The sequence below is a fragment of the Monodelphis domestica genome, chromosome 1 (genome assembly GCF_027887165.1).
Source record: "Monodelphis domestica isolate mMonDom1 chromosome 1, mMonDom1.pri, whole genome shotgun sequence".
Classification (NCBI taxonomy): Eukaryota; Metazoa; Chordata; class Mammalia; order Didelphimorphia; family Didelphidae; genus Monodelphis; species Monodelphis domestica.
Genome location: NC_077227.1, coordinates 553,983,656 through 554,127,834, shown reverse-complemented (window position 1 = coordinate 554,127,834; position 144,179 = coordinate 553,983,656).

Sequence of the window (144,179 nt, the reverse complement as noted above, 5' to 3'; positions counted from 1 at the left end):
TGAATCAATTGGCAAGAGAAATTAAAAAGATATCAGAAAAAACCAAATAAAAAAGAAAATTTCTGGATGAAAATATAGACTCTCAAAGTCTTATGTGTAAAAATTCTAAGTAAAGAAAAAATAAATCTATAACAGGTCCTTGAATAAGGGGCCAATTAAAATGATCTAAGCAATGATGTTTTACCGGGTCAGTAGCCAGGACTACAGAAAGTTAACACACTATGAAAGACAGAAAAGGTACCAGATTATAGGAGCCAAGTAGGAGCCAAGGTTGGGGATACTGGTCAGTATTTTCAGAGTAAGTGTGGACACAAGGAAGGCCTATGTTGTAACAAATGTTAAACATAGCAACCTCAAGTCTTCACACTAGGTTCAAGACCTTTGTATTGGCTTAGAAGTGCATCAATCCATCCTGGATTGGTTTATCTTTGGCCCTATGCAATGGCTCTTTTGTGTATATCTTGTCCTGGAATCAGTCAGAATTATTAAACAAAGTCCCATGATTTTTTTTTTAATAATTAGTGGAATCATTTTTATAGTCTCAAGCTTTTTGGGCATGTATTAGTAAATGTATCTTAAACTTATATTACTGCAAAATCAAAGAGTTAAAGAAAACCTTAATTCTGGTGACATGTGCTTCAAATATAAAAAGGAGAGAAAAAATAAAAAATGAAATAATATTTTGCACATGCAAGAAAATATAATAAAAGAGTTTTAAAAATAAAAGTATAGCTTATAATCATTGACACACTGTGTCAGCTAAGAAAAATATAGAATACAAGGTTTCTCACCAAAAATGAGATCCATCTCCTCTTCATGCCTGGCCATGATCCACTGTGAGTACAAGCAAATGAATTTCACAAGGTAACAGTTTTTTTTTTTTTTATAAAGGACAATAGTACAAATATGTAGTTATCAATATCCCCCAAATTCTCAATAGTCCAATTAATTACAATAACAAACAAACCCACTATCATATTTTACATGAGTCTGCTGTATGGAATTTAAAGAAAATGGATACTTGTCACAAGTTTTACAAACTTAGCAAATCTTTCAACCTTGGCAAACATATTTTTAAACAAAGTAAAACTCATTTTGGCTTTAGAACATCATCAAGAATTCTAGATATCATTCTGGTGGAAGTTAAGTAGTGAGCTGAAGAGTTATAAATAAAGGGTTCTCCTTTTTGGAGGGTTCTAGAGGTATATGCCCTGGGATTAACTGCCCAACTTCCATTCACATTTTTAGAAATGTGGGAAGTTTGGGGATTATAATTGTATTTCACTTCAGCTACTAGAATGGGCCTTACATCTCATGTTAGGGGCAGGCAAAAATGACCAGAGATTGTTTAGAAAAATTCTAAAAAATTTAGCTCATTAAATTTTCCAAAAGTTGTTATAGCAATTTTTCTGATGGAGTCCATCTATTCTCTATGTGACAATTTACAAAGTCAAAAATAGAAAAGCTGTTTTTATATGGGCTTATTCAATGTTTGTTCAGTATAGTTATAGGGGAAAAGTAACAGAATATAACAGTAGTTAAAACCCAGTATATTAAAATGATTCAGTGTAACAGAATAGTATTGAATACATTAATATATGTACTTAAAACCAACAAATTTAAATCTTAAACAAAACAATCAGCAAAATGCAATAGAATACAGATTTTTTATAAAACATGGAGTCTGAAATGCCTTAAAAATATAACCTCCAGTCTCTTTAAACTTCCTTGGGTTTTTATCCATTTAGATGCCTATTGTCAGAAGGCAGAAGATTGGTATTGGCTAGGCAATGGGGTTTAAGTGACCCTCTCAGGGGCACACCTCCAGCAAGTGTCTGAGGCCAGATTCCAACCCAGGACCCCCCATCTCTAGGCCTGGTTCTCAATTCATTGAGCTGCTGAGTTTCCTCCCCATAATAAGAGTGGATTTTAGGAATTTCAAAGTCAGCTAAAGAGTTGCAGGAAGCTGAATTTTTCCCCTGGTACACAGGTGTAATAAATGAAATTACCAGAACAGTCAAAAAATATACTTTAAAATAGCCCATTGCTTGTAAGTTCCTGTTTGGAAAAGTCTCTTCCTTCTTTCCTTTTCTTTCTCCTGTCCTGTGATCCCCTGCCACCAGTCCACGTGGAGGCTAATCATAACCTAAGGGAAAATTACCCCCATTTTTTACCTGCTGGTTTTTGATCCTGAAGAAATTGGGTCTGTTACCAGCAGCCTGGGTGATGAGCCATCTGGGTCAGAGGCCAGAAGTGTGGGAATCAGCTAGGCCAAGTGAAGACCAGGAACAGGAGCCACCAGGGTCTGGGTCACAGAAACAGGCAGGGAGGGTGGGGCAGCAATAACCAGGAGCAGGAGGAGCAGGAAGAGCAGGAGTGATTTGAATCAAACAGGTCCAGAATACCGGCAACAGTAGCCGCCAACAGGAGCTTGGCCAGAGCTGATCAAGATGGTTTTCTAAAAAAGCATCTTGGAGAAACTTGGCTTAAAAAACAAACTAGGCACTAGCTATTAAAGGCTGAACTTAGTTACAGTAGATCAGAAGACTGAGGGTATTTCGTTTTCCTGAAGTGGTAAGCCAAAACTTATAGCAGTTAAAATTAGTTTCTCTGCTAGAAGTATTATATTTTTATGAGATTTATTAAGATTAAGAAATAAAGAAAATACAAAATAAGAAAGAATGTGTCTAGGCCCAGAGAGCCCATTCACAACCACTCAAATCTTGCCTGCTAGATAGAGAGCCATGTGTGCTCTGAAGCAGAAGTAGGAAGAGAGACCCAGTAGCTTTACAGCCAGTTTAAATAGAAATTTTGATTCTGTGCAGGTGCGAACTCAGGTGAGACTAGAGGGCATCCTGGGAACTAGAGCAAGGACTTCTGGGGATTGAAGTCTGGAGTTCAAATCTCCATTTATATACATATACATATATATGTATATGTATATATATATATATATATATATATATATATATATATAATTACATTTATTTGAGGTTACTTATGTCCTTCTCAGATGCTTCTCCATGACATGAAGGCAAAACTGTGTTGGTGAAATTATGTGAGCAGAATGGAATCTGTGGCATCTATTTCCAAGTTAGAAAGGCTCTTGATTTAGTATTTAGTTCTGGAGTTGAAATGAATCTTAGACATATTTTATTCCAAATTTCTCATTATACAGTGGAAGAGGGTTAAAAGAATCACCTGAGCTCACATTTAATTCACATGAGACTTGAATTGAAGTCCTGTAACTTCAGAGTCAATGCCCTTTGTTGTGTCATGTAGAGTTTGAGACCCATATTGCATGTATAGTTTGAATGTCTATCACTTGAAAAACAAGTTTTGCTAAATTTAGAGAGGCCTGTTCCCAAATTGGTTTCAAGGTTTCATTCATAACAACTCTAGGATAGAGGGATTGGTCTGGAATCAGAAAGAACTGAGTTTAAATCCAGTGTCATATACTTCCTAGTTGTGTGACACTGGGCAATTCACTTCACTTCTATTTGCCTCAGCTTCCTCAAATGAAAAATACAGATAATAATAATAGCAGCTACCTTGTAGTATTATTGGGAGGATTCAACTGAAATAGTATTTGTAAAGTTCTTGATACAGTGACTGATACACAAGCACTATATAAATACTAGTTATTATTATTGTTATTATTATATGCCTTTCAAGACCCAGAAAATTTGAGATATGTGCCATAAAAGCAAACTGCTGATGTGAAGGGAAAGAATAAAAGGAGAAAGGGAAAGATTAAAAGAGGAAAATGTTAGATTTAAAGTGGTTGAAGGACTTAAACTGTAACAGTTAAAAGAGTGATGTTGTAAACTGTAGTGAGTTAAAATGGTGGAAGATATAAATTGTGATAGATATAAGAGAGGGTGAGTAAATCTGACTTCAGAAAATATGATTCACTACAGTGTCTTGGTTTTTAAATCAAATATAAGGTGGTCACCAGGGAAATATTCCCAATTATTCAAATACCTAAGTCAACTAGGTTTTATAGAGATTTTAATTATTACAAATGTGGAATTAAAGAAAAGAGAGAAAGAGAGAAAAAGGAAATAAGTATGAAGGGCCTTAAGCCAACATGGCCTAGACCTGAGTCTTAAGAGAGAGAGATCAGTCAGTTAGTCTTTTAACACTCACCACAAGGTCTGTCTAAGCAAGGATTCTAGTGACACCAGGCCAGCTCCATCTCAGCTGACTTCACCAGAGAGAGTTCCAGCCAGAGTCCTCCTTAAAGAGCCTTCCAGCCAGAGACTGTTCCAAAGGGCCTCTCTCCAGAGCCTCCAGAGGGACAGAGTCCCCTCAGAGGAGCTCCAGTGAGACCTCCTTAGAGATTGTCCTCCAAGATCTTCCCTTCTTCAGAGCCCCTCTCAAGAGATTCTTCCCAATTGATCCTCATCAGAGATCCTCCAAAAGGATTTTCTTCTCAAGAGATTCTGCTTTTTCTTATATAGGGGTTTTTCTCCTATGTCACCTCCCCTAAGTCCTTACATCTACCAATCACTGTAGACATTTTCCAAAGGACTGCCCATCTGAATTCCTGCTAAGTCGACTAATCTCCTCAGTAAGTCTGAACGAGTGAAAACACAGCTGAGTCAACTAATCTCATTAAGAGAAAACTTGCCCGACCCTTTTAGGTACCTAGCATCTCATTGTATCAATTCTAAAAACAGGCATGGCTCAAAGAACTCCTTGCCTTATTATAAGCATAGGTCCAAGTACTTTCATTGTTTAGCAAGGATTTTTCTCCCCTAAAGCAGTCTTAAGTATGGGTGGAGTAGAGGTCTTCCCATTTATGATCCTGGCGAGTTCTCACATCAAAATGGGAAATGTTTCCCAGTAGGGAATTTGTTCCAATGGAGGATTCCTCAATGTGGAAATTTTAATAACATTCACAAGTCTGAGAAGTTTCAAGATTTACAAAAACAAGATTTATCTATTAACTCTAATTTTTCTAAGATTTCATTCACATCTCTTACCTCTTTCTTATTTATTTTTTGATTTAATTTATCTAAATTCGATAGTGGTAAGCTCAGGTCTCCCAGTAGTATAGCTTTACTATCTATTTCCTCCTTCAATTCCACTAGTTTCTCCTTTAGAAATTTAGATGCTATACCATTTGTTTGTGAATTTTAAAACTACTCCACCCTACTCAGACTGTACTTTAGAAGATTTGCTTTAGCTATTTCCTGATTGTAACAATGAAGACACTTGATCAGGAATGTCTTGGGAACTTTACTTTGCTCCACCCTACTTAATCCATATTTTAGGGGAAGATAAAGTTGTAATCTCCTGAGTGAACAATGAAGGTACTTAGTTCTTACCTTATAATGAAGCTGGAACTTTAAGCTAAGTCTATTTTTAGACCTTAATACAAGAAGGTGTTAAGTAACTATAAAGGTAAAATTAATTAAAAAAATGGTCAAGTAACTAACAAAAGGTGAACTTAAAAAAAGTGTTAAGTAACTCAAAAATCTAATCAAAGAAGGTGAGAACTAAAAATATGGGCAGTCCTGGAGAAAGCCTTTGATGTGATTGGTAGATGTGAAATTTTGGAGGAGACAGAAGGGTGAAAGGTCTATATATTTGGGATTTTTCATCTCTCAAGACACTCTTTTTCCCTTATTGGCAATGGAGAGTTAGCTGAGAGGAGCGTGATGAGCCTTTCGGCATCTTAGCAGGGCTACAAGCTATTGTCCGGTTCGGTGGTGAGTTTCTGGCTGAGTTTTCCTCCTTTACTTTCCAACTTTATCCTCTTAGAAGCCTCTAATCTTCAGAGACCTAGAGGCAGGGATTTTAAAATCCCCCCTGGCACAAGCCAGGTGGGAGAAATCCTATATCCCCTTCCTTCCCTCTCCTTAATTCCTTGCCTCTATATTAATTAAATTACCATAAATACCAGACTGAATTGGGTATTTTATTTGGGATTTCCCCTGGTGACCAAATTTATGTCAAAACTCTAAAATCATCTTAACATGCTGCATACATGTTGATTACTGATATTTTCTCATTGTCTATACTACCTTTTATCAGGATGTAGTTACTTTTCCTATTCCTTTTAATTAAATCTATTTTTACTTTGGCTTTGTCAGATATTATGATTGCAACTCCTGCCTTCTTTCTCTCAGTTGAGGCCCAATAAGTTTTGCTATAACCTTTAATTCTATCTTTGTGAGTGTCTACCCGCCTCATGTGTGTTTCTTGTAGACAACATGTGGTAGAATTTTTGTTTCTAATCCACTCTGCTATTTGTTTTCATTTTATGGGTGAGTTCATTCAATTCATGTTCAAGGTTATTATTACTAGTTGTGTATTCCCCAGCATTTTGATATCCTTTCCTAGTTCTGTCCTTTCTTCTTTTACTACATCCTTTTAAACCAGTGGTTTCCTTTTAATCAGTCCCCCTAATCCCCACCCTTTATATGCTTCCCTTTCTGCCCCCTCCTTTTTTGTTCCTTTCTTATTTTTTTAGGGTCTGTTAAGTTCCCTCCCCCATATCTTTCCCTTCCTTTTTTTATTCCTCATCCCCTACCCGCCTTAGTTTTCTCTTTTCACTTTTCCTGTAGGGTAAGATAGAACTCAATATCCCAATGCATCTAGATGCTCTTCCTTCTCAGAATTGATTTCACTGAGAATAAGGTATAAGTATTACCTATTAGCACTCTCTTCCTCTCCTACTTATGATAGCATTTTCCCCCTCCCCTTCCAATGTGTCTCTTGTGTGATAAAGTTTATCCTATTTATCTTATTGCTTCAATTATTTCTTGGTGCCATCTTTGATTCCCCCCTCCCTTTTTCATTTTTTTTTGCATATCATTTTATAGCACTTATTACCCCAATCTCTTCCTGTGAATAATTCTTCTAATTGCTATAATAATGAATATAATTTTTCAGAGTTACAAATACCATTTCCCCCATATATTAATATAAACAATTTGAACTTATTGAAGCCCTTAAAGAAGAAAGTTTGAAGAAAAACATTTTTCCCCTTTTCCCTCTCTTTCTTATTTACCTTTTCATGTTTCTCTTGATCTTTGTGTTTGGATATCAAACTTTCCACTTAGTTCTGGTCTTTTCCTTACAAATACTTGGAAATCTTCTATTTTATTGAATGTCCATAATTTCCCCTGGCAGTATATAGTCAGTTTTGATGGGTAGATGATCCTTGGTTGAAGACTTTATTCTCTTGCCTTTCTGAATATCATATTCCAAGTCTTGATGTCCTTTAGTGTGGGATCTCCAAGATCTTGTGTGATCTTGATCGGTGCTCCTTGATATCTGAATTGTCTCTCTTTCCATTCTTTTAACTATTTTTCCTTAGCTTGGAAGCTCTTAAATTTCACAATTACATTCCTGGGGGTTGTCTTTTGATGATTTAGTATTGAGGATGTTCTATGAACTCTTTCCATGTCTATTTTCCCTCTTGTTCAGTAACAACAGAGGCATTTTCTTGCATAATTTCTTGTAGTGTGATGTCAAGGTTTCTGTTTATTTCTGGGTTTTCAGGTAGAACAATGATTCTCAAATTGTCTCTTATAGGCCTGTTTTCTTGGTCATCTTCTCAGTGGACTATTTCATGTTTCCTTCTATTTTGTCAATCTTTTGATTTTGCTTTATTAATTCTTGCTGTTTTGAGTGATCAGTGGGTTCTGATCGCCAATTCTGGTCTTTAAAGATAGATTTTTCTGCTATAATCTTTTGATTTTTCTTTTTGGTTTGGTCTATCCTGCTTTTTGTGGCTTCCGGCTGTTTCTCCAATTGGGAGTTCCTGTCCTTTAAATTGTTATTTTCTTTTTGAACTATCTCCCATTTTCTTGCCAGAAGGCTTACATCTTTTTGATAAGCTCCAATTTAAATTCTTCAAGAGATTGTGGCAAATTTCCATTTTTTGGGAAAGGTTTTGGAACATTTATTTACATTTCCTCTTCTATTTCCTCTGGTGCCTGGCTTTTTCCTCTGTAAAAATTATCCAGGGTCAACTCCTTCTTGTTTTTCTTGGTGTTGGAAAGTTGTTCGTGGGCACTGTTTGCAATAACTATGGTGGTTTTTCCTTCCCTTTCCAGTCAGAAATCTGAGTGAGGATGGCAGGCTCTCTGTGCATGGAGCTAAGGAGCAAGGACTTTTCCTGAGGCCAGCTCTTGAATCTTTGCAGATTCTGCTATTTTTTGCCCTTCTCTGTGCTATCTCCCCATGGCTGCCCATGATCTATGCTCTTTGGCCTGATGGGGTTTCAAGTCTAGCTGCTCTCAGGAGTAGGTCTTTGATGGTCTTAGTCAGCTGCCAATGACCTATAGGTGCCCCTCAATCCCTCTAGAGGTGCCCCTCCATTACTCAGTGATTCCAGCATGTGCTGGCTCTGACTCTGGCTCTGAGTCTGGCTCTGTAGGTGGGGTGGAGAAAGGTACATCAACTCAAATTTTGGTGGAAGCTATTTCACCCCCCTTATAGTGTGGAAATGCTCAAGTATCACATACCTTTGTGATAGTCAAAATGGTTGAGGTCATAAACTGTAGTGATTAAAATAGTGGAAGATATAAATTGTAGTAGATAAAAGAGTGGATGAGTAAATTGTGAGCGCAGAAAATATGTTTTCACTACAGTGTCTTGTTTCAAATCAAATATAAGGTGGTCGCCAGGGAAATATTCCCAATTATGGATATCCTCAAGTCAACTGGGTTTTATAGAGAATTTAATTAATAATACAATGAGGAATTAAAGAAAGAGAGAAAGAGTAAGAAAAGAATAAGTATGAAGGGCCTTAAGCCAACATGGCCTAGATCTGAGTCTTAAGAGAGAGAGATCAGTCAGTCCTTAATCACTCACCATAAGATCTGTCCAAGCAAGAATATAGTGACACCAGGCCAGAATCATCTCAGCTGCCTCCACCAGCTCAATCCTCAATCTGGATGAATCTCTGAATGAATCTGAGCTCCTATTTAAAGGGCATTTTCTCCTATGTCACCTCCCCTAAGTTCTTATATCTACCAATCACAGTAGATGTTTTTCAAAGGACAGACCATTCTTGGTTCACACCTAAGAATCTGTAAACTTTTGAGTAATTCATACCATGAAAGCTCTGAGTAAGTTTCTCACCTCTTTGTTCCTTGTAAATTCACAAGTTGCTTGACCTTTATAGGTACTTAGCACCTTTTTGTATTAGTCCTAAAATAGGCATGGCTTAAAGAACTTTTTGTCTTATAATAAGTATGGGTTTAAGTACTTTTCATTGTTCAGCAAAGAGTTTACAACTTTATCTTCCCCTAGGGGAGACTTAAGTAGGGGTGGAGTAGAGGTCTCACATTCCTGATCTGAGTTCTCACATTCCTGATATAAGTACCTTCACTGCCCAAATGGTGAATGGTCTCAATGGGGAATTTTTAAGGTTCACAATCCTAACCTTATGAAGTAGAGTCTGAGAATTTTTTAAGATTCACACCTTCAACGTTGCACCCTATTGTAGAGTCCCTTCATTCATATGAATTGGTTTTTTTATGGCCTTTTGAAGTAGTCTATTTAGGTAGGTGCCTAGAAGAGGAAGTGTCCTGCATCTAGACTGCCTCCGCAGAAGTGCCCAGATATCATCTTTTCATGAAGGAATGTAAACAATTTGATCTTATTGAATCCCTTAATTTTTTTCTCTTTCTTATTTACCTTTTTGTGCTTCTCTTCAATTTTTTATTTGGACATCAATTTTTCTGTTCTAGTCTGGTCTTTTCTTCAGGAATGCTGGTAAATCTTCTATTTTATTAAATAGCTAAACTTTCCCATGAAAGAATATAGTCAATTTTAATGGTGATTCTTGGTTGTAAACCCAGTTCCCTTTCCTTCCAGAATATCATATTTCAAACTTTCTTGTCCTTCAGTAGGGAAACTACCAGATCCTGTATAATCCTGACTGGGGTCAGTCCAATAAGTCTTAAATTGTCTCTCCTGGATCTATTTTCTAAGTCAATTATTTTCCTCAATAAGATATTTCATATTTTCTTTTTTTTCATTCTTTTTATTTAGTTTTATTGTTTCTTGATGTCTTATAATGTTATTAGGGGTTTAATGTTATTTGGGTTTTAAAAATAAATTCTTCATTCATATGCTTCTATTTGCTAATTTTTCTTTCACCTGCCTTATTTGATTTTTAACTCCTTTTTGAGTTCTTCCAGTGCCTGAGACAAATTCCCATTTTTCCTCGTGGTTGCTGGATTTTCCAATCCCCTATTGACCCTATGATTTGCTCATGTCTCTGTAGAAAATTTCTATGGGTAGGTCTTTTTTTATTTGTTCATTTTCCTAGTCTTTCTTTTGCCTGTGGACAGGCTGATGTCTCACAGGACTCAGCAGTCTGAACTCACCCTTTGGGCTAAGGGCTTCAAACACCTCAGGCTTGAAAGATGCACTAAAAACTTTTGGTCCTAACTTTGGACTGGTACCATGGCCTGGAACTTCAAGGGGTAGATTTTGGGTGTGGAGTACTCTGTTGTTGTTGTAGCCCATGTCCCAGCATCCCAAAATTGGCCTATGGTCTTGTAGCATTCCTTTGTATAAGATTTTGCTTCAGACACCTCCTTATCCCATGAAAATGAACTCTCTCTGCCTCTCATTCAAGTTATGTTTAGCAGGAGAGTTCCCTCACTTCATCTTGTTGTTGGTTTTTGACTGCTGTCATTTTGAGGTATTTTTTTAAGGAAAGGTTTGGTTTTTCCTTCCCTTTCCAATCAGAAATCTGCTTGAGCAGGGCAGGATCTCAGTGTATGGAGCTAAGGAGCAAGGTTTTTGCCTGAGGCCACCTCTTGAGTCTCCCCAGCTTCTACAGTTAATTGCCCTTCTCTGTGCTATCTCTGAGCCCAAGGTCCAGGCTCTTCAACCTGCTGGGGTCTCAAGTCTAATTGTTCTCAGGGGTAGGTAATTGGTGGTCTTAGTCAGCTGTTAAGGACTTAGAGGTGCCCCTCACTCACTCACTGATTCTAGTGTGTACTGTCTCTGACTCTGGCTCCAAAGGTGGGGTGGGAGGAGGATTGATTAGCTTGCATTTTGGTGGAAACTATTTCATCCACTTCTGGTGTGGAAATGCCCCAACCCCAGGTACCTTCAATGCTACACCCTACTGTGGAGTCCCTTCATTCATATGAATTTGGTTTTTTAGGCCTTTTGAGGTAGTCCAAATTTCTAGGTGATGAGGAGAGAAAGAGTCCTATGTCTAAATTACAGCCATGTTGATCTGGAAGTTTCTAAAGAGAGATCTGGAAGAAATATCAGAAGTTATAGCTTCTACTGCCACTAAGTTGCCATCTTGGCTCCACCCATAAAATCCATTATGTAATTTTAAGAAATGAATGAGTATGTCATTAGGCAGTGAAATTGCAATTTCACTGGAAATGTCACTTTTTTTTCTGAATCTGCCACTGATTTTCATATTTCAGCTTGATTCATAGTAGCTTTATAAGTCTAATTCTTAAAATTTTTTTTCAAACAAAGTCTCTCCTTAAAAAAGAAACTTTAAAGAAGTCTGAGTATGCTTGTCTATAAAAATAAAGTTTTATTATTTTGCCATTCATTCATTCATTGCCAATATGCCAGATATTGGTATAATATGCTACTTAATTGGATAATATGCTACTTAATCAGTTTTCATCTTGTGATCCTATCAAACTTTATTATTTTTGTTAAAAAATCATATGGTCTAATTTTTCAAGACAAGATGAGTTATATTTGTTTATTCAATCATAAGATTTTTAAAATTTTTATTTTTACTGTCATTTAAAACACACTTCCATATTGGTCACTGCTATAAGAATAAACTAATATATAACTGAAACCTCAAAAAACCCATAAACACATTGATGTGAAAGATGATTCCAAAAGTTCTTTCCCTGGAGTGGATAGAATACCCTGTCATAAGTCTTTCAGGATTGTCCCAGACCTTCACATTACTAATAGTAAACAACTTTTCACAGATAATCATCATACAATATTGCTATTATTATATACAAAGTTCTCCCAGTTCTGCTGCTTATTTCACTCTATATCAATTCCTGCAGATATGTCCAGCTTTTTTTGAAATCATCTTGCTTATCTTTTATTATAGCATAGTAATAATCCATCAGAAATATGCACCACAGGTTGTACAGTCATTCCGTAATTGATGCACATTCCCTGAGTTTCTAATTCTTTACCACTACAAAAAAGAGCTTCTATAAATATTTTTACAAGTAGATTCTTTCCCCCTTTTTATTATATTTTTGGATGTGGATGCAATAGTGGTGTTACCAAATCAAAGGTTATAAGCAGTTGGGTAGCCCTTTGGGCATAGTTCCAAATTGCCTTCCAGAATGGTTGGATCAGTTCACAGCTCCACCAGCAATGTATTAGTGCCCCCCTCTCCCCAAACAAACAAGAAAAACCCCTGAACCTTCTAAAATTATATGGGGGAAAAGAGCAAAGAACAGAAACAACAGGGAATGGTGAGATACAAACAACCAGATGCAAAATTTCAAAAAACCAAAACAAAATGGGAAGTGGTTTCAAGCTCTGAAAAAAAAAAAACAACTCAAAAAGGAATTCAAAAATCAAATAAGACAGGTGGAAGGAAAATGGGAAAAAGAAATGAAAGTAATGCAAAAAGAAAATAACAACTTAAAAAGCAAAATTTTTCAACTAGTCTAAGGGCCAGCATGTGTAGGGGGTTATTATAAAAGGTTGGACTGGATTATTTAAGAGTAGGGTTGACAGGAATTTTAATCAATTACAAAATGATTTTTTAGCAATTTATTTATAAAATACAGAAAGACTGAAAATAAGAAAATCAGAGAAAGGATAGGGCAAAATATTTAACCTACACACTCAGTATTTTGCTCCGATCCATGGTTCAGCCAAGGGAGGGCTAATTGGTCCTTAGCCAGAGGGCCTCAGTCTTGAGTGGAGGACGTGGGAATGCAGGATGCCTCTCTCAAGATGGTAGGCCTCTTCTGAGGCTAGTCCCTTCAGAAAATCCAGTAAAGGAGTCAGCCTTTTTCACTCACCCCACATAGTAGTTCTAAGGAAATAGAAGCATTTCAAGGTCTTCCACTGGAGTTCCTCCAAGGTCAAGTTGAAGACATAAGACTTCTTCACAGGAAGTTCTTGGCATTTTTAATGACTGTTTTTCATCACTTCCCATGACTTACTTCCATTTTACATGTATCAATTATAGCAAAAGCTTTGCTTAGGACAGCATAGTGGGTAGTTAGTTGATTCTGATTCATAACCTATTATCGCATACATGGATCACAGACCTCACCCACTCAAGTATAAGTGGGGTGTATATGCTTCTGGTGATTAAATCTAAGAATGGGCAGGGGAGAGTTAATTTAATCTTCACACCAGGAAAAGAGGCAAAAAATCTAATGAAGAAAAGAGTGTCATGAAAATTAGAATGGACTAAATTAAAAAGGAGGATCAAAAGGTCATGGAAGAATTCAGTCTTTAAAAATTAGAGTTGGGCAAATAGAAACTAATGACTTCATAATACCTAAATAAACAGTAAAACAAAATCAAAAGAATGAGAAAAAAGAAAATATTAAATATCTCATTAAAAAATCTTATTGAAGACCTAGAAAATAGATCGAGGAGAAACAATTTTAGAATTACTGGACTTCCTGAAAGTCATGACAAAAAAAAAAAAAACCTAGCCATCACATTACAAGAAATCTGTCTGGAAGAAAATACTACAAGCAGCCAGGAAATAAACTATTGAAATGTCATGGAACTCCATTCAGGATTACATAGGATCTGTTAGTTTCCATATTGAAGGACCAGAAGGCTTGACATATGATATTCTGGAAAGGGTACTGGGTTTACAACCAAGAATCACATCATCAAAACTGGTCATATTCTTTCAAGGTAATGTATGGCTATTTAATAAAATAGATTTCTAAGCATTCCTGAGGAAAAGACCAGATTTAAACAGAAAATTTCATATCCAAATATAAAATTCAATGGAATCTTGGACAAGTTAATTATCTAAGATATCATATTTTTCTTTGAAGATATTCATGTGTTTGCTTTGCTTTCACTGTCCCTTTCTATGTCTATTCCTTGATATTTATCAACATACAATTTTCCTATGGTTAGTGTTTTTTCTTTTTTATGTTTCCTCATTTTTCCCAGCCTTTTTCTTGACTTTCACTTTTACATAAAAAGTATGCTCTGTTCTCAGGGAAGATAGGACACTCTGTTAAACTTCAGTTCTTCCTTGAAGCTTCCCATAACCTTATTTCTGGGTTTATGCAAATTTCAGTTCTTCCAAGGTTGTATGATGGCCTGTGGGGTGGGAACTCTGAAAGTCACCTCTAACTGCTGATTCAATAACCCCCAAGACTGCTGATGGCTCAAAGACTAGCCTCAGGCTTGTTTGGGGACTTTTGGTCTCACTTTGGGCTTTTTCAGGTCAGGCACAGTGTATATTGCCTTTCCCTGGGGCTTTGCCTTGAAATTTGGTAAGGGTTGGCTATATCTGGAGCTCCCATAGGCCAGTACCCTGGAGATTATCTTCACTGGGGTTCTGGAGGCCTAGTTCTGGATGTATATTGACTTGGCGTGTGGCAGAGACTGCTTCAAACTGGTATTCAGATATTCACTATAATTTTGGACTGGGCCTCCTGGTCTCACTTTGGGCTTATACATATTAGTTAAACAGCACAGATTGTCTTGCCCTGGAATTCCTGATCTTACTGCAGGCTTTCTTGGAACTTGTGTGTGTTTGGTTGTACTGCTGTTGGCTTAGGCAGAGTGTCAGGGTCTCAATATTGACTTGAGGCCAGGTTCATAACCTGGTATAGTAGATATGGAGTGGTGGGGATTTCTGTTGTTTTTCACTTTATTCCTTGTTGTGTAGCCTCCTACTGGATATGCTCTACTCTTGCCCCCAATAAACCAGATGCTGTCTGCCTACTTTTCAAGTTATTTTCTCCATTAATCATATGCTTTCATAAACAATCTAATCCAAACCTTATATTGTATGTGAAAAACTGAAGAACACAGAAGGGAATCGATTTATTTAGTGTTGTACATAAGTCTTCTGACTCCTGGTCTGATTCTTTTTTCTAGTCTCTATTGCCTGTCTGTGGTCCATTTGATTTTGTATGTCATTACTAAAGAGGTTTTAGAAATTATACTATTATTTCACTTCAGAATATGTAATTTATGACCAGAATATTTATTTTTATATGACTTTTGGTTCTAATTATTATACTTTAAATTTTTATGATTTTATCAATGTGGCCATTTTTCTCATATAAACTAATGAATGAATTAATTAATAATTTTCTAAATTATTACTATGTGCAAAGCACTGCTCTAAAAGCTGGAATACAAAGATAAAAATATAATAGCTGTTTTTCTCAAGGAGATCATATTTGAATTGGGGAGACAATATAAAGAGATTTCAGCTACACTTTAGATGGAAAAGTCCTATAGTTCTTAGCGTAACATACTATGGAAAAACAGAGGCTAATACCTTTTTTGCAGTGTTATCACTTAATGCCAATAATGCTGAGACTTTTGGATTCTGGCATCCCGGCTCTCTTTATCAGAGTATGAAGACTGATGGAAGTTTGGTTTGCCTGGCACATGTAAGATCCTGTGTCCCCCTTAGGGTGGTTTGAAGCTTTATCTAGCTTGGCTGGTCTGTACTGTGTGTAGCAGTTAATTGGCAGTTGAAAGAGATGCCTGAACCTTTCTTTACAAGTTTTATACTAGATGGTTGATGGCTGTGTGAGCTAGCCTGGAAACAGAAATGGTGGTTGGGATGGGGACAAATTCAATATGGGTAATCACAAGCAATCCTTCAACTATGAATCAACAAATTAATGGAAAAACATTCAATAAAATGTCAAGCAATGTCTAAAACCCTACAAATTCAAGAGAAAAAGTTATATTGTCTCTGTTCTTCAGTAATAAAATAGTTCTCTAGGCCCAGATAGCAGGGCTGATAGTAAGATGTAAGTAAGGTATAAAGGCCCCTGGGTTCTATTTGATGATCATATAACAGTGACCAGGCTATAGATGGTATTGGAGATAAGCTTATGGTAAGACCTGGAAAAGGTAGCAAGAAAAACAATAAAGGAGGGTAGTTCTATATCTAAATAGAAGCAAAAGAATTGGTGACTCTCATATTGGCCTTAACTACCTTAGAGGAGTGGAGCACTTTCTCTGAGGTTGTTATTTTTTTTTAATTTTTCATAGTGCAATATGTCTTTGTCCATCTGTTATCCCTTGATCTCATCATGTGAGAAGACCATTTCATTTTCCAATCATTCATTTGCTGGATTCTTTCCTTACACCATGTCTCATATGTAGGTCATTATTAGAAATAGGTTATAGCCTAGTTATGCCCACCATGTGTGTCTACTGTGTTTTTTCGGTCATCTGCAATTTTTATTCTCTAATGATCATGATGTTGTAGGATTTGCAGATATACAGCATCACTGGGAGGATATTTTTGTTAAAGTGATGACTTTTGTGTCAAAGAGCAACTTAGGATCATTGACAACCTTGTGTCATTCCCAAAAGTATTCTCAGCCCACTCTTCTTCCTCGATAATTTTGGGTCCAGCTCATTGCTCATCTGTAGCATCTGCACCATATATATGTATTGATGCACTAGATTAAGACCACCATGAAGATAATTGCATCTTATGAACCAACATCTGGTTAAGTGGATGATGTTAGGAAATGCTTATAAGAACTTGACAATATCCTCCAAACTAAGCTCTTGACTCTCTTGAATATTTAAGCAAAATACAAGAGTTAAAAAAGTGTGTGTGTGTGTATGTTGTGTGTGTGTGTGTGTGTGTGTGTGTGTGTGTGTACAGTGGTAATTTATCTCAAGTAATAACTTCCACTTCCATATAACTTTAAGGATTACAAAACCCTTTATTCACAAACACTCTTTTAATTATGCAAAGCCAGGAGCAACTTTAGGGAGCTTAAATTTTGTATGGTAGAAATTTTTAGAAGAGGAACCTGGATTCTGGTCTCTCTTGACTTAAAAGATGTCAGTGTTTTCATGACATCACATTGAACATCATTTTTAGTTGGGAGAGATAATACTATTTCATGTTGCCAAAATAATATTTATTCACAAGAGAGTTATACATAAATACTATTTGAAAATTATGTTTTTTTCCTCGCATGAATGTTTCCATATACTCCAATTTTAGGAATTATGAAAAAGAGAGAATTGTCATTTCAAACAATGAAATAATTCTTAAAAGGAAAAGAAATTCAGGATCAGTCTCCTCTAAACAAAGTTCATGTTTGAATTCAGTAATTTTGGAATAGCCAAATATCCAAGTGGATCTTCAAACTCATCAATATTGTTGTCTTTATTAATATAAATCATTACCAATCTATTTACATTCATTCTGTGCAATTCAGTCATGTCTTTCCACAAGTGAATCAAAGAGAATTCATCCAATATGTGTGGGTAATGTTTTCTCCTGATATTTAGAGGATAGTGGTGAAACATGTGGGCTATCCCTTGCTCTCATCTAGAGACCTCCTCATCAATTTTGATCGTATATATTTTTTTATTTTAAACATTATTTTATTTGGTCATTTCCAAGTATTATTCACTGGAAACAAAGATCATTTTCTTTTCCTCCCCGCCCCCCCCTCCCACCACCTTTCCCTCTCCCATAGCCGATGCACGATTCCACTGGTTATCACATGTGTTCTTGACTCGAACCCATTTCCCTGTTGTTGGTATTTGCATTAGAGTGTTCATTTTGAGTCTCTCCTCAGTCATATCACCTCAACCCCTGTAGTCAAGCAGTTGCTTTTCATTGGTGTTTTTACTCCCACAGTTTATCCTCTGCTTGTGGACAATATTTTTTATATCCCTGCAAGTTGTTCAGGGACATTGCATTGACACTAATGGAGAAGTCCATCACCTTTGATTGTACCACAATGTATCAGTCTCTGTGTACAATGTTTTCCTGGATCTGCTCCTTTCACTCTGCATCACTTCCTGGAGGTTGTTCCAGTCTCCCTGGAATTCCTCTACTTTATTATTCCTTTTAGCACAATAGTATTCCATCACCAACATATACCACAATTTGTTCAGAGATTCCTCAATTGATGGGCATCCCCTCGTTTTCCAATTTTTGGCCACCACAAAGAGTGCAGCTATGAATATTCTTGTACAAGTCTTTTTCCTTATTATCTCTGGGATACAAACCCAGCAGTGCTATAGCTGGATCAAAGGGCAGACAGTCTTTTATCACCCTTTGGGCATAGTTCCAAATTGCCCTCCAGAATGGCTGGATCAATTCACAACTCCACCAGCAATGAATTAGTGTTTCCTACTATTTTCCATAACTGTCATGTTAGCCAATCTGCTAGGTGTGAGGTGATACCTCAGAGTTGTTTTGATTTGCATCTCTCTGATTATAAGAGATGTAGAGCACTTTTTCATGTGCTTATTAATAGTTTTGACTTCTTTGGCTGAGAACTGCCTGTTCATGTCCCTTGCCCATATATCAATTGGAGAATGGCTTGATTTTTTATACAATTGATTTAGTTCTTTGTAAATTTGAGTAATTAAACCTTTATCAGAGGTTTTTATGAAAATTGTTTCCCAATTTGTTGCTACCCTTCTGATTTTGGTTACATTGGTTTTGTTTGCACCAAAACTTTTTAATTTGATGTATTCCAGATTATTTATTTTGCATTTTGTAACTCTTTCCAAGTCTTCTTGGTTTTGAAGTCTTTCCCTTCTCAAAGGTCTGACATGTATGCTATTCTGTGTTCGCCTAATTTTCTTATAGTTTCTTTCTTTATGTTCAAGTCATTCACCCATTTTGAATTTATCTTGGTGTAGGGTGTGAGGTGTTGATCTAAACCAAATCTTTCCCACACTGTCCTCCAATTTTCCCAGCAGTTTTTATGAAATAGTGGATTTTTGTCCCAAAAGCTGGGATCTTTGGGTTTATCATATACTGTCTTGCTGAGGTCGCTTGCCCCGAGTCTATTCCACTGATCCTCCTTTCTGTCTCTTAGCCAGTACCAGATTGTTTTGGTGACCACTGCTTTATAATATAGTCTGAGATCTGGGACTGCACGACCCCCTTCCTTTGTATTTTTTTAAATTATTTCCCTGCATATCCTTGATCTTTTGTTCTTCCAAATGAACTTTGTTATGTTTTTTTCTAAATCAGTAAAAATTTTTTTTGGAAGTTCCATGGGTATGGCACTAAATAGATAGATGAGTTTGGGTAGGATGGTCATTTTTATTATATTGGCTCATCCTACCCATGAGCAGTTAATGTTTTTTTCAATATTTCAAGTCTAGTTTTAGTTGTGTGGAAAGTGTTTCGTAGTTGTGTTCATATAGATCCTGTGTTTGTCTCAGGAGATAGATTCCTAAGTATTTTATTTTGTCTAAGGTAATTTTGAATGGGATTTCTCGTTCTAGTTCTTGCTGCTGAGCTGTGTTGGAATTGTATAGAAATGCTCATGACTTATGTGGGTTTATTTTGTATCCTGCACCTTTGCTAAAGTTGTTGATTATTTCGATTAGCTTTTTGGTTGAATCTCTAGGATTCTTTAAGTAGACCATCATGTCATCTGCAAAGAGCGATAATTTGGTCCCTTCCTTGCCTATTTTAATGCCTTCAATTTCTTTTTCTTCTCTAATTGCTACTGCTAGTGTTTCTAATACAATGTCAAATAATAGAGGTGATAATGGGCATCCTTGTTTCACTCCTGATCTTAATGGGAATGGATTTAGTTTATCCCCATTGCAGATAATATTAGTTGATGGTTTTAGATATATACTGTTTATGGTTTTTAGGAAAGACCCTTCTATTCTTATGCTTTCTTGTGTTTTTAGTAGGAATGGGTGTTGTATTTTATCAAAGGCTTTTTCTGCATCTATTGAGATAATCATGTGGTTCTTGTTGGTTTGCTTGTTGATGTGGTCAATTATGTGGATAGTTTTCCTAATATTGAACCAGCCCTGCATCCCTGGTATAAATTCTATCTGATCATGGTGGATGACCCTTCTGATTACTTGCTGGAGTCTTTTTGCTAGTATCCTATTTAAGATTTTTGGATCTATATTCATTAGGGAGATTGGTCTATAATTTTCTTTCTCTGTTTTTGGCCTGCCTGGCTTTGGAATTAGTACCATGTTTGTGTCATAAAAGGAGTTTGGTAGAACTCCCTCTTTGCTTATTATGTCAAATAGTTTGTATAGTATTGGAGTTAGCTGTTCTTTGAATGTTTGATAGAATTCACTGGTGAATCCGACAGGCCCTGGGGATTTTTTCTTAGGAAGTTCTTTGATGGCCTGTTGGATTTCTTTTTCTGATATGGGATTATTTAAGACAACTATTTCTTCTTCTGTTAGTCTAGGCAATTTATATTTTTGTAAATATTCATCCATATTACCTAGGCTGGTATATTTATTGCCATATAGTTGGGCAAAGTAGATTTTAATGTTTGCCTTAATTTCCTCTTCATTGGTGGTGAGATCCCCCTTTTCATCCTTGATGCTGTTAATTTGCCTTTCTTCTTTCCTTTTTTTAATTAGATTGACCAGTACTTTGTCTATTTTGTCTGTTTTTTCAAAGTACCAGCTTCTAGTCTTGCTTATTAGCTCAATAGTTCTGTCACTTTCAATTTTATTAATTTTTCCCTTAATTTTTAGGATCTCTAGTTTGGTTTTCTTCTGAAGGGTTTTAATTTGTTTGTTCTCAAGTTTTTTGATTTGCATTTCCAATTCCTTGATCTCTTTCCTCCCTAATTTGTTAATATATGCACTCAGGGATATGAATTTTCCTCTAAGTACTGCCTTGGCTGCAACCCATAAGGTTTGAAAGGATGTCTTGCCTTTGCCATTTTCCTCAATGAAATAATTGTTTCTATGATTTCTTCTCTAACTAACTGATTTTGGAGTATCATATTATTTAATTTCCAATTAATTTTTGATTTGGCTCTCCATGTACCCTTGCCGATCAATATTTTTATTGCCTTGTGATCTGAAAAGTCTGCATTTATTATTTCTGCTTTTCTGCATTTGAGTGCCATGTTTCTGTGACCTAGTGTATGATCTATTTTTGTGAATGTGACATGTGGTGCTGAAAAGAAGGTGTATTCCTTTTTGTCCCTATTTATTTTTCTCCATATGTCTATTACCTCTAATTTTTCTAAGATTTCATTCACCTCTTTTACCTCTTTCTTGTTTATTTTTTGGTTTGATTTATCTAAATTTGATAGTGGTTGGTTCAATTCTCCCACTAATATGGTTTTACTCTCTATTTTCTCCTTCAATTCTCCTAGTTTCTCTATTAAAAAATTGGATGCCATACCATTTGGTGCATACATGTTGATTAGTGATATTTCCTCATTGTCTATACTCCCTTTTAACAGAATATATTTACCTTCCCTATCCCTTTTGATCAGGTCTATTTTTGCTTTGGCTTTGTCAGATATCATGATTGTAACTCTTGCCTTCTTTCTATCTGTTGAGGACCAAAAGGTCTTACTGCAGCCTTTAATTTTAACCTTGTGAGTGTCAACCTGCCTCATATGTGTTTCTTGAAGAGAACAAATGGTAGGGTTTTGGGTTCTAATCCAATCTGCTATTTGTCTACTTTTTATGGGTGAGTTCATCCCATTCACGTTCAAAGTTATGACTGTCATTTGTGGATTTGCTGGCATTTTGATATCTTCCCCTAGTTCTGACCTTTCTTCTTTAGCTATCTCCTTTTGAACCAGTGATTTACTTTAGGTCAGTCCCCCTAGTCCCCTCCCTTGAGATGCTTCCCTTTCTAGCCCCTCCCTTTTTATGCTCCCTGCCCCTCCCCCCTCTCCTTCCCTCCCTTTTTATACTCCCTCCCCTCTCCCCCTCCTTAATTTTCCTTTCTTTATTGCCCTATTGGATAAGAAAGAATTCAGGATCCCAGTGGATCTAGATGTTCTTCCCTCTCAGATTTGATTTCACTGATAGTAAGGTTTAAGTAATTCCACTTCACGCTCTCTTACTCTCCTTCTCATATGAGAGTTCTTCCCCTCCCCTTCCCATGTGTATCTTTATATAGGGAAGATTATTCTATTAAGCCCCCCCCATTTCTTGAAGTAAATCTTAGTGTTATCGATGGTTCCCCCCTCCCTTTTCCTTTTTTCCCCCCTCTTTCACCAAATCTTCTTAATGCCCCAATCTTTCCCTATGCATGTTTCTTCTAACTACTCTTATGATGCTACAATTTTTGAGAGTTACACAAAACATTTTCCCCACATATTAATATATATATAATTTGATGTAAATGTAGTCCTTATAGAATAGAGTTTGACTTAAAGAAAAAGATAACATTTATCTCCTTTTCCCTTTCTTTCATATTTACCTTTTCATGTTTCTCTTGCTTTCTGGGCTTGGATATCAAATTTTCTACTAAGTTCTGGTCTTTTCTTAGCAAATGCTTGGAAATCTTCTATTTTGTTGAATGCCCATACTTTCCCCTGGAAGTATATAGTCAGTTTTGCTGGGAAGTTGATTCTTGGTTGGAGACCCAGCTCTCTTGTCTTTCTAAATATTGTGTTCCATGCTTTGTGGTCTCTTAGTGTGTTAGCCACTAAGTCATGTGTGATCCTTATGGGAGCCCCCCTATATCTGAAGCTCGTCTTCTTGGCTTCTTGTAGGATTTTCTCCTTTTCTTGGAAGCTCTTGAATTTGGCAATTACATTCCTGGGGGTTGTCTTTTGGGGATTTAGTATAGATGGTGTTCTATGAACCCTTTCTATTTCTACTTTGCCCCCTTGCTCCAGCACGTGTGGGCAATTTTCTTTTATAATCTCCTGTAGAATAACATTGAGTTCATTGTTTATCTCTGGTTTTTCTGGGAGACTGATAATTTGGAGTTTGTCTCTTCTTTCTCTGTTTTCCAAGTCTGTGACCTTTTCAGTGAGATATTTTATGTTTTCTTCTAATTCATTAATTTTTTGGGTTTGCTTTATTGATTCTTGCTATTTTATGATCTCACTTTCTTTGAGTTGCTTAATTCTGACCATTAGGGACTGGTTTTGCTTTTCAGCTTTGTCTGCCCTTCTATTGGATGCTTCGAGCTCTTTTTCCAATTGAGCAGTCTTATCTGTCAGACTGTTGATCTCTTTCTCCCAGTTTTATTTCCAGGTGTCCATCTTTTGGGTAAGTTCCAGTTTAAGATCTTCCAGAGCTTGTTGATAGTTTCCATTTTGGGAGGAATGTTCTGATTTTTTTTGGATTTCCTCCTCATTCTCTTCTTTTCCTTGGGTACTTCCACCATAAAAGTTTTAAATAGTCACCTTTTTCCCTTTCTTCCTGGAGGCTTGATTTTGGGCCATGTGAGCCATCCCTTTGGTGGTTTTATTCCCCTTTCCTTTTTGGTCTGGGTTCTGGGTGACACGGGCAGGTTTTCTGTGAATTTACGTTGCCTGAGACTAGTTCTTCACAGCCTCTGAGGTTTCTTAGAGTGCTGGGCCCTTGATCACAGCCAAACTGCCCAGGTGTTCAGCTCCACCCAGATAATCAGCGCGTGTTCCCCCCCTGGTGTTTAGCTCTGCTCAGATGCTTAGCACAACCACCCCAAGTATAGCTTCCTGGGCCCCCTGTGTTCAGCGCAGGATTCTCCCATGAAACTGCCCTGAGACGTTTTTTCCTGGCAGTCCCCAGATCCCAAGGACCCTGTAGTGCCTCCCCCAGACAGAGATGTTCCCCACTCACTCGCTGTCCCAGTGAGAGCTCCGGTAGCTCACTCTGGTTTGGTGGAGGAGGTGGGGGGAGGAAGGGTGGCTCAGTTGACGTTTCTGTGCAAGCTTTACCTCCTTCTTATTATAGTGTGGAAATGTTCAAACTCCACATACCTTTGCCTCTGTGGGGTATGCGGAGTACTGGGGAGTCCTTCTGTTCCTCCAAATGTGATTTTTATGCCCCTTTGATGTAGTCTATTTCGTTAGGTGCCAGGGAGAGGAAGAGTGTGGCGTCTATATTGCAGCTATGATTACCCAGAAGTCCTTGATCATATATTCTTAATGACACACCTTATACTGTATTTCCTTCATAAGTTATTATTTATTAAATGTTCCAGCCTACAGAGACACACACAGATATAGACACAGACACAGACACAAACCATGTATATTTCTGTTTCCTTTTGAGTGATCCTCAAATTAATTTTTTTTGGGACCATGACTCTCAATCATAAAATAATACAAGAAAAATGTTGGTATTAAATAGAACTGCTTTGATTTGGGGGATAGCATAAGGATATTAAAAGAACTTTGCAGTTTCCCAATGGCAATTAAGAACTCTACCACTTTATTAAACTATGTATGTGTTTAATTAATAAATTCTATATACATTCCATGGTAAGTTACCATGCCAGCCTATACCATTATTTCATTTTTATAAGTATGACTGGAATGTCAGGACATAGCTTACAAAGAATGTGAATACACTATGTATACTTATATGTAAACATTTTTCTGAAACCACCCACTTTATCTTTTCTTTTCTTTTTTTAAGTTTTTGAATTAATTTATTTAGTCAATTTAGAACATTATTCCTTGGTTACAAGAATCATATTTATTCCCTCCCTCCCCTCACCCTCTGTTTCCTTAGCTGACACGCAATTTCTCTGGGTATTACATGTGTCCTTGATCAGAACCTATTTCCATGTTGTTGATGTTTGCACTAGGATGTTCACCCAGACTCTATATCCCCAATCATATCCCCCTCAACCCATGTAATCAAGCAGTTATTTTTCTTTGGTGTTTCTACTCCCATAGTTTTTCCTCTGAATGTGGATAGTGTTCTTTCTCATAGATCCCTCCAGGTTGTTCAGGATCACTGCACTGCCACTAAAGGAGAAGTCTATTATATTCAATTGTACCACAGTGTATCCATCTTTGTGTATAATTTTCTCCTGGTATTTTTCTCTCTCTTTTCACTCTGCATCAATTCCTGGAAGTTGCTCCAGTTCCCTTGGAATACCTCCAGTTCATTATTCCTTTGAGCACAATAGTATCTATTGAGATAATCATGTGATTTTTGTCTGTTTGCTTCTTAATATGGTCAATTATGTGGATGGTTTTCCTAATATTGAACCATCCTTGCATTGCTGGTATGAATCCTACCTGGTCATAGTGAATAAACCCCATGATCACTTGCTGGAGTCTTTTTGCTGGTATTCTATTTAAGATTTTTGCATCTATATTCATTAAGGAGATTGGTATATAATTTTCTTTCTCTGTTTTTGACCTGCCTGGCTTTGCAATCAGTACCATATTTGTATCATAAAAGGAATTTGGTAGAACTCCTCTTTTTACTTATTTTGTCAAATAGTTTGTATAATATTGGGATTAGTTGTTCTTTGAATGTTTGATAGAATTCATTTGTGAATCCATCTGGACCTGGGGATTTTTTCTTAGGGAGTTCTTTGATGGCTTGTTCAATCCCCTTTTCTGATATGGGATTGTTTAGGTAGTCTATTTCTTCCTCTGTTAGTCTAGGCAGTTTGTATTTTTGTAAATATTCATCCATATCACCTAGATTGCCATATTTGTTGCCATATAAACGGGAATAATAGTTTTTAATGCTTGCCTTAATGTCTTTTTTCACTAGAAGTGAGGTCTCCCTTTTCATCTTGGATACTATTAATTTGGTTTTCTTCTTTCATTAGATTGACCAGTACTTTGTCTATTTTATTTGTTTTTTCAAAGTATCAGCTTCTAGTCTTACTTATTAAATCAATAGTTCTTTGACTTTTAATTTTATTAATTTCTCCTTTGATTTTTAGGATCTCTAATTTAGTCTTCATCTGAGGATTTTAAATTTGTTAACTTTCTGTTTTTTTTTTTTTTAATTTGCATGCCTGATTCATTGATCTCTGCCCTCTCTAATTTGTTAATATATGAACTCAAGGATATGAATTTCACCCTGAGTACTGCTTTGGCTGCATTCCAAAGGTTTTGAAAGGATGTCTCATCTTTGTCATTTTCTTCAATGAAGTTATTAATTGTTTCTATGATTCATTTTTTTAACTAACCGATTTTGGAGAATTGTATTTTTTAGTTTCCAATTAATTTTTGATTTGGCTCTCCATGTACCCTTACTAATTATTATTTTCATTGCATTGTGATCTGAGAAGGTTACATTTATTATTTCTACTCTTTTGCACTTATTTGCAATGTTTTTATGCCCTAATACTTGGTCAATCTTTGTGAATATTCCTTTTTGTCCCTATTTATTTTTCTCCACATATCTACTAACTCTAATTTTTCTAAGATTTCATTTACTTCTCTTACTTCTTTCTTATTTATTTTTTGGTTTGCTTTATCTAGTTCTGATAGAGGAAGGTTCAGGTCTCCCAATAGTATAGTTTTTCTATCTATTTCATCCTTGAGCTCTACCATGGATGCTATGCCATTTGGTGCATACATATTGAGTACTGATGTTTTCTCATTGTTTATATTGCCTTTTATCAGGATGTAATTACCTTCCCTATCTCTTTTAACTAGATCTATTTTTACTTTGGCTTTCTCAGATATTATGATTGTGACTCCTGCCTTCTTTTTCTCAGTTGATGCCAAATAGTTTTGGCTCCATCCACTTTCTTTTACCCTATGTGTGTCTACCTTCCTCATGTATATTTCTTGCAGACAGCATATCGCAGGGTTTTGGATTCTAATCCACTCTGCTAATCACTTGTGTTTTATGGGTGAGTTCATTCCATTCACATTCAGAGTTATGATTACCAGATGTGTATTTCCCAGCATTTTGATTTCTACTCCTAGTCCTATCTTTTCTTCTTTCACTATTTTCTTCTACACCAATGTTTTGTTTTTAATCAGTCCCCCTAATTCCTGCCCTTATTTTACTTCCCTTTCTATCCCCTCCCTTCTTATTCCCCCATATATTCTTTACAGTCTTTTTAAACTACCCCCCACCATCTCCCTCCCTTTTACTGCTTCCCTCCTCACCAGTCCATTTGTTACACTTCTGCTTCCCTATAGGACACAAATCAATTCTCTGCCCCAATGGATTGGATTGTTCTTCCCTCTTTGAGTCAATTTCAATGCATCTAAGAGTTGAGTATTTCCTAACTCCAATGTCTTTACCCTTCCAGTTTATTGATTTTCTCCCCACTTCCACCATGACCTTTTGTGACATATAAGTGTACCACTTTTTGTTTCTTTTCACATTTCTTTTAACTCTAGTTGTATATACATATACATACATACATATATATATATATATATATATTTTTCTTTTCATTTCATCCTATTCAGTTTTTCACTGTTCCCTCTAAGTGTAATTCTTCTAGCTTCCCAGGTGATAATAACATTTTTTAAGAGTTACAAATAACCTCTTTCCTTAAAGGGATACATATCATTATATCATTTTAACTTGTTACTCTTTAGAAAGTTTGGTTTTTGTTTTCCTTTTTTCCCTCATTTTAAATTACCTTTTGATGATTCTCTTGAGTTCTGTGCTTGCACATAAAATTTTCTGTTCAGGTTTGGTCTTTTCTTTACAAATGCTTAGAATCCTTCTATTTTGATAAATGACCATACTTTCCCCTGTAAGAATATAGTCAGTTTTGCTGGGTAGTTGATTCTTGGTTTTAGACCTAGCTCCCTTGCTTTCTGGAATATCATATTCCATGCCTTTCAGTCTTTCAGTGTAGATGCAGCCTGATCTTGTGTTATCCTCACTGTGTTTCCATGGTATCTGAATGATTTCTTCTTATAAGCTTTAATATTTTCCTTGGACTGATAGTTCTTGAATTTGGTTATAACGTTCCTCGGTGTTGTCATTTGGGGATTAGGTACTGGAGGTTATCTGTGGATTCTTTCAATCTCCACTTTTCCCTCTTGTTCTAGAATATTGGGGCATTTTTCTTGGATAATTTCCTGTAGTATGATGTCCAGGCCTTTTCTTTTGTCATGGTCTTCCAGTAGACCAATGATTCTTAAGTTGCCTCTCCTGGAATGATTTTCTAATCTTCTGTTTTGTGAATGAGGTGCTTTATATTTTCTGCAATTTTTTCATTCTTTTGATTTTGTTTTATAGTGTCCTGCTGCCTTGTAAATTTCCTTGCTTCTAGTTGTTGTATTCTGGAATTTAAAGACTGGATTTCTTCCCTGGCTTTTTGGTCATCCTTCTCCTTCTGGTCTCATTTTCTTTGGAGGTCATCTTTCATCTTCTCTGTCTCATCTTTCATTTTCTTTGCCACATCTTTCAACTCCTTTGCCTCATTTTCAAGCTGATTAATCTTGGCTTTCAAGACACTGTTTTCTGTTTCCAAATGTCTTATCTTGCTTTTTAAACTTTTTTCCCAGTTGTCTTCAGGCCCTCTTAATTGTGTTTTGAATTTTATTTTGAGTTCTTCCAGATCCTGTATCCAATTCACTGGGTTTTCTGTTTTGTTTTGTTTTTGTTTTTTTTTTGCTTGATATTCCCTCATCCTTCTCTGTTACATTTGCTCCTTGTTCATTACATGTATAGAAGCTGTTGTTTTTAATTTATTTTTTCTTTTTCTGTTGTTTGCTCATATTTACCCCTTCTTTACTCCATGCAGGTGCCTGAGATCTTGCTCCTCTCATTTTTTTTATGGTTTTGGGCTTTTTTTTCTGACTTCACCCTTGGAGTTTTGTCAGTAGATATCTCAGTATAGTCTGTGGGGAAGGGGAGTTGGAACTTGAGCTTCCCTGCCCTCTGAAGGCTTTGATGGGATTAAGTCTGGCTGGGTTGATGGATGTGCCCTGAGGCCAAAACCTCAGGAAGGGGGGAAATATGTAGTGTCTCTGCTGCTGCAACTATGCCTCCCACTCTGTGCTCTGTGTTTCTCCTCTATCTGCTTCCCTGTGCTGGACGCTCTGAGCCTGGCATAGCTTTGCCCACAAGATGCTCCCTCCAGACCAGCCCCTTTGTCTGCCCAAAGGTTCCAGCTGCCACTGGAGGCTCAGTGCTCTAGGTAGGGGTAGGGTCCCAGGACCTTACTTCTTCCTTCCCCTTAAACCAAAGTGTTCTTGAATTCTGGCTTTGGGGTGGTGGTGTACCTTTTAAGTTGAGTCTAGCAGGAGGGTTCCTTGGCTCTGTTTTGTTGTTAGGTTTGATTTTCAGTCCCCTAGGAGCATTTAGTTTGTAATCAGTAAGGAAGGGTTTTCAAAGGTTTGAACGTTTGCTGACTCTATGCCACCATCTTGACTCTGCCTCCCCACTTTATCATTTCTGAAAACTCAATTGTACTACATCAAAATAGATACCATAACTTGTTCAGTCATTCTCCATTTGATGAATATCACCTCAATTTTTATTTCTTTGTGACCACAAAAAGAGCTGCTATAAACATATTTTGACACTTAGGTTCTTTCCTTTTTTAAAAAAAAATCTCTTTGGATATAAACATGGGAGTGATATTCCTGGGTTGAAGAGTATGTACTGTTTTTATACCCCATAGCACATAGTTTCAAGTTGTTTTCCAAATGGTTGGACAGTTCACAACTCTATGAAGTTCATTAATAAAACTAATTTTCCTTCATTTTGCCACAGCATTTATTATTTCTAATAGATGTGACCTAAAAGCTGTTTTAATTTATATTTCTATAATCAATAGTAATTTACAGAATTTCAAAAAAATAATATAAATAGCTTTGATTTCCTCTCCTGAAAACTCCCTGGCCATATCCTTTGACCATTTGTAAATCGAGGAATGGTTCTTATTTTTATGAATTTAATTCAGTTCTGTGTTCAATATATATTTAAGAAATTATGTGTTTATCAGAATACTTTGCTATAAGATTTTTTTTATGTTACTTCATTTTTCTATGGTAACTTTTAGCAAAATGTAGTTTCCCTGATTATCTCTTTTAATTAGGCTTAGTTTTGCCTTTGCTTTGTCTGTAATCATGATTGCTAACTCTGCTTTTTTTTTTTTGATCTTAGGTAAAATATATTATATTTTGATCTAGTCCTTCATCTTCTCAGTCTTTTTTTTTTTGTTTTGTTTCAAATGTCTATTGTAAACAATATATTACAGGATTCTGCTTTCTAATACATTCTGTTGTTTGCATTCATTTTTTAGATGAGCTAATGTCATTCACATTCAGAGTTATAATTATTTTGTATTCTATCTTCTCTTTCTTTCCCTCTCCTTTGTTCCTCTGCTCTCCTCTCCCCTTCTCTCTTCTCCTTTCCTTTCCTCTCCTCTCTCCTCCTTTCCCTCTCTTAACTTTCCCTCTCTAATGCCTTCTTTCTCTTTCCTTTTCCTCTTCTAAGATCTACTTTGCTTATAACCACCACTTCCGTTTAAAATTCTATATACAACTGAGTGTTGAATCCTTCTTTGAAACAATTTTGATGATGGAGATTTAAGGACTGTCTGCCACTAGCCATTTTCCCTCCATTATCAACTGGTTATTTGTAATGATTCATTGGGGAAACTAGACAAATAATATCTGGAAGATTTCAACATCCTGTGATTCCCAATGGAAATCACAGGAGAGATTTTGTAGATAGAATCTTCTCCCCTCCCCTCAGCTCATTCCACCTCCCTGCATGGCTGGATGTCACATGAACACTCCAAACAGAGGTCACAGGTGAAAAGCCCTAGGAACAGGACCTGGAACTAAGTTATGAGTCTGGGTTCAAGAGAAAGGATAAAGGTGTGGTGAGTGGAGAACCACATGGCCAGAGATAGATTAGATTAGACTTAAATCTTTTTCTCTACTTTTAACAATTATTCATAAAACTATGGAAAAATAAGAAACTGGAGTTATTGATATTAATTTAAGTTTTACAGAAGGTGGTCAGTAGATTCCTTCAATTTCTATTTTATTCTCTGATCCAAAGATTTTAGGGCAATTTACCTTAATAAATTTTTGAACTATGATGTCCAACTCTTTCTTTAATCATGACTTTCTGATAGTCCAATAATTATTAAATTATCTCTTATTAATCTATTTTCTGGGTTAGTTGTTTTTTCAATGAGATATTCTACTTCTATTAAAAAAATCTTTTGACATTTTGCTTGATGCCTAATGAAATCATTAACTTCCACTTAAGGTATAATTTTTAAGGCATTATTTCCTCTGCTTTGGTACTCTGTCCAGGCCCTTACTGTCTTGTAGTCAACCCTCAAACCTCCTCTCCAACTTTGAACTGAAACTAGACCTGTTTTTCAGTTGTTCCAATCATTTCTAATTCTTTGAGACCCCTTTTGTGGTTTCCTTTTTCATTTATCTTTTGAGGTAGGATTTAAATAAATATATGTATATATAACAATGTAATATATAATATAACTAATATAATACACATAAATTGTTATAAATATGTAATACATTATAACATATTCTTATCCAAGAGAAACAAATTTTCACATTAGCTATGTCCAAAAATCTGTCTCATTTTATTTTTCTCCTTCCTTCCTAGTCTTTAACCCTCCTTAGGAAGGTAGGTATATTAACATATAATATATTTTCCCCTGTTCATCATGTTTTGAGATAATAAATATATTGCTTACACTAGAGAAAAACTCATGGAAGAAATACAGTGAAAAATGGTATTTCCCAATCTTCATTCACACTCTGTACCTTCTATGGCAGTGGATATTCTTTTCTTTTTTTGTCACAAGTCCCTTGGAACTCTCCTGGATCTTTGTCTTCTTGATAATAGTTGTCATTTACATTTTGTCATCATGCATTATTGTTGTTATTGTTTAAAACATTCTCTTTGTTCTGCTCACATTACATTATTTCATATAGGTCTATCCAGGTGTATTTTTTTTCTTCCTAAAATATCAGGGAAATTTTCCTTGATGAAACCTATTCTGGATTTTCTTGACAAAAAGACTCTTGTGTGTTTTGCCATTTCTTTCTCCAAATCATTTTACAAATGAAAATCTGGGACAAACAGGGTTAAATGACTTGCCCAATCACATAACTAGTATAACTGAGGCTGGATTTGAACTCAGGAATTTGGGCCTTCCTAATATTAAACCCAGTGCTTTATCCACTGGACCACCTACATATCCTGTATGGATGGATTTGCCAATCAGCACAAACTATATCCAGTGCCAGGAAAAAGCTTTCTGTAATCTCTTTCTGAGTAATTTTCTGACTCCCTCATCATCTCTTGGCTGAAGGCTCCTGAAGTTTCTCTGGTATCTGCTACTAGTGCCACATTTGATAGAACTCTCCACCAAGACTTCCATCAGACCTTCACACTAATGTTACAGACTTCTGCTTACCTGTTCAGTTTTCTTAGGCTAGAAAAATCTCTCACCCCTACTTTTTATTGCCTATGCCCTTCCTAAATTTGACTGGAAGTGTTATTTCCAATTTGTCTGAAGAGAAATGGAAAAATTCAGATGAGTGGCTGCCCTTAATTTTGGCTCTTCCCTACCCATTTTTTGCTATTGAGTAGTAATAATTGATTTAGGTCAAATCAGATTGTTTTCAAATTCGTTGCCATTATAATCATTCTTTCTTTGACTTTTGCATTAATTTGAACTTTGTAATAATGAATCAGACATATGACTATATAAAGATACCTTATTTAGGAATAATGATCATATCAGAAGTGAATTACTCTTTGTTAAAATATAATCAATTTATTTTTGTGTGTGATATTGTTTGATATTTGTCATATCTAGCACCTTATATAATTCTTTTCTTAAATAAAGTATTGTTGATTTACAGATATGATGTTTTTAGGTGAGTAACAAGGAAGGAAGGAAAGAAATATACATTTATGAAGTACTTACTATGTGTCAGGCAATGATTTACAAATATCATTTCATTATAAATCTTTGTCAAATCAATGCAAGTCATTCTTGACTCAGAATCATATTTTCTAATATTTTTTGGCATTTTTACCTTATCAAAATGTCATATTAAATTGTTATTCATATTAATATTCATATGATATGTAACATTAATATTCAAAATGTTATTAATATTAAATTGTTACATATATATTAAATATAAAATATTCATGTACTAAAGGTTGTATTAATTTAATTTTAATTTTCTTGTGAAGTTCTTTTGCTTCTTCATCTCTTGCAAAAGATGCCAACATATAAACTATAATTATTTTTATTTTTGTAATATTTATCTTAACAACTGTAATACAAGATAATCAAATGTCTCATGTTTCATGGTAATCATCTATAATAATTAACTAGGTCAGAGCATGATAGGAATATTGTTGGATAGGAGTTGGATATGTGAATGTTTTGTTATAATGAACTTCCCTCCCAGCAATCTGTAGAGCAAGTCTTTTATGCCTTAATTTTGGTTTTCTGGTTCACTATTAATTAATTATTTAGCCAATGTGGTCTTAAGCCTCATTGAACTTAATTAGAATATAATTAGAATGGCTCTGATGACAAACACATGATCTGTTATAAGATCCATACTCAAAGCCTTTCCAGCTCTGGCTCCACTGTCATAGCCTTTGAGAACCTACACTCAGCTCCATGTCATGTTGAGGCATCAAAGTAGAGCTTTGTACATAATTTTAGCTGCTATGGGTAGCTTTAAAATCTTAGTCATGGAAATGTGCTGCGTTTGATGCACTCCCTTTGAGTCATGGGCAAAATGGATTTTCTCTCAGTTATATCTCTCAACTGAGCAATATTCAACATCTAAAAGCAATAATAACAGAACTCCACACAAATGCTTAGAATGAGGCTACCATGGAGACAACATTTTCTCTGATCTATCTTAGCTACAAATACCTTCAGGATTAGTGGTTATAAAAATGGATGATTTTAGTCAACACTGCATCTCAACTATTGAAAGGAAGAGAACCCTATTTTGAGTAGCATTTCTGTTTGAAGTCTCAGTAATTCCCATTCCAAAATCATCAGTGAGGCCACTGTAGAAAATCTGCTATAAAATGAAAGTACTTGCCAACATTTGTGTGCTGAGTTCATTGTAGTAATCATTGTTATTTTGTAAAATAATCTTTTATTTTATAAGCTTTTGTGTTAGATGTAAAATATGATTTCAATGATTTTTTCATCTAATTTTTTCATTTGTGTTATTTGAGGTTTTTAATAAATGATAAAGTGATCTGGTAGTAATATCTTGGTTGTCTTAAGGAAGGGGAAAATAAACTAATCATAAAAGCAACACACCACCTCAAAGTCACATAAGTTGAAATCTAAATTTGCATATATATCTAAGGAAAAGGGAAACGTGCTTTTTTAACCTTAATAAATTTGTTTTTCTGGAGAATGCCCAATAAAGAAATTGGCAATTTTTTTACAAGGCTTCAGATTTAGAAGCATGGAGTCTCAGAATTGCAGGGGACCTCAGACGCCATCAAGGTAAAGTCATTCTTGTTTTGGAATCCCCTTTATCATATACTCAATATATGATTATTTATATTCCAGTTGAAGATTTCTATGGGGGAGACTGCTCTTTGCCTGTTCCATTTTATAAATATTCATTTCTCCTTTCTTTTTTAATATTTTATTCATTTCCAAAGAAAAACCTACTTATTAACCCCTGATAGCAAGAATTAAGCAGGGAAAGGAATACCAAAGGTGTAGCAAATTCAACTCATACATCAACCCTTTCTGCCAGAAAATTCAAGTGAATATAATATTTCAAGCCTCTTGGTCCTTCAATGTAGAAACTATCAGATCCTGTGTAATTCTGACTGGGGCTCCATGATATTTGAATTGTTTCTTCCTGGATGTTTGCAGTACTTTCTAATGGGCAGTTTTCTTGTAGTATGATGTCTAGGCTCTCTCTGTCTCTCTGTCTCTGTCTCTGTCTCTGTCTCTGTCTCTGTCTCTCTCTGTCTCTCTCTCTCTTTTTCTCTCTCTCTCTCTATCTCTCTCGGCAATGATTTTTCAGGTAGTAAAATAATTCTTAAATTGTCCCTCTTGAATATCCAAGTGATTTGATTTTTGAATTGTTCTTATTGCTAGAAATTCACCTATCTGAAGCTTCATCCATTATTATTAGTTCTTCCCTCTAGAGCCAAGTGGAGCCAGTCTAATCCCTCTTCTAAAACCCCTTAAATACTTGAAGACAAACTTGGCAAATTTTTAGGCAAAGAAGCGGATAGGGAAATGATCTGGTGGGTGAAATAATGGACAATTAGTATTTTTTACACTAAAATTCTGAACAGAAAGTGATAACTAAAATTAAAGAGATTTAAAGTAAGTGTTTTTTTGAGCTAAGGTTTTTTGATACAAAATATCTTGTAGGTGGCAGTATATACTTATAACTGAATATTAATATACCTTCTGTATAAAAGAAAGAACTCTGTGATTAGAGTCATGGCACCTGGCTTTCAGTTCCTGCTCTGTTACTTAGTCTCTCCAGACTGTGTAAACTTAGATAAATCTCACTTTCCTTAATTGTGAAATGGGGGAAAAATCTTTGTAAGATAATGAGATTAACATGAGAAAAGAATTTTTAAAATATTATAGCATTATAGTAATATATGAATTGTCATTTTTATACAATAACTTCTTCTGTATTTAAAGATCATGCCCTGGCACATAATGATTACTTAATAAATAGCTTCCATTTATTCAATTATAAATTCTTTTTTATTCTCCTTTGAATGAATGTGGATGTTACAAATAGCTTTATTGCAAATTGGTTTTGTAGAGGAAAGGTTACATATCCATCTGCATATTTTTAGTATATATAATAACATCACAGAATTTGAGAGTTAGAAGGGACATCAGCAGTCATTTTTCTCCACTGGTTTATGAAAAGAATACCTATTGTAACATATCTGGGAAGTGGTCATCTAGCCTTTGCATGAAGACTTCTGAGAAGGGCAAACCAACCAATTGCCAATAGAGCCAATTTGATTTTTTGACAGTTCTATTTGATGGGAAGTTTTTCTTGATGTCAAACCAAAGTTTTACCTCTGTCATTCATATACATTACTCATAATTCTGCCCTCTGAATTCAAACATAACATCAAATCTTTCTTCCATAGGACAGCCATTTAAATATTTGAAGAAGCTATCATGTCCCATGCCCCTTAGGTTCTCTAGGCTAAGTACCTGCAATTCTTTCAACACAAACATATATATGGAGGGTTGATTATTACCCATATATGTTACATGTGTGTCCACATAGGTTTACCCAAATATGATTCACAAGGAAACACAAATAAATATCTTTACAATCCCACTCACTTTTCTCTAAGGTAAATAATGTGATTTCTTTCTGGAGAAAAAGCAAAGTGACCTCTATTCTAATCATTCTATTCTACTCAAGAGCATAGTTAAGGGACATGCATTTTTTGGGGTTCAAACTACCTCTCTGACTGTTAAGGGGGAATGAGTATCTTGAACTTAATCATGAAGACCTGAGTTTCTTCCAAAAAACTCTAGTTATACAAAAAGGTCATCATAAATAATGAATAAACCTATTTATCCAAGCACATAACAAACAGCAGTTAGAGAAGTTATACAGAATATGCTAGACAATGTATAGTTAAAGAGATCTTCCACTGGGAGTGAAATATTTCATTGTAACCAAAAGAAAATCCCCAATTTCCCACAGGGACAAATTCTCCAAAGTCCCCATGGGATCACCTATTAGATAATTGTCGTTCTTCTATATATCTACTCTCCACAATCTCTTTTCTTTCTTTCTTTCTACATTTTTTCCTAAAACAGATTATGATAATGTATGTATACTCTTTTGAAGCAGGAAGGAAATGTCTTTTTTTTCTCCCAAGGTCCCACAATAATTCCACTCCTCACTCAGCCATAGAGCATCAAATCTTGATTTTTCTCTTGCAAACAGAAGAATTTTATACAAATAAGCTAGACACGAAACCTAGGATATATAAACACATTTATATCTTGCTATTATTTGATTTTGTGATGAGAGCTCCTCATACAATGGCATCAAACTGCCATCCGTAGATCATAGATTTCTGTCTGCCTTCCTTTCTTTACTAGAGAAGAGCAAACTTATTTCTCATTGCTGTAAAACACTCAAACTTATTTTGGACCCTTCTTTCTCAGTCATCTGCTGCTCCACTTATTTGTGTTCTGCCTACTTATTTAAAGTGGTGCTTTCTTAAGTCCTAAAGGGGTTACTTCTGTCCATCTTGTCAGCACCTGCCCTATTTAACCCCACCCTAGAGCAGTTGCCTTGATATTCTGCTGTTCATTTCTTATCCATCTGCTGTCCATCTCTTGTCGCATATGTGTCTGGCCACACCATGTGTAATGGAAAACTCCACTCCAGCCCTAGAAGGCTGGCTGAATTCCAGGATTCCTTTTTACAACAGCATTGCCTACCTACTTAATATTAAGTGTACTTAACACAGCAGTAACTGTGGGTATAGGTAAAGAAGCTTTTCAAGATATGATTAGCTGTTTGAAAGTTTAGACATATTCATTTTTGAATCTTTCATTGACACATACAGTTTTATTTTTTAAATAGTCTCCTGGATCTAAATAATGTAGATCTTAGAAATATATAGTCTAACCACTTAGAAAAATTCTTTATTTTTCCATTCCTAATGAATGACTATTTACCTTCTCATTCAATGTACTAAAACCAGAAATTCATTACCTATGGTGAAGATTATTTTGTTAAGCAGCTACTTTTAATAGAAGATTCTTGTATGAATTCCAAATCTTCCTTCCTATAATTTTTATTCATTTTTCCTAGTATCTGGTATGCTAAGAATAAGTCTTATTCCTCTTCTATGTGAAAATACTTCTACTCTTTTAAGATAGACACCTTATCTTTGCTTATTGAGGTTTATTTATTGAATTATTGCTCCTGTAATTTTGGGGGACTCACTCCTTAGATGAAGAAATGAGTGTTGAAGGCAGTGAGGAAATGGTTGATGAAAATGGCTTCCCTTCCTACTCCCTCTCTGAGTCCCTGAATTACTTGAGGGAGACCAAATGGAGATCACCCCTTGGTGAAAGTTTGCCCCTTGATGGCCATGCCAGCCCTCAAGGGTGGTGGGGAAGTCCTCTCTACAAGTTGAGGAATGTGGTACCTCAATCCAGATATGAGCTGCTTTGGGGCACTCACAAGCCTCCCCCTCATTTCTTCTTGAAAACTGGCAACAAGATGGCGTCTGCCAATGGGCTTACTCTCTAGTTGTAAATAAATGAGACTGAATTCACTATCTGGCTCCTTATTTGATTTAATTGTTGATTTGGGCAAAGGGTAGAGGTTAGAGAGGTTGTGGGTTGCCCTAAATCTCTTTCTAAATAAAATTAGTTACTGAAGAACTAGGTTTTCTTGTAAGCAGGAGAGATGGTAGAAAAAGGGAAGAGAACACTGCTCAGTGATTTGAGTCCAATATCTCAATAGTTCATGGAATTATAGTCTTTGAAGAAATTAGGTTTCTTGACAGGAACCAATGATGCTTTAAATGGGAACCTGTGATGTTAGGATTTCTGTCAGTGTCAGAAATCTCCACAGTTGTCTTTGAAATGGCCCAGAGAAACAACTCTTCTTTCCTCTCCCTTCTGTGTATCCACACTCAAGACCCCTCTCCTCAGGAGAATTCCCCAGAAGTCCTTGTTCTGTTTCCAACTGTCATTTCTAACTCATGAAACTGTAGATCTCTCAACATTTCCATTTCCCTCAACAGTTATTTTGTCCTACTCCCCATAATTACACTCCTATAAGGTATTTTTAGCCCCTTTTTTATCTTGATTGTCCTTCATAACAGCCTAGTTTATTAATATCCTTTTTTTAAAATGTCATTAGGATTCACAATTAAACATGAAACTGAATGTGTGATATGACACAGGGGAGTGTGTACTGGGAGAAGGGAATTCTAAGGGATGGGAGTGATGTATCTGTTACTATAGGCTTAGGTTTTAGGTGCTCCATTGCACAACATTATAGCTGTAGGTTAAAAATGCCTTTTAGTGCCTCTTTACTCCAAGATGCTCACTTTATGCATTAGAAAGCTGAGATCTAGACAGAGGAAGAGACTTGATCAAGGTGCCAGAGGTAGTAAGCAGCCAAGGCAAAATCTGGATTCAGGTCATATGGCTTCAAATAGATCATCCTTTACATTTTACCATGCTTTTTCTTATAGTCTCTTTTTGATGTTTCATTGTGTGTGGAGATGGCTCTGAGTTCTGAAAAACTGTACTGTTAGAGCACAATTTCTGGGCTACTCTATGATCTTGAAAAGCCTTCATGATATGCATAATTTTACCAACAAACTGTGTTTATCTAAAAACTTCCCTTTCTCTATTCAGAAAGACTCATTACCAGGATGATTTCACTATAATGAATCGTTTGACCATAGCAATTAATAGATTGAATATTTATTTTAAGGTAATGATTCTTAACGTTTTGTGTTTCATGGACCTTTAGTACTCTGGTGAAGTGAATGGATCCTTCTTAGGATAATATTTTTAAATTAATAAAACAAAATATATAGATTTAAAAGGAAAACAAAATAAATATACTTTTCCCCATTCATATTTATGGGCCTCATGAAAACTATCAATAAACCCCTTAGAATAGGAAAGGACTAAAGGCAAAGCTCTATAGCTTACCAAGAAAATTCCAACTAGTTCACCCAGAACAGTTAATCATCACCCTTTGGACATAATTGTTCAACCAGCTATAAATATACTTTTCTCCATATTGTCCACAAGTATATCCTGGGAGACTTTAAGATTATTTGTTGAAAAGTTGGCCTCTGATCTTTTTTCCTGATTTATTATCTTTGAATTGCCTGCTGCCAAGATGCAGAATCCAGGCAGCTGGGCTAAGTTTATAAATGTAAATTCCAAAGAGGAAGCCCGTAGCTTAATTTCATATCTTCTACTCTTTTTTTTTTTTTTTACTAATGCATCCCAGAATTTTGCACTGCTACCTTGTTGATGTCTTATCCAATGCATTCACATAAATGAATGTGTTGATATGGACTGCTAACTCCTATATATGTGAAGATGGTTGTTTAGGTACTTAGTAAAGGGCAAATGGACACTGAGTCTCAAGATCACTCTGACTGATATGTTCCATTGTTCTATTTTCTGCCATTGGGAGATAGAAAACTCATCTTCCTAATGAAATATTACTGTCTTCATACAACAATGCAATGCTCCCCAATAATATTCAACAGAGGAAATTCTACTTATATTTACAGTTCAAACTGTAACTTCTTCCCCAGAGTCTTATTTGGTATCTCTAAATGGAAATAATTCTTGTAAACTTGGGATTCTCCCAATGCCTCATTCAGACATTTATTTTTGAATTTTATTATAGTTTTTGAGTAAGAATATTATCCTACCAACTAAATTATAAGATCCATGAAGGAAGGAACCATTTTAAAAATTTTCCTCACTTCACATCCCAAATGTTTAGTATCAGGCTTACAGAGAATGAATATTTAATAATTGTTGTTGAATAAAAAATGATGAAAAATTTGAATGAATAAATTCCCTTCTGTCATATTATTTTTCTATATGTAGTTTCAAAACTTGCTTCCAGGATTAGGGGTGAAGGACAATGGCATTATAGTGTAGCATGTCAGTAATATGACTAGCCTTTCGCTTATCAAGTTTCTGAATATTTTAATCAACTTTTAGCTTTTTGGTACACCACCAAATCAGTTGAATAGCCTACAATTTTGCTCTTTTATTTTTTCCCTCTTATGCAATAGAGTAGCAGCAGCAGAGAGTGTCATTACTAAGAGGCTTCAACTCTCTTACTTTATATTGAACAAGAAGGCAATAGCTTCCCCCCCCAAAAAAAAATCAGCCTTTCCCCCCTCTTATCAGCTAGAGCCTACTTTCCAACTGCCTCTTTTGCTACTGGTTTCTTCATACAGTCATATCATAGGTACTTTTTGGCCACTGTCAAGTTTATTTCCCTGTTCTGTTCTCCTCTCTTGTCCATAATTGACCATTTAATAGTTTGTAATTCTTTTGATATAGTTTCTAATTCTTTTGATATCTCAAATGAGGTTCTCATGATATTTGGAGACTCATTTTTTCCCTTATTAGATAAAATAAACTACTCTCCCAACTTCTAATATATCTTTTTTGTTAATTAATAAAATTTTATTTAATCATCCCATAGCTTTCAAACAGATATTTTATCATTTTGTATTTTAACTTTTCAAACCTTAAAATATTTGTCTTCACATAAGTTTGGAGAACACACTGACATGCAGTACTCAAACAAGTTTGCTTAACATTATATGTCTTTGAAAACCATTTATCTTCACATTTTCATTTTTAAGTTTTTAGGATATAAATGTTCTTCTTCTTTCAGTCACCAAAATATTTATATGGGAAAAGGGCATCACTTAATATTCCTTGTAATAATCGTCTTCATATTTATACAAAAGTTCAAATAATAGCAACAAAATAGCTCATGTCTGAACTAAAAATCTAATTCTTAATATTTGATTTTTTGTGGGCAGGAAGAGAAGCATATAAATAACACTATATGACAGAGTATGCATTAAATATTTTACAAATATTTTTAAAATTTGATTGTCAAATCAACTTTGCAAAGTAGATGTTATTTCTCCAATTTTTAGTTAAGGAATTTGGGCAACCAGAAGTTAAATGATTTACTCACGGTCTCAGAGGTAGTATCTGAGACCAGATCTGATCTCAAATGTTATTTATCTAGGCCTCATGATTCCTTTACTGGCATAACTAATTCTCCTCATTTTAATAGTTTTTATTTCATTATTAATATTATTTTGATAGTTTTAATATATTTTAATTATATTATTATATTTTATTTAATTAGTTTTCACTTTTTAAGAAAAAAAGTTATTTTTCTTCTCCTTTTTGACTCTAAACTGTTCATAAACAAAAGAAGCATTACCTGACATTCTTCTCAAGTTGATTTATTTCTTTTTGTTCATATAAAAATAACTTTTATCTCTCAGCAGTAAAACTCACTTCTTAAAAATAGTACCTCATACAAGAAATGTTTGGATACTTTTAAATTGACTATAGAAGAAATATATGAGAAAATGGAAAGGAAGCTCTTATGGCTATTTAGTTGTTAAAGTGATTAAAAGGGCATAAATTTGTAAATGATATGTCATAATAATATTGACCTCCTTGGGATTTGAATAATAATATATGTATACTCCAGTGAAATTGATTGTCAACTCTGGGAGTGAGAAGGGAAGGAGGGAAGGATACAACAAAAATCATGTAACCATGGAGAAAACAATTAAAAAATAAAAATGAATAAATGGAGATTGACTTCTTTGGGAATAGATCCAGCAATGTGTCTAAAGGCGTATACACTTTCATAGTTCACTATGTGAAATTCCAAAGTGCTCTATAAAATCTTTGGATCAGTTCACAGATCCACCAACAGTGTATTAGAGTCTCTGATCTGATAATAATGATGAAAAGATTGTCTCACTTCTAAGGACATACATCTGAGACATTATCAGAGAATCTAATTAAACTTGTCAATCTAGATAATTTATCCCTCTTCTGATAATATATACAAACAGAAATGATACTGATAAGAGTAATGATAAGAGTATTATGAAGTCTTGGGTAAGAAATGGTAGATCCTATGGGAAAAGGTGATTTTGATCACTGTTACTTGTTTTAAAACAAAGACAGAAGAGAAAAATAAATTTGAGAAGTGAAAAGCTATTTAAAGACAATGGTGTAGGAGAGAAGGATATGGATTTTTAGTCCATGGCTTAAAATAAAGTAATGAAAACCTCTAGGCCAGAGATGAAAGTACCTAATAAAGGCTGGTAAGAATGAATTTGCCCAGAGTCTTTCAAATCTAATAAAAATGGCCTTTAAACAGAAAAAAGGAGGATGGAGTTTTTAAGATTATATATTGAGTGAGATAACAATTGAATTCAACCCAATAAATATTTCCTAATTACCTACTAGGTGCCTGGTACTGTACTAAGCAGTGGGGATACAAAAAGAGCCAATGGAAAGAAAAATTGAAGAGTTTTAGTCATTAATTTATACTACAAACCACTCAGATTGAAATAAGAAATAGATCAGTAATTTAAGAAATAGATGATAGGCAAGCCAAGTGCAGAGGTATTGTATATCAGTTATAATGAAATTGAATAACCTAGGCCTCAACTGGAGTTTTTTCTTAGTTAAACAGAGGAGATAATTTCTTGACTTGACTTCCAAAAAACTATTTAAAAGTAAAAATTAAATACTTTAAAAAGTAAATAACCAAGATGGAAACATTGTATTCTAGACATGACTCCCTATTAGCAAGAAATAGTTTGCTTTCAATGGGAATGATGGGTCACATGTTACTCCATCTTCTAACTCTTGGCTTTATCATGGGCTGTCCCACATGCAGACAATGCTTTCCCTTCTCATCTGTACTTTCTGGCTTCCTTTAATACTCAAATAAAACCCTTCCATCTACAGAAAACCCTTCCTAAATTCTCTAAATTCTTTTAATAAAGGATTATTTTCATTCTTTAAATAATAGTATTATTTCCTATTTATCTCATTTCTAGTTTATATATTATCATTTGCTTGTTGATTCCCCCCATTTCATTGTGAGCTTCACTATGGTAAGGATTATTTTTTTGCCTTTATTTATATTCCCAGAGCTTTGCACAGTGCCTGACACATATTTGACTCTTAATAAAATGTTTATTGACTGACTGATTAACCTTAAGGGGAAATGATTGATTACTAAAGTTTGTGATAGGAAGACACAATCTGACATAGATCCTTGACAGTGAAGGAGTACATTTCAAAAGTTTCAAAGAAAAGATAGCTAGCCTCCTAAGAATTAAAAATCAATAGGAAAAAGTCATCATACAAGAGATGAGAAACTCTTAAGAACTAAATACTGAAGATACCAAAAGACATTTCCCTGAGGCTTGTACATATATTTGTGTCATTCTCTTCTGTTTATGTCTTGAGGAAATCTATTGCCATAATAGTTCTTAATAATTAAAATATATTTTTGTTCATTTTTCTCTTTAGTCTTCCATCCTATTTGTTGATTTTCAATTTAATGTTAATCCTAGGCTCTGTGAACTTCTGATCAGGATATCTGGTCTGCTATTGTGCCTTTTGCCATCCTTCTCCTGCTTTTACAACTCAGGCTAACAGTCCATAAGCTTTCATTCTTCTCAAAGCAGTATTGTCCAAGGGGAGATCTGTTTACTAAATTTCTGGTCTGAGCTTTGTAAGTACATGAAGTAGGTTTGCATCTCTTTGCTTGCCCTTGTTTGGAAGTTTCAATATATTGCTGTTGGACTCAATCACAGCTAGCCTAGTGGTAGGCTTTTACAAGTTCAGAGAATCTGAACTGTTGCCTTCTCTTTGGACTGGGACCCCTCATCTGGTAATTCTTCTGAAGGTTTATAGGCTAATCCCTAGACAACTAAGCTCACACTTTGGTTCTAGAATCAAATTCACACAGGTTTATTCCAATTTAATTCCAGAGAAAATTCATTAATGCCTGAATAGATCATGTTTAAATGTTTTATGGGAGTAGACCAATTAATTACAGTGGGTCTTTTATTTCTAGGATCAAGTATAACTTCTATATTTAGTATTTAAAACCTTTTGAAATACTCTTAAGGGAAGATGATGATGGTTGGAACTAATATATGAGTAGAGAGGAAGGGTCAAATGCAAAAGCTGTCATGAAGGTAGAAATGGCAAGGTTTTTGCAATTGATTAGTTATATTGGTGATAAAGAGTGGGGAGTTGAAGGAATTCCAAAGTATAAATTTGGGAAAACCATTCATTTAGAGATGATAATTAAACTAACATCAGCATTCTGGTGACCTTACGATATATATATATATATATATATATATATATATATATATATATATATATATATATATATATATATATATATAGAGAGAGAGAGAGAGAGAGAGAGAGAGAGAGAGAGAAGTGAAAAGCACCTAAAATAAAACACTGAGGGACACCCACAATTAAAGTACATAAGAACTTATTATTGATGATGAGCCAGAAAAGAAGACTGGGAAGAAAATGTCTAATAAAACTCAGTAAGAATTGTGTTGCAAAAATGCATAAAGGAGAGAGTATCTAGCAAAAAAAGGTTGGTTAATAGTGTGAAAAGCATAAGTGTAACAGTTTTTATTAGTTTCTCTGCTATAAGTATTATATTTTATGAGGTTTATTAAAGATTAAGAAATAAAAAAACAAAAATAAGAAAGCATATGCCTAGGAAGGGTGAATGGCCCATTCACTTACACTACATCATGAGAGACATGTGTCCCTGGAAGTGCAAGCAGCAAGGGAGAGAGTGAGAAGAAGGTGGAGTCCATTTAAAAACCCCTCTCTCCTCGCAGCCCAGGTGATGACCTCACCTGAGAATATGGGGAAATCTGGGAGCTACCAAGGACTCCTGGAAATTGAAGTCCAGGGTTCAAATCTCCATTTTTACATTTCCCTGTATAATCATTTGGGAAAAAGATTTTCCCCAAAGGATCATGAAAACATAATCAACATCAGGATTGAAATAATTTGAGGATAAGAGGGAAAAAGAACAAAACCAATAATTGCTAGATGCATTGACAAAAAGCCAGTTAGGGGGAAGTCCCCTTTGGCATGAATGTATAGATACAAATAAATGTTCAATCAACCACACCCAAAGTTCATTTTTGATCTTGTGCAGCTTGTGGTCTGGAGGCTTTTTCATGGTGTCTTCTCCAAACAGTTCAGTTTCTGGATTCAGAGAGGTATCATCTTTCTTTACCTAAAATTCTTCTTAAAAGAAATTTTAAACTTTGCCACTTAAAATAATAATATTTTTACATTTCCTCATTAAAAGGATGATTGAAAAACACAGGATCACTTAGAGATGTATGGCTGAGTTATGAGGTATATGAATCAATTGGCAAGAAATATTAAAAGGACATCAGAAAAATCTAAATTAAAAAAATAATTTCTGGATAAAAATATAGACTATCAAACTCTTACATGTAAAAATTCTAAGTAAAGGAAAAATAAATCTATAACAGGTCCTTGAATCAGGGCCCAATTAAGTAATTTCTAATCCCACAAGTCTGTAGGACAGAATGCAGTAATATTTTACTTACCCATTTGCAGCCAAGGCTACAGGAAGTTGCCATACCATATGAGAGAGAAAAGGACCAGATTTTTATTTTAATAGGGAAGTGCAGTTCCCTGGTCTGATTTTACCTTCATTCTCAGGGAAGAATGGAGCCAGGATGATAGCCAACCTTTGTTACTTGTCTGTAAGTATTTTCACAAAGAGTGTGGATACAAGGACGGCCTACATCTTAACATATATCAAGCATCACAACCTCGAGTCTCATACTTGGTTCAAGTCCTTAGTTTGGTTTAGAAGTGCATCAATCCTACCTGGATTGGTTTTTGATTTGTAGACCTGTGAGCTCTTTTGGCATTATTCAGGTTATCTCTGTGCTCTTTTTTGATCCTGTTTCCTAGAATCAGACACGAATATTAATCACAGTCCCATAACAATTATCAATAAATGGCAGGTTCCCACAGTCTAAAGCTGTTTGGGTATGTATTAATAATAAAGCAAGTGTATATATTTAAACTAATATTATTGTAGAATAAAAATTAATATTGATTGTATGTACCTTGAGTACATAGAAATGAGAAAAGGGAAAATAATTTTAATAAAAAATATTTTTTTCTTAAAAATTTTTTTTCTTTCTTAAAAAAATTTTAATAAAAGAAAAAAAATTAATAAAATAAAGGAAAAAGAGAAAAGGAAAAAAAATAAATTCAGGAATTCAATGTGTTAAAAACAAAACAGAACAACACAACATCCACTCTTCAATGGGTAATTATCTCCAATGCATGTATAGGATACAGTCAATCAGTCTCAATAGAAGATGCTCTCTTTACATGTGAGCAATGAATCCAAGAGTCCTTTTCTCCAACCTTTATAGATGTTGGAGTAGTTAACAATATTTGGAATGGTCCTTCCCAGGAAGGCTGAGTTGCTCCCATATGCTGGAAGTTCTTTATATACACGTTGTTTCCTGGATTCAGGTCATGAAGTGAGAAGTCTAGTGGTCCGACTTGTACTGCAGCTCCAGATTCATGTAGTTCTCGCAGTTTGTGCTGTAATTCCTGTATATAGGAAGCAATAGTAGTATCTCCCCCTAATAGCGATGTATATGCCGGGGAGAAAGGCTTAGCCTATATAGGCGGATGTCCAAAAAGCATCACAGATGGTGAGATATGTAAGTCTCCTCTAGGCCTGCTTCTAAGATAAAATAGGGCCAGAGGGAGAATTTCAGGCCATTTTAAATGGGTCTCAGTGCATAATTTGTCATCATAGTTTTAAGTTCTTTATTCATCCTTTCAACTTGGCCTGAACTCTGGGGATGATATAGAGCATGGAATTTTGGAGTTATCCCCAAGAAAGAATATATCTGATTTACAACAGAATCAGTTAAATGACTTCCCCTATTGGAATCAATACATGCTGGCAGGCTAAAGGGATGAATAATTTCTTTTAAAAGCACCTTAGCAACAAAAGCCACTGTAGCTTGGGCTGTAGGAAATGCTTCTGGCCATCTGGTCAGTTGGTCTACTATGACCAGACAAAATTTATATTGTCCAGCCTTTGGCATTGTTATAAAATCTATCTGCAGGTGCTCAAAAGGTGTGTAAGCCAGAGCATGCCCACCAAAGACTTTTCCGCGAAAGGCGTATTGGTTATATGCCTGGCAGGTAGAGTAGGCTGAATACACTTTAGAGGCTATGGTAGTTATGCCAGGGGCTATCCATACTCTCTTAACAGAGTCCACGAAGTCCTGGGTACAAAAGTGGCCATTATTATGAACAGATTGGCAAATTTGGTGATAGAAACTTCTAGGGAGCAGGGGTTTTCCTTCAGATGACACCTATACTCCATTGATTTGTTTTGCTTTGAATTTTTTTTTTCCATTTTTCCACATCCTTTCCATTATAGGAAAGTGATAAATTTAAGTCATCAGTGGTTGTTAATGTTAAAAGTAATTCAGACCCTTCTATGGCTGCTAGCTTTGCAGCAGCATCTGCTCAGTCATTTCCCTTAGAGACAGGGTCAGTGCCACCCATATGGGCAGAGCAATGAACTATAGCTAGGGCTTCAGGCAGCTTAAGAGCAGAAAGAACTTCATTAATAATTTCTGCATTAGCTATGGATTTTCCAGCTGAGGTTAAAAATCCTCTTTGGAGCCATAGCATCCCGCCTGAGTGACAAATGCCAAAAGCATATCTAGAATCCGTATAAATTGTTGTGTTTTTACCCTTGGCGATTATACAGGCATGTTTCAGAGCTGTGAGTTCTGCCCCTTGAGTGCTACTATTAGAGGGCAGTAAAGCTGACCACTCAGTGGCAAATTCTGTGACTACAGCAGCTCCACTGTAGCATATGCCATCCCTCATAAAAGAAGAACCATCAGTAAATAGGACCAGGTCTGAGTTTTTTAAGGGAGTGTCCAAGAGATTATCTCGAGACTTTTCTGCCTCGGGCACTGGTGTTTCACAACTGTGTAATGGTTCTCCTGAAGTTGGTAAATCTGGAAGCAAGGTGGCAGGATTAAGGGTTGTACAGCATTTTAGAGTAATATTTTCATTGTTTAGCAAGGTTATTTCATACCTTGTAATTAGCTGATCATAAAATGCCTGTGTTCTCTGTCTTAGCAACAATGCTTCTACCTCATGTGGGCACATAATTATTAATGGGCATCCTAATACTAGATCAATGGTTTTTGTCACTAGTAAAGCTATAGTAGACACACCTCTAAGACATGGTGGTGCTCCTGAAGCTATTGGGTCCAGCTGAGCTGAATAATAAGCAAATGGGGGCTGAGAAGGTCCCGAAGTCTTAGTTAAAACACCTGAAGACCCTCCTCTTTGCTCATGAACATACAAAGTAAATGGCTTGTTGTAATCTGGGATGCCTAGAGCAGGGGCAGACAGGATAGCCTGTTTTAGGTCTGACAGAGCTTACAGGTGTTCTGGCTCTAGTTTAAGTGGTTCAAGGATGGAATCTCTTGTTAGTGCTATAAGGGGCTTGGTAATTTCCCCAAAGCAAGGATCCATTGTCTGCAAAACCCTGTTGATCCCAGAATTGCTCTTAACTGTTTCTTAGTGGTAGGAACACTCAATTTTTGAATGTTTTCAATTTGCTTGGGAGAAATAGAATGGGCAACAGCTGTCAGAATGAACCCCAAATAATCTACTTTAGGGAGACACCAATGAACTTTATCCTTCGAGATCTTATGCCCTCTTTTGTACAATTCCAAAAGAAGGTGTTTACTATCTTTCTGATATGCTCCTGCATCAGTGGAAGCCAAGAGTAGATAATCCATGTATTTTATTAATTTGCTGTTTTTAAATTTTATATTATCTGTATCTTGGCTCAAAATTTGTGCAAATAAGCCTGGGCTGTCTATGAAACCTTGTGGCAAATGACTCCAGGAGTATTTATGGCCCTGCCAGGTGAAAGCAAAGATATGCCTGGAGTTCTCATGTATGGGTATGGAAAAGAAGACTGAGCACCAGTCCACTACTGTAAAGTATGTAGCTGTTCTAGGAATAGAGGAAATAACAGTATTGATGTTGGAAACCATGGAGTGTCTCTTTATAATGTGATTGTTCACAGCCCTCAAATCCTGTACAAAGCTATACAGGTGCTTGCCATTGGGCCCCCTTTTTGGTTTTTTAATGGGCAGGATGGGTGTGTTGTATTCAGATTTACAAGGGAATATTATTCCTTGGTCAATTAATGACTTTATTATTGGGGTAATGCCCTCTGTTGCCTCCTTGGAGAGAGGATACTGAGGAATGGAAGGAGGTGGGCTGGATTTAGTTTTTATTTGCTCAGGAATAGCTGATTTAAGTAAGTCTACATCAGTAGAAGATGTGGCCCAAAGAGACTCCGGTATATCTATAGGTATTTCAAAGGTGGGAGGCTCTTTTACCTCCTGGCTCTCTGAGAGAGGTACAGAGAGTAAATTTAAGGATTCCTTGGGCACTTCTAAGGACATAGAGCTATCTGGGGTGCAAATTATTGTGGCTTGTAATTTGCATAGTAAATCTCTCCCCAGCAAGTTTGTGGGGGATCCAGGCATTAGACGAAAAGAATGTTCAACAGTTAGGGGTCCCACTCATACCATGCGGGGAGAAAGTTTTGGGACCTTTAACGGTGTTCCTGATACACCTACTACATTTAGGGAGCCAATAGAATCACATTTTCCATCTGGTTTGCTTACCAAAACTGACCTAGATGCTCCAGTGTCCAAAAGACAGTCACAGTATGAATTTCCCACCTTTAAAGTGATATGAGATTCCTTACTATTTGGGGGGGGGGTGTATAGGGATTATTGACATTAAAATATCAGGGTCTGGAAAATCAAAGGTTTCATTCTCTGATTCCAAGGCACTCGTCCCCCCATCACACCTTCATAAAGATGCTTGGGCAGTTTTTTGGGATCCTTCACACTTTTGGGGCTATTCACCCTGTGTGTAGCGTGGTTGAGCTCCATTTCTTATATATTGTTGTTGGGCATTGTGTTGGGTATTATCATTTTCTGCATTTGGAGCACTGTCCTTATTTTGATTGGCATTATGGTTCCTAGTTATCATTCCTAAAGCTGTCATTATTTCTTTTTTCCCGTAGCCCGATCCTACAGACCATCATTGCATGGCCTCACTTCCCACAGAAACAGCATATTAAAGAGCATATTAATGATTTATCTGTGGATTCCTGCAAAGGGGCTATGGTCTCTCCCTTATTTTTCAATTGTTCCTGTATCCTTTCAATTTCTTTCATTAAGTCATTCACTGACATTGTGAGTCTCAGGTTGTTTTCACGACCCTTATAGACATAGGTTGCTACTTTTCTCAGTTCTTCGAGGTCCATAGAGTCCCAATTAGGACAGCTATTTTTAAAGTAGTCCTTTACCACTGGACAACAATTCTTAAAGAATTGCCTGTGTATATGTTTCATGTCCCTTCGTGGTCGCCAAAACTGCAACAGTTTTTATTAGTTTTTCTGCTATAAGTATTATATTTTATGAGGTTAATTAAAGATTAAGAAATGAAGAAAAATACAAAAATAAGAAAGCACGTTCCTATAAGGGCTGAATGGCCCATTCACTTATACTACATCATGAGAGACGTGTGTCCCTGAAAGCGCAAGCAGGAAGAAAGAAAGCGAGAAGAAGGTGGAGTCCATTTAAAAACCCCTCTCTCCTTGCAGCCCAGGTGATGACCTCACCTGAGATTATGAGGAACTCTGGGAGCTACCAAGGACTTCTGGGATTTAAAATCCAGGGTTAAAATCTCCATTTTTACAGAAGCTAAGTCAAGAAAGATAAACACTGAGAAAAGACTATTTGATTTGGATATCAGTTACTTTGGAGAGAGGTTTCAGTTGAATGAAGAGGTCAGATACAAGATTTCAAAGGGATAATGAATAAGTGAAAAGAGGAAGTGAAGACAGTGAATATAGATAACTTTTTTCCAAGGAGTTTGTTCAGGAGACACAGAACAATAGCTTGAGAAAATAGTTTTAATAAAGAACATTTTGTATTGTTTGTTTTCTTTTTAGGATAAGGTAGATGAGAAGAATTTTGAAGGCAATAAGGAGAGAACTGATTGAAAATTTGAAAACTAAAGGAAGAGAGGATGACTGTGATTGCAGGAGAAATGGGAGAGGGATAAAATCAACTTCACATTTACAGGATCTGGTAATGGCAAGGAAAAGAGCCTCCTTATTTTGAAAAACTAGAGAAAAGAAAAGGAGATTGAGAGATGATTTTGGGTGGTTTACAAATCAAGTTTCACTGAAGTGAAACATTATGCCCTCCTCTGAGTGGTAGGGGAAAAAATTGAGACACAGGAAATTAAATGATTTGCCCAGGATCACATAGCTATCAAGTGTTTGATGCAGGATATAAATGAGGTATTTTTTTCTTACTAAAACCAATTCATAACTCTTTTTTTCTTCACTACTGGTATTCAGACATCTGACACAAGCTATTTTAGAACAGTACCTTGAAAATTTTTGATATTTAATAAATAATTATCTATTGATTGACACTCATTAAACAGTTGGAGATTGAGGATTGGTCCACAGGAGAAAGATGAAACATGGGTATGTTTGTAATAATTTCTGGAGAGATCAGAGTTCAATCTGTGGGAGCTGTTAAAATAATTTAAATTAGAGAGAGGAAGGAAGTGAGAGAGAGAGCAGGGGACAGAAGGGTAAGAAAGAGAGGGGGGGAGGTAGAGAGAACTGAAGGAAGTCCAGAACAGATTATTTATATTTAACAAAGGAATTAATTTTTTAAAAATTTTAAACATTATTTTATTTAGTAATTTCCAAACATTATTCACTGGAAACAAAAATCATTTTCTTTTCCTCCCCTACCCCCTCCCACCACCTTTCCCTCTCCCATAGCCGACACATGATTCCACTGGTTATCACATGTGTTCTTGACTCAAACCCATTTCCCTGTTGTTGGAATTTGCATTAGAGTGTTCATTTAGAGTCTCTCCTCAGTCATATACCCTCCAACCCTGTAGTCAAGCAGTTGCTTTTCATTGGTGTTTTTACTCCCACAGTTTATCCTCTGCTTGTGGACAATATTTTTTATATCCCTGCAAGTTGTTCAGGGACATTGCATTGACACTAATGGAGAAGTCCATCACCTTCGATTGGACCACAGTGTTTCAGTCTCTGTGTATAATGTTTTCCTGGTTCTGCCCCTTTCGCTCTGCATCACTTCCTGGAGGTTGTTCCAGTCTCCATGGAGTTCCTCTACTTTATTATTCCTTTTAGCACAATAGTATTCCATCACCAACATATACCACAATTTGTTCAGCCATTCCCCAATTGATGGGCATCCCCTCGTTTTCCAATTTTTGGCCACCACAAAGAGTGCAGCTATGAATATTCTTGTTCAAGTCTTTTTCCTTATTATCTCTTTGGGGTACAAACCCAGCAGTGCTATAGCTGGAACAAAGGGCAGACAGTCTTTTATCACCCTTTCGGCATAGTTCCAAATTGCCCTCCAGAATGGCTGGATCAATTCACAACTCCACCAGCAATGAATTAGTGACCCCACTTTGTCACATCCCCTCCAGCATTCATTACTTTCCATAGCTGTCATGTTAGCCAATCTGTTAGATGTGAGGTGATACCTCAGAGTTGTTTTGATTTGCATCTCTCTGATTATAAGAGATGTAGAGCACTTTTTCATGTGCTTATTAATAGTTTTGATTTCTTTGGCTGAGAACTGTCTGTTCATGTCCCTTGCCAATTTGTCAATTAGAGAATGGCTCGATTTTTTGTACAATTGATTTAGTTCTTTGTAAATTTGAGTAATTAAACCTTTGTCAGAGGTTTTTATGAAGATTATTTCCCAATTTGTTGCTACCCTTCTGATTTTGGTTACATTGGTTTGTTTGTACAAAAACTTTTAATTTGATTTATTCCAAATTATTTATTTTGCATTTTGTATCTCTTTCTAATTCTTGCTTGGTTTTGAAGTCTTTCCCTTCCCAAAGGTCTGACATGTATACTATTCTGTGTTCGCCTAATTTTCTTATAGTTTCCTTCTTTATGTTCAAGTCATTCATCCATTTTGAATTTATCTTGGTGTAGGGTGTGAGGTGTTGATCTAAACCTAATCTTTCCCACACTGTCCTCCAATTTTCCCAGCAGTTTTTATGAAATAGTGGATTTTTGTCCCAAAAGCTGGGATCTTTGGGTTTGTCATATACTGTCTTGCTGAGGTCGCTTGCCCTGAGTCTATTCCACTGATCCTCCTTTCTGTCTCTTAGCCAGTACCAGATTGTTTTGGTGACCACTGCTTTATAATATAGTCTGAGATCTGGGACTGCAAGACCCCCTTCCTTTGTTTTTTTTTTTTTTCATTATTTCCCTGCATATCCTTGATCTTTTGTTCTTCCAAATTAACTTTGTTATGGTTTTTTCTAAATCAGTAAAAATTTTTTTTGGAAGTTCCATGGGTATGGCACTAAATAGATAGATGAGTTTGGGTAGGATGGTCATTTTTATTATATTGGCTCATCCTACCCATGAGCAGTTAGTGTTCTTCCAATTGTTCAAGTCTAGTTTTAGTTGTGTGGAAAGTGTTTTGTAGTTGTGTTCATATAGATCCTGTGTTTGTCTCAAGAGATAGATTCCTAAGTATTTTATTTTGTCTAAGGTAATTTTGAATGGGATTTCTCTTTCTAGTTCTTGCTGCTGAGCTGTGTTGGAATTATATAGAAATGTTGATGACTTATGTGGGTTTATTTTGTATCCTGCAACTTTGCTAAAGTTGTTGATTATTTCGATTAGCTTTTTGGTTGAATCTCTAGGATTCTTTAAGTAGACCATCATGTCATCTGCAAAGAGTGATAATTTGGTCTCCTCCTTGCCTATTTTAATGCCTTCAATTTCTTTTTCTTCTCTAATTACTACTGCTAGTGTTTCTAATACAATGTCAAATAATAGAGGTAATAATGGGCACCCTTTTTTCACTCCTGATCTTAATGGGAATGGATTTAGTTTATCCCCATTGCAGATGATATTAGTTGATGGTTTTAGATATATACTGTTTATCATTTTTAGGAATGACCCTTCTATTCCTATGTTTTCTTGTGTTTTTAGTAGGAATGGGTGTTGTATTTTATCAAAGGCTTTTTCTGCATTTATTGAGATAATCATGTTGTTCTTGTTGGTTTGCTTGTTGATGTGGTCAATTATGTAGATAGTTTTTCTAATATTGAACCAGCCCTGCATCCCTGGTATAAATTCTATCTGATTATGGTGGGTGACCCTTCTGATCACTTGCTGGAGTCTTTTTGCTAGTATCCTATTTAAGATTTTTGGATCTATATTCATTAGGGAGATTGGTCTATAATTTTCTTTCTCTGTTTTTGGCCTGCCTGGCTTTGGAATTAGTACCATGTTTCTGTCATAAAAGGAGTTTGGTAGAACTCCTTCTTTGCTTATTATGTGAAATAGTTTGTATAGTATTGGAGTTAGTTGTTCTTTGAATGTTTGATAGAATTCACTGGTGAATCCATCAGGCCCTGGGGATTTTTTCTTAGGAAGTTCTTTGATGGCCTGTTGGATTTCTTTTTCTGATATGGGATTATTTAAGACAACTATTTCTTCTTCTGTTAGTCTAGGCAATTTATATTTTTGTAAATATTCATCTATATCACCTACGTTGGTATATTTATTGCCATATAGTTGGGCAAAGTAGTTTTTAATGTTTGCCTTAATTTCCTCTTCATTGGTGGTGAGATCCCCCTTTTCATCCTTGATGCTGTTAATTTGCCTTTCTTCTTTCCTTTTTTAAATTAGATTGACCAGTACTTTGTCTATTTTGTCTGTTTTTTCAAAGTACCAGCTTCTAATCTTGTTTATTAGCTTAATAGTTCTCTCACTTTCGATTTTATTAATTTCTCCCTTAATTTTTAGGATCTCTAGTTTGGTTTTCTTCTGGGGGTTTTTAATTTGTTTGTTCTCAAGTTTTTTGATTTGCATTTCCAATTCCTTGATCTCTGTCCTCCCTAATTTGTTAATATATGCACTCAGGGATATGAATTTTCCTCTAAGTACTGCCTTGGCTGCAACTCATAAGGTTTGAAAGGATGTCTTGCCATTCTCATTTTCTTCAAAGAAATTATTAATTGTTTCTATGATTTCTTCTCTAACTATCTGATTTTGGAGTATCATATTATTTAATTTCCAATTAATTTTTGATTTGGCTCTCCATGTACCCTTGCCGATCAATATTTTTATTGCCTTGTGATCTGAAAAGTCTGCATTTATTATTTCTGCTTTTCTGCATTTGAGTGCCATGTTTCTGTGACCTAGTGTATGATCTATTTTTGTGAATGTGACATGTGGTGCTGAAAAGAAGGTGTATTCCTTTTTGTCCCTATTTATTTTTCTCCATATGTCTATTACCTCTAATTTTTCTAAGATTTCATTCACCTCTTTTACCTCTTTCTTGTTTATTTTTTGGTTTGATTTATCTAAATTTGATAGTGGTTGGTTCAATTCTCCCACTAATATGGTTTTACTCTCTATTTTCTCCTTCAATTCTCCTAGTTTCTCTATTAAAAAATTGGATGCTATACCATTTGGTGCATACATGTTGATTAGTGATATTTCCTCATTGTCTATACTCCCTTTTAACAGAATATATTTACCTTCCCTATCCCTTTTGATCAGGTCTATTTTTGCTTTGGCTTTGTCAGATATCATGATTGCAACTCCTGCCTTCTTTCTATCAGTTGAGTCCCAAAAGGTCTTACTCCAACCTTTTATTCTAACCTTGTGAGTGTCAACCTGCCTCATATGTGTTTCTTGAAGAGAACAAATGGTAGGGTTTTGGGTTCTAATCCAATCTGCTATTTGTCTACGTTTTATGGGTGAGTTCATCCCATTCATGTTCAAAGTTATGACTGTCATTTGTGGATTTGCTGGCATTTTGATATCTTCCCCTAGTTCTGACCTTTCTTCTTTAGCTATCTCCTTTTGAACCAGTGATTTACTTTAGGTCAGTCCCCCTAGTCCCCTCCCTTGAGATGCTTCCCTTTCTAGCCCCTCCCTTTTTATGCTCCCTGCCCCTCCCCCCTCTCCTTCCCTCCCTTTTTATACTCCCTCCCCTCTCCCCCTCCTTAATTTTCCTTTCTTTATTGCCCTATTGGATAAGAAAGAATTCAGGATCCCAGTGGATCTAGATGTTCTTCCCTCTCAGATTTGATTTCACTGATAGTAAGGTTTAAGTAATTCCACTTCATGCTCTCTTACTCTCCTTCTCATATGAGAGTTCTTCCCCTCCCCTTCCCATGTGCATCTCTATATGGGAAACATTATTCTATTAAGTCCCCCCCTATTTCTTGAAGTAAATCTTAGTATTATCGATGGTTCCCCCCTCCCATTTCCTTTCTTTGCCCTCACTTTCCCCAAATCTTCTTGATGCCCCAATCTTTCCCTATGCATGTTTCTTCTAACTACTCTTATGATGCTACAATTTTTGAGAGTTACACAAAACATTTTCCCCACATATTAATATATATAATTTGATGTAAATAGTCCTTATAGAAGAGAGTTTGACTTAAAGAAAAATATAACATTCATCTCCTTTCTCCTTTCTTTCATATTTACCTTTTCATGTTTCTCTTGCTTTCTCTGCTTGGATAACAAATTTTCCACTAAGTTCTGGGCTTTTCTTAGCAAATGCTTGGAAATCTTCTATTTTGTTGAATGCCCATACTTTCCCCTGGAAATATATAGTCAGTTTTGCTGGGTAGTTGATTCTTGGTTGGAGACCCAGCTCTCTTGTCTTTCTAAAAATTGTGTTCCATGATTTGCGGTCTCTTAGTGTGTTAGCCACTAAGTCGTGTGTGATCCTTATGGCAGTCCCCTTATATTTGAAGCTCCTCTTCTTGGCTTCTTGTAGGATTTTCTCCTTTTTTTGGAAGCTCTTGAATTTGGCAATTACATTCCTGGGGGTTGTCTTTTGGGGATTTAGTATAGAGGGTGTTCTATGAATCCTTTCTATTTCTATTTCCCCCCTTGCTCCAGAATGTGGGGGCAATTTTCTTTTATAATCACCTGTAGAATAATATCGAGTTTATTGTTTAGCTCTGGTTTTTCTGGGAGACCGATAGTTCAGAGGTTTTCTCTTCTCCCTCTGTTTTCCAGATCTGTGACCTTCTTAGTGAGATATTTTATGTTTTCTTCTAATTCATTAATTTTTTGGCTTTGCTTTATTAATTCTTGCTGTTTTATGATCTCACTTTCTTCGAGTTGCTTAATTCTGGCCATTAGGGACTGGTTTTGCTTTTCAGCTTTGTCTGTCCTTCTATTGGATGCTTCGAGCTCTTTTTCCATTTGAGTAGTCTTATCTGCCAGACTGCTGATCTCTTTCTCCCAGTTTTCTTTCCAGGTTTCCATCTTTTGGATAAGTTCCAGTTTGAGATCTTCCAGAGCATGTTGATTGTTTCCATTTTGGGAGGCATGTTCTGATTTTTTTTATTTCCTACTCATTCTCTTCTTTTCCTTGGGTACTTCCACCATAAAAGTTTTCAACAGTCACCTTTTTTCTTTTCTTCCTGGAGGCTTGATTTTGGGCCATGTGAGCCATCCCCTTTGGTGGTTTTATTCCCCTTTCCTTTTTGGTCTGGGGTCTGGGTGATATGGGAGGGTTTTCTGTGAATTTAGGTTGCCTCAGACTAGTTCTTCCCAGCCTCCAAGGTTTCTTAGAGAGCTGGTGCCCTGATCACAGCCAAACTGCCCAGGTGTTCAGCTGCACCCAGATAATCAGCGTGTGGTCTGCCCCTAGTGTTTAGCTCCACCCAGATGTTCAGCGCAACCGCCCCAAGTACAGCTCTGTGGACCCCCATGCTCAGAGCCAGGTTCTCCCATGAAACCGCCCTGAGACATTTTTTTTCCTGGCAATCCCCAGATCCCAAGGACCCTGGAGTGCCCATCTCCCCAGACAGAGAAGTTCCACTCACTCACTGTCACGGTGAGTGCTCTGGTAGCTCACTCTGGTTTGGTGGGGGAGGTGGGTAGAGGAAAGGTGGCTTAGTTCACGTTGTGCAAGCTTTTCCTCCTTCTTATTATAGTGTGGAAATGTTCAAGCCCCACGTACCTTCGCCTCAGTGGGGTACTGGGGAGTCGTGTTCCACCAAAGGTGATTTTTATGCTCCTTTGATGTAGTCTATTTCATTCAGTGCCGGGGAGAGGAAGTGTGTGGCGTCTAGATTGCAGCCATGATTACCTGGAAGTCCGAATTCATTTTAATCATGTAAATATTGGTATGAGAATGATTAGCCCAACAGTAAGAATAGAACCATAACAGGGCAATGTCATGAAAACCCAAGGGTCAAGAAAATTCAGGAGGCACAATTAATTGTGTCAATTATCATAACGAGATAAAGAAAAATGATATCTGAAATGAACATTAGATTAAAAAAAAAGAAAGATCCTTCACCTTTTAGTTATCTGGACCCTTTTCATGTTTCTTCTATACTGAATGCTCATCTTCCCTCCTAATCATAAAATCCAACTCATTTTTTTCAAGATTCAGCTCAAATGCTATCTCAGTCATGAGTCCTTTCTTGATTCCCCTACTCGTATAAATGGTTCTTAAAAAAAATATATGTATATATATATATATGTATATATATATATATCATTATACTTTGTAAGTGAAGTCCTATATATAGCATTTTCTCATATTCTTCTTTATGTTTATCTGTGTACATGTTTTGTGTATTTGTTTCATGGATTACCACAGCCAAATAATTCATCACCAAATGATCAACCTATAGGCTAGCTACCTTGATTTGTCAAAAGCACTTCCAGTCTATTGTCAGGAGCCAGTTCAATATGTATAAAACATCCAAAACTTGTGCTCTTTTGGAATAGCCTTCAAACACAAAGTGATGTCCTTGATTCATGCCATAATTTGAGGTATCAGAATATACAAAAAAAACTTATAGGAGGACATTGAAGAGAGTTATATGAGATAAGTAAAATTTGATGATGTGATCTTCATCATTGTAAGGGATCCCTGAATCAATAAAATCAGAGGTTGGCTGAAGTATTAGAAAACATATCTTATCTCCTCTCTTAGGGTAAGGAGAAAATCTTATTTAGCTTATTTTTCTAGTGACTGTGGTGCTTTGAACATAACAGGCAAACAACAGTTGTTTGTTGAATTTGAATTCAGAAAGTACATATTATCTTGCAATTTTTCAGGGCCAATGATATGAACAATCAATATTTAAAATTGGGTGGTTGTAGGATTCATTAATAGATGATCCCTCCCCTTCAATAGAATGATGTACAATAGGATGTCTACTGTACATAAAAGTGCCCTTGAGCATTGAAACATTTCCCTGGCACTATCAGAAATAGAAAATATAGACAATCCACCAAGAACAATTAACCATAGCATTTTCTTTCTATATGAAATATAACAAAATAAGACTTTCATGTAATGTTCTAATGAGGAAATTTTTGTAATTACCAAAAAGTTCATATTGAATAGAAGGAAAAATAATGACTGAGAGACTTATTAAGTCAAGAAGGACAGTATGCCTACTAGTTAGAACCCATAGTTACTTATGGTTGAAACCACTTAAAGAAATGTTAGCTTAATCCTCCCCTCTTCCTCCTGCTCCTCCTTCTTGTTCCTCTTCTTCTTCTTTCACAAATATAACATTAATATGCCATATGAAACTGAATTTAGAAAAAAGTACAGAGAATCATGGGAAGATATATGAATTGATGCAAACCATAATGTGCAGAACAAGGAGAACAACACGAATGGAAAAAATTGAAAAATAACAGTAACTAAATGAATGGCAATTGCACGTTATGGAATTCTAACTTTGATCTTTAATAACAGGAAAAATGTAGCATTCTCCCTTTACAGAAGTGATACATCACTAATATGGAGAAGCAAATATACTGTCAAAATTAGATGATATGCAGGATAGTTTTTTGAAAATGCCTTAATTCTTTTTATTCTTTGTTACAAATGTTGACTCTCTGAACATGAGTTATATATTTTGAATTATTGATGCTGTAAAAATAGAATGTCAATAAATACTTTTCAAATGTGCATTTTTAAAAGAAAAAATTATGCTCTCATTATTTCAAGAACCTCAAAACCCAATTAGGTGACTATTACATATCCACGTGAAGATAAAATATGCAGTAGAAAGAGACAAAAACAAAATGGAGTTTTAGAAAAAGTGTTCCACTTCTCACTTTCTAGATTTTGTAATTTCCTCACCAGCAGCTTTCTGTCAGTCTGTCAGTCTGTCTCCATCTCTAGTAGAAAGAAGTAGTCATGTTCACTTAGAGTAATCAAGGAAAATTTAATGGACAAAATGATAATTAAACAGAATCTTGAAGACAGGTGACAATTTTAAAACAGTGAGATGAGGAGGGAACACATTCTAGGAATTGGGAAATAACATGTAAATAAATGGTAACTGGAATGTCAAGTTCAGTAAAGTGCTAATAGTCTAGCTTGACTAGAAAACAGAGCATATAGTGGGGATTATTGTGAAATAAAGTTAATTCTTATAACCATATTTTCAATTTCTTTTATTTCATTAATTTTTCTGGATTATATTTCAATTCAGTTTTCAATAATCATTATCTGATATTTTGCAATCCATCTTCTTTCTCTCTCTGTTGCCTCTCACCTGTCCCTAGATGGAAGGAAAGATTATACATGTGTTATCATATAGTACATTTTTCCATGTTCATCATATTGTAAAAGAAGACATATGTTGCATCCATTAGAGAAAAATTCATGGAGCAAATGAAATGATGAATGACATGCCTCAATCTGCATTTAGACTCCATCAATTCCTTCTATGGAAATGGATAGCCTTTTTTTCTGTCATGAGTTCCTTAAGGTTGTCCTGGATCCTTGAGTAGTTGATAACAATTGTCATTCATCCTTGATCTTTGTACTTTATTGTTCTTACTATGTATAGCACTCTTTGAATTTGCCTACTTCACTTTGCATAATTCCTATTAGTCTTTCCAGTTTTTTTTGTGATTCTCTTGTTATTTCTTATGCAAGAAGACTATCCTATTACAAGCATATATCAGAACTTGTCCAATCATTCCCCAATTGGTGGATATCCTTCCATTTTCCAGTTCTTTGCCATCACAAGAAAAGAGCTGGTATAAATACTTTTGTAGAAGTAAATTCTTCCCCTAATCTTTGATCTCTTCAGAACATCACTAATATTTGATGACTAATACTTCTTTGTCAAAAAGAAGGAAGATTACGGATAAATATTCTCAGAGTATAGATAGACAACTAAAAAATATACAGAAGTACTTTTGGGAAGAAACAGACTTTCCTATTCAAGATGACAAAAAAGTCTGATAATTGGTATTTGCCACTAAATTTGTATACTCTAACAAAAATGTTATTCTTGGGAAATTGTCTATGAAAGGTGTAAAGATCCAAAAGTGGAATCAAAAGGTGTTCCATGAGCTTCAGCAACTATGCATTGACAAAGAAATTTTTGACAAGTGACAAATGAGCCATAGTAATTTGTTAAGAGAAATGGAATAGTATTTCAGAACAAGATGATTTAACACCAGAAATTATAGAGTTGTATTCCATGAAAAGCCTGCAATTATTGATAATTTCATGTGTTATAATGATGTATGGGGTGTATGGGGTGCTCAGGGAGGGGTAGTATCTCTGGTATGGAGGGCTTGTCGTGCCCTCTTAGGGCAGCTCTCCAGCCTCTGACCCTCACCTGACACCCAGCTCTCACTTGTGGCTCCTAGTAGCTGCTAGCATGCAGCAGCGGCCACACCCCGGGCAACGGCTTCGACAGGCCAGCTAAACCTTGTGAGGGTAGCCATCGGGTCATCGTGGACCCCTGGTGAACTAGGGCTTTGCTCACCCAGCATGTGAAGACTGCTTCAGCGAACAGGTGGAAGAAACCAATAAGAAGGTTCAACGGCTGAGAGGGCGACACAGCAAAGCACTGTGGAGTGCTTAGGGTGTGTTGGAGCACAAAAGACAACAGGGCCATCCAATGCAGCTGAGGAAGTCTCCAGACGTAATGACTTTTCGTGCCAATGGACCCAGGCTTCCAACGCCGAGAGAGTGGGACTGTCTCTGTGCATTGACTTTTCCACTTAAATCTTCATGCACAAGTGTCTTTGTGCACAAAAACACACAAAGACAATAGTCATCCTCGGTTGCCGAGAGACTACTACTAACTAACTAACTAATAATGATGTATTAATTGGGTTAAGAAAATAATAATGCCTGCTGAAATCTGCTGAGACCTATATTCTTCATCATTTCCTGCTGTTTAGTTTCTAGGACAAACACATACAGTATGCTGTGTAAAAGAGGAAGGGAGTTTGGGGATGTGAAGGGATGAATTGTATTGGCCAGTGGCAATAGATTGACTGGGGGTTGAAAAGCTAACAGACACTAACCAGGACAGAGGCTGGTCTGAGATCACACACAAACCACTCAGTAAAATGGGAAATTAGGTGTAAGAGAACAGGTTAGAAGGACATGGGATAACCCCAAAGCTAATTTTCTAACTAATTCGCAAGGCTTTAATGCCTCTTCCCAGAGATTCTTCAGAGTGGGTTTCCTACTCTAATCTTCTCCTCACTGCCTAAAATTCCCAGTCCCTGTTCTTGATAAGCTACAACTAAAACCCCACTTAGCTGATATGAAGGAATAAGTCTGTGTAAGCCTGTTTATGGCCCAGGATCACGAGGTTCTGCTCCAATGAAATACAGCAAACAAGACAGCAAGCAGGACAGGAACAAGGATAGGATCAGCCACTACAGAAATGCAGCAACCACCGCCAGATATCTCCAGAGAGAGACAGCTAACAGCCTCAGGGGCAGTCTAAACCTTCCTTCAAAGTTCCTTTCTGCTTTTCTGCTGGTCTCATGCCACTCCCGTTTGCAAACTTACACACTTTCCTCCTTAACTTAACTTTTCCTTACAATAGCTGACAGATGTGTGACTTTAGATGAGTTTAATAATGACTGTAAAGTAATCTTTAAAGTCCAAACCATTGATGATAGTGTATAGGGAATGAGATGAGAAAGCAGGAAAATAACAGTTAAGGTTATGCACAGGCAAGGGTCATGAGTTCAGAGACTTCTATGAGATCTATAAAAGTCTAGAAGGAACCCTGAAAACCTTTAGAATTAGGTTTCCTTGATACTGCTAACTGGATTTGCATACCAGTTCATGTAAAACAGTTGATCCTTAGAGTCAGACAAATAGCAGGGCATAAGGGTATAGGAGGGCCTTAGTGAAAACCATCATGATAGTGAATTTTAGAGGAAGTATAACAATGAAAATTCTAGAATCACAAGGAAGCAAGATATACTGGAACAAATTAGGAATACCAGTTCTTCACCTACTGGAAATTCTTTAGGGTAGATGGCACTGATTGCCTAAGTAGGTAAGCTACAAATACCCATGAAATGATTGATGAAATAAATCCTTGCATTACTGTATTAAAATAAAATTAGAAACATCTTGATAGTTACAGTCAAAATACTCATGTTGCTTCTCTGCACCAGTAGCTTCAGCTACAGGTCAAAGTATATCATGTCAACCATTGTAAAACAAGAGAAAAATACTAACTTCATCCCTGATTCGATATTTGAAGGAAAACTGAGATCAAATTTAGGAGCCATTTAAATCTGGAGGCAAGAGTTAAAGGAAGTCTTTTAAAATAGATTCTAGGGAGAAAATTATTGAATGGAATGGAATGAAGAGGACTTAAGAAAGCATAGTAGAATGATTGCATTTTAATCTGTAGAAGAACCTTTTGGGATCCCTTAAGTCACTGCACACAATGAAGTTCTGAATCTGCTTATTCTTAGAACCCATCCACAGAAGTAGCTATCAGTTACATTTTGTAAGAAATATGATGATCATGAAGAAAATTGTTTTTCTATGGGGTTATAGGACAAAAGTGAGGCTTTTACAAGTCCTAAACAGATTTTTTTCTTAGAGTTTCTGGCTTATGAAGTGTCATGTTTTCATGATCATAAATCTTTGAATGGAATGCAGCTGTACTTGTCAGACTCTGGCGGGCTGCACTGCCACTCATGCAATGGACAGCAATTAAACTAGACATTGAATGCAAGAGCTTTCAAAGGAAATAGTTTTCTGATTATTGAAGCCATTTTTGGTGATACTAGAAATGAAATCCTTTCAGTTTCTCAAAAATTAAAATGTGTATATGCATGTGTGTGTATGTGTTTAAAGGGAATATTTGCTGACATTATGGAATCTCTCTTTTTAAAAATTCTTTACAGTTTTTTATTTTATTTTCTTTGTTAATGTCACATATTTAAAATTTGCCATGTGCTTATGAGAGGATCTAAAGGTAAGGGGACTTGTACACTGTGCACGTTAGTGTTGACTTATGTCAGCTTTGACATGTTTATGACTTTTCATATCAAAGGCCTGGGATGTGATAAAGTCCAGCACATTTTTTTCTCAGTCCAAACTTCTCCTGTTTTGTTTTAAACTATGTCATTTTGAACTATATCTTTTAAGATGCTATGGAATCCTAATATTTAGCATTAATCCATACAGATCATAAAGCTGCCATTTCCCACACCTATGGGTCATATTAAATAGGCATTGGGGTACAGTGGAAAGAGGACTGATCTGGTCAGATAGTTGATGTCAAGTTTTGATTCTGACATTAGTAATGTGACCATGGGTAAATCATCTAATTTTTCAAGGCTAGAGGCAACTTTTAAAAATTATGAATTCAATGCCAGCTGTAATTCTGCATTGGTGCAGGAAATTTACATAAGCTAGAGATATTTACTACTTTAGAATCTGTATTTTTTTTTCCAGGGGAGGATGGGGAAGAGTTTCCCTATTACACTCATGGATCCAATCCCAATATTAATTGACAAGGGAACTTTGACCTCTTTTTCTGATCAGAGCATATTTGCCCTTCCTTACGTAGCTAGATACTCTACTTTCCTTAAGGACTTTCCATACTGTTCCTGGATTTCCTGCAAAAACCTAATAAGCACAGTCCACTGCAGCTCATAACTCTTAAGCTGAGGCTATCTACTAACTTTAGCCTTCATAACAGTAGGGTTTTCATACATGTGCCTCCATACTTACTGAAATATATTTTTCCTAATCTTGCTGCCTCCCTCCACCCCAGTATGGCTCACTTAAGAATGTAGTCCACATATCGTAGGTTATGAACTAGATTGGACTGTCAGGTCACTTCATTCAGTCTATCTTATAGATGAGAAAACTGAGGCCTTAAAAAGTAAAATTAAATTCTCAAAATCATACAGGCAGTAAATGATAGAACTGAGATGTGATTATAATCCAGACATCTTACTTTATTGGAATTGCTTTCTTTAGAATCAAAATTCATGTTTTTCCTTTGTGTGATGGGTAAATGTTTTACAAATGTATGGAAAGCTTGGTCCTTTAAAATAAAAAATAAAAGGGGGCAGCTGGGTAGCACAGTGGATTGAGAACCAGTCCTAGAGACGGGAGGTCCTAGGTTCAAATCTGGCTTCAGCCACTTCCCAGCTGTGTGACCCTGGGCAAGTCACTTGACCCTCATTGCCTAGCCCTTACCACTCTTCTGCCTTGGAGCCAATACACAGTATTGACTCCAAGACGGAAGGTAAGGGTTTCAAAAAAAAAAAAGAATAAAAAAGAAAAAATATTCTAATTAGTTCAGTAAAAATAAAAAACCAAGGCTATAAATTCTACTGTTAAAATTCAGCCCTTGCCTTTAGATTAAATAGAAGTCAAAATGGATCCCTGCTTTCTCCAAAAGGAGATTTCAATGCTTTTTCTATGAAGTATACAGGAAAAGTAGGTCTGAAATAAAAATTCATATGGACAATCACTCCATTTTGTGTGTGTGTGTCCCATTTTGTATGTAAAGAAAATGTATATGTTTTTGAGAGACTATGGCACTAGATTAAATAAACACTATGGGGTGAGACTTAAATCTCAACAATTTAAGATTTCAGGCCTTCAGTGTTTTCCCCTGAAGCCACACTGACTAAGGCACCTGTCTCCAGTGCAGCACACTAATCAATTCTGTCAGCAGGGCTTTTCCAATAATGTTCTGAGGATCTAAATGTGATCAACAATTGCATTGCTTTGGGGAAATAATCCACGCTTCAGACCTTGAAATTATGTTCCCCAGGAAAGCTCAATGCTGAAGCAGACAGCATCTGTTTTTTATTGGGGTCTTGCTTCTACCTAATTGTACAGCTGGGTTGAGTGAGGGAAAAACATGTCATGAAATTTGCTTGAAATCACATGGGGAGGAAGTGGTTCGGCTTCTATTTGAACCCTGGAAAGGTCTTTAGAAATAAACCCTAGGTCAGCTCATTTCCCTTGTTAATAATATGTGATTCATTATTAGAGAAACTTCCCCCAAATTACCTTTTCTTATTAAGATAAATGAAATCTAGAAAGATAAATAATTTGTTAGTAGAGTTTTGATGCTTGAAATTTTTGAATAACCTTCCTAATACAGATCTAAATTATTTTCCCAGACATTATTATGTTGTTTCCCTTGTTTTTAGACCAACTGGACTATTAGCTTCTTTCAAGTACAAGATGCTACTCTGGCCTCTATGCTTTTATATAATTCATGTGTCATGTCTGAAACATGGTCTGTCTGGAATATCTATACCTTTCAGAATTCTTTTGTTCCATGATTCAGGACAAGTGACTTATTTTCTATTATGTCTTCTCTGAATCAGCCTCCCATCTTATCCCTATTATTATCCTGCCGAAGTTCCCCCAGAAAACTTTGTCTAGATCTCTTCTTTGCATCAATCCCTAGGTATACTATATTTATAATATTTCGGGTGCTTGAAGGCATTCCCTAGCTTAGATATTCTCTTCTAAATACTTTTTAATTCCTCCATTTCCTTAATAAAAGTGTTGCCCAGAACTGAACAACAAACTCCATAAGTCGGAAAAATGCAGAAACCAATGAAACTATCTTCTCCTTGTTCTGGGACATCTTTAAGGTAGTCTAAGATTTTATTTGTTATGTTGACTCTCATGCCATATTGTTGACTTATGGTGAACTTGCAGTTGATTTAACCTCCCCTAGACTATTTTCAGAGGAGTTTCTATCTTCTCAGTGCCAGCTCTGCACAAGTGCCACATCTTTACAAATGCTGCTAGATCATAGTCTATGAATTTATGAGATGTTTCTTAGGGACTCTCCTGAGATAAAAGAGATTAATAATAGCAGCTAACATTTTGCATCACTTTAATATTTGCAAAGTGATTGACATATATTTTATTTGATTCTGCAATAACCCTAGGAGATCAATCCTATCATTCTCCCCATTTTACAGAAGAGGAAACTACAATTCACAAAGGATAAATGACTTGTCCAGTCATTGAAAGATTTGAATTAATATATTTTTGACTCCAAGTCCACTATTCTACCCACTACAAGATGCTATTTCTGAAATAAAACTATAATAATATTAATAATACTGAACATTTATATGTTTATTTAAGAATTTTAATTTACTTTATTGACATCAAAACCAAAAGGAGTATAGTACAAGTTTTTATCCCTATTTTATTGACAAAGAAACCCAAGTTCTTTGAAATTGAATTATTTGCTCAAGATCACACACAGCTGGTAAATTTCTGTTAGGATTTAAGTACAAAAAATTAGAGAGGAAAATGCCTTTTCCCAAATGATGGTAAGATCATTCATCATATTATAGATTTTACATCTGGAAGAGACTCTTAGAGATCATCTTGTCCAATTCCATCATTTTATAGGATTAAAAACTGATGTATAAAAAGGGGAAGTTGCTCACTTCTAGTTGGGCAGAACTAAATTGAAGGCTTTTCACATTGTACTTTACATACACATACACATAAGAACACATATATACACACATTTTAAAATGGAATTATATATATAATTACAATTATATATAATGCCACTTAAAAGGTTACAAACTGGAGATTTCATGTGTGTATATATAAATATATACATACACACATACATATATATTTAAATCCTCACTTTCTGTTTTAGTAACATCTGTAAGACAAGAGAATGGGTGAGACAAGTGGGGTTGTCAGTTGTCTAGGGTCACATATCTAGGAAGTCTCTGAAACCAGATTTGAACCCATGTAATCCTGACTCCAGGTCTGGTGCTCTATTCAATGTGCCACCTAGCTTCCCTCATTAATCTCTACAGAATAGGATATAGAAACAATTAAAAAAAAGGTTAACCTTCATATACCTCTTTACATGCCTCAAATTCCATTTTAGGACTATCTATGCCTTTAAACTATTATGATAATCTAAATATGTCCCTCCAAAATGCATTCTCTGATTATATATGATAGGTGTCACCTATTCCATGAAATCTTTCTTGATTATTGTTTTTGTTGTTCAGTCTTTTGGTCATGTTTAACTCTTTGTGGTCCTATGGACCATACCATTCATGAAGGTTTCTTGGCAGGAATATTGCAAAGGTTTGTCATTTCTTCTCTGATGAATTAAGGCAAACATAGTTTCAGTGACTTGCTCAGCATTACACAGTACCTGAGGCCACATTTGAACTTGTCTTCCTGACTACACGACTGATGCTTTATCCACTATACCACTTAGATGCTCCTGAGAAATACATACTTCTGAGTTGTTTTAATTTGAATTTTTTCAATAATTATTTTTTTAAAGCTCTTTATTAATTACACTCTTTGTAATGTATAAAGCTTTGTGATAGTCACTGAGGATACAAAAGTAAAAAAATACCACTGTCTTTGAACATAAAGAGTTTTCAGTTTCACAGAGCGGATGTGCAATGCATACTAATAAATATGGTATAGATTAGGTGGTAATAAGAAAAATAGATATGCAGATAATGTTCTCCAGTGGGGCAAAATGAAGATGAAGGAGTTTTAATATGGACTGGATGCCTAAGTAGATAAAACAATGATTCTAGAGGGAGGAAGCTTTGAGTTTAAATCTAGCCTCAGTTACTCACTATGTTGCTGGGCAAGTCACTTAAACTCTTTGGCTTTATTCACTGGAGAAGGAAATGTCAAACCATGTTCTCTCCCTCCCATCTTCTTACTTCTCCCCAAGGCAGCAGGTAATATATAGGTTGTACATATATTTTTATATAATATACATTTCCATGTTCATCATAGTAATAAATGAGAAACATATCACTTCTACTAGAGAAAAAATCATGGAGGAAATAAAATGAAGAATAGTATGCTTTCATCTTCATTCAGACTCCATCAGTTACTTCTACAACAGTAGAGAGTCTTTTTATCATGAGCCCCTTGGATTATCTTAGATCCCTTCATTGTTGATAATAGTTGTCACTCATAGTTAATCATTGTACTCTATTGCTATTACTGTGTACAATGTACCCCTGATTCTGCTCACTTTACTTTGCATCATTTCATTTGTCTTCCTAAGGTTTCTTTATGATCATCTTGTTTGTCATTTCTTTTTAAAAAACACTTATCTTTCTTCTTAGAATCATTACTGTGTACTGGTTCTAAGGCAGAAGAGTGGTAAGGGTAGGGCAATTGGGGTTAGGTGATTTTCACAGAGCCCAACAACTCAAACATATCTGAGGTCACATTTGAATACTGGACCTCCCATTTCTAGGTATGGCTCTCAATCCACTGAGCCAAGTAGGTGCTCTTCTTTTCCATTTCTTATGGTGCAATAGTATTCCATTGTAATCATATACCACAACTTGTCCAACTATTCCCCCAATTGATTGGCAAAATTTTAATTTCCAGTTCTTTGCCACCACAAAAGAGCTTCTATTAATATGTTGGTCAAGGTATGTCCTTTCCCCCTTTCTTGGAACAAGTAGAAGTATTACTGGTTAAGGGATGTATAGAGTTTGATGATCATGGTTACAAATTGTTCTCCAGAATAGTTGTATCAGTTCACAGCTCCACCAACAGTGTATGAATGTCCCAGTTTTACCATATCCCCTCCAAAATTTATAAATTTTCTTTTTTGTCATATTAGCCAATCTGGTAGTTGAAATCTCAGAATTGTTTTAATTTGTATTTCTCTAATTAATAGTGATTTGGAGTATTATTTTTCGTATGAGTAAAGAGAGCTTAAATTTCTTTATTTGAAAATCACCTGTTCATATCTTTTGACCATTTGTCAGTTGAGAAGATGTCTGTTCTATACCTAAACAGATATCTTTAAGGTGATGGAAAGAGTGCTGGCTTAGGAGTCAGAGTATCTGGATACTCTGCTGCTAGGGCAAATACAAATCCTTGTATTTGACATTGATTGAGTCACTTACAAGTTTACAAGTAACTTGTCAGGTCATTGGCTTCCTCATATATAAAATGGAAGAGGTCAGCCAAATTATCTCTGAGATAATATATGTGTGTTTATCTATGTTCCCAACATAATTTTAATGGCATAATGGAAAGAGAATTTAATATGTAGTCAATAAGCCTGGACTGGAGTTCTGTCCTTAATTTCTTGTGTCAAATTGGAACCTTGATTATCTTACCTGTAAAATGAGTATCTTGGACTGGATGAACTTGGAAATCCCCCTTTATTTCTAACTTTATGATTTCATCATCTTATAAGCATTTATCTCATTCCTGAGAAGTAACAGTGTTCTATAATAAGAGGTAACATAATGGTCAATGGAAAGCAGTAGAATAAGAAAATGTGGGCTTGCATCCAAAGGCTACTTTGTGGACCTAATAATTATATAAGTATAGAATTTAGTTTTATTTTCAATAAAAAGTAAGTTTGAATAGATACTCTTATTTTATTTTTAATTTCTAAAATTAACGAGTATTTAAAAAAATAATCTGCTCAGTGGTCAATTGGTAAAGATTTAACAACTGGTTCTCCAAAAGCAAAAAAATGTTTGATATGAACTATTAACATTTTATCCATCATTTTCTTAAATGTAGATAATCAGCAAAGCAATGAATTAAGCACTGACTTGTGGGGATTCCTGATTCCTGATGTGTAAATGTTCACACTGAAAATTTAACAATTGACTCTTGTCACCTGGTTTTTGTTGACTCTAGTATACTACTGCCTGTGTGCCTTCTACTACTGCCATTGAGCAAATTAAAAACAAAAACAAATAGAGCACCTAATAGATGCATATTCTAGTGAAGAAAATTCTCTCGTTAGTCATCTTGAAAAAAATGTAAGTTTCTTTCAGAATTTTAAGTCCATTACTTTTCTGTTGAGAGGTGAGTAGTATTTTTTCATTTTTCATACTTTTGATTTATGATTGTGTTGACCAACATTCTTTATTATTTCAAAGGTTTTTATACAATGCTTCTATCATTGAATAAATTGTTATACTATTTTCACTTACTTTGTCCTCCATTGTTTCACTAAGTTCTGTTTCTTTTGAAATGGTACATTTCTTCATTTTTTATGGGACAATAATATTCTATTGCAGGCATATATCACAATTTATTTAGCCTTTCCACAGCAGGTGTGTATCTCTGTAGTTTACAATTTTGGTTTATCATGGAAAGAGCTACTATATTATTTCAGCTATAGATCTTTACTCTCTTTATTTCTTCTTGACATAGGTTTAATAATGGTATATGTTATTTAAAATATATACACAGTTTGGTAAATTTCTGTATATATTTCAGTGTTTCTTTCTAAAATGGCTAGATGAATTCACATCTCTATCATCAAGGTACTGATAGTACACCTTTTGATCCCATAACTAATCTAACACTTGTCACATATCTTGCTGTTGGTGCATAGTGTGCTTCATCTTGGTACCTCTGGAATCGTTACTACTTATCATTCTAATGATCAGAATTATAGTCTTCTAAGCTTTTGATTTTCTTTAGTAGTATGTTGTTATAATTATATAATTTATTCGTCTGTTTCTAATGAATTTTAAATCAAGTCCAACAGGTATACCCAGATTTCTCTGGTACTATTTATTTCATTATTACAAATTACAATATTACAGTATTACCTAATACATTATTACATTATTAATTATTTTACAATTCTTAGTTATCTTTATATACCATAACCTATTTACCTATTCATCAATAGGTGGCCTATTCCTTAGTTCTAGTTTTTTGCTCATATGAAAAGGCCTGCTGAACATATTTTTGCATATCTAGGTTTTTTTCTTCTTTCTTTGATCTCTTTGCAGAATACATATAGAAGAGGTCCAAATGGTATGCCCAGTTTTCACCTTTTGGAGAATAGTTTAAAATTGCTTTCCCAAATATTTAGGTCAGTTTATAGTCCAGGGCATTCATTAGTGAGCTGGGTACATTATTGATACCAGAGAAGTTGTTAGTTGCAGAGGACTTGGGTCATGAGCAGACTCAACAGAATTTCCAAAATAGGAGAGTAAAAATGGAAATCACTGAGAAAATTCCTATGTACCTCACTGGTGGGGCATATTAAAATATATACTTCACAAAGAAATGTTTTATCCCAAAGTCCTTTAGCATGTGCAGTGGCAGTAAACATATGCTCCAGTCTTATGGGTTTTATAGCTGAATTTGAAAATAATTTTATGAAGTCCAGATTTGCAGTAAAGACTTCATGATTACTGTGTTCTATATTTCAGGAAGAACAAATGCTGTTTTGCTCACACCCCACTTTTTTTACAAGCAATTCATTTTATTTCTAGTATGGATGACTGACTTGGTGATCAAGTACAAATTCTCTGAAGATTTTCCTTTTTTTCTTTTACATTTCTAGGACTTACAATATTCTCAGTAGAATGAAGATAGCAATACTTTTACAACTCAAAAAAATCTTAGGGAATTATTGTGGCTTTAGAATTTATTGCCCTGCAACCTAACTGTTGATAAGTCACCCTGACCTTAGCTAGGTTGGATAAACAATGATAAATCAACAGTATCACTTCCTATCAAATGTTCAAAATAAATACATATTCCTTGCTCTCTAATAGTTTCTTTGCCATAATGTAACTCACTAAATGATATGACATTCTAAAGGATTTTATAGCTATTATCTCACTTGATACCCACTCTAAAATGCTGAAGAAGGTTGTATAGTCATTATCATTCCTATTTAATGGGTAAGAAAATGAGTCTCAGAGTTTTGTGACTTGTCTAAGATCATACTTCAGTATTTAAGGTTACTGTAGTTTATGGAAGGATTGAGATTCAAGCCTATATTTCCTAACTCAATGTCTAGTCTTGTTTCTAGTATACTGTAACTGACTTCCTTTGGTTTTAAGTCCATTCATATGTACAATTCAAATAAATGTATCTGGACTGTCTCTCTCAGGATATATATACATAGATCAAAAATCCATGCATTTGTACAGCATTTATTTCTTCCCTACCCCTCCTTTTGATTTCTTAGTGGAGTCAATTTTACAATCATTGACAGCTTAACAGAGATATAAACTATAGACTGAGGATGGAACTTTATTCAATGCTTGGTAGACCAAAACTTTGATAAAAAGAGGGAGAAAATTCCATAGAGGCAAAATACTCTAAGCTATCACTTGTTAATTGCTAGATTAAAAATACTTTTGCTAACTATCAAAAATATCTAGTAAGACCAAAGCATTTGAATTGCCAAAATACTACATCACTAATATTTGCATTGGATAATCTATGCTTATTGGTGACATCTCTGGAACCACATATTTATAAAGGGAGACTTTATATTGGGTGTGTGTTTTTTCTTCTTTAGGCCTATTTTCTCTGGACAATTAAGGCATTGTACCTGATAGTCTTCCATGATCTTCCAATATAATCTAAAACTTATCCAAACACTTTTCTGCTCTGTTTTGTCCTATCATAGCCTACCTCTCATCATATCTCCAGCTAAAGCAATATGAGCCTCATCATTAAGGTTATAAGTATATTTGCTTTCCCAATGATATATAGCTTTCTTGAAACAAATAAACAAACAAACAAAAATGGTTTAACATGAATAGGGATGTAAATGACTGGTGGAATATGTTTTATATTTAAGGGTTATTGCCAAATTTCTTTTTCCTTTGGGCATACAAACTTGTTCTCATTTTTTCTCAGTTACCTGAATAAAACTTACTTTGTCATAACGATTCACTAGAGGGGCATAAAACCCAGCCATAGGGAGGATTTTAAAAAAAATGAAAACATTTGATTTGTCCCCAAAGCTGAGAAGAAGCCAATGTATGGAGCAGAACATAAATATTACTCACCATTGAGGGCTAACACCTGGAAACAAGTTGGCTATTAACAGTCTCAGTATTTGTCTTGTGTCTATGAGACTACAGGGATTTCTTTCTCCAGCAGGTCTGAAGTTGTTGCCACAGGTTGGAAACTTTATAATGATCCAGTCTGGAGGATCTCATGGTATGAACTCCAGGTCTAAGGAAAACAGGAGGAAAGATAACTCTCTTTCTTTGTGATAAATACACACTGACTTGAATATTAGAGTAAATGTATAGTCAAATTATAATCAAAGTGGGCAGTTAGGTAGTAGAGTAGTTAGAGTTCTGGGCTTAGAGTCAGGGAGTCTTATCTTCCTGATTTCAAATCTCTCCTCAATCACCCTGGGCAAGTCACTTAACCCTGTTTTCCTTAGCTGCCTCATCTGTAAAATGAGCTGGAGAAGGAAACAGCTAATCACCCCTATATATTTGCCAAGAAAATTCCCCAAAATTGGGTCAAGAAGTGTTGGACACAACTGCAATGACTAAAAGGTAACAAAAAATGGTGAAAGAAAAAAAAAAGAAACCTTTAATAAAACACATGATATACTTAAATGATTAATGACATGGACTAAAGAAAAACTGATTTTAGAACCTATCTTTGGCACACTATTATGTGAACACAGACAATTCAAATAAACTCAATAAATACCTTATAATATTCTTAAGAGCATGACTTGAACTAATGCAGATACAGTGTTTTGGAACCCTGAGAGGCAGTGTTTTGTAAAAAGGAATCACAAAATCATGATTAAGAGGGAAAAAAATCATGAAGTGTAGGAAAGAAACCTAAATAAAATTTAAAACTAATGTTTTAAGAATATTAATCTGGCATTTACATAAAAGATGGAGTTGAGAAGGTAAAATTATGCCCCTAGACTCTTAGTTATCCCATGACCTCTGTCTTTAGTCTACCTTAGTCATTAAGTAGGCTGTTCATATCTTAGACTTCATCATCATCATCCTAAATTGTTCTACTTTTGGGGTGCTAAATTCTGAAATTCTCTCTGATGACAGTCTTTTTGTTTTTGTTCTTTCCTCTAATTTCTCTTGAGAATCTGATCAAATTGATATCTTTATATCTCTCTCTCTATAGGTAAAGATCTGTCATCAAAATTTATATCTATACATCTTTCCTCTGACTTTCTTCTACCCTCTATTCCTTTTTCTCCTAATCCTTAACCTATCATCACACAAATACATAAAAATGAAACAAAAAAACCACGAAAGAACCCCATTTCTCTTAATTGAGTCTTTACGTTGAGGAGGCAAAAATAGGTTTCAGGAATTTCTAATGATATTTAAAATTGAAGAGGACTCTTGATTCTTTCTTTGATATCCTAATCCTTTGATTATGTGGGGATAACTTTTTATTTTTAAATCTATAAACTGTTAATTGTATTGATTGATAATCTTATCAAAACTATAAAACAACTTTGTGAATTTGTTATTTGGGAAGAAAACTCTGATCTAAATTAAAGACATTTTTTCTTTATTGCAGATTTTCAAAATAACAGCTAATTTCACTCACCTTTACTATGATGTTAAGATTGAAACCATTTATCTTGAACATCCTCATTTTTTCATCCTCCTCTCATCACTACTCTACCTCATTTCCTATCCAATATCTGATAAGTTGCCAAGTCCTGTTGATTTTACCACTGTGGCATACCTTCCATATTCACCTTTTCACTATGTAAGTTCTAAGCATTTTAAAATTAGATGATCAAAATCCTACACACTTTAATTCCTACGTTTTGTAGAAAAGAAGTCCCCAAATTAGTCATTATATAAGAATCCCCAGTAGAAAAAAGAAAAGAAAAAAATCACATGCACAGGACTAACATGTCAAAATGTGCTTAGGTAAGGGATATCTTTGTACAGTTGAAGCCCTCAGGACTATTGACCATAGGAAAGGAGATCTTTCTAATCTGCTATCAGATTGGGGTAATGATGTTGCAGTTTCCAATACAGCATCTCAATTTCCTTTTTGAACAGAAAAAGAGCTCTTCTCATATGTGATAGAGGTGATCCCTTAACTTTCAGGCATTCCTTGTTGGTTATTAGTAGGAAAAGAAGATATCTTCAACCTGTATTTAAAAATCTACACTATGGAATCTTTGAGTCCTTTAAAGATTAAAAAAAAAGGAATGAAAAGGAAAAAGCATTTTTAAGCACCTACTCTGTGCTAGGTACTATGTTAAATGTTTTATAAATATTTATTTTTAAATATTATATATTTTATAAATTTATAAATATTCATGCATCTTATGAATATCTTCTCTTTTGATCCTCACAACATCCTTGAAAGCTACATGTTATTATATCCATTTTTAAGGTGAGACAACTGTAATTCATATGAACTGGAATGTTTTCCAATCTATTGGAGATAAAAAAGGAGTAGGAAGAATTTCATTTATAATCCAAATTGTTATAAGGCCTTTTAGTTCAATCCTTTTCTATGAAGCTCTAATTTGGCATGTGGGCATACTTTCTCTTCCTGTTTTAAGAATAAAAGTAAAAGAGAATGTGAAGCAATCAAAACTATGTAAATGTGTAGTAGACCTGCAAATTTATATGATTATGCACTGTCCCAGGGCATTCTGCTTCTTAACTTTTTTGACACTTGGAGTATTTAGGATGTTCTCCATTAGGAGGATAATATCCCCTTCTAATGGAGATGTTTATAATTTTCTGTGGATATTCTACCTGTATATGGTAACAGAGATTTTTTGAGGAAGAGAATGTCCTAGGTTCTAATATATAATGATATTAACATGGAATAAAGGCCAATTTATGAATATAGTGGTCCATTAATGTATACATGAAGTTATGCATTCTCTATAAATTAATATAAATCAATTTACATTTTTAGATAAGGAAACAAAAAAGGAAAATGATAAATATTACAGGGAATATGGAAAAAATTGGGATGAGCTGTGAAATGATGCAACCATTCTGAAAAGCAATTTGGAAATATTCCTGAAGGGCCATCAAACTGTACATACTCTGATCTAGCAATACTACTACATCTTTATTTAGAATAAAAGACCAAAGATAGAGGGAAAGAACCTACTTGTCAAAAATATTTATGCAACTTTGTTTTATGATGGTAAAGAACTGGAAATTGAAGGGGTGTTCCCTCAATTGGGAAGTTACTGAACAAGTTGTGGTATATGATTGTGATGGAATACTTCTGTATCATAAGAAGGACATACAGGACAATTGCAAAAAAACCTGGAAAATTTATAGGAAATGATGCAAAGTGAAGTGAGCAGAATCAGAAGAAAGCAGAATGTACACAGTAACAGCAGTAAAATACAATGATCAACTATGACTGATTCAACCATTATCTTAAATGCAAGGATCCAAGACAACTCCAAAGGACTCCAGAAGAAAAAGTCTATCCACTGATATAGAAGGAACTGATAGAGTCTGATTGCAGGATGAAGTATGCTTTATTTTCTTTATTTCTTTATTTCTTCTTTCTTCTTTATTTCTTCCATGAATTTTTTTGTTGTATAGACAATATGTCTTGTTTCACATTATGAAATGAATAATAACATGTATAACCTATTTCATATTATCTACCTTATTAGGAAAGGGGGAAAGATGAGAGGGAGGAAGAGAACATGGATTGCAAAATTTCAGAGAATGATTTTTGAAAATTGTATCAACATGTAATCTGGGGGAAAAAAAAAACTTGATCAAAGTTTTTTTAAAACTTAAAAAAAACTTTTAAAAAAGTGAAGGCAAACTTTTGATTCAGTTTATATGATTGCAAAACACAAGTATTTTCTCCTTCTATATTTTTCATTTGTATAGTAATCTATTCAAATGTAATTAGAGAAGAAAATTAAGATAAATATTTGCCTCAAATAATCCCTCCTTCCTTGTCCCTACTTTTAATTCTTTAAACATTGGTCACTATAGTTAATGAAGTGTACCCATTTCCCTATAGGGAATTATAAGAAGAATTTAAATACATATATTGGTAAAAGAATGAAAGCATAGGATTTTCTCTATAAGTTTAATTAATTGATTAACTTTTCTTGGATTGTTGGTAAATCCTATTTGGATCAAATCCAGACCGTTTGTCTTCATTATATTAGGGGCTAAGGCTTTATGCCCCAGGTTTTCAGAGTTGAATAAATGGTTCTAGGAAAGTGGAGAGAAGGAACTCATTTCACTTCCATATTTCCTCCATGAAGTATTTTCTTTTCCTTTATATAGGTTGGCAATTATAAATTTTATTTTTGTGTCACAAATTGTTTAGTCATTCACTAATCAATAATTGTTTATATATGTTCTAATTCTTTGCTACTATAAAAGCAATGCTATTAATATATTGGTGTGTAAATGGTCTTTTGTCATAGTGTATTACTGATCTCATTGAGGTATATGCCTAGAAATTAAGTATATATGTATAAAAGTTGGTAAAATATTAGGAAATTACATAATTCCAAATTGTTCCCCAGAATGATTGGATGAATTCACAGCTCAACTAAGAGTGGATTATATGCCTATCTTTCCAAAATCTCTCTAATATTGGCTATTCCTCTCGTCATTTTTGCCAAATTGCTGAATGTGTGGTGAATCAGAGTTGTTTTGATTTGTTTTTCTCTTGTAATTTGGAACATACTTTCATATGCTTGTTCATGGTTCAAAAATCTTCATTTGAGAACTTTTATTCTTTGATCAATAATTGATTGGAAAAAGCCATTGACCTCTTATATATAATTGTTCATATATTGAATAGCCAAAGTTTATTAACAATATTGACTTGAAGGACTGTTTACCCAGTTTACTCTTTCCTTTCTAATCCTATTCACATTAATTTTCTTTATACAATACAATATTAGTGTCACATGCTTGAAGTCATTTATTTTGTAATCACCTCTATCCTGTGATTGGTTAAGAATTAACTCTCTACTCATTGCTATAAAAGGTTCCATATCTGGCTCACTTTTATTAATTGATTTATTTATTTTTTAAGGTACTATTTTAAATGTTCAGCTCACATGTCCATTTGGAATTTATTGTGACACACGGTGTAAGATATTTGTTGAAGATTAATGTATGCCTAACTACTCTTCAATTTTTCTAGAAATTGTCAAGTGTATAATTTAAGAAACATTCATGAAGTACCTATGTCAGACCTTGTGCTAAGCACTGAAGATGTGAAGATAAAAAATGAATTATATAACCCATGTTCTTGCAGTGCCTTACAATCCAGTAAAAAGTTAAAGAGCATGTAATACAAATCAGCATAATACATGTGAGAATATGATTATGTGCAGAGGTGATTTAAAACAGATGTGTGACTTGTTAAGTGAATATTTCTAGTTAGAGAGACTGGGAGATAACATTTATGCTAAACTTTGATGGAAGGGAAAGATTTCAACAGATGATGACATGGGGTAAAATGTTTTAGCCACAGAGGCCAGCATATGCAATTTATGAAGGCAAGGTAATACAGGATAAGTATGTGAGGACAAGTAATATTAAATAAGGTTAAGGTAGGTTGATGCTAGTTTATATAATAGATTAAAGAATTTTGGCAATGGAAGCCACTGATGACTTTGAGGAAGAGGAATGATATTGTGAGACCTGTATATTAGAAAGCTCACAAAGCTACATGCAGAATAAATTGGAGAATCTAAGAAGTTTTTGGTTGCAGGAAGACTGCTCAAGAGGACAAGACAACAGTTCAGGGGAAGTATTAATGCTTCTTTTAGATGTCATTTCCACTGATTAAAAGAATATCATTTTGGTATATTGAACCATTTGGCAGTGCCAAAGACTTTCATAACAAGAACTTCCTTTTCAGTAGTTGTAGCTGTTTCACCTAAAGGAGAAATTGGCAGGTTGCCTCTCTACAAGGGTAAATCCTCAAGGATAATGTCTGAGTTATTTGAGCTGGAAAACATTACTATTTCCAAGGCTCTTTGGTTGAGAGTTCTGGGCTGCCTGAATCAGGGTTTGAGGGGATATTGTGGTCATGTTAATATGATGGTGTTGGTGAATAGAGTTGCATAGAACATATTGTTTCTATCTCTTCCTCAGGGTGCCTTACAGCTTCAGCTAGTTTGGTTTGCATTTGGTTGGGATGGTTGGCCCCCTTTTTACACTTGTTTTCCTGGTTGATGGTTATGAGAGCTGAACTGACACTCCCAGAGTTTTTGTATTTATCTGCTTATTATTCAGTTGTTGGTGGTGGTGATAAGATATGTTGAACACAATCCTACAATGATTCCCTCTCTCAATAATGGCTATGGGAATGTGACTGCAAACAGGTCTGGTAGCTGGGGGAATACTACAATTTCCAGGGGCTAACATGGGTGTCATTTCCTTGACATATATTGCCTTCTGTCTGTCCCTCAGAGTGCTTTGCCATGTTTCCTTTGATGAACTTACTTTCCTTTTAAATTTAACTTATGTATACTCTGAAAATGATAAGGTATCTTTTCCAAAAATTCCCCTCTCTCTCCAGGTTTCCTGACTCCAGGCTCCTTTTCTGGCATTTTTATTTTCTTGTTATATTCTTATTTCTTTGACAATTCATTCATTCTCTTCCATACTGCATTATCACCCAATTCAAGCAGCCCTAAAACATAGGCATGATTGAAGACTTGGTTTAGGCATGATTTTTTCTTAGTAGAGTTTCCCTTGGTTATCCAATTCACATGTATGGGCTTTATTATCATCTATGTACAGACTCCAAAACCTGTGCATTCATCCATAATGTCTGATTTGAAATTTATTGTTTTGTATTTACTACCTTATAGTCATCTAAGCCTGGGTTTTTCATCATCTCAAACTTGATGTGACCACAATGCAACTCATTAACTTTCATCCACAAACTCCTCTTCACCAAATTTTCTATTTGTTTTACTGATATTATCACTATTCTTTATGGTAATTATGATGAATAAACTCATTATTTTGAATTAACTCTTCTACATCTCCAATATTCAATTGGTATTCAAATCTTTGTTTCTAACTGCACAGAGTTCTTTCACTTCCATCTCATTCTTTCCATTTTAATAACCATCACCTTTGAACAGTAACTTATCCCATCTGACATGGACTATTGGAACAAGCTCCTTGTTGGCTTTCTTGTCTTTGGTCTCCCCCATCTCATATTTTTTATTCATGTTAATTTTCATGATTCATGATATCAAAATTCTTTTCAACTAGAGGTCTGCTCAATGGTACTTTCCTACTCAGAACCTTCAGTGGTCCCCAGTTGCTTCTAGTAAAAAATGCAAACTCCTCAAAGTAGTGATTAGAACTTCCACATTCTGTTTAGTATACTTTTGCAGCTTTCCTTCATATTCTCTTTTATATAGTCTAAATTTTATATCAACTAGACAACTAGATGTTCCTAAAAATAAACATTTCATTTCTAGTCCTTCTACCTCTGATTTAGACTCCCTCTCCTGCCCCAAATTGTTTCCCTTTTCACTTTCACATCTCTCATTTCTTATTTTCCTTCAATATCAACCTCAGATTTTACCTTCTCATTTTATTTGTACCTCTTCCCACCCTCTTTTTCTCATTTTACATTGTCTTTCTTTATATAGGGGTGCATTTTATATTTCTTCTAATAGAATGGAAGAGTCCTAAAGACAGAAACTATTTCCTTTGGGTCTTTCCATCTCTATTACCTAGCACAATGCCTCACATATAGTATGTATTTAATGAATATTTATTTAATTTAATTCAGGTGACTTCCATTATTTTCTTCTTTCCCCTGGGAAAGCATATTCATTGAAGACTCCATTCTTTTTTTTTTAATTGCTAAAGCGTCTTTATGATTTAAAGTAGCCTCAAGCTGAAATCCAGGAAGTCATACCAGTTACTTGAGTACTTAGTATACTTCTAATAATTCTGAAGGATTTATTTTTATCTCAGGAAATTAAATTAAATTTTTGACCATAAAGGATCATTATATCAATAATATTTCTAATATTACTTTCCTCCAAAAATCTAGTTATGAGATGGAAGGTGGGTTGTCAGGTGCATCCAAGGCAGTGAACTGTCACTTTCCTCTAACATCTTTGAGAACAAAGCTAAAATCAGAAGTTCCATTTCTACTTTCTTGTTTCCGGTGTTTTCATTAAAATTTTAGGTTCCCATTAAGACACAGCTACTAGCTACTGAAATGAATCATGAATTATCTTCCCCTGGGTCTGAGGACAAATCAGGATGCTGGTGAAACTTGACTTGTGAATACGTTCCTTTAAATATCAATGTACTACATAATTTTAAAGTATAAGGAAAAATGAGTAATAAACATTTCCCAAACCATGGGAGCCCAAAGATATTATGAAATTATGATCCAGATGTGTCCCTTCTATGAACTGTAACTTATTGGAGAATTAGCCCCTTATAACTGAATTACTCAGCTGAATGCGAAACAAAATTCAAAAAAAAAAAAAGAAAATTAAAAACTCTTGCCTGGAGGCAGCATTATACACAACATGTTGTTGAATAAGTTACTTGCCATTAGAGTAGCTTTTCAATGTTAAGGGACTATATGATCTTTAGAATAAAAGAAAGAGAAAGTATTTCCTATCTTTGTGTAAGGTGCATTTTCTTAAATTGTGGGAAAAATGTCTTTTTAAGATGAAAAGAGATGAGGTCACCTACAACAGCAAGTATTATGTCCAACAGAATGTATATTCAAAAAGCAGCATGTTGTAGTAGGTAGAATAATGAAATCAGTGCGAATTGGTTTCAAACCTTGTCCCCGGAACTTACTATCAGTATATGTATGACTGTGGACAAAGCAATTAACTTCTCTCTGTCTCATTTTCCTTATGCAAAAAATGATGGGGTCATACTTGATGACTTCTAAGATCTCTTCAAGTTAAAATTTTATTATCATATGATCCTTTAGCAGGGAATGTTTTCTTTCTGTCTCAATTTCCATTTTCATATGATATTATTTATGGAGTATAAAAACTATGGTGATTATTCCAAAGTTCAAATGTCATAGTAAAGGTTAGTCTGTCTTAGTTTCCCCTATTCTCTAATGTAGTCTTCCCTCTTTACCTCTCACCCATCAACTAAACTGATTGTTCTCCTCATACTATCCAATATATATTCAATGCTTATTACTATGCTGCTTTCACATGGTAGTCTCCTCTTTGGAGAATTCTGAGGCAACACAGAGTTTTCCCATCCTTCAAGAACCAACTTGGATTTAATTTGCTCAAAGCAACTTTTCTTGAAAACCTCAAATATCACTGTTCTCTCTCTCCATAAAGTCTACCAGCAATAATTATGTAGAATTCAGGTTTGATAAAATATTTTGGTTTACAAAGAATTTTCCTGAAAATAAGCTTATAAGATAGGTGTATTCAAGTATTATTACCCCCCCCCCCTTTACAGATGTGAAAACTAAAGCACAGAGAGGTCAAGGGCCTTGGTCAAAGATAGACAGAGAGTAGTTGTTAGAGTTAGGACTTGAACTGAGGTTATCTGATTTGCAAATCTAGTGTTATAAATTTGCCTCTTAGAAAAACTATAATTATATCATGCAATTTAACAACCACTTGTTTTTTGTCTTTTTTTTTAATATATTAGTTTCAGTCTTCTCAATTAAATTGCAAACTCACGGAGGACAGAGAACACTTTTTTCTTTTGTATCTTCCACAATAATTAGCAGAATATCAAATGTAATTTTAAAATAATCATCATTTACATGACCTATACATTTATTGATATTATACCAAATATATGTATAATTATAGAATATAATACTATATAGTACCATTGCTATATATTACTATGGTCATTTATACTTCATGATATATGAAGTACTGCGCTAGGTACCCCAAAAATGGATGTAACACATTACCAATTTTTTAAAAATCTGGTTAATATTGAGGAAAAAAAATGACATCCTGAATAGCAAGCACTTTCACTAGATGATCTTACATGGATCTTTCAGCAAACTGTTGTGATAAACTGTGTAGACACTATTAACTTCATTTCACAGAGAATGAAATCTAATCTCATATAAAGAGAAAAAAAGCTTACATGAATACATATGTCTAACAAATTCCATAGTGGATACTTACCTAGCCTAGATCTAATATTGTAGAAAGAGCAATTCTTAATCAAAGTGACCTGAATTTGAAGCCTGGCTATGCCATTTATCATGTAATTTTGAGCATCTCACTTCATTTCCCAGTGTGTTAGCTTTCTCACCCATAATTTTTTTTGGGGTGAAGGGTGTGAAGTGTGGCAGGAATAGATTAGATCACCTCTAAAGACTTTTAGAACAAAATCTCTAATCTTATAACCCTGGTGATGATTTTTACTCCACTCTAAAACACTGTCTTATGGATATTTGTATTTGTCTCTGGGTAGGATAAAAGATGAAATTGCATCCATAGTAAAATTTATCTCAATTTCATGCAACTGAACCTAAAGAGAATAATTGGCTCACCTTTTACAGGTAATTCCCCCCTTTTTATCACAAATATCACAAATCACTCTCCACCAAGAGTGTGAGATCATTACCTTCTTTTGAAGACAATTTATATTAGTCGGCAGCTCTCTCTGTGCTCTTTGGGTCTGGCACAGGGCTTTTTTGAGAATGAGTGAAGTACCTATCTCTGGTTTTGCTAAGATGATTAGTCTTCTGTGACTTTTCATTACCTGCCTAGTACTGGGTTGCTTGTCTTCCAAAAGAGCTCTAAGATGCTTTAATGCCATTTTATTCAATAAACTGCACTTCAGTGTTTTGTTAGAATTAAGAGATGTCTAGGAGACAGTCTGGGTGCTCTTTCCACTGCCCTTAATCCCCACATGAGCTACATAGTCCTTGCAAAACTACATTGTCCATTAACTCTTGGGAAAAATACTGTTGTATCCATCTAAATTAAAGAGTTCAAGAAAAAAATGAAGAGAGACTTTGAAGGGATGAGAAAATTCACCTTCCTTCTTTTGTTTCAGTGTTGGGGGGGTTTTGGTATAGTATATTGCCCATAATTTTAAAGTCCTTTACTGTATTGGTTAGTTGTATGGGATTCATTTTTGCCTCTTTTCTTTTTTTATTCCTTTTGATGAGGAATAGTTGGGTTTGGAGCTGGAGAAGAAAGGATACATTTAGAAAATCAAAGTGTGGTACAAAAAGATATTTATAAAGAGAAAAAAGGAAAGACTAGTTTTCACTCCCCTTTTTTTAATAATGCAGAAATTTCTTGGTATAAATTCTGGGTCCTAAATGTTTTTTTAAGGGGTTGATTTTGATCTTTGGTCATACTTTTCTATGAATTGACTTAGCATATAGACAGAATAAACTCTTTATGGCTAAAAGCATTTTTTTTCAGCTCAGATACTTCTAAAAAACAGTGCCTCAAAGTAGTTACTCAGAGAATGTTCTGCCTTCAGCCTTAGTCTAGACACCATCTGATTTTAATAAGTGGAAGGTGGAGATTGAACCGATTACTTAATTTACCTTTTGTTTTTTTTCCTGCTCTCATATCTCTCAGTCAATAAGACTTAGAGCTGATCATTTAATCACACACTAGAATAAGTTCTTACTTTGCAAGCAAGAATGAATCAAAATCATTCCCGGATACATGGTCAATATTTCAGATGAAAATTAAGATATCATGCCAGTATCACTCAACTTCTATTATAGAACTGTTCATTCAATTTTCTAATTTAAGTTCAGGCCCCAGCCAGACTTTGTCAATGCCAAAATATCAGAAGACTGCAAGCTGAAAATATCTTTAACTCACAGGTCACTATTGTTTCTTTCATTAAAATTTATACTGGTGTTATAGATATAAAATAATTAATATGTTTTTACTACACACTTATTATTTCACAGATGTTAAAGGGAGAAGGTGAGTATAAGAAGCTATACCAAACTTTACTTTAAATGTAATGAGGTAGAATCAGGATTTGACCCTGATGTCATAGGACCTGAGATCAAACCACCTAACTCTTCATCTATGATATTGCATAGTCTCCCTTAACAGCTCTAATTTTCAGTTTACTCATATGTTAAGAGGGAGATGGATGAGATTATCTGAAAATGTCCTTGAAATTCCATATATATGGTGTTAATATTTTCTGTATTATAGGGAGATCTAAAAGAAATATTGAGTATCCCATAATAAAGTAATCCTCATGTTGAGTGAAGTCTGATCCAATAAAATTTATCCTTGTTGAAGTGAGATTCCTAAAAAGTGACCATTTTCTTTGGAGACACTATGGTATAATGTATAAACTTTGAGTTATTGGTCAGATCACCTGAGTAGAAATAAAATCTCTACCATTTACTAGTTGTGTAATATATAATTTGCTTATTGTTTATAAGTTCCCTAATTTGTCAAATGAGATTAAAAATAGTGGTCTTGCCTATCTGAAAGGAAGAATGACTCCATGAGAATTCACATGTTTATCATTGTTGATTGTGGTCTAGAACTCATGAAGGACTCTGGGCTCACATATACCAGATCCAGTTCTGTTATTTAACCTCATGAGCCTAATTTTTTGTTTCCCACATTGCTCCATGAAATATACTCAAGATATAGCTTGCATTGATATTTCCACAAATCAATCTATCAGCCACTAAATAAACTATTAAGTGCCTACTATGTGCCAGACAATGTGCACTGACACATAGCAAAGTAAAAGATCATCCCTGTCCTAAAGGAATCCACAGTCTAATGGGGGAGACATATGAAAAAATCTTCAATTAAACTATATACAGAATAATTTTTAAATAATCAATGGAAGGATGCACTGCCATTAAATAGAACCAGAAAGGGTTTCTTATAGAAGGTTGAATTTTAAATGGGACTTAAATGGGACTTTAAATGGGAGAGAATGTGAGCAACATCAGAATGCTTGAAATCCTGGGGAGCTAATGAACTCACCAAATGAAAGAGTATAGAGGGAGAAGAGGAGAAGAATCAGAACATTGCCCTCTAGGACAACCATGGTTAGAGAGTCTGAATGAATGAAGATAAAAATTCAACAAAAGAGGCTAAGAAGGGGCAGTCAGGTAAGGGAAGAAAAACTAAAGGGAATAGAAAATACAAGAAGGTGATTAACAGTATGAAAGCTTCAGAGAGACCAAGAAGGATGAAAACTACATAGGTCATAAGATTTGGAAATTAAGACATCAATGGTAACTGGAGAAGGCAGTTTCATTTGAATGATCAGATAGGAAGCCAGAGCCTGATACAAGTACAAGTCATCAAAGACCATACAAAACAATATTAAACACAAAGGAGACATGAGAGCCCAGAAACAATTACAGAAAACATTTAAGATAAATAATAGGGCATGATCTCTACCTGCCACTTTCTATTTCTCCATGGAAAGCAACTTTGGGATAGTGAGCTAGATTACACCCTGGCATTCCAGTGAAATCCCTTTCTCTCAAAGGGTCATTCACAGTATCTTTGACATGCAATGTTATTCTGTGATTTTAATCCCTCTGGAAGGTTAACATACTTTAGATGCTGATGACAAAGCAATCTCTTTATCTGAAGACATACAATCTAAAGTTGTTGTCTTTGTTTTTAGGTGATATGCTATACATCAAACTTGTATATTATCATATTCCTTCTCCAAGCATTGAGTCTGTTTCAGACAATTTCCTTTTCTCTAGAAATCCCATCCCTAAAAGTTTTAACTTGGGAACTATCAAATTTGATGTTATATGAAGGACAATTCCAAAGGTTATGGCTGTCTAGGAAGCCTTCCTACTCTGGCTATAAGGCCAGATTCCAGGATCATACATTAATGGAATTAACACTTCCCTTTGACCTTTAGATAGGAGCTAGGTTTAATTAATATTATCCAGGAACTTCATATACATATAAATACATTCATACATACACACACACACACACACACACACACACACACATATATATATATATATATATATATATATATATATACATTTTGATGGCTATATATATAAACAAACCTAGAAACAGAGACAAAGAGACAGAGAATGACAGAAAGTCAGACAGAAAGGAAGAAGGCAGAGAGAGAAAAAAAAGAGAAACAGAGATCCAGAAAAAGATAGATGGTATAAATAGACACCAGCTGATACAGACACAAAGAAATATAAGCAGAGTAATAGACACAGATATAGACAGACAGATTGACAGAGAAATAGAAATAGAGAAACAAGACACAGAAAGTAAAAAGGTATAGAGTGAGACAGACACAGAAACAAAAGATATAGAGTAAGAGTCATAGAAAGAGAAAAGGAGAGAAAGAGACAGAAAGTCCTACTAAACAGACTGAGTAGAACTTGATAGCTCACTGAAAAAAAATTGGAAAACCACAACACACAATAAATCAACAAACTAACTTTTAGCAAATGCCTACTATGTACCAGCTTCTACTAAGCAACAGGAATAAAACAGAAAAGATGAAAAGTTCCCATTTTCACAGTTTATAGTCTCTCTGGAGAAATAACACATACATGTATAGGTTACAATTTAGGTGTTTTATTTCATTAACATGATGGTGAAAGAACAGATACAGGAACTTCCTTTATTCAACACTTTCTAGTCACCTTGTTCTCTTAGATGTTTGTCTAGAATGGCATTGTCAAACTCCAATAGAAATTGGGATAAATAATACATACATCAGGGTTCCTGATACTAAATAATTACTTAGTTTTTAAATTTGATTTTACCTATATTTTATTTATTTTGTTAAGTATTTTCCAACTAGATTTTAATCTGTTTTAGACAACATCGAGGAGTGTTGTTATTGTTATTCTCAATTATGCTTAGTTTTTCTAATATTGAACTATCCCTGTTATTGCTTGTATAAATCCCACCTAGTTATAAGGTATGATCCTTGGAATATATTGTTACGCTATTTTTGTTAGTATTTTATTTTATTTTTTCAATATTTATTACTGAGATTAGTTTATAGTTTTCCTTCTCTGTTTTTGCTCTTCCTCATTTAGGTATCAGCACCATATTTGTGTCATGAAAGCAATTTAGTAGGACCCCATGTATTTTTCCAAATATTTATATGATATTAGCATTAATTGTTCTTTAAATATATGGTAGAACTCAGTTGTGGATCCATCTAGCTCTGGGAATTTTTTTTCCTTAGGTATTCATTGATGGTTTTACTGAGATGGAGTTATTTAAGTATTCTATTTCTTACAATTCTTACAATTTCTAGGTTTGATTTCTGGGCATATCTAGATTTGCATTTTTAAGAGCTATTATTTTCTTTGCTTTACTTATTTCTCTATCATAAATTCTTGAATTTGTGCTTTGTACTATCATATCATATCACTGCAAAGGTTACTGAGTTAATTGTATCAAATTAACAAATACTAAACTATCTCCACAATGAAATCTATGTACATTGTGATGAGACTGGCTAAACAATTGATGAATGAAAATTTAGATGGATGATTAATTCCTATCATCCTAGTTCATGCCATTCAGTTGAATTGGTAATATATTAAATGATCTAACTAATCAATTCATAATATAGACAGATACTTGTGATAGAATATAATTGATATAGAATTATAGAGGAAGAAATCAGAGTGGATTGCATTTGAGAAATTTTACAATAATTTTAAAAATGTCAAGCTGTTCCTTTCTTCTATGATTGATGTGGGACTCTAGGTTTACCTTGCAGTCCCAAATTAGAGAAGTGCTTCAGAACAAAATGCAAGCAAGAAAATTCCTTTGTTGCTTCCTTGCAGGGTAATGCTGGATTTCAAAGGCTAATGATAAAGAAAACCCTTGAGAGAATTATTTCCCTTGGACTCTCTCCTAGGTGTTGAGATGCACATAGAATCACATATTTTGGTAATGCCCCAAATTATCTTTGGGTTGAAATCTAGGACACCTATCTATCCCCTAAGCTGGTTTTAGGCTGCTTCCAATCTGCTGGTACATAACCTCTGACCACATGGCAGAGAGTGGGACTGCTCCTTTATCAGCTGCCTTGTTGACTTAGGCTATGTGGAAGAACTGTAATCCAGTGTGCACTCTACAAATTCCCTCTGCTGTGCTCTCTGCAAGCTCCCCTGATTAAGCATTCATTAGGCTACTGTCCTTTTTTACCATAGAGAAACATGTCCCTCTAGCTTTCAATTGTCTTGAGGTGATGTGTGTGTGTGTGTGTGTGTGTGATATCTCCTCTTTGGAGAACTTCAGATAAGAGTGAAGTTCAAGCACTGACTACTCTTTTAACTCACTTTTTCTTCCATTATTTTAATTCTTCTTTGAATGCATATTTTATGTTGCATCATTTTCTCCATTACTCCCTCCTTTCCTCCTTCTCATAGTGCACCCCCTTTTTTCATCCCCTTATTTTTTAGATTATTTAAACATAATTGCCTCTTCTGTTCATATAGACTTTCTAACTGATCTAATAATGATAAAATTATTAGGCATTACATGTATCATCTTCCCAATACAGGAATGAAAAGAATTTAACTTTATTGGATTTTTTTTTCTTATTCATGTTTACATTTTATGCTTCTCTTGAGTATTCTGTTTGAACATCAGGTTTTTTTATTCAGTTCTGGTATTTTCATTGGGAAAGCTTGAAAGTCTTATATTTCATTAATATCTATTTTTACTGATATTAACTTCAGTTTTACTGGCTAGGTCATTTCTGGTAGCAATCCTAGCTCTTTTGTCTTCCAAAATATCTAATTTCAATTCTTTCATTCCTTTATACTGATAGCTGCTAAATCTTATGTGATGTTCACAGTGGTTCCAAAATATTTGAATTATCTCTTTTTTGATGCTTACAACAGTATTTTCTCCTTCGCCTGTAAGCGTATACTTGGACTATAACATTTCTGGATATTTTCATTTGGGAATTTTTTTCAGGAGATAACCCATGAATTCTATTAATTTCTACTTGCCATCTTCTAAGACAACTCTTAGTTTTCCTTGTTAAACTAATAATATGTTCCAGATATTGTGTTAAGCCCTGGGATTGCAAAAAGATGCAAAAACCACTCCCTGTCCTCAAGAGGTTTATAAGCTAATGAGGAAGACAACAAGGACACACACCCACCCCCCCCCACCCCCCACACACACCTAGGGAAAGAAGAATACATATCCACGTTGAGCAAACAAACCCTTCACATGGGGAGAACAATAATCTCAATATGGAAAAATTGTTCAGTGCATTTGCCTTTTCAATGAAGAACCTAATGAGTGAAAAATAAACTAGATTTCTTCATTTAATACTTATTTGTAAGGATATCAATTCAGAAATACATTTCATTCATAGACTGAGTCTCAAGTTGTATTTAGTACTATGATTTATCATTTATTTATTAGTCACTCTCTGTGAAGCAGTAGAATTTGTGGATGGAAAATTCAATCATTACAAATCATCTATTCATTCATTTTACAACCACTTATTAAATATCTACTATGTGCAAAAGTTATAGTAGCTCTAGGTATAGACACATTCACTTTCTCCTCTATAAAATTATAAGATTGTACTATGAAACATTTAACATCACTTCCATCTCTAAATTCTATAGTTTTAAAAGTCTGGGATTACTTGCATGAGGGATTACTTTCTTCTTTCATCAATCCCTTCCTTCTACTGAGGGTGATGTGTTCACATGCCTGAGAAAGGACTCTGTTCTAGCTCCTTTGAACAATAAATCTATAAAGAAGTATGTTGATATGATCTAACTATGCAAAAATTTAACCAATATTCACCATCCTTCTGCTCAGAGTAAGTTTCTTTTGTATACTGTGTTATGTTATGAGGTAGTGGTGATGGTGGAGAGATCAGTCTCATATTTCATTAAATAGTGTAGTAGCTGCTACCAGGTATTTTAACAATGTCATCCTTTTAGGAATAACCTGAAGGTCTTTAGCTCTGATGTCCATAGAGGTCATCATTCATCAACCGGTTAATTCTTAAAACATCAATATCAGAGTATCATTCATTTAGCAAAAGGTTTTGCTCTGGAGTAAGAATGCATCTGGGTAATGTAATGAATACAGCATTTGACTCAAAGTCAGGAAAATCTCAGGACATATCCAATCTAAGAATACTTGCTTTGAGACCCCGGAAAGTCATTTAATCTCTCTTAGCCTCGGTGTCCTTATAAAATGAGGAAAACGATAACACTTACCTCACAACATTATTGTATCAGATGAGATAAACCTTGTATGGGGTGTGCAGGAGGACTGGCAGCTCTAATAGGAGAGTTTGCTGAGTCCTTTTCAGGGCTCCTCATCAAATTTTAGTGTTTACCTTTTACCTAACTCTCACCTGTAGCTCTAAGAAACTGTATGAGGAGCAATGGCTGCATCTATCTTGGTACATGGGCTAATTCAACTGAGGGTACCTGACAGGCCTCAGACTCATGGGTCACTTACAGGGGTCTCTACCACAAACATGAAAAAATTTCTTTAATGCAATGGGCAGATAAGAACAGTGCATTCCAGTGGCCATGAAGACATCTGAAGCAAGCTCTGTGAGTATTTATAATTTGGCCAGACATTGAAGAAGTCAGACCATCACCAGTTATTCTGATGTTTTTCCTTGCCATTGGACTTCAATAACTCCAGAAGAGAAATTGAGGTTGATAACTTTTGTGCAGTTTTTCATTACTTAAAGCCAATTCATGGGAAAGTCAAAACATCATACCATTATATCATTTCTCTTCTTCAAAAATGAAGGATAAACAACAATGTAAAGTGCTTTACAAAGTCTTAAGTGATATATAAATAGTAGCTATTATTTTTTCCTTTAAAATTTTTTTCTTTTATATTAAATTTATTTTTTGTCATATTTAATTTCCTATTTTTTCATTCCCTTCTTAATCTCCCTGCACTAGTGAAGGCATCGTATACATACATACATACTATGTATATATATATATACATAGTATATATATATATATAGTATATATATGTATATATATATATAACATATATTTCTATTTGTCAGTTCTTTTTCTGGAGGTGGAAAATTAGTTATTCTCTAAATATATCTGTGTTTTTAGGAAAGACCCTTCTATTCCTATACTTTCTAGTGTTTCAATGGGAATGAGTGTCAACACTCATTCCCATTGAAACACTAGAAATTTCCTAAAAATAATAAACAGTATTTATCTAAAATCTAAAACCATCAGCCAACATCATCTGCAATGGGGATAAACTAAATGCATTCCCAATAAGATCAGGTGTGAAACAAATATGCCCATTATCACTGCTATCATCTAACATTGTACTAGAAACACAAGCTGTAGCAATAGAGAAGAAAAAGAAATTGTAGGTATTAAAATTGGCATTTAGGAGACAAATCTATCTCTCTTTGCAGATGATATGATGGTCTATTTAAAGAATCCTAGAGAATCAACTAAAAAGCTAGTGGAAATAATCAACAAATTTAGCAAAGTTGCATGATACAAAATAAACCCACATAAGTCATCAGCATTTCTATATATCTCCAACACATCTCAGCAGCAAGGATTAGAAAGAGAAATTCCATTTAAAATCACCCAAGACAATATAAAATACTTAGGAATCTATCTGCTGAGACAAACACAGGAACTACAATTAAAACTAGATCTAAAGAATTGGAAAAACATTAACTGCTTATGGGTAGGATGAGCTAACATAATAAAAATGACCATCCTACCCAAACTTATTTACTTATTTGGTGCCATACTATCAAAATACCAAAAACCTTTCTTTTTTTTTTTTACTGAATTAGAAAAAATCATAACAAAGTTCATTTGGAAGAAGGATCAAGGAAGTGATGCAGAGTGAAAGGAGTAGAACCAGGAGAACATTGTACAGAGCCTGATACACTGTGGTACAATTGAATGTAATGGATTTCTCCATTAGAGGCAATGCAGTGATCCTGAACAACCTAGAGGAACCTATGAGAAAGAACACTATCCACATTCAGAGGAAGAACTGTGGGAGAAGAAACACAGAAGTAAAACAACTGCTTGATTACATGGGTAGAGGGAATATGGCTGGGGAAGTAGACTCTAAATGAACATTCCAATGCAAACACCAACAACATGGGAATGATCTGATCAAGGACACATGTAATACCTAGTGGAATTGTATGTTGACTATGGGAAGGTTGGGGGGAGAGTAGGAGAATAGAATATGATTTTTGTAATCAAGGAATAATGTTTGAAATTGACCAAATGAAATAAAAAATATTAAAGAATAATTCACAGCTACTCTAGAAATGCACTTTTATGCCTGTTTCTATATGTTCCTATCAACATTTAATCTAACGAACTTTACCTGTCTGGTTCTCAGTTAACATATATTACCAGCACCATATTTAGATAGATTTGTCCTCATTCAGCAGACAGAATCTGTTCCCAGGCTTTTTTTTTCCTTTCCAAAATCAAGTATTTCCAGTTTGGTCATACTCAGTGAAATTTTTGTTCCAATATCACAATCCCACAGGAATGTAGGATTACCTCCATAGTATGATACATGTTAGAGACTTTTCTGGAATATTTATGCTCTCTAAACCATTGTAGTGTCAGCAGAAACTATGTTTGGATTATATGTGTGCTCAGGCTTAGACCTGATACTAGTCTCATTTAAGTGTGTGTGTGCTCTTCAGATATTTGTTATATTAAAATTATCTAAAGTTCCATTCATCTCCTTGACTTAATTATTATTTATTTTTAGTTAGATATAGCTATTAGAAGAGAAAATTAAAATTTCCTTTTATTATTATTTTGTTATCCATTTCTATCTGTATCTTATTAGTTATTCCTTTAAAAATCTGAATGCTATAATTCTTTTTGTATACAGGTCCAATATTAATAATGCTTCTTTATACATAGTACTCCCAACATAATATGGTTAACCTGTTCATCCCTTCTAATTATATTCATCTTAGCCCCAACTCTGATGAAGATCATCACAGGGACCCCTATATTCTCTGGGTCAGCTGAGGGATAATAAATTTCACTCCAGCCCCTCATCTTCATTCTTTGTGTTTCACTATTTTCAGTGTGTTTTTTTGCAAGCAACAGATTGCCAGGTCCTGGTTTTTGATCCTTCCTAACATCTATTTTCTTCCCATGGGAGAAACTATCCCATTTACATTCAGTTTCAGAGTTACCAGCTATGCTCTTCCATCCACTCTGTATGTTCCTCCTTACTTTGTCCCAACTTACCTTTTTTTTTCCTGCTATATCAGATAACCAATTTCCTTTGACCAATGCCTCTCCAATTCATACCCATTCCCATAAATCTTCCTTTATCTTCCCCTCTTGTTCTTCTAGTTCCAAATTGTTCATCTTTTTCAAAAGTCACTCCCTTGTCCCTTCCCCCTTACCTTTTAATTCTTATTTTGTCCACCTTTCCAAAAATTCCTTCCTTATTCCCCCCTACTTCTTGATATGAGCTTGATTCTAAAAATGCATCTCCTGTCTTGTCCTGAGTCCCTCCCTTATCCCTCACCTTACCATCCTACTTCTTCATATGTACTCCTCTTTAGGTATCCCTCCCTTCCTTCCCTTTGCTAATCCTCTTATCCTTCTTTCTCTTAACCCACCCTTCCTTCTTTTAGACTCTGAAGTCCCATAGCCTCAACTCAAGTCTCATTGCTAACAAAAGTGGAGCCTGGAGAGAGGAGCCCTGGGCAGCTGACAGAGAGTAAGGTGGACCAAATGCTTGCAATTTCAGTGGCAAAACTGCCTGTGGCCTGAGGTCAATTGTGGACTGAGGTTTGAATGGGGGAACAATACATCTAACTCTGGACTATAAAAACTGGAATAACTGAATAGGACCTGGGAAAAAACCAAATACCCCCCAAATTCTGAAGCCTGAGGTAAGATACCCCAAACACTAGGAACCTGGGACACCAGGAAAAGGTCAATAATTAAATCTCTTGGCCTGGCCATTAAGATTTTTAAAAAACAAATAAAAAGAATCAAGCAAAGGAGAACAAACCCATCTTTTTTTATAGGTATTATGAGAACAGAGGACCTCAGCTCAAATTCAGAGGACACTAAAATTAAAAAAAAAACTACTTTAAAAACAGTGAAGAAAGCTCAAAAAGAGCGTTTAGAAGAATTTTAACAAGGGAATTACATCTGAATTGGAATGACCTCTAGGAATTGATGCAGAGTGAAAGGAACAGAACCAGGAGAACATTGTACACAGAGATTGATACACTGTGGTACAACAGAATGTAATGGACTTCTCAACTAGTGATAATGCAATGATCCAGAGCAATTTTGTTATCATTTTTCTAGTACAATAAAATATTTTTTACAATTTATTTGGGAAGGCATTGAATAAGTACATTTGTTTATATAGGATTGCAATTGTTGGAATCACCATTAATTTGAAAGAATAAGAATGTCTGATTGTTGTGAAATTGGGTTTCAGTAAGAGATTTTATGGTTCTGAGCATCTAAATAATATAAACAGAGGAGATAGAAATCACTAAAAGAGAATGGCTAAAGTCAGAAAGCTACCATTTAGGAAACAAACTTGATATTTAAAATACTTCATACAAAAAATAGTTTAATTGAAGTTTTTTTTTTTCCTTATTCCCATACCTCCCTAACCGATAAAATAGAATTTTTCTCATTAGTAGGGCAACTTTCAACCCAATTATAGTATAAAGGATGAACATTAGGAAAACCAGAAACAAAATAAAAAAACATCACAGGATTTTCAAAGTTGGAAGGTAACTTATTGGTCATGTCCTGTATATATATGAAAAACAATTCCACCTACAAAGTACTATTTGAGTTGTTATTTAGCTTTTACTTCAATATTTATAGGCCACTACTTCCTGAGGAAATTCATTCCATATTTGCATAATTCCAATTAGGAAGTTTTCTCTTGTATTAATGTTAATGTATTTCTTTACAATTTCCACCAATTGTTCCTTGTTCTGTTCTATTGTGCCAAACAGATCAAACTTCCTGTGTGATAGAGAAACACACATTTATTAAAAGTTTACTATTAAAAGTTTACACTAAGCACTTTATGGATATTGACTCATTTGATCCTCACAACAACTCTGGGATGTAGATAATATTATCATCCCCATTTCACATTTGAGGAAGTTTAGGTAGAAATTGAATTATTTGCTAAGCATCATGCAGATACTAAGTTTTTGAGGCTAAATTTGAAATTATTTTCTTTACTTGAGGCTCAGCACTCTATCTCCCCTGACATCTCACTGATAGTCCTTCTAATACTTACATATATCTAAAAATTCTTCTCCTAAGTTCTTTCAAGTAGTCATCAAATGTCATGAACTCTTTACCATGTTGGATATTTTTCCTCTAAAACAGTTCCATAGAGTTCTAAGTAGGGTGGAAATATAGTTCCAAATATCATATATAAGATCTGAAGGTACGTGTAGAGATTATTTAATCCAATCCCTCCCCATTCTCCACATTTATCCACTCAATTATATCAGTGAAAATAATGAAGCTTGGAGATAAAACATTAATCATTCAAGGCCACATAGCTAATAAGTAGTAGAACTAGGATTTGAATTAGAATCCTCTGTTATTTTAAATATGAGATTCTGTCTTTTCACTTTCTATCACTGTTATAATATTCAAATTGGCATGGACATTGTACCCCCAGAAACTCAGGCAAACTATTATGAGGGAAATTCCTCTGCTCCCTTAGGCCCTCATGACTCCCAACCCAAAACACTTGACCTTGGAGATTGCCTTCTTTTGATTGCCCAATTGAATTGAGATGGACAAAAAGACATACCTCATTCATTCATCCTCCAAATCATGAGAACCACCACCATGCCCTTGGACTAACCTCCCTTTCCCCTCCCCCAGTGCCTTGCTCCAGAGTCACATCCTCACTGCTGTAGAAGACTATAAAACCCCAGAAAGGAGGCATTCTGGCAGCAACCCACCAGGTTGTTCCACTCATGCTGTCTTGCTGGCCAAAAATTCAATGTTACAATAAGTCTCTCTCTTTACTTTTAGGCTAAGTTTTGGAGTCTTGCATTCTTGTGAAAGGTATCATTCCCAAACCCAAGGGGTATACCTCTACACCCCACAACAAAATGACAAATTTACTTTTGGATAGATTTGATAATATTGCCAGTATAGGCCAGTATAAATAAAGAACTTCAACAATTTTTAATTGGCATCTACTTTGCAAATTCATAAATTGTTGCTGGTACACTGAGAAGTCAGATGATTTGTATGAGGTCACATAGTTAGTACACATCAAAGATAAAAGTTGAATTGAGATTTTTCTAACTCAGAGGCTGCCTCTCAATTCACTACCCAGTTCTGCTTCTTGAGATGAAATCATAAAACTCTTAATAAATCTTGATGGACTATAGTCAACATTCATTAAATCTCGATTAGATTCAAAGTATTATGTTAAGTCAAAGACATATACAATGAAAGGATTCTTATGACTATTATATTGATTAATATTAAAAGAATAATCACTCTGTCCTACCTTTAAAAATTGTTGTCCTGGTTTTGAATTCCTTGTAACATTACTTGACCTGCTTATTTCACAAGACTTTTGTAAATATATAACAAAACCATGCATATAAAATATCTTTATAAATTGGAAAGGGTCTGTAAGAGCTAGGGACTTGGAAAATTTGATCCTATTGTAGCAAGGAGAAGGGGGAAAGAAACATATACACCCTTAATAAGAATAGCTGCTATGAATTCTGTCTCATAAGAAGTAGTAATAACCCACAGAATTTTAATTTTTTACTTCCATTTCTCTTGTGTTCCCTCTAGTGAAAGATTACTGGTTATTTGGAAGTGGTTTGCTTTTATCTTACAGAAACAGAGGATGTGATAGAACTTACCTTTGTGTGATTGGAAAGTGACATTGAATTTTGTTTATCCATCATTTTTGAAGCAAACCAATGACATCATGATGTGATGTCATAATCTTTGTAAGAATCAGATTTAAGTGAGGTTGAGTTATACAAAGTCATAAGCCTTAATATTTCTTCCAGTGTTGTCAAAGTCAAATTATTAGATAAAAGTCAGGAAAAACTGGTCATGGTGTGGAATGTAATATATGACCTTGGCATATTTGATGCCTGATCAAGATCTAAGTGCTCCGCACAGTCTGCTTCAAGACCTTCAAGACCACTGTAACAAATTATTTTCAACTGTTTGTTCCACTGGAGAAATCTTGATGTGCTTTGGGTAGATATATCCTCTGCCAACTCACTGACAGGTTTGTGGCCCATCAGTTACCCTCAACTTGGTTTAACCCATCTGTCTAAATCACTTATTGAAGTGTGGTCATTGCCCATGCTACTTCTTGGACTCATAAGTGAGGATTCAGTAAAGGGCAGACACCAAAAGTGGATGAGCAGCTCTGAAAAGGACTCAGAAAGCTTTTGTACTAGAGGCGCTAGTTTACTCATACACCCCATTATCTTGTAGAAGCAGAGAATACAGTAGAACTTATTTAAGTGTAATTGGAGAATGATGTTGAATTGTGAGGGAATGAATGAATGAATGAAAACACATTTATTAAAGAGTTAGTATATATCAGGTACATTTTGTTAAGCTCCAGAGAAAACAAATAAAAAAAGAAGGACCTTCCTTACCCACTTGAAGCTTTCATTCTTAAAAGGGAGGACCAACATATTCAGGATAATGGTGGCTAGTGATATGACTGTTTGATTTCAGGGGATGGTAATTTAGGCCATTTGGGAAAGGTACCCAAGCACAGCCCAGGCAGAGCCAGACCTTGAGCTAATAAACACAGACCACTATATTAACACAGGACAATTTTGGATTTACTAAACAAGGGAAGGTGAAACGATGATTTGGGATCATCTAAACTAATGTTAATCTACCTAAACCCACCAGATCTAAAAATCTTTTCACAGGGATTTCGTCTTAGTGAACTTCCTACTCTAATTCTCCCCAACTCCAAATCTCCAGACCCAGATCTTAATTAAAACCCTCAACTAAACCTCCCTTTGTTGTATTTATGGAAAGGGTCTTAATAATTACTTATTCAAATGTGAGTTATTATTAGCAGGTTATGATTACTAGGACTTTGTTTTTATTTTTTGTTTTTTATCTTTTGGTCATGTCTCTCAAGCAGGGATGTGCTGGTAAAGATTTGCTAGGGTCAGGGAAGATTTTAGATCCAAAAAGGATCCAGACTTGATTTTACAATCTCTATAGATGGATCGGGTTCACCAGAAACTGCCTCAATGAAGTACAGTAATCAGGAAAGAATAGGATTAGCCACACCAAAGAAATTTGCAGATAACACCTGCAGAGATTCTTCAGAGAGCCAACTAACAGTCTTGGTCCCAGTAAAACCCCCTTCAAAGTTCCAGAATCTTCCTACTGGTCTCATGCCACTTCTCTATACAAACATCAATACTTTCCTTACAACATTAGGAAGGTGTGTTTTAGACTTTGAATCACAGGAATAATGCCTAGCTCTTACCACTTCCAATTTAGAACTATAAGAAAAAAAAGAGTTATTCATAAAAGGTTGAACTGGATTTTATTTAAAACAGGTCCACCAGGAATTGATATTAATTCCAAAGAGATTTATTTATAATTTATTTATAAAATATAGAAAGATAGAAGTAAGAAAATCAGAGAGGATAGGGTAAGATATCTAGCCAAAGCACTAAGTAATTTACTTTGGCCCCTGTCTCAACCCAGACAGGGAGAGTTGGTCCTTAGGCCTCAGAAACACTGAGGACCTGGAGAAGTCATTCTTCTGAGGTTAGTCTCTTCATAAAATCCAATATGCAAAGAGTCAGACTTTCACTCACCACATCTTGGGTCCAGTCAGCAGATTTCTCTAGTAGCCTCCACTCCAAAGAAAGAAAAAACTGCCAGGAGAACTCCACTCAGGAAGTTGTCACTCTCTTTCTTTTAAAGACACTTTCTCTTGTGTCACTTCCTATGCCTTCCTCTAATTCTATGCCTACCAATAACAGTTGAAGTCCTCCTTTAGGTCTGCCCAGGAGGCAGTCAGTTGATTCTGATTCATCACCTACTATCGCACACAAGGGTCACAGACTTCCCCCACTCAAGTATGAATGGGGTGTTTACACCTTTGGTGATTAAATCTAAAAATAGGCAGGGGTTACAGTTGAATCTTCACAATCAGGGCAGAGTTAATTATTTTCATTTTCACAATCAGGGGAAAGTTAAATTTAATCTTCACAGAACCAATGCACAGTATAGATTCTAAGAAGGAAGGTAAGAGTTTAAAAAAGTAGAAGTGAGCAAGAAAGAGCACTGGAAGTAGAGGACCCATAGCATGAGGATCCTGGAGAATGAGTAGAATTAGTAAGCCACAAACATGGCATTATTGAGGAAGAGCTCATTTTCCATTTTCATATATGAGAACTTTGGACTTTTTAAGAATACAGCAGATTCAATAAAACTTCCAAACCTCTCTGCCACACATATTTGGGAGAGTTGGCTTTGACCTTTCCTCTGGTTGAGTTTTTCTGGTGTTAAAAGAACAATTGAAAGAGAATCTTGGAAAGTGTCATTTAACAGCTGAGCTACCCCTAAATATAGACTATGTGTTTCATCCATGAAGAGGCATTTATATTACCATGGGAAGTCTACACAGCAAGTGTCTCAATCTCTTTATATAATTACTTATTCAAATGTGTTACTATTAGCAGGTTATGATTACTAGGATTTTGTTTTTGTTTTTGTTTTCTCTTGGTCATGCATTTCAAGTAGGGATATGCTGGTAAAGATTTAATGACTCTCTCTCCAAAATAAATGCATAGATATATAACATACTTTTAAATTTAATTTATTATATATATATATATGTATAAATAAAATTAATTAAATTAAATTAATAATTAACATTTTCTCCATAATTTTAATATATTTGTACAATTAACAAAACAATTAACTAACAATGAATAAAAGAGAGCCAATTATATTGAAATACATATATAATCTGGGGAAAAACAAAATAATTAAAACTCATGCTTATGGACACCATGACTAAAAATCCCTGGGAAAGGAATTTGATAATGGCCATAATTAGCCTTGTGATGGTGGGCAAGTCACTTAATCCATTTTGATTCCATTTGTTCATATGTCTAATTAGGTAGGGAAGGAAATGGCAAACCACTCCAGTATTATTGCTAAGAAAACTCCAAGAGGTCACAAAGAGGCAGACATGACTGAAAAATACCTCACCAACAAAAGTGATGATCTATAGAAGTATAGGAATTTACATGTTTCAAATGGCTTCCTGGGGCTTGGTAGCCTTGGCCTCATAGGTATTGATTATATTTAGAGGGAAATACAGCATCCTCTATTGAGTGTACATCAGATGGTAATGGTAGAATGACCTCAATGTTATTTATTATTTTAATATTCTGTGGCTAATAATTCCAGGGATAGCTTGGGATTTTGTCCTGTTATTAGAGAAATGGCTTGTCAACCAGGTTCACATTAAAGCTCACCATTGGTTCTTGATTGAAAATAGAAAAGACGACATGGATTTGAATGAGATATATTAATGTAAACTCCATTTCAAAGTGGAGATGAAGGTAAGTTTTGAGTAAAGGAAATAAGATTAATAGAGTGAACCCTTTTAAAATTAAGCTTCTGTGGGAGGTTTTCAAATACTGAATGGTAAGCAGAAGCTTTTAAAATAGATGATAGCATCTCTTTGAGAGGTAATCAATTTATAAAATCAAGATGGGTCTTGATGTCAACAGGATATACAAACTGCTAATAAAACAGACCCCTCCAAAGGTGGCCAATAGAAGTGTTCCTTTCTTAATAGCTGATTTAGAATTGTGATAAAATGAATCTCAGGAAAAAAGGAACATTTTGTTTCATATTTGATTCCATTTATGTGTGTTGTGGGAACTATGGGAGTACCTCGTAGCAAACTAGAAGAAGAGTAATGAGTTTTGATAAGAATAATATATCCTGACTTCCGGGGGAGGTGCCAAATGGCAGAGTAATCCAGAGCAGCATTGTGCCACCATGAGACTTATTTCTGACCACAATTAAAATATCACCACAGACTTCCAAGTAAACATGACTGCAAATTAGGTGCGAATCACTTCCTCTCCCCGGCACCAAATGAAATAGAATACCTCTAAAGAGCATAAAAATCACCTTTGGAAGAATGGAAGGACTCTCCAGTACCCCACAGAAGTGAAGGTACACAGGCTTTGAACATTTCTACACTATAAGAAGGAGGAAAAGCTTGCACAAAAACATGAACTGAAACGCCCTCCCCCCCTTCCCTGCCCCCCCCACAAACTAGAGTAAGGAATCAGAGTGCTCACTTGGACAGCTAGTGAGTGAGGAACATCTCTGTCTGGGGGGGAACACCAGGGTCCTTGGGATCTAAAGACTGCTAGGAAACGACCCCTCAGGGCAGTTCCACAGGAGAATCCTGCGCTGAGCACAGGGGCAGCCATGCTGAGAAGATAGGCAGTTGCACTTAGCACAGGGGCCTTCACTCTAAGAAAGCTCGAAGGCTGGGAAGAACTAGTCTGAGACAACATAAATTCACAGAAAACCCGCCCATATCACCCAGACCCCAGACCAAAAAGGAAACGGGAATAAAACCACCAAAGGAATGGCTCACATGGCCCAAAACCAAGCCTCCAAGAAGAAAGTGAAAAAAGTAATTATTGAAAACTTTTATGGCAGGAGTACCCAAGGAAAAGAAGAGAAAGAGGATGAAACCCAAACAAAATCAAAACATGCCTCCCAAAATGGAAATTATCCACAAGCCTTGGAAGAACTCAAATTGGAGCTTACCCAAAAGATGGAAGCCTTCTGGAAAGAAAAATGGGAGAAAGAGATCAGCAGTTTGATAGGCAAGACTTCACAATTGGAGAAAGAGCTGGAAGCATCTAACAGAAAGGCAGACAAAGCTGAAAAGCAAAACCAGTCCCTAACGACCAGAATTAAGCAACTGGAAGACAGTGAGCTTGCAAAACAGCAAGAATTAATAAAGCAAAGCCAAAAAAAAAATTAATGAATTAGAAGAAAACATAAAATATCTCACTTAAAAGGTCACAGGCCAGGAAAACAGAGCAAAAAGAGACAACCTCAGAATTATTGGTCTGCCCAAAAAACCAGAGATAAACAAAAACCTTGATGCTATACTACAGGAGATTATAGAAGAAAATTGCCCACATGTTCTGGAGCAAGAGGGTAAAATAGAAACTGAAAGGGTTCATAGAACACCCTCTATACTAAATCCCCAAAAGACAACCCCCAGAAATGTAATTGCAAAATTCAAGAGCTTCCAAGAAAAGGAGAAAATCCTACAAGAAGCCAAGAAGAGGAGCTTCAGATATAGGGGGGCTCCCATAAGGATCACACATGACTTAGCGGCTAACACACTAAGAGATTGCAAAGCATGGAACATGATATTTAGAAAGGCAAGAGAGCTGGTTCTCCAACCAAGAATCAACTACCCAGCAAAACTGACTTTTTTTTTTCCAGGGAAAAGTATGGGCATTCAACAAAATAGAAGATTTCCAAGCATTTGCTAAGAAAAGACCAGAACTTAGTGGAAAATTTGATATCCAAGCACAGAAAGCAAGAGAAACATAAAAAGGTAAATATGAAAGAAAGGGAAAAGGAGATAAATCTTATCTTTTTCTTTAAGTCAAACTCTCTTCTATAAGGACTACATTTACATCAAATTATATATATTAATATGTGGGGAAAAGGTATTGTGTAACTTTCAAAAATCGTATGCATCATAAGAGTAGTTAGAAGAATCATGCATAGGGAAAGATTAGGGCATCAAGAATATTTGGTGAAAGGGGGGGCAAAGAAAGAAAAAGGGAGTGAGGAATCATCGATAATATTAAGATTTACTTCAAGAAATGGGGGGGACTAAATAGAATAATCTTTACCATACAAAGATACACATGTGAAGGGGAAGGGAAGAACTATCATATGAGAAGGAGAGGAAGAGAGCGTGAAGTGGAATTACTTAAACCTTACTCTCAGTGAAATCAAATCTTAAAGGGAAGAACATCTAGATCCAGTGGGATCCTGAATTCTATCTTATCCAACAGGGTAAGAAAGAAAGGAAAATCAAGGAGGGGGAGGGGGTAGGGAGTATAAAAAGGGAGGGGCTAGAAAGGGAAGCATATAAAGGGAGGGGACAAGGGGGACTGACCTAAAGTAAATCACTGGTTCAAAAGGATATAGCTAAAGAAGAAAGGTCAGAACTAGGGGAAGATATCAAAATGCCAGGGAATCCACAAGTGACAATCATAACTTTGAACGTGAATGAACTCACCCATAAAATGTAGACAAATAGCAGATTGGATTAGAACCCAAAACCCTACCATATGTTGTCTTCAAGAAACACATATGAGGCTGGTTGATACTCATAAGGTTAGAATTAAAGGATGGAGTAAGACCTTTTGGGCCTCAACTGATAGAAAGAAGGCAGGAGTTGCAATCATGATATCTGACAAAGCCAAAGCAAAAATAGACCTGATCAAAAGGGATGGGGAAGGTAAATATATTCTGTTAAAAGGGAGTATAGACAATGAGGAAATATCACTAATCAACATGTATGCACCAAATGGTATAGCATCCAAATTTCTAATAGAGAAACTAGGAGAATTGAAGGAGGAAAGAGACAGTAAAACCATATTAGTGGGAGACTTGAACCAACCACTATGAAATTTAGATAAATCAAACCAAAATATGAATAAGAAAGAGGTAAAAAAGGTGAATGAAATCTTAGAAAAATTAGAGTTAATAGACATATTGAGAAAAATAAATAGGGCCAAAAAGGAATACACCTTCTTTTCAGCACCACATGGCACATTCAGAAAAATAGATCATACACTAAGTCACAGAACCATGGCACTCAAATGCAGAAAGGCAGAAATAATAAATGTAACATTTTCAAATCATAAAGCAATAAAAATATTGATCAGAAATGGTACATGGAGAACCAAATCAAAATTAATTGGAAATTAAATAATACAATACTCCAAAATCGGTTAGTTAGAGAAGAAATCATAGAAAAAGTTAATAATTTCATTGAGGAAAATGACAATGGTGAGATATCCTTTCAAACTGTAGGGGATGCAGCCAAGGCAGTACTTAGAGGAAAATTCATATCCCTGAGTGCATATATTAACAAATTAGGGAGGACAGAGATCAATGAATTGGAGATGCAAATCAAAAAACTTGAGAAGGAACAAATTAAAAACCCCCATAAGAAAACCAAACTAGAGATCCTAAAAATTAAAGGAAAAATTAATAAAATTGAAAGTGACAGAACTATTGAGCTAGTAAGCAAGACTAGAAGCTGGTACTTTGAAAAAACAGACAAAATAGACAAAGTACTGGTCAATCTAATTTAAAAAAGGAAAGAAGAAAGGCAAATTAACAGCATCAAGGATGAAAAGGGGGACCTCACCTCCAATGAAGAGGAAATTAAGGCAATCTTTAAAAACTATTTTGCCCAAATATATGGCAATAAATATACCAACCTAGGTGATATGGATGAATATTTAGGAAAATATAAATTGCCTAGATTAACAGAAGAAGAAATATATTTCTTAAATAATCCCATATCAGAAAAAGAAATCCAACAGGCCATCAAAGAACTTCCTTAGAAAAAATCCCCAGGGCCTGATGAATTCACCAGTGAATTCTATCAAACAGTCAAAGAATGGCTAACCCCAATACTATACAAACTATTTGACATAATAAGCAAAGAGGGAGTTCTACCAAATTCCTTTTATGAACCAAACATTGTGCTGATAACAAAGCCAGGCAGGCTAAAAACAGAGAAAGAAAATTATAGACCAATCTCCCTAATGAATATAGATGCAAAAATCTTAAATAGGATGCTAAGAAAAAGACTCCAGCAAGTGAGTCATTCACCATGATCAAGTAGGATTTATACCAGGGATGCAGGGCTGGTTCAATATTAGGAAAACCATCCACATAATTGACCACCTCAACAAGAAAACCAACAAAAATCACGTGATTATTTCAATAGACACAGAAAAAGCCTTTGATAAAATACAACACCCATTCCTATTAAAAACACTAGAAAGCATAGGAATAGAAGGGTCGTTCCTAAAAATAATAAACAGTATATATCTAATACCATCAGCTAATATCATCTGCAATTGGGATAAACTGGATGCATTCCCAATAAGATCAGGAGTGAAACAAGGATGCCCATTATCACCTCTATTCTTTGACATTGTACTAGAAACATTAGCAGTAGCAATTAGAGAAGAAAAAGAAATTGAAGGCATCAAAATAGGCAAGGAGGAGACCAAGTTATCACTCTTTGCAGATGACATGATGGTCTACTTAACGAATCCTAGAGATTCAACCAAAAAGGTAATTGAAAAAATCAACAATTGTAGCAATGTTGCAGGATACAAAATTTACTCACATAAGTCATCAGCATTTCTATATATTTCCAACACAGCTCAGCAGCAAGAACTAGAAAGAGCAAAATCACCTTAGACAAAATAAAATACTTAGGCATCTATTTCCTGAGACAAACCCAGGAACTATATGAACACAACTACAAAACACTCTCCACACAACTAAAACTAGACTTGAACAATTGGAAATACATTAACTGCTCATGGGTAGGACGAGCCAATATAATAGAAATGACCATCCTAACCAAACTCATTTATCTATTTAGTGCCATACCCATTGAACTTCCAATTTTTTTTTTCTTATTTAGAAAAAAACATAACAAAGTCCATTTGGAAGAACAAAAGATCAAGGATATCCAGGGAAATAATGAAAAAAATACAAAGGAAGGGGGCCTTGCAGTCCCAGATCTCAGACCATATTATAAAGCAGTAGTCATCAAAACAATTTGGTACTGGCTAAGAGACAGAAAGGAGGATCAGTGGAATAGACTGGGGGCAAGCAACCTCAGCAAGACAGTATACGACAAACCCAGAGAACTCAGCTTTTGGGACAAAAATCCACTATTTCATAAAAACTGCTGGGAAAATTGGAGGACAGTGTGGGAAAGATTAGGTTTAGATCAACACCTCACACCCTACACCAAGATAAATTCAAAATGGGTGAATGACTTGAACATAAAGAAAGAAACTATAAGAAAATAAGGCAAACACAGAATAGTATACACGTCAGACCTTTGGGAAGGGAAAGATTTTAAAACCAAGAAGACTTAGGAGTCACAAAATGCAAAATAAATAATTTGGAATAAATCAAATTAATAAGTTTTTGTACAAACAAAACCAATCTTCATAAAAACCTCTGACAAAGGTTTAATTACTCAAATTTACAAAGAGCTAAATCAATTGTATAAAAAATCAAGCCATTCTCTAATTGATAATTGGGCAAGGGACATGAACAGGCAGTTTTCAGCCAAAGAAATCAAAACTATTAATAAGCGCATGAAAAAGTGCTCTACATCTCCTATAATCAGAGAGATGCAAATCAAAACAACTCTGAGCTATCACCTCACACCTAGCAGATTGACTAACATGACAGCTATTGAAAGTAATGAATTCTGGAGGGGATGCGGAAAAGTAGGGACACTAATTCATTGCTGGTGAAGTTGTGAGTTGATCCAACTATTCTGGAGGGAATTTGGAACTATGCCCAAAGGGCGATAAAAGACTGTCTGCTCCTAGATCCAGCCCTTGCACTGCTGGGTTTGTACCCCAAAGAGATAATATGGAAAAGGACTTGTACAAGAATATTCATAGCTGCATTCTTTGTGGTGGCCAAAAATTGGAAAATGAGGGGATGCCCTTCAATTGGGGAATGGCTGAACAAATTGTGGTATATGTTGATGATGGAATACTATTGTGCTCAAAGGAATAATAAAGTGGAGGAATTCCATGGAGACTGGAACAACGTCTAGGAAGTGATGCAGAGTGAAAGGAGTAGAACCAGGAAAACATTGTACAGAGAGACTGATACACTGTGGTGCAATTAAAGGTAATGGACTTCTCCATTAATGGCAATGCAATGTCCCTGAGCAATCTGCAGGGATCTAAAAAACACTATCCACAAACAGAGGATAAACTGTGGGAGTAAAAACACCGAGGAAAAGCAACTGCTTGACTACAGGGTTGGAGGGGATATGACTGAGGAGAAACTCTAAATGAACACTCTAATGCAAATACCAACAACACCGAAATGGGTTTGAATCAAGAACACTTGTGATACCCAGTGGAATCATTCTTTGGCTATGGGAGAGGTGGTGGGAGAGGGGGAGGAAAAGAAAATGATCTTTGTTTCCAATGAATAATGTTTGGAAATGACCAAATAAAATAATGTTTAAAAAATATCACCACAAAATGAATACAGGTGTGAAAGAACTAACATGGAGACAGAGTAAAACAACTTTCAAAAAAAGAAAAACCCCAAAAGGTAGGCAAAAATACATCTGGGCCATGGGAGTGAGAGAAGAACAGAGTCATCAAGAGGCTATAGCAAGGAGGGAAGAGCAAGCTAAGGGCAAGCCACATAACCCCACCCTCACATCTCCTAACCAAGGCTCATAAACCTATACCGAAGTCAACATCCAGACCCTGGAGCTATAATCATGATCACATAAGAACTAGCAACTTGAATGGCATGGAATATAATATTAAGGAACACAAGAGATTTGGGATTACAACTGAGTTAAAACTGAGTATATTCTTTCAGGGAGGAAAATGGACATTCAATAAGATAGAAAATTTCCAAGTATTCCTGAGGAATAAGCCAGACATAAACAAAAAATCTGAAGTCAAAACATGAGACATAAGAGAAGCCCCAAAAGATAAATGAGAAAATTTAAGGGACTCATTAAGGTCAAAATGTTTAAATGTCTACATGGAATGAGGATTTCTGTAGTTCTCAAAAATTACTCATAGTAGCAGAGAAGATAGAGGGAATTCTCTCTTACCCTACAGAGAAGCAGAAGGGAAATAAGACAAGGGAAGAGGAAATCAATTGAAGGGAGGAGGAAGTGGGGAGGTGACAAAAAAGCAAAATACTGGTGAGGAAGAACAGAGATAAAGAGAATAGAGCAGATTTTAAAGGGGATATTATGATGGAGGGCAATGCACAGTTAGTAATCATAATACAGAATGTGAATGGGATGAACTCACCCATAAAATGGAATGGGAGAGCCAAGTGGATTAAAAAAAGAATCCTAATACATATTGTTTAAAAGAAACACATTTGAAGCCAGGTGACACACACAGAGATTCAAGGTAAAAGGCTAGAGCAGAATTTATTATGTGTCATCTAAAGTTAAAAAAGCAGGAGTAGCAGTCATGATATCTGACAAAGCTAAAATAGAAATTAATCTGATGAAGAGAGATAAAGGAAGGAAATTACATTTTGCTAAAGGTACTATAAAGAATAATATATTCTATCAAAACAGAAGATCTCAAGCAAATAATTTAGAAAATAATTGTAATGGTATAGGTCCAGATAGCCTCACTTTAACTTTTGTGTATTTAATTACTTCATGCATTGCCATATTGACGATTGACTGTTGTAAAGACCCTTCTGATGTCTCATGATAATAATAATGAACATTTATTAGTGTTTTAAGGCTTGGGAAAAATTTAGATCTTATATCATTTGATCTTTCCAAAAACTTTGTTAGTAATTATCCACATTTTTCAATTGAGGAGACTGAGGCAAAGGGAGGATAAGTGCCTTGCTCAGAGTCACACGTATGTTTGAGGCAGAATTTAGCTTAAGTTTTTCTATCTTTCTGATTGGAGTAAAGTAGTTTTTGGAAGCCTATATCATTGGCACATAAGTCTCTACAGGTCTTACATAGCTATAAAGGTTTAAGTGAAGGCATCATTGAACTACTTACTTATGATCCTAGGTTTTTTAAAAAAATTATTTTGTTTTCCTTTTGGGTTTTAAGATTATGTCTCCTTTTATCACTAAGAAAACCCTGGAAGTACTTATCACCTCCAGAGATTTGAGCTGCTCCATTTCTGATCTGAGCTGGTTTGCCTTGTCTTGGGCAATCTAAATAGCCTGCATTCTTGGATTCTCACCATGCTAATGCTAGACATTTTAGACAAATCATTAACTTGGCCTACTAAAATTCTTGACCCCAGGGCTCAAAATATTTCCCAAACTCGGGGTCCCTGGGAGCAAGGATGACAAGCATGCCCCTCTGTGTCTGATTATAGACTTTGTCTATTCTGGTTTGCAGAGGCTTAGGGTGAGAAAGTAGGCAAGGATGGAATGCATTTTAATATTTTCCATATTGAAGGTCTTCAGAAGACATCAAACCCAACCCATTCATTTTGTAGATGAGGAAATTGAAGCTCAAAGAAATTAAATGATTCACCTAATATTGTAATATAAGTAGATACTGAGGTCCAGATTTGAATACAGAACCATTTATTTCCAATAAAATGAATTCTTGCTACAGCAATTTATGTCTGTTCTTGGTGTTATTTTTTGGTTTTGTCTTCATATTCATTTGTGTTTCAGGGCAACTAATACTGTTTCATTGTAGATTTTCATGATCTGTAAAATTCTGGGCTTCCATAAACCATCAGTCACAGTAATAGCTCTATAGATTATTGAAGTGTGTTAAGAGCTACAGTTTTTCACCTTTTTTTGTAATAAATCTATTCTTATGAATCATATAATTAAAAACACAGTGAAAGAGAATAATGAGGGATGTATGATGAAATCATGCACTGAAATCAAGTAGTAAAAATATGTAGGAAATCAACCCAATTTGGGATCATCCAGTGGAACTCAAATATTCTGATACAGCTTAAAGCAGTAGAAGCACACATATCAAAATCATTTAAAAATTTATTGTTTTAGAGTTTTTTTTCCCATGGTTACCTGATTCATGATTTTTCCTACCCTCTTCTCTTCCCTGCCCCCCAGCTGACAAACAATCCTACTGGGTTATACATTGTAGTAGATAATTTTACTAGGTGAATTATGGTAATGGGGAATTTAAGAGAGATAACACCAGGAAGCAAGCCAGGGAAAAGACTGGATCTTGAGCACCTCCCCTACACTACTTCCTGTTCCCTTTCAACTGCCTTAGAAATGTTCTTCTCACTGATGGTAAGCTTGAAGATTTCCCCTAAGAACCAAATCCCACAATCAAATCCTTCAACTAAAAGGTCTTTTATTCTTTTGGGTAGAGTAGGTAAGGAGAAGAGGGTGGGGGCAGGAAAATTAGATCTCCCTAAATTTTCTAAGTTGTCCTGTTGATTGAAGATCTTAAAATATATTCAATTCAGGAAACAAAATTATCTTTCCCCAAGGGGAGATATTGACTGCAATGCTGACAGGTTTCTTCTGGGCTAAAACCCAAACATCTTTTCAGCTCACAGTCTTATGGATAAGGCAATGGCTAGAGAGTAGTCTATTCTCCACAGTCAAACATCCAGAGAAGGAATCCCTCTCAGCCAGCTGAAACTTCTTAACCGTTTTACCCAAGGTTCCATGGGAACTGTCCCCATCTCAGTTGACTGGCATTCCACAAAGGTCTGAGCTCCTTTTCTTTTTGCAGATTCATTTTTCATTGCCCAATATCTTCATTTACAACATATATCATTGTTCTAAGTCTATTTCCACATTATTCATATTTGTAATAGAGTGATCTTTAAATGCCTAAATCCCAATTATATCCCCATCGAACCACGTGGTTAATCATATATTTTTCTCTTGGGATTCTACTACCACAGTTATTTCTCTTGATGAGGATAACTTTCTTTCTCATAAGTTCCTTAGTGTTGTTCTGGATCATTGTATTGCTGCTAGTAGAAAAAATCTGTTACATTTGATTGTACCACAATATTTCAGTTTCTGTAGAAAATGTTCTACTACTTCTGCTCTTTTTGATCTACATCAATTCCTGGAGGTCTTTCCATTTCACATAGAAATCCTCCAGTTCATCATTCCTTTCAGTACAATAGTTTTCCATCACACAATTTGTTCAGCCATTCCCCAATCAATAGACACCCTCTCATTTTCCAAATTTTTGCTACCACAGAGTGTGGCTATAAATATTTTTGTACAAGTTTTTTTTTCCTGATTATCTCTTTGGCGTACAAGCCCAGAATTGGTATGACTAGATCAAAGGGAAGGCATTCATTTAAAGCCCTTTGCACATAATTCAAAATTGCCCTCCAGAATGGTTAGACCAATTCACAACTCCACCAGCAGTGTATTAGTATCCCAACTTTGCCACATCCCCTCCAACATTTATCACTTTCCTTTGTTGTCATATGAGCCAATCTGCTAGGTATGAAGTGGTACCAGAGAGTTGTTTTAATTTGCATTTCTATAATCAGGAAGGATTTAAACACTTTTTATATGCTTATTGATAATTCTGATTTCTTTATTAAAGAAGTACCTATTCATATCCTTTGACCACTTATTGATTGGGGAATGACTTTTTTTTATAAATTCAACTTAGTTCCTTACATATTTGGGAAATTAAACCTTTGTCAGAGAGGTTTGGTATAATTTCCCCCCTCAGTTTGTTGCTTTACTTCTAATTTTGGTTGCATTGTGTTTTGTTTGTACAAATCCTTTTTAATTTGATGCAATTAAAATCATTTATTTTCCATTTTGTAATGTTCTCTATCTCTTACTTCATCTTACATTCCTTCCTTTCCCACAGTTCTGACAAATATGCCATTTTATATTTACCTAATTTATTTATGATTTCATTCTTTATATTTAAGTCATTTACCCATTTTGAATTTATCTTGGTATAGGGTTAAGATGTTGACATAGACATGACTTTTTCCATACTGTTTTCCAATTTCCCCAGCAGGTTTTGTCAAATAGTGAGTTTTTTTCCTAAAAGCTGGTATCTTTGGGTTTATCAAACACTAGCTTTTTGGGTTCATATACCCCTAGTCTATTACATTGCTCTATCCTTCTGTCTCTTAGTCAGTACCATGTTGTTTTGATGACCACTGATTTATGGTACAGTTTAAGATCTTATACTGCTAGACCCCCCATCCCTCACATTTTTCATTATTTCCCTGCATATTCCTGATGTTTTGTTCTTCCAGATGAACTTTGTTATAATTTTTTTGACTTTTATTAAAAATCTTTTTGGTAGTTTGATACTGAATAACTAAACTAATTTGGGTAAGATTGTCATTTTAATTGAATTAGCTTGTCCTACCCATGAGCATAATGTTTTCCCAATTATTTAGGTCCAGTTTTAATTGTGAGAAAAGTGTTTTGTAGTTGTTTTCATATAATTCCTGTCTTTGTATTGGCAGATAGATTCCTATATATTGTCTAGAGTGATTTTAAATGGAGTTTCTCTAACTTCTGCTGGTGAGTTTTGTTGAAAATATATAAAAATGCTGATGATTTATGTGGGTATATCTTGTACCCTGAAACTTTGCTAAAATTAATTATTTCCACTAGCTTTTTAGTTGATTTTTTTCTTGGATTCTTTATGTATACTATCATATCATCTGTGAGGAGTGATAATTTCATCTCCTTGATGCTTACTTTAATTCCTTCATTTTCTTTTTCTTCTCTAATTGCTACTGCTAGTGTTTCTAGTACAACATTGAATAAAAGTGGTGATAATGAGCATCCTTGCTTCTTTACTGTTATTATTGGAAAGGCTTCTAACTTATCCCTATTGCAGATGATACTTGATGATAGTTTTAAATATATGATGTTTATTATTTTGAGGAATGGTCCTTCTATACCTATAGTTTCCAATATTTTCAATAGGAATGGGTGTTGTATTTTGTCAAAGGCTGTTTTTCTGAATGTATTGAGATAATCATGTGATTTCTATTGGTCTGATTATTGATATAGTCAATTATTTGGATGGTTTTCCTAATATTAAATTATCATTTCATTGCCAGTATAAATCCTACCTGATCATAATAAAATTAGTACTTCATCTATTTTATTTGTTTTTTCAAAGTACCAGCTATTAGTCTTTTTTAAGTTGCAAGTCCATTTCATTGATTTCCTCCCTCTCAATTTTTTTGGGGGTTTATGTTTACCAGTTTGGGTCTTATAAGATTGCTTACTTTCAAAAAATGAACAATATGGAATTATGTTTTGCATGAAAATGCATGTATAATCCAGATTGAATTGCCTGCCAGCACCAGAAGGGGGAAGGAAAAGAATGGAGGGAGATAAGTTTGATCATATAACTTAGGAAAACATGTGCAAAATTTTTTATAACATATAATTGGCAATAAATAAACATAAAAAATAAAAAATAATTGCTTTTTTACTTTCTGTAATTCAAATTCTCTCCTTCTCTCTCTTTCCTCTCATCCTCCCCAGATTATAAACAAGCCAATATGCATTATTGCAGTTTTGTCATGTAATACCAACTTCTAAATTCCTCATGTCATGAAAGAAAACATATTTGAAAATATTAAAACACTTATGAAGGAAATAAGGCAAGAAATGATATGATTCATTCTGCATTCATAATCTGACAGTTGCTTCTATGACTATAGAAGTCCTTTTCCATCATGAGTTCTTTAGGATTTTCTTGGATCCTTGCATTTCTAGTACTAGTTTAATCCTTCATAGTTGATCATCATAGAGTATTTTTGTTATTGTATCCAATGTTCTTTTTCTGTTCACTTCAATTTACATCAGTTTATACAAGTATTTCCAATTTTTTCCCTGAAATCATCCCATTTGTCATTTCTAATGGCACAATCATATTCCATTGCAACCACATAACATGACTTGGTTAGCCATTTCTTAATTGATGAATATGCCCTCAGTTTCTAATTCTTTGCCAGTACAAAAAGAATTTCTAAAAATATTTTTGCATAAGTAGGTCCTTTTCCCACATTTTGGATTTCTTTGGTATATAAACCCAATAGTGGTATTGCTAGATTAAAGGGTATATATCATTTTATTGTCCTTTGAGCATGGTTCCATAATGTTCTCCCAAATAGTTATCAGTTTACAATTCCACCAATAGAACATTAACATCCCAATTCTCCCACATCCCTTCCAACATTTATCATTTTCCTTTTTGTTCATATTAGCCACACTGATGATGTGAGGTGGTATCTCAGAGTTGTTTTAATTGCATTTCTCTAATCAGTAGTAATTTGGAATTTTTTTTCATATGATTATAGATGTTTTTGGTTTCTTCATCTGAGAACTGCCTGTTCATGTCATTTGACCAGTTTTTAATTTGGGAATGACTTGTATTCTTAGAAATTTGACTTAGTTTTCTATATTTTTGACAAATGTGGCTTCTGTCATATAAACATGCTATACATTTTTTTTCCCAGTTATTTGTTTCCTTTCTAATCTTTCCTACATTGGTTTTCTTGATAAAGGTATGGAAAGGGGCATAAATTCTCTCCTTTTTCATAGATCTGACAGGTAAACTAGCCTGTGATCCCCTAATTTTCTTTATAATATCAACTTCTATTTTGAGATCATACATTTTGATTTTATTTTGGTATTAGTATGAGATGTTGGTCTATACCAAGTTTTGGCCATACTATTTTCTATTTTCCCCAGGAGTTTTTGTCAAATAATAAGTTCTCATAAAAGCATAAATCTTTGGGTTTATCAGATATTAGATTACTATGGTAACTAACTTCTATGGCAATTACCTAATCTATTCCATCTGGCCAATACTCGATTCCTTAGCAATTACGAGGTTGTTTTGATTGTTATTACTTCATAGAAAAGTTTGAGATCTGATATGGTTATAGTGACTACCATCCTTCATATGTATTTTTTTAAATTAAATCTCTGTATATTCCTGACCTTTTGTTCTTCCAGATATATTTTGCTATTTTTTCTAGTTCTATGAAATAATTTTTGGGAAGTTTGACTGGTATGTAGGTAAATTAATTTAGACAGATTGCCATTTTATTATATTGGCTTGGCCACCCATGAACTATTAGTGTTTTTCCAATTGTTTAGCTATAACTTTGTTCACGAGAAAAGTGTTTTATAATTGTGTTCATTTAGTTCTTAGGTTTGTTTTGGTAGGTACTATCCCAGGTATTTTATATTGTTTTCAGTTATTTTGAATTGAATTTTTCCTATCTCTAACTCTTAAACTTTGTTTTTGGTATATAGAAATGCTAATGATTTAGGTAGATTTATTTTTATCTTGCAACTTTGCTTTCTATTAGTGTTCTTAGTGTATCCTCCAGGATTCTCTAAGTATACCATCATATCATTTGCAAAAAAGTGATAATTTTGTTTGTTCATTGCTTTTTCTATTTCTTTCAATTTCTTTTTCTTCTCCTACTGCTATAGCTAGTATTTCCAGTATAATATTGAGTAGCATTGGTGATAATGATCTTTTTACTTCCGTCATTTACTTTTAATAAGATCTCTGATTTTATTGGTAAGGCTTCTAGTTTATTTATGTCACAGATAATGATTTCTAATTGTTTAAGGTAGATGCCATTTATCATTTTATGGAAAGCTTAATTTATTTTGATGATTTCTAGTGTTCTTATAAGGAATAAGTCTTGTGCTTTGTCAAAGGCTTTTTCTCTATTAAGATAATTATTTAAATTTTGTTGGTTTGCTATTGATGTGGTCATTTATGCTGTTAGTTTTCTTAATTTTGAACTATTCATGAATTCCTGGAATAAAACCCATCTAGTTATGGTGTACAATCCTTGTGATATAATTCTGTAATTTCTTTGATAGTATTTTACCCAAAATTTTTGCATTGGTATCTATTAGGAGGCTTATCTATACTTTTCTTTCTTTATTTTAGCTCTTCCAGGTTTAGGTATCAGTACCATATTTGTGTCATAAAAATAATTTGTATTTATCTACTTAAGAAAGATAAAGTTTGAGATCATCCACTAGTATAGTTTTACTATTTTTTTTCTGTTACTCATATAATTTCTCCTTTAGGAATCTGGATGCTTTGTCATCTAGCACATATATTTTTAGCACTGATATTATTTCATTATCTTTGGAACATTTTATCAAGATGTAATTTCCTTCTTTGTCTCTTTTAATTAAGTCAATTTTTATTTTTTGCTTTATATGAGACATGATTACTATTCCTGGTTGCTTTTTCTTTTGCATTATATGATAAATTCTGCTCCAGCTTCTTATCTTTACTCTTTGTGTTTCCTTGCTTTAAATGTGTTTCTTATAGACAGCATATTGTGGGGTTCTATTTTAAATCTACTCTGCTAAACTATTCTATTTTACAGGTGAATTCATTCCATTTAGATTCACAGTTGTGAATCTTTTTTTTCCTCTTTTTTTCCCCTTTATTTTTAAGCCCTTACTTTATGTCTTGGTGGTGGTAAGGGCAAGGCAATGAAGGTTAAGTGACTTCCTAGGCTAACACAGCTAGGAAGTGTCTGAGGCCAGATTTGAACCATGGTCCTCCCATCTCTAGGCCTGACTCTCAATCCAATGAGCCACCCAGGTGCCCCCCCCCCCAGTTGTGATTTCTATGTTTCTCTCCTAAATTCCCACCTCCTTTGACTCTTCTTTTTTCTCCATTTAGTCCTTCATTATCATTATTATTATTATTATTATTATTATTATTATTATTATTATTGTAGTTGTTGTTATTGTTATTATTAATTAATTTATTTTTATAACCCTCTTATCTTCTGCCTTGGAACCAATATTCTCTGTCTTCATAGATATAAAGTTCTTAATTATTTTAAGCACTTTAAGTACCTTGGGTTCTAATTTTAATACCCTATTTCTAGTATAATAGATATATTAAGTATCTTAATCATTACTTTCCTAGGCAAGAATGTAATCAGTTTAACATTACCAAATCCTTAAAGTTTTCACTTTTCTGTTTACCTTTTATGCTTCTCTTAAATGATACATTTTATACTCCAATTTTCTTTTCAACTCTAATCTTTTTTTATCAAAAATGTCTGGGAGTTCCCCATTTCATTAAATATCAAATTTTCACTCAGAGGATTATGCTCAGTGTGAAAGTGTAGGTAGTTTTTGGTTGCAATCCTAAATTCTATGTATTTTGAGATACCATATACCATGCCTTCTGGTCTTTTAATGTAGAAGCTGCCAGGTCCTGTGTAATTCTGACCAGTTCCATAGTATTTGAATTGTTTCCTTCTGACTGTTTACAGTACTTTTTTTTTCTTGATCTTGGAGGTCTGGAATTTGGTTATAATAGTCCTGGGATCTTTCCATATGCCCTGCTAGTAGTACCTTTTCTTGCTGTCCCAATTCTCCTAGTTCCCCAATGGCACAGGCTGCTCTACTCTCTTTTATCACCTCTCTAAGCTGGTTTCCTTTGTCTTTTCTTTGTTTTGAGATATTTTTTCCCTTCTATGTGTGTGTGTTTGTAAATGGTTTTGAGCAAGCTGAGAATATTCCTTACTCCTTCATCTTAGTTTCCTAATGTGCAGAACATTTATCTATGTGTGTGTGACTATAGACAACTTTGTCTTCTTCTGAAAACTGCTCATTCATATTGTTTGACCACTTATCAATTGTTGAATGAATCTTTTAAAATTAATTTCCCTAGTTCCCCATATATTTGAGAAATGAGGTATCTGAGAAATTTACTATAAAATTTTCAACATTACTCCATTGTTTATTGCTACCTTTTAGCAAAATGTAGTTCGCCTGATTACTTCTTTAACTTAGGTCTCTTAGATTTTGCTTTATCTGTGATCATGATAGCTAGCCCTGCCTTTTTTTAATTTCATCTGAAGCTAATCCTGTTCCAGTTTTGTATTTTGACTCTTTACACATCTTTTTGGTCCAAATGTGTCTCTTATAAAAAATATAATATTAGATTCTGTTTTCTAATCCTTTTTTATTATCCACTATCATTTTATGGATTAACTCATCTAATTCATATTCACAGTTATGATTGCTTACCATATATTTCTATCAATCCCATTTTCTTCCAGTTTTGGTTTTGTTTTCTATTTCTTGGTTCATAATTGTGTTTTCATTATACTGGACTTCTTTTGACAAAAGTTTTGATTGATATTGCATTATTTTGTTCTTTGTTTGGGTTTATTTTCTTGTATCATCTTAACCTTTTAAATTTACTTTTAATTTTTTAAATTGAATTTTCAATTTTTGGAATGCTTTCACTTGCCCCCTCACTCCTCCAGAGTCTTCTGCTTCTTTCTTTGCTATTAGGATTCATTAAATAATAGAGTATTAAAATTTCTGCTCAAATATACTGGATGGATAGGAATGTTACTGTCATTCTTTTATTTTATGTAATCAGAACCACTATGCATATTGTTGTGTGCCTCCTTTATTCAGTTTGAATCAATTGATATACTTTTGCATCCCCCCTTTCTGTAAATGGTTGTTTCATTGAATAGTCAACTGAAATTAATATTTGTTTTTTCAAATATTCATTAATTATTAATCAGTTTGCTTCTAGATTCATATTATCACTAAGACTTTTGAAATTTTTGTGCATAAATATTTTTTAAAAGGGAATTCATAGTGCATGATGATAATAATGTGAACTTAAGTATAGGGTCTAAAAATTTTGTAATTCTTATTATATAATGAAATACTGTTTTTCAACATCACATCAATTCCCAGCATTCTCCAGCAGTATAATTATTTAATGGGTGTCAGGTGGTCCCTCAGAGTTGTTTTAATTTGTATTCTGCTAATTATTAAAGAATCAGAGCCAATTTTCAAACTGTTATTGGCAATCTTCACTTCCTCCTGATTTCACAAACCCTGCATTACTTTTGTGAGCAAGCCTAAGCATGCATCATTTACAGCCACTCTTCTTAATCAGTGATTCATTCTTAATAGGAAAGAATAACAGTCTCAATTTTTCTCCTTAGACCATTAATGTGATTTCTGCTCTGTAATTTCCTTTTCATTGTTCTTTTTAAACAACTTAATATTTCATATTTTAGTTAGCAAATTCTTATTATTTAGTTCCAATTTTAATAATTTCTTCTATTTTTTACTTTTCCCTTTTTAAAAATAAATACAAATGCACATACTTTCTTCTAAAACTGATTTTATTTATTACTATATGTAATTAAATAAGTGATTGTATGACCTTGGAAAAATTGTATTTTTAGTGATAAGTTATTACTCTTACATAGTTTATTTTCAATGCTCATCTTTACTGAATCAATTTAATCTCCACATTCATAAATATTTTCATTCACATATTTGCATTATTGAACACCTGATCCTGGCAAGGGGCAGCGAGGTGTGTCAGTGGATTGAGACCCAGGTTTGGAGATGGGAGATCACAAGTTAAGGTTTGACCTCAGACACTTCTTAGCACTGTGACCCTAGTAAAGTCACTTAAGTCTCCTTGCTTAGCCCTTACTACTCTTCTGTCTGGAACCATTATTCGGTATTAATTATAAGAAAAAAGGCAAGAATTTTTTAAAATGATTATAACACTATTGAGACTAACTTATGTTAGAGACCCTGTACTCAATTTACAAAAACAACTAAAATACATTTAAAAAGTAAATAATAATTCCAGAAATTATTTGAATATATGCTAAATTAACATAGTTTTGAGTCATTTAGTGAAATGCATTAGTGCAAGTCAATGAATTGATTCTTACTCCTAATTTAATATACTAAAAATAAGGAAATCCTCTGTTCAAATTATACTTTTGATATTAGTTTTGTGCCCATATACTCTCTATTCTTAAATCTCCTTGTATGAAAAATGGCATAAAATATTTGTATCTAGATGTGTATTATAGATAACTCATATAGGCTCACCAGCTCTGGAATATTAAATTTTCAGTGTCAGAATTTACATTTTGAGAATTGACAAGTGACAAGAATTGACAAGATCTGGTCTTGATTTTTTGTTGGAAAAATGTTATTGATACAGATTAAGCTTAAAAATGTGTTAAGCATATATGTATATGTATGTATATGTTTTTGTGTTTTAATTATTATTTTTATAGAAAGCCAGATTTAAACATTTATCAGGTAAACTTCTGACTTTCCCAGGATTATTGTGGAGCTTCATTCATTTAATGTATGCTAAATATTTTTCATACATAAAAATGCTATGTAAAGAGTAGTTACTATTCTGCTCCTATTGCCATTACTAATTACTTCAACTCTATGTACAGTATTAGAAATTTTACATAATTGATATTAATTCTTTTAGACCAATAATGACTTTTTAGAATAGATTATTTTACTTCAGGGTGAAGGAAATAAAAATCAAGGGAATAAAGAAAATAAAACTTTTAAGCATGGATGAAAGTAACTTGCTAATCACTAGTTTATATCTCTTCTAGTGTCTGATACAGAGCTGGATTTGAATTCAGGTTTTTCTGAGTCCAGAACTGGTATGCTTTTCACTCTGCAACTTAGCTGCCCTTTTAGAAACCTCAATACAGGTTGTTTATAGCAAAAATGACAATACAAATGTACTCCAGGTCCTTAACAAATGAATCAACTCACTATCTTATAAACAAACTAAAACTAAAATTTTGTTCAATTTCTTTCAAGGCACATGGACTACACTAACTGAAATAAGTGGATAAGGATGTCTATGAAACTCCCCTTGTGATTACCACCTATGTTCATTTAATCTCCCTCTTGACCGTGTAATGAGCAGAGATCACCAGTTAATTTTCTGGACTTATGTCCTTAAGGGTTGGTGATTTGATCTATATGGGGGAGGTCTTGCCCTCCAAATGGGAGATCTGCAGCATGTGACAGGAGCCACATTTCATAAAAAAGACAGTGAAAGTTTCCTATCTTCCTCCCATATGAAGCATGAGATTCTTGTTTTGCAGCATTTTTTATGATTCTTTTGTCAGATTTGATCACCAAATTTTCTTTTTTAGCTCTGGTTGGATGTCCATTCCTTCCTCTGAAGAATGATGTTCTGGGTAGGTGATTTTTGATTATACACCTAAATTCTTTATTTTGTGGAAAATCATATTCCATGACTTCCCTTAATTTCCTTAACATAGAAGCTGCTAGGTCTTGTGTAATCCTGGTAAAAGTTTCACCATTTTTTTCTGGGTGTTTGGAATATTTTCTCCTTGGCTTGTGAGTTCCAGAATTTGACTCTAATACTCCTGGCATTTAAAAATTGGGTATTTATTTCAAGAGGTGATCAGTGAATTCTTTTAATTTATATTTCCCCATCACATTCAAGAATTTCAGGGAAGTTTTCCCTAACAGTTTAATTCATTATGATGTCTAGGTTTTTTTTTTAATTATGGCTTTCAAGCAATCCAATGATTCTTAGATTATTTCTCCTGGATATATTATTTTAGGTCTATTATTTTCCAGTGAAAGATTTAAAATTTTCTACTAGTTTTTTTTTATTTATGGTTGTTTTAAATTGTTTTATTGTTTCCTGATTTCTGATGAAGTCATTAGCTTCTATTTGTCAAATTCCAATTTTTATGGAGTCATTTTCTTAATTTAGGCCAAATTTGCACTTCCTTTTTGAGTGAGTGTTTTTCTTTTTTGAAATATTGCATTCCTTTTTTTAGAGAACTACTATCTTTAAGGATGTTTTTTTTTATTTTAATCTGATTTTTTCTGTCATTTTCTTTTCTATTTTTTCTTTTAAGTTTTTTTATCATTTGTTTTTGTATCCTCATTTAGAACTCTTTCATGAGTTAATTTTAGGCTTGACATTCTTTGTCATTTTCCTTTGAGGCTTCACAAGTTTTTATTTTTTATTGCTTTTCTCTTCTGAGCTTTCATTTTAGTCTTCTCTCTTACTAAGATATTTTTTCTAAAATCAGGCTTTTCCTCTGTCATTTTTTCTGCTTATTTTTTACCCTTGATTTTGCCTACATGTTAAAGCTTACCTCCATTCCTGGGGTGAAGGAAAGGTCTTGTGTTTGTACCAAGCCTGGGATTGGCTCAGTTCTCTCAGTCTCAGACTGAACACTCTGCAGAGGTAGCTTAGTTGGCCTACTATGTGGAAGTTTGTGGCTATTCAGTTCAACTGGTTCAAGTTGGGGTTTTGCCTAATTCTGCCAAGGTTGACCTTGTTGACCTGAGTACCACTCACTGGTGCCAATGCTGGGTGGCATCCAGCCTCTGTCCTGACTAGATTATGCAGGGCCACTTTCCTTCCATTGCTGCTTTTTCTGTATTGCTTTGGTTTACATTCTTACCCTGCTAAGGCTGGACCAAGCCTACTGGACTCTTTCCCCTGCTGCTTGTTCTATATTTCATCTGAGTTCCATTGAGGATAATCCAGTGCTATCTTTTATCTCAGTGAGTTTCAACCTCCCCACATTATTCTGGACCAGAGCACTGCTTCATTCTTCCTTATGTTGTTTTTGCTTCCTTTCAGTATTCATTTTGAGGTGTTTTTGTTCTGTGGTTGTTTGGAGGCTGCTTTTCTGGCTTTGAGTGTTTCATACTTCATCATCTTATCCTGATCACTTCAGTATTCCCCAAATCAGTTGCTAGAGTCTACCTACTCCATCACTGCCTCATCTCAAGCAACCAAGTTGGAAGGAAAGATAAGTCATTTTCTGAATTTAAAATGGTATCAAACTAACCTAATAAGTTGCCTATGATGAAAAATAAGAAATAGATAAAATATATCTGTTGACTCATATTTCTTCCATTTCCTAAAAGAGTTGATACAAAACTGATATATAACTGATATAAAACAATTACCATAATAAGGAAGTTAAGTGACTCCACATATCACAGAATCAAAACATTTTAACATTATTAAAAACTTTACTGGATCTCTAGACTAATCTAGAACCAAACTACTCCAGTCAGAAAATACTTTATCCCTTTGCCAAATACACGTCTGTCATCAAAGGTGAAAAAAAATTAAAATCACTCATAAAACATCATTTAGGCAGCTAGCATAGAAAAAATTGTAATCCAAATTGTCTTACAGAAAAATAAGTTCAATGAAGGGGAAAAGAATCCACAGAGAGTTTGATGGAAGAAACAAATAACCAATCTCCTTCCAAGATTACATAGAGAAGACACTAGAAGGAAGACAAACATTTGTGAAATTAAACTGGTTTATAGAATTTCCATAACTATTTATTCTCTTCATCAAAGATGGCAAAATCACATTTGGACTCTAAAACCTGTCTCCAAGGTTCTATTTGAGGAAATGGAAATGATAGTTACACAATTATGTCAACTAGGAAACCAGGCTTGACCATACCCATTTAGAAAAATTCTTTGAAAGGGTTTCTTGTGGAAGATTAGAATTTTAGAATTTTGCTATTTAATTCCATGGGACAGTATTAAGAGCAATATGTGAAATTTCCAAAGTAGCAAATTCAGACTGAAGGTAAAACCTAATTAAAACTATTTATAGTGAAATGGCCTGACAAAAGTCATTGTTTCCCTTTCAGTAGAGATCTGTTTATTTCTCTTTTAAAATGTTTCATTGCTACATCTCTTTTCTTTAAATCATTGTTACTTCCCATTGACTCTTCCAACACAAATTAGAATTCTTCCTTGTAAAATATAAGTAAAATCAAGCAAAACAAATCAACATATTGAGTGTATCTGGAAAAAAAAAAAGGTCTGCAATTATTTTCTCCCACTTCTCATAGCAGGGGTTAGATTCTTTCCCATAAATCCTCTTAAGTCATGTTTAGATTTCTTATTGATATGAGTTCTGAAACCTTTCATTGTTTTTTCCCAATACTTTAAAAATAGTCATCATGTGACTTGTTTTCTTGGTTCTACTTACCTTGCTTTGCCTGATTTCTTAAAAATCCCTGAAAATATTTCTGAATTTTTGTCAGTTCTTGTGGCTTATTAAATTTTTTTTCATATTAACTTGCTAATTTTTAATATAGGATATAATATGATAGAGATAGTTATAGCTATGACAATATAAAGAAATTTAAAGTTCAAAAAGCACTATGCAAATATATCATTTATCTTTGTCGAACAATGATGACTTCTTTTCAATAATTTGATATAGTTCTATAAATTTTACTAAAAACAATAACACAAAACATGCTAAAAGCTTTAATCATAGGCAAAGGAATGACAAAACTATCTATTTGAAGATGACATAATGGTCTATTTAGATAATTCAAGGGAATCAACAAAGAAATTAAGTGACAAATACCTTCAGAACTCTGTGTTAAAATTGAAGAGTAATTTTCTTGCTTTATTTTTTGACACAGATAATATGGAAAAGTTCTGTATGATTGGATATGTGTAGCTGATATATATTTTCCTTGTGTTTTCAGTTAGTGACAAAGAATTTGGAACTTGATTTAAAAAGAAAAAATGTTTAAAATAAATGATAAAAATTTAAAAATACCAAATCACACTTAATGATGATATAAATCAAATTATCAAATTGTCTTTAATGAAACAAATACAAAACTTAAGTGGCTGGCACAATATTAAGATGCATGGCTGGGCCATGCCAATAATGAAAATACTACAAAGTTAATTTATAATTTAATGCTATGAAATCAATATAAATCAGATATTTTATAAAACACCATGCAAAATAAAAAAAAAATTAATTTGGAGAAACCAAAAATCTAGTGTTACAGAAAATAGAAAAAACTAGGTGGATCTTCCATACATCAAGCTATATTATACAATACTCATCAAAACCATGTGGTTTTGTTAACAAATAAATAGAAATGGAAGTCCATGGTATAGGCTAGAGAATAGAGAACTAGAAATAAAGGAGCTCATAGAGAAGAAAAAAGAGGGCCCAGAACAGAGCCTTGTGGACAACCATGTGTAATGGCATGACTTAGATGTAGATATAACAAAGGTAACTGTGAAAAATTGATAAGCTGGAGGAGAAAAAGGAAAAAGTAATATCCTTTAAACCTAGAGAGAAAGGAATATCAAGAAGAAGAAAATCATTGACAAGGTCTAAAGAGAAAGTGAGGTTGCTAAGAATGAGGATTTTGAGAATGCCTTTACATTTTGTAATTAAGAGATCACTGGTAACTTTGGAGAAAGCTGCTTTGTTCATATCAGGCTGAAACCTGGAACTGAGAACAAAGAAAATAGAAACATCTATTGTAGATAGCATTTCCAAGGTATTTAGTCTCACAAAACATTGAAGGATGATTGTTAATGAAGATGAAATATCAAATGCAGATTTTTTAATGAAGTGGAAGATATGGCATGTTTATAGACATTAGGGAAGAATGCAGTGGATAGGTAGTGATTGAAGATAAATGATGGAATGAGAATGACAGAATGCAATCTGATTGGATGGAATGAGATCATTTTTGAAGGTAGAACTAGTGGACTTTGTTAAGGAGGCAGGCCATGTCATTGTGTGAGACAGGTAAAAGAGGGTATAGTGACAGAAGGAATAAGTAACATAAGAGGAAAGAAACATGATGAGGAAAATGTGAGAAGACAGAGAATACAGTTAATGGTATAATTTTTTTCTAAATATATATTTTTTCTAAAAATACAAGGCAAAAATTTCAGCTAAGTGGGTGAATGGATTAATGAACCTTGAGAAGTATAAGAATAGATGAAAATTTTTGATAGAGTTGCTATGGAAAGGGATAGTGATTTGATAATGAAATTGTTGAAAAATTGCTTGGGGGTAATATGAGTCCATTTGGGTTTGGGAGATATTAATTTATAGTAAATTCAATCAGAACAATTGTTTGACCTTCTATATCTAAATTCAGCATCACAACAGTGAAACTAGAGGATGGTAGGCATCATCTAATGCTGATTTCCACCTCCATTTTTTATTTCCAATAAAAGCTAAAGAAAAGCTGAATGGTAGTCCTGCCCAAATTAACCCTTAGGGCATCATTTTATACTACATTACAAAATAAATTTAAAATTGATGAGTAATTTGTATAATAAAGATAAAAATGATATAAAATATTCCACGGTTATTAAGGAGATGGACCAAATAAAGGAAGAAGGAAATTTTACATGAAATTTAAGAGCTTTTCCATGAAGGAAATTAATGCCTCTAACACAAATAATGCAAATCAAAACAACTCTTAAACTTAACCTCACACTCAGAAAACTGTCTAAGATAGAAAAAAATAGTAGGAATATCCAATATTTAAGGGGTTTTGGAAGAGCAAGTGTAGTGTTTTATTTGTAGATCTATGAAGTCTCATATATTCTGGAAAGCAATTTGAAATTAGGTAAATCAAATGGTTAAAATAACCTTACCATTCAATCCAAAGATCCACTTGCTAAGAAATATGCCCTAAAGCAGGGTTCCCCAAACTAAGGCCAGCACACCACATGCCACCCCCTTATGCCATTTATCTGGCCCCCACTGCACTTCTAGAAGGGGCACCTTTTTCATTGGTGGTCAGTGAGAGGTGCCGGTGATGGGCTTCTGCAAGGTGTCTGGCCCTCCAATGGTCTGAGGGACAGTGAACTGGTCCCCTGTGTAAAAAGTTTGGGGATCCCTGCCCTAAAGAGTTCATTGATACAAAGAAAGGCACATACAACAAAATACTTATAGCAGCACTTTTCATGTTAGCAAAGAACTAGTATCAATAGTTATCTATTGAATTGGTAATTTCTAAGCAAATCATCAAATGTGAATGTAATTGAATATTACAAGGCTGTGAAAATAATAAATATGATGGGTATATAGAATTGTGGAAAGGCACACATTGAACAGATTCAAATGAGAGTAAGTAAAATCAGTAAAAAAAATCTACATAATGACTGAAGCAGTGTAAAAGGAAGGAACAATTATGAAAAAAGTGAAAAAATACAATATAAAAAACAAGTTAACCCTAAAAGAAAAGATATGAGATGACATTTCTCCATACTCCTATGGAGTATTGGTTGGAAGGAAATCCATAGAAGCGAGACATTGCAAAATGTCACATTTATCTCTCTCTCTCTCTCTCTCTCTCTCTCTCTCTCTCTCTCTCTCTCTCTCTCTCTCTCTCCATATATATATATATATATATATATATATATGTTTTTAATGAATTATTTCACCTCTTATTCTTTTTTCCCCCCTTTTCTTTTAACAATTGTTGGGGCAGCTGGGAGGCTTAGTGTATTGAAGGTCAGGCCTAGAGACAAAATGTCCTGAGTTCAAATATGACCTCATAGGATTTATAGCTGTCTGAATCTGAGCAAGTGACTTCACTCCATGCTCTTAACCTCTTTTCTGTCTTGGAACCAATAGTTAGTATTGATTCTAAGAAAGAAAGGACGATTTTTTTTGGAATTAAAAAAAACTGTTGATATAAGGGGTTATTCTCTCATTGAGGAGAGGGGAAGAAATACAGATAGAAATCTAGATAATGCAAAGAAAAATGATGTTAAAATTTTAAAACAAAATAACCATGAGAATGCAGATTTTAACCTAGGAAAATAAAAAAAATGCCACATTTATTTGCTACAATTTGCTTAACCAGTTTGTTTCAGGGTTGGTTAGAATAAACTTTATTTCTTGTCTTTCTTTTAACTACTAAAAAGGACTTTTAATAATAGTTTTCCATCTGTCTTTGACTTACTTGGGACATCTATTTAACAGTGGTATCCTTGTTTCAAGGGCCATGTACAGCTTTCACTATAATTATTTAGGCAAATGCGATGACCACTTGTTGGTGATGTTATGCAAGAGACTGTTGTTCATGCATGGGTTGCATTAAATATTCTCTGAGGTCTCATTTGAATCTGTGAACATGAATGAAAAGATAGGATTAAATATAGCACATTTCTGGAGCAGATAATATGGCAATGTGGTTGAAATCTGAAATAAATGAATAACTATAATGATAACTGCAGAGTCAGTTACTGATTGTTATTTCATTTGATTCTTACAAGTGATAGGCAATATTAACACCATTTTGCAGATAAAGAAATTGAAGCACATCAGGTTTATGAATTTTTACCCATCATGATATAGCTAATAATTATTTGAAATGGGATTAGAACTCAGGTTTCTCTTGAATGCAGTTCCATCTTTCAGTATACTATGCCATAATATCGTTTCAAATATGTGTAATAAAATTAGTTTTAAAAATAGATGGATTTGAATAAGAGTATGGAAGGCCTTAATTGTCTGACTGGGGTTGTGTTTTCTTCAATAAATAATGGACAGCTACTGAAATGGGTCAAACAGCTCATCAACCTTGTTAAAGATCTCCACAAATGACTATTCGGTCTCTTGAGACCATTAGAAGGGAAAGTGAATTAACATCAAGAAGATAATTAAAGTAGCATAAAATCATAGATTTAGAACTGGTAAAGATCTTAGTGGCTACCAAATCTAAACTTTTCATTTAATCAATGAATAAACTGAGGCACAAATGTCAGTCAATTAATAAGCATTTATTGAATGCCTACTATATGCCAGGCACTGTGCTAAGTGGTAGGAATACGAAGAAAGGCAAACGTTAGTTTCTGCTCTTAAAGAACTCACAGTCTAATAGATGAGACAACATACAAATAACTATATACAAACAAGATACACTAGGATAGGTGGGAAACAATCAGCATTTAAGGAACAAGAATTAAGGAAAATAAGAAAAATTTCCTGCTAGAACTTGGAAATTTAGCTGAAATTTGAAGGAAGCCAGAGAAGTCAGGAGGTGGGGATGAAGACTGAGAATATGACAAATATTCTAATCTTATATTTTCAATGAGGTATCTGATATGGCCTTTGATTTTGTGATTATTTACACTTACATATATTGTTTGAAGCTGTTTGTAAAATAAATTTTCAAAATAGATTTCTTTTGAAATCTCAAAAGAAACATGTTCTTGCTTTTATAGATTGGATTATTATTATTGAAAACTGGCTTTATCTAAGAAGTAGGATGACATAGTGCCTTACTACAAACTATTTCAAAGTCACATACACATGATTTTGGGGGAATTTTTAAAAGTAATTTCTGAATACCATTTTCAATCTTCCATTTTTTCTAGGGAAGTTGTGTAATTTTTTTATTTCATTTTTTTTCTGCTGAATGTATACTTGTCCAGTCTTATTTATCTCAAAATGAAGGCTACTGGTGTCTAGTCTACTCTTAAAAAAAATTCAGAGGACACAATTGCAAAATTTTTAAATTGTCTTCTATATTTAAAAAATAAGACATAGTAGTCACATGATATGCTGTAGTAATCAAACCAAATATGATATGTTACAATTTTTTGTCCTTACCTTGCATGTAAAAAGGGATATTTATGAGCTAAAATGTGCCCAGAAAAGGACTACCTTCATGGTGAAAGGATTTAAACCAATGTCTGTATGCCTAGCACTTGGGTATATAGTATGTATGAGTTGGAACATAAAGGATATAAGTGTTTGCCACATACTATGAATTTTATAAATGCTCCTCAGTTGATAAGCAGTAGTGTAGACTTAGTGATCCTGAAGGTCATTTTCAACTCTTATGCTTGAGTTTTACTTTAATCTTCTCCCAAATAAGTTTAGTTTAGTGCACTCCCACTGTAGTTGCCCAAAGACTGTTAAAAGCTAAATGAAATCTCATTAGTATCTAAAGAGTTCTTATGTTCAGCCCAAGTTGGTTAATTTAAAATACATTACTACAAAGAGAGGAATCTCCCAACTTCTTGATGCTAGATTAATTTAAAAGAATATCTGTAAGTAACTACCTGATTTGGTGGAACCCTGGGTCAGTGGGTAGAAACCCTAAGTTAGGCCACAGAAGGGATGAAATGTTGAAGGCATCTTACTTTGATGATGTAGTACATCCACTCTGGAAAAAAAAGTGGCCAGTCATTGCTTCCAAGTATCCCTGAGGATGTACTTCAGAATGTGCTGCAAACAGAATTTACTCAGCACCCATTCTTGCTTTTTGCACTCTTGAAGCAAGCACAATAAGAAAGTGATAAATGTTTTATTAGGAAGGTGTATGATAGTGGAACTTGCAGTGCTCTTAAGAAAAGCTAGGATTGTTTCTAAGCTCTCTCACTAGATGGAAAGACATGAGGGGATGAAACTATCTCTATGTTTAACTTCAGTCATACTCTATACTTCAAACAGACCACGACATTCAAAAGGTAAAAAAATTAAATCTTCTCCACTATTATAAGATCTAGGTTTAAAACTTTAAAAGTAAAAATTTCATGTTTTAATTCATGTGGTAGTCTATGTTAAATATCAACTCAATTAAAAAAACATTTATTACAATGAATATTAAAGTAAGTGATCAAAATTTATTGGAGATAGTTCCTTTCTCTTTGGACTAGTCAATATCTTATAAAAATAGATAAGACAAAACTTTTTTTAAATTTGGAAATTTTCATGTAATTAATTAATTTAGAATATTTTCCCAGGGTTACATGATTTATGTTTTTTCTCTCCCCCACCCCCACAACTCCCTCCCGCAGCTTACATGCAATTCAATTGGGTTTTATATGTGTCATTTATCAAGTCCTGTTTCCATTTATTGATATTTGCACTAGAGTGATTGTTTAGAGTCTACATCCCCAATCATGTCTCCATTAACCCATGTAATCAAGCAGTTGTTTTTCTTCTGTGTTTCTACTCCCACAGATCTTCCTCAGAATGTGGATAGCATTCTTTCTCACAAGTCCTGGATTTGTCCTGGATTGTCCTGGATCATTGCATTGCTGCTAGTAGAGAAGTCCTTTATATTCAATTATACCACAGGGTATCAGTCTAGGTGTATAATGAAACAAAACTTTTTATTGACCTATTTAAATAAAAACAAAAGTATGCTTATATATGTATATAAATACCCTGAAATACATGTTTATAAGCCCTATATATATTTGTGTGTGTCTATTTGTAGAAACACATACTCATAAACAAACATATATATATATTTATATATACACATTTTTGTGCAACACTGTCATATGGATCAATAAATCTATATACCAATGCATGGAGATTTAAAAGTATAACATACGTATTAGAGATAGTCAGTTTTCCATTTTGATTAAATTATAGTCTAAAGAGTATATGAATGACATGTAATGAGAGATTGCTAGAAATATACATAATTGCTCACATATGATCTGTAGGCAGATTGTGGGCAGGGGAGTCTTTAAATGCCAGAAATATTCAACTTTATTCAGTATCTAATATGGAACTACTTGAATGTTTTGATCACAGAAAAGGAGTGGCATAACTAAATCTTTGCAGAAATTTTAATTTGGCAATAAAGTATATGATATATTAGTGGGGAAAAATATGAGGGATCTTTTCATATTCCTTTGAAGTAATTAAAGAGTGGTAGTAATGGTTCATACTAGGTTTATAACAATGGGAATTAGGGATAATTAAAAGAGATAACAGTAGAATCTGATATTGGCAGGACTTGTTAATGATCTAATAATGAGAATTTAGAGAGAATCAGTTATTGACATTTTTTTAAACCCAGAAGTGATAGTCATAAGCATAAATGTTGAAGAAAGAACAAGTTTAGAGTTAATGATATTGAGCTTAAGTTTGGAATATTTTAATTTTGAAGTATTTGGTTAAGAGAGATATAGAAACTGCAATAGAAGTTTTTGTTGTTTTTTTTTTGGTGTTTTTTCAGTCATGTCTGATTTTGTGACCGCATTTGGGGTATTCTTGGGAAAAATGCTAGAGTTCTCTACCATTCCTTTTTGTATCTTATTTTGCAGATGAGGAAATTGAGGCAAATGGGGTTAAATAATTTACCCAGGCTCAAATATCTAGTAATGATTCTTTATATTCCACAATTTATCTACTACAATGCCTTTCACATTATATTTCAGTAATTGTGTTCATTGGTTGATTAAAAGTCATTTCATCCATGAACATCTTATTTTTCTTTCTGTAAAACAGGAATGACAACTTTCCATGAGATAAATTAATAATATTTAGAAATTTAAAAATAATTATTAAATTTAAAATAAAAAAGAAGTAAGCAGATTTATAAAATTATTTTATATTTTCTTTGCTAACATATATTTTTTTGGCATTCAAATACATACTCCCTTTCCTTCCCTCACCAAATGGATTTCCTGTTTAAGCCAAATTTAATAGAGCTTATTTTTTCTGATACACTGTAAGAACCACTGTGATATTTCCTGTTACTAAGAGGGAGGACAAGCATTTCCCGTTACTCTGTCTGATGGCTTTTCAGAGCAAGTATTCCTTTTTTTGATTTGGAGAAATTCTTCTAGGAAATATACAGTAGAATTACAGTTTTATCATTGTAATAAGAGTGTATAGATGATACAGTGGGAGAAAATTTCCATTACCAGCACATAAGTGGACAGAAATACATACTCTCATAATTGTATACATGGACCAAATGTTAGCTTAGGTAGGAGGGACCTAAAGTCCCCTAGTCACAAAGGAATATTCATGCAAATATAAACATACATTCAAATATTCCCCTTTCCTTTTGAGATTAAGGCCCAAAGGTCTATTTGACCTTAATGGAACATCTGTCTTGACACTCCCCAAAAGTAAATGAGTCACTTATTTACTACTTTTTCTCTTAATATTCCTTTAACTAAGGACTTTTCACATGTAGTTCAATATCAAAGAAAAATATATATTTATACACATATATGCACATATATGTCTTTGCTAAGCTTCAAGTGTTATACAATTTCTCTCTCTCTCTCTCTCTCTCTCTATATATATATATATATATATATATAATTACTAGCATTGGAAAGATTTATGGACTTTGAGTGAGAGGAAATAATATCACAGAAAAAAAAGAGACATACTTTAGAGATGAATAGATTTAAGATCTTTGAGGGATAAGGCCTTAATTTTTTTTTCTTTGTATTTTACAACATTCCATAGGTACTATGGTTCTGCATAAGAATATTTAGTTTCATGTCTGTTAGGAGTTTTGGTGTAAGAATTTCTTTCACAATGCAGATCACTGAATTGCTAATAACTTAATGGAAGTCTTAAGAACCACCCAAGAAAAATAGTGATTAAATTACTTGTCTAGGGTTATATAACTAATGTTAAATGTGATATCTGATGTCAGCTCTTCTTGACTCTCCAGTGGTGATGCTCTCTTTATAGGTACTACATTTTGGTAAATTAATTTTGGTCAATTAAGATTGAATCTTATTTTATCATCTATCACAACTTGTTCCTTCTATAGACAAGAAAAATAATACCAAATATGTGAGATTTTTCACACTGCCCCTCCTCCCCAATTTCCAAATGAGACTAAGGATTACAGAGGGAGAAAGTACTAGATAATGTCAGACATCCCTTCAAAATCTAAAATAGTCTACTGCTCAAGTGATTCTTTCATTCCTTTTAGTAAGACTCAAAATGACTCTAGTTTTCATTGTTTTTATGTATGAGTCAATCAAACATTTAAACCTGAAAAGCTTAAAAGCTTTATTTGATTGCTCTCAAAATCAAATCCTAAAATTGAAAGCAAAGTGAAAATTTATCCTTAGATCTCTTCCAATTAGATTCTCTAGTTTGCTTATCTGGCATCTTTTTTTTCTATTTCCCATTCCATATTCCCTAGTTTCAGTTATTATCTAGAAAAGTATAATGCCTTTTCAAACCTAGAAAATAGTTTAGTTCTAGGCCTTTCCTGATATCTCTCTCATTTCCTACTCATAACTCTGTAGATAATTTAGCATAGAAACATCACAATAGACATAGAATCAGAAATCCTCATGAAGGTCTTAAACTATATGCATCTATGACAATTTCCTGTGTCTTAAGTTTCTAGTGAATATCGGATTTTGATTAGGGAAGTGGCATAATTTAGGTCCCTCCCACATAAGCTAACATTTGGCTTATTGATACCTGATGGCAGTAACCATCACATTACTGAAAGAAATGAAAATTGTGGTTATTTTGGGCACCCAGAATCATTAAAGAGTGTTGACCTGTTTCTCCTATTAACAACTCTTAATTCAGAAGACATACAAGGCTCTGATATTTCCATTTACATGAAAACTAGTTTTCCTGATGTCTAACTTGTCTTGGTTATACCCCAGGTACTCAACCTACAGAGAGATTCAAAGTATAAACTTCCCTGCCCTGGGCCAGTAAACACTAAGTTAGGGAGCAAAGATTTCTATATAATAAAGATTTTATTGATACAAAATGATAAAAAGGATACTAAATAAGGAATCCCTAATCTAGGGTTTGTTTAGCTAGGTTTTCTCCATCTACATAGTCCTCATGGACCATTCTTGGGATCTTACAAGGCCTAGGCCTAAATCCCTCCTTACCAGTTAACTGTAAAACCCAAATAAAACCACAATCTGACTAAGCTATCACTAATGGAAACTTATAACTTATTTGTCTATACCTTGCCTCCAAACATAGTGACCTGGTAAACTCAAAGATGTCAGGGCCTACCAACTAGCTTGGCAGTGAGGTGAAACCTCAAAATGCCAGCACACCAAAAGTCTTGATCCCCTATTCCTTCTTCCTTGAGGTACTCTAACCTTTGTAGATGGTCAAGATCCCAGTGATGACTTAGGAAAGATTCACAAAGTCCTCAAAACCAGATCAAGGCCTTTGTTATCACTAGGAGTCTTTCCTAATGCTCAGTATTGTTCTTCTCTCCAAAGAATTAACAGTGGGAACAAAACCAGGTTGAAATCTATTCAGGTTATATGAGACCAAATCCAAAAGCAGCCTGGACCTGGTCATTAACCAAATCCAACTAACTTCTAGTACCTAAAGTTTTGCAAGATTCCTTTGCAAACTTATTTATTTACCAATACTTAATTACCTTATTTCCAACTCCTGACACTACGCACTGTAAAAATCACAGTTTGCAGGTGAGAGAGAGACAGACCAAGAGAAAGAAACAGAGAGACAGAGACAGGCAGACAGACAGATGGGCATAGAGAGAAAGCTTGTTGTATTATTTCAAATCCATATTTTCTCAGATTGCCCAGATATTTCCCCAAGATAAAAGAAGTAATTTGACTGAATGGAACATGCATTCCACATTTTGTTCTTAAGGCAGAAGTAATGCATTTTTTTGTTAAATTTACTTAATAAATGACTGATGGCATTTCCATGGTTAGAATTACATAGAAATATGGTATGTTCCTATAAGAAGAGTAAGAAGTCTTTCAGAATTGGGATTTTAAATTGACTGCATTTCCCATTCAAGTGTATAACATTGTACATTAGCCATGAACACGTCACGTCACCATTGTATTAAATGGATTTGGAATGAAAAAGTCCAAATTATATTTGAAGAAAAAAATCCAGGCATTGGAAGCAAGATAATTTGTGTTTTGTAATGCATTTTGCAGTCATTTGGATTTACTCTGAGGTGCTAGACACACATATAATCGTTTCAACATTTCAGGTCTCCAGTTCTATGCTTCAACAGCATTACTTTTGAAGGCACTGACAGTTGTAATCTGAATAATAAATACATAATATATGCTAGTGCAAATCCCAGTAATAATGTCCTTAGCCAATTGTTATCAGTAGAGGTTTGAAAAAACCCTAAAATAAAGTGGCCAGAATAAGGCAAAATGGGTTTTCAGGAACCCATCATGTCCAAGTGGAATAGAATCACTAATATAGATGGAAAATGTTGAAGGGAAGGGAGAAACTTCCCCTCTTTCCTTCACATCTTGCCCCAATATTAAAATATAAAATCATCCCTGAACTGTACAGAAGTCAACTGAATAACTAAAGCATTGAATTGCCTTCAGTGCTTTCAAGCCTATTTTTGTAAAACTCATTTCTTCTCTTTGATCATTTTTCACTTTATTTAGAAATGTTTAAATACACTGACACCAAGATTTGAAAGTCTCAGAACTTGAGAATGGATGAGTGGGGGAACAATTACTTCATTACTCTAAGGAATATCATTTTTATATCTCTCTTATAAACTAGGCCCCCAACTCTGCAAAGTGGTTATCCTGAACTTTTTCAGCTACCTTTGAACTTTCACTTGCTTAACCTTTCAGCAGAAATACTTGCCCCATATTTTACTGAAAAATTAATGCCATGCAAATGGGCTTTCTTTCCTTCCCCTCTTCCTCAGATATCACTCAGATGTCTTCTAACACTCTCTCCTCCCTCACTGCTATCTCACATTACTAAGTGCTCTTACCACTTACCAAAGTAACCCTATTCTATCTCATCCCTTCCAAGAGATTACCCACTCTATCATCTCCAATCTTTTACTTATTTTTGATCTTTTCCATTCTACTGGCTTATTCTTGTGTATGAATATATCCATGTCTCTCCATTATGAAAAATCCCCCCAAATGTCTCGCTTTATCCTCCAGTCTCCACTATCATACTGTATCTCTTCTCTCATTTTTTTTGTAGTGGCTCAGTTGTTTTTTTTTCAGTTCAGTTGTTTTTTTTTTTGGGGGGGGGGAGGGTGGGGTAGGTTTGTTAACAGTTAAGGTTTTGTTGGAAAAAAATAGTAGCTTGCCATTTCCTTCTACAGCTCATTTTATAGACGAAGAAACCATGGCAAATGGAGTTACATGACTTGCCCAAGGTCACATAGTTAATATGTGCCTGAGATTTGAATTCAGGAAGTTACCTCTTCCTGAGTCCAAGTCTGGCACACTATCCATATAATAATTTAGTTGTCACACTCAAAAAGGCCATCAACACTAGGACCCATTCTTTTCTTAATCCCTTATAATTTGGCTTTTGACCTCATTATTCCACTGAAACTGCTCTCTCTAAAGTTATCTATAATAATTTCTTAGCTGATGAATCTAATGGCCTTTTCTCAGTCCCCATTCTCCTGGATACTTCTTGCACCCTTTGAGATTGTTGATCAGCTTTTCCTCCTTGATATTCCCTTCTCCCAAGTTTTTTGGGACATTACTCTCTTATGGTTCCCCTCCCACCTATCAAACTTATCCTCAGTATTTTTCCCTGGATCCTCATCCAGGTCACTCTCACTAAGGGTTATGTTGAATAGATCTTATTATCTTTTCTTGTTATATTACTTGATCTCATTGGATCCAATGGATTTAATACTACCTCTATACTGATGATCTACTCAAATCTACTTATCCTGTCTCAAATCTACTTATCCTGTCTCAAATTCTCTACTAACTTCCACTCTCACATATCTAACTGCTTTTTAGACATGTCAAACTGCATATCCAGTAGATATTTTAAACATATTCAACATATCTCAAACAGACTCATTTCTTTCCCCTCTAAACTTTCCCTGACTTCTATCATCTTATTATGATAGAAGATACTACCATACTCTCAGGCCCTTTCTATCTGTCACCACCTCCTTTATATTTAAGCTGGTTCTAGGGCTGGTAGATTTTACCTATGTAATATCTCTCAAAGTCACCCTCTTATCTATTCTGAAACTTCCACAAGTCTAGCATAGATCCACATCATCTCACACCTGAACTATTTTAATATCCTTCTGGTGGGTTTGTCTTCCTCAAGTCTCTCCTCACTTCAAACCATAATTCAGCCAACATAGTGATTCGGAAAATACAAGTCTGACCACTTATCTCCACCACTCCCACCCCTATCCTCTACATGGTTATTAAATAAAATTAATTGGATCCTCATCACCTATAGGATCAAATATAAAATGCTCTATTTGGCATTCAAACCCTTCATAAACTAGCTTCCTCATATCTTTTTGTCTTCTTTTTTTTAAAAAAAATATTTTTCCCAAAAACAATTTTCACATTTAAAATTTTTTTGAGTTTCAAAATTCTCTCTCTTCCTCCTACTTTTTTTTCTCTCCCCCTAACTAATACTGCAAACAACCTGATATAGATTTTAATGTGAAATCAGGTAAAACATTTTTCTATATTATTTTATGGAACAGATTTTAAACAAGAATAGAAAAAAAATAAAATGTTTGGATCTGCATTCAGACTCCATTGGTCCCTTTTCTTAGTTGATGAATCTAATGGCCTTTTCTCAGTCCCCATTCTCCTTGATATTTCTTGCACCCTTTGAGATTGTTGATCAGCTTTTCCTCCTTGATATTCCCTTCTCTCAAGTTTTTTGGGACCTTACTCTCTTATGGTTCTCCTCCCACCTATCAAACTTATCCTCAGTCTTTTTTCATCATTAGTTTTTGTGATTGTTTTGGATCACTATTGTTAATAGTGGCTAAATCATTCATATTTGTTTATCATGCAATATTATTGTTATTGTGTATAATGTTCTCTTGGTTCTGCTCACTTTGCTTTGTATCAGTTCATGTAAGTCTTTTCTGAAATCCTCCTGCTCATCATTTCTTATAACGTGATAGCATTCCATCACAACCATGTACTACAATGTATTCAGTCATTCCCTCTCTGATAGACATCTCCTTGATTTCCAATTCTTTGCTGCCTCAAAAAAAAAAAAACCCAACTGCTTTCCCCCCAAAAAAACCAAACCGATATAAATATTTTTGTACAAATAGACCATTTTCCTTTTTTAAATGTCTTTGGGACACAATATAGCAGTGGTACTATTGGATCAAAATTTTAAAGCCCTTTGGAAATAGTTCCAAATTATTCTTTGGAATCCTTTCTAGTCTTTAAACTGTGATACTGATCTCATGACTGTACAACCAATAAGACACAATCTCTCATCTCTAGGAATTGTCCTAGATTGTCCCTTATGAAGCCTTTCCCAATCCCTCTTAATTCCAATGATTTCCCTCTCTTAATTAGGTTTTATATATATATATATATAAGTATATATGTATAATATACACATATATATTGTTTTGTATATATTTGTTTGCATGCCATCTCCCCCATTACACTGTAAGCTCCTAGAGTGCAAGAACTGATTTTGCCTCTTTTTGTATTCCTTGTCCTTAATTTAAGTCAGTGTCTGGCATATAGCAAAGGCTTATTAAGTATTTATTTATTTATTGATTGATATGGATGGTCCCTTCAATGATGAAGATAACCTACTGATACCTACCTATATTGTTTCTTTAATCTATGTTTTTCCATTATTACTATTGGTAATTGGGGTTAAGTGATTTGCACAGGGTCACACATCTAGGAAGTACAAGAGGCCAGATTTAGACTCAGGACCTCTCAATCTGGGCCTGGCCCTCTTATCCACTGTACTACCTTGCTCTCCCTTTCATAATTGTTTTTATAGAGTATCCATTTAATTTACCACATGGATGATAGAAAGCAAAAACATTTATCTTTATCATGAAGCATTTATTATTATATTTGTTAAAGTATGTGTTTAAATCCTTGGTACTTAGCACAGTACTTTAGAGATCTGTTGTTCACTGATAACAATTGCACAGTTGTAAATATAACTTGGTTAGAGAACAAAGAAAATTAAACAGATGAGAAAAGGTTTGTGAGTCAAGTGAGAATGATGAAAGGAAATGGGTTAAGGACAAGAAGATTATGAAAAGGAACTAGGCAACTGAATATATCCATCACAAGACAAATCAAAGTTGGAAAGAAGAATATTTAATTCTATTATGAATAATTTTTTCTTTTGGTTGGACGTGAAGAATTTTCTGGCAGTATGGGTTTTATAGCATATGGAATGTTTTTTTTCAAGAATGTGAAAAAATGAGTGCCAACTAAGGCCTGTCAATCTTGTGTGGGTGAAGTGGACTTGAAAATTTGATAGCTCTGATATTCACAGGCAAACAAAAATCATATCTTGCATTGTTCTTTCAGGTCAACTTAGGATCTATGAAAAGGCACATGGTATCTGAGTATTAGGGCATCAGAACATCAATCAACTGGTATTTATCAATCACCTGACTAGTGATATGAAGAAAGGAAAAAACCTCTGACCACTTTAAAGAAATTTATGGTATAATGGGGAGACAACATGCAAACAGCTATGTACAAGTGAGATATAGGCAGAAAAAATTAAATTTCTTAGTGGAAAGGTGCTAAAATTAAAAGTGACTAGGAAAGATTTCTTGTAATGAAGACTTTGGCTGAAAGAATTCAGGAGAGCTTGGAGGTAAAAAAGAAGAAGGAGAATTTTAAACTTGGGAACTAGTCAATGAAAATAAAATAAAATTCCATTTTCTCCTACTTTGATTTGACTTGAGCTAGAGATCTTCCTTTGTCTAATATCTTTCATAGATTTCTTCTTAACTAATCCATAAACCTTCGTTTTTTAATCTCATGAAGAAGGTAAAATGAAAATCATGAAATCCAGAATTTCTTCAAGGAAGGTAGAAAGATGTAAAAATAATGAAAAGGTAGAAAATGGCTAAGTTATGAAAAGCTTTAAATAGATGATTTTATATTTGATACTAGATGAAATAGAGAGCCACAGAGGTTTATTAAAGGGTATGTTGAGGAGTCATATAATCAGAAATGTATTTTAAGAAGATCATTTTGTCAAATGAACCTAAGATGAAAGGGAATTAGAGGCACTTGAGGCAGGGAGATAAACCATAAAGCTATTTCAATAGCCTAGGCATGAGGTGATTAGGATTTACAGAAGGATAGTGGTAGTGTCAGAAGAGAAAAAGGGAACATAGGTAAGAGTTATGGGGCCTTGGTAATTGATTTGAGAGATTAAATTTGAGTGAAGGATGAGAAAGATGAGTTCATTTTGGGGCATGTTGAGTTTAAGATGTCTATGGAATCCAGATCAAGAAATCTAAAACACAGTTGAAAAAAAATATGAGATTGAGGATAGAAGTTAGCACTGAATCAGTCGATATCCATCAGCTGCATAGAGATGATAATTGAAGCCACAGGAGCTAAAGAGATCATCAAGTGAAATATTATATAGAGAGAAGGGCCCCAGAACAGAGCCTCAGAGACCCTCATTGTTAGTTAGAATCATGTGGCTAAAAATCTTGTAAAGAATGCAGAGAAGCACAGGCCAGACAGGTAGGAGGAAAGCCTAGAGAAATCAGTGTTATAAAAAACTAGAGAGATTATTAGATTATTAGAGAGATGAATGATTGAGTGACATGCTACAGGGAAGTCAGGAGGAATTGTTATTGTGAAATCATTAGATTTGATGATTAAGAAGAGATGGTTAGTGACATTAGAAAGAGGAAGGCAAAAATTATACTGTTTTATACCCAGGTCTGACCATAATTTTTGAAGTCTATTCTGTTATGGGCCTCATTTTAGGGAAAAATTATAAGATATATAATATGCAGAAGAGGGTGAGAAAGCCAGAAAAATTATCAGAGAACATGCTATATAATCTGCAAAGCCAAGTAAACATAAGTTCCTTGAATGGGAGATTAACTAGATCTGGGAAGGTAGGGGTGCATTTCTATTTCTTCTCAAAGACTGGATTTGGAGGTCTATTTATTCCAGGATTTTTATATGGAATACTTACTGTTAATAAAGGAAAGGAAAGGAAAGAAAAGAAAGGATTAGAAAAGAAAAGGGAAGAGAAGAAAAGAAAAGAAAAACTTCTTTGCTCTCTATTACCATCATCTTTGCAGGTAGGTGGGAAAAAAGGAGGTTGTCACATGTGAAGGAACAATGAACTTTAACTGGTATCCACTACTGAGAAAAGGACAAACTCTAAGCCTTTCACT